Genomic DNA, 117,435 nt, shown 5'->3' with positions numbered 1-117,435 from the left:
CATTGTGTGTCAACCCATGTATGTGTACAGACAAGCCTACACAATAGGTGTGTGTGTTTATATACAGGAGGCTGTATACAAGGAGCAGGCTATCTCGCCATAAGTCTGGCTGTTTGTAGATACAAGACCCGAGCTTGTGTCCTTGTGTACACAGATGACTATGAGTAAAGGTGGCTTTGGATCGGTGGCGATGTGGTTGTTCACTTGTGCTCAGGTGCAAGTCAGAATCACTGGCTGAATTCTCCTCCCTCTCTACCACCTTCTCTCCCATGTCATCTTCCTCATCCTCACCAAGGGCTTCAGCACCACCGCTATGATCCCTTTTCTGAAAACCAGAAAGGAATTAAACTTTCGTTATTTGGGACTACTTTTGCTTTGCATCTGAGCAAAGAGAAGGTCAAGACAGAGGTCAGCAGCACCATTCTCCTTCAAATGCTCACTGGACCAACAGCCTTCAGTCCTGCACACTTAGAGTCTGATTGGCCCTGCCTTGCTGAGCCTCATCAGTAATTAAAGCTCCCACAAGTCCCTCCCTACAGTCTGGAGCCACCCCAGAGGTGAATCTGCACCTCTACACTCTGGTATCCCTGCTTCTGTAAACCCACCCACATCAATCCCACATTCATTCTCCCTAAGATTAGTGCTCCGGAGTGAGTGACCAGCGGAGGCTTGCTGGGGCCAGTGGAAAACGGGGCAGGATGGTAGCTGTGGGCAAGCGAGGTCTGACCCTGGTCACAGAGGGCAGAGGACAGATCCTCCCTCCACCTCTGTCCTATGCCTTTGGGGAATGAGCCAGGCAGCTCTTAAACAGACCTGAGCATTGCAGCCCTGCCTCTTCCATGCAGGGTCCTGGAGCTCAGGCTTGCAGAGTGGGGGTCAACGGAGGAGGCTGCCACCCAGTGCCCTGGAGTGAGGCTTGCAGAGTGAGGGTCAGTGGGTGAGGGTACCACATGTCTTCCCTGTAGGCCTCAGAAGAAAAGACTGACCATGCCCAATGACAATGCTCACACATGTGCCTGCGGTGGACCCACCTCGGAGGTCTCTGTGTGTGGTGGGATGCAGACGCCTGGGGACCCTAGAACTTTTCTGAGAACAGTCAGCTGCATCCTGTCACCTAGTCACCATACTTGTGCCAAGCAGGGGGCAGAAATACAGCTAGCCCTCGTATACCTGGGCTTTACCTCTGCCAATTCTGCCAACTGTTGAGAGAGAAATGTTTAAAGTTCCGTCTTTACTGATCGTACATGGGCCTTTTTAAAACTCAGCATTCCTGGGGCTGGAGAGATGGCTCAGAGGTTAAGAGCATTGCCTGCTCTTCCAGAGGTCCTGAGTTCAATTCCCAGCGACCACATGGTGGCTCACAGCCATCTATAATGAGGTCTGGCCTGCTCTCTTCTGGCCTGCAGGCATACATGAACACAGAATATTATATAGATAATAAATGAATAAATATTTAAAAACAACAACAACAAAAAAAAAAAAACAACTCAGCATTCCTTACCCAATCAGCACAGTAACTACATGGCTTTTACGTGTATTAGGTATATAAGTCACCTGGAGATCACACACCAGGGGCTATAGGTAGATTCTTTGCAAACACTGTCATTTTATACAAGAGCATCTTAAGATTTGAGTACCCACTGGTATCCTGGGGCCAATCTCCAACATAGTGAGGGTCACTCAACGCCATCCTGAAACCCCACAGACCTTGGCTGCTGGTGTGTGCTGGGGAGGGGGGTGGGTGGGAATGACTTCGTTCATTTTTATGCCTACATATGTGGAAAATTCCATGAGAAAATGGTAGTAAAGCCTGAGGTAAAATCTGAGAGCCTGCTACCCCAGTATGCTTTCTCAGCTGTGACGTGTTTAGGGACCTGGGGCAGTTCCATAACACCCAGACCAAAGGCATCTACCACAAGAGGAATGGACAGGGCACAGGAGACCTGGAAGCCCACCAGGATTACTTTGTTCTGCAAGGATCTCCCCATAAACTAGTTTCCTTGTTTGCACGTCCTCGCACATTCACCAAGAGGATAAACCCACAACTGTCCGTTCAAGGTTTATTCTGGTCCTCCTACCACCACGGGTGGCCTGGCGGTCCAGCTAGGAGCACTGCTCCCGCAGCCCACCAATCAGGTCGTGCACTGTCTTGTTAAGGATGCCTCCATGCACGCCTCGTCTGCCCATCAGCACCAGGAGTGCCCGCGGCGTGTGGCCCACGCAAATTGCACGCCCGTCCAGCCCCTTGGTGCGTGCATCCAGTACGCCGTCGCCCTCAGCCAGCAGGAAGTCACGGATAACGCAGCAGCGGCGGCCTGCCACGCTCAGACCCGTCTGAAGAAAGGTGTGCCGGTCTGGCCCGGTGAGCACACCCACCTCCTGTGGGGAGATGGCCGCCAGCAGACCCCCGGGTCGTGATGCCCACACACAGCGGTTGTCCGAGTGGCCCACGATGGCCACATCGTCGATGCGCTGGTCCCGTAGTACCGCGCTGATGTAGCCCTTCCAGTCACCCATCTCGGCTCAGAGTCCGCCCCCTATTCCTTGCGCTTGCGCTAGAGGAGGTGACCCGCAGGACCGAGAGCTAAGAACACCGGCTCTACTCCGTGAAGTTCGCCGGGCGGGGCTGTGACGTGGGGCAAACGTCACAGAACATCTCTTTAGGTGGAGAATGTGAGGGCGCTGGAGTTGGGGGGGGGGGCAGTTCTAAAAGGAGCGTGTAGGAGGAAAGGGAAGATGGGTGGGGGCCTGGAGGGGTGGCGTTAAGAGCACTCACTGCTTTTCTGTTGACATACAAGGGCCTTAACTCTGACCTCTCTGGGCAAGCTCACACAGACATACATTAAGATTAAAAAAAAAAAAAAAGGCGGGCACGGTGGTGCGCATATTTAATCCCAGCACTTTAATCCCAGGCTGAGGCAGAAAAATCTGTGAGTTCAAAGCCAGGGTGGTCTACAAAGCAAGTTCCAGGACGGCTAGGGCTACACAGAAAAACCCTGTCTCGAAAAAGAAAAAACAAAAACAATTATTATTATTATTATTATTTTGCCTGAGTGCTAGGATTAAAAGCTTGTGCCACCACCACCCAGCAGGAACAGTTTTTCACGCGGAGGACTAGTGTTCAAGTCACAGCACAGAGGTAAAGCAGCTCACTGCTGCCCCCTTCTGCTCTCCTTGCGCACCTGCACTCATAGTCATAGAACCACACAAACACATAACTAAAAATCTTAAAATTAGCTGATCCCCACACTCAGGAGGCAGAGGCAGGTGATTCTCTGTGAGTTCGAGGCCAGCCTGGTCTACAAAGCCAGTTGTAGGGCAGTCAGGGCTACACAGAGAAACCCTGTCTCAAAAACACACACACAATCTTGAAATTATAACTTTTTAAACTATTAATATAAATGGCTCAGAAGGTAAGGGTGCTTTGCCCTGTGAGCCTGGTGGCCTAAGCGTCATCCCTGGAACCCACATAAAGGCAGGAGAGCACAGACTCCACAGAGTTGTCCTGACTACCACACAACACTGTGACACACTCAAACACATTGTACACACACAAACCACAATTTTTTTCTTGCTTTTTAAAGGGCCAGACATAGTGGCACACACTTAATCCCAGAACTCAGAAGGCAGAGGCAAATAGATCTCTGTAAGTTCAAGGCTAGCCTACTCTACATAGCAAGTCCCAGGCTAGCCAAGAGCTACATAGTAAGATGCTGTATCCAAAAATGAAAGGGGAAATAGCCCCCATATAAAAGAGATGGGTGTAAGGACTAGGACTGTAGCTCAGTCAGTTGAGTGACGTGGACAGAGTGCCTGCCAATGATGCACCAAGTGTTGGGATGGACCCCCCAGCACCACACAAACCAGGTGAGATGGCGCAGGCCTGCCATCTCAGCACAGGGAAGACATGTCTCCAGAAATCAACAAATAAATGACATTTTTAAGAGCAAGAAAGGTGCTAGTCTGGACAGCTAGACCTGTCCTGTAAGGGAGCCCTCTAACCACACCTAAAGAGTCACGGTGTCCCCGAAGGCTTATGAATTGCTGGCTCCCACCCCGGCTCTCGTAGCCTTAGACAGCCCTTGCCACCAGCTCACACCACCATGCCAGGCTCAAAGTTCAAAAAATAAAACAAACAAACCAACCCCCAAACACCCTTTTTTAAAAGGTGGTGCTGGAATCTAAGCCAGGACATCACACATGCTCAGCTACCACTACCCACACCTCCAGCCCGGTCTGGAGCACTCCTAATAATGCCTTTCAGCTTTGACTGTGTGTGGAATCGCCTGCCGTTTTCAAACATCTCGCTACTGCCTTCTGCCTAGAGGGTCCAGTTTACTGATCTCAGGTGGGCTTGAACGCTGACTCCAGAATCTCCCCCAGGTGTCAGGCTGAGAACCTGTTACTGTGTAAACAGAATGGGCCACCTCCTTGTACAGGGATTGGCTCAAAGTGAGGCCAAGAAAGCCTGGTGGCCTGGACAAGAGATCTAAGATCTTGCCCAGGCAGTGAGGGAATGGGTGTACCATTTTTCTCTCTTGGCGTTTCAAGAGGGAACTCTGGGGAACATTATCAAAGCACTTTATTGAATTTCTGTGCGCATGCTACCTGGGCACTATCTCCACTGTGTCCATCATACCATAGTGAACCCTCACACTCCAGGGGCACACACGCGGGAAGGACTAACCCTGGTTAGTTAGGAATCTGTATGCTCCTTGATCCAAGCCAGGTAGTAGGCTACGTCTGTGTAGACTCCGGGCTTGTTGCGGTCACCACAGCCGGAGCCCCAGCTGACGACACCTCGCAGGGTGAGCAGTTGCTCTGCAGCCCCTTCTCCACACACCAGAGGACCCCCGGAGTCACCCTGGGTCGGGGACAAGCAAGCTCATCGCTCTTGTTCTGTGGTGGACAGGTAGGGTTAAAGTACCAACCAGGACCCCAGGGCTGACCTGGCAGGCGTCTGTGCCTCCCTCCAGGAAGCCAGCACAAAGCATTCCGGGCAGGATGGCGTCCCCATGCACGTCAGAGTTGGAGCAGCGCTCCTGGGAGATGAAGGGTACCTGCGCCTCCTGCAGGAAATCGGCGTATTCCTCCGCCCCTGCAAATGAGGACCTAAGCTTGCTGCGTGGGCCGGGCTACCAGGCAGTTCCACACCTACCCTGACTTGGCTCCTTCACAGCAAGCCTGAGTGGTAGGGACCTGCCGGTAACAATTTCTCAGGCAAGGAAACTGAGGCCCACAGAGAAGCCGGGATTAGAATGAACAGGAAGACACCCCTTACCCTCTCCCACGCAATGTCTCAGAACCTGGCTCCCAAAATAGTTGTCCCCATTGCTCCAGCATGGGGACAAAGTCCTAGTAAAGCCTTTGTAACTTGGAGCCCAGAGAGAAGAGAAAGTTGGAGTCTCTCTATAATCCTGAGCTGGGTCACTTTTTTGTCCACATGACATCCGGGAACCTCAATGGAAAAGATGCCTTTTTAAGATTGGCCTTTGGAAATGTCTATGGGGGCATTTTCTTGATTAACGATTGATGTAAGAGAGCCCAGCCTACTATGGGCAATGACATCCCTGAACAAGTGAGTCTGGGTTGTGTAAGAAAGGAAGTCGACCCAGCACTGGGGAGGCAGAGGCAGGAGGATCTATCTCTCTGAGTTCGAGGCCAGCCTGGTCTACAAGAGCTAGTTTCAGAACAGGATCCAAAGCTACAGAGAAATCCTGACTCAAAAAAACAAAACAAACAAACAAACAGCAAACACAAAGCTAAGCAAGATGCTGAGAGCAAGGCCGCAAGTCCCTTCCCGCTCTCTACCTCAGTTCCTGCCTCGGGCCCCCCTCCCCCCTCCATGGTGGACTGCATGCAGCCTTATAAGTAACAAAGTCTTTCCCGCCTATGCTGATTTTGGCCATGGTGTTTATCGTCACAATAGAAAGCAAACGAGGACAAACCCAAAGGGATTTGGGAACCTCGACAGCGAATTCTAGATTCTGGGGAAGTCATGCTTCAGAGACAAGGGCCCCTGCATGGGTTTTTGTGTTTGTTTTTGTTTTTTTCAAAATTGTCAGGTCAGTGAAACGAGTACCCAGGCTCATCGGAGGCCACGAAAAGTGAGCACTCAGCCAAAAATCTCCAGCCAGCTCCCAACCGCTGTGCTTACCCTCGAACTGGTGACCCCAGCCGGCCACCTCGCAGAGCACTGTCTCCGAGGGTGGGGCCTCGCTGATGGGCAAGCACACGGGCTGGATGTAGGACGACATGATCGCGCAGCTGTTGTTTTCGGTTTCCTTCAGGCGCAGCAGAGCTACCACAAGAGGGAAGGGTTAGACGGCGACCTGGGGCCCCAACCCTGGGACCCCAACCCTCCCCATTTTTCTCTCTATTCCTGCAGGGTCACCCCACCCAAGTCGTGCTGGTAGGTGATGGGGGAGAAGCCCTCATGAAGGAGGTAGGAGCGCACAGCCAGCGTTTGGCACTGCTCGCAGCTCTGGTTATGGCGATCTTGACCGAGCACCACCGTCAGCTCCTCGGGCGCTGGCCTGCGGTCGGGTGGGAGACAAAGTGCTTAGGCTGGATACAGACGTTCTGGGGGCGCCCCTGTTTTCAACCCCCCGGGGGAGCTCGAAAAGTGCGGGATGAGAGGAGAGTAGGGTGTAGGTACAGTAGAGCGGCTAAGGCCCGAGGGTGGCGCTTGCCGGTTCTGCAGACAGTGAGCCGCAGTCAGCACCCAGCAGGGGGCGATGAGGCTGCCAGCGCAGAAGCTGTCGCCCCAGTACAGCGCAGCGATGTACGGGTGAGACCCAGGCAGAGCCACTAATCCGCCCACTATGCGGCTGAGCGGGGACAGTCGCTTGAGGAACCGCTGTCCGCAGCCCATTGAGCTGATCCTGGACACATGATTCTGACGCTCAGGCGAGGCTGTGGAAGGAAAGATTAGCTGAGGCCAGGGACACCCTCGGCAGGCTGCCTGGAATAAGCAGAGCCCACATCCTCTGGGCCGGGACCCCCTCCTCTGCCTAACCATCTAGCGCGTGGGACAGAGGTGGCGCCTGGGACGTGGGCTGAGGCTTCTGCAGTGTGGAAGGCTGGGGCACCGGCAGGTCCTGATGCTCAGGGGGAACTCGAGGAGGTGCCTGGGTTGGGGTCTGGCACTGCTCCAGGTCGCAATAGTCCCAGGTCAGCCTGTCGTCCCTCCAGACGTAGCACCATGGGCGCATGTCATTATCCGGATTCCTGCAATCTCAAGAGGGAACACTGTTGTAAGGAGAGCCCCTGAGGGCCCTAAGGGGAAGCAAATTGACCTGCCCAGTCCCTTCCAGCGAACCGGCAGAAGGCATGGTGTCCCAGGCCTAGGCTTAGCTTTTGCTTCGCAGTCATGTTCCGGTAGGTGGCCTCCGAGGCCCACCGCTGACATGGCGCCCCCGATAAAGTGTTTCCAGCCTTGCCCCGGTAGCTGAGTCCCCTGTCCTCGTAGCAAGTCGCCTTACTATCTAGGAAGAGAGGGGACTCCCTGCAATCAGGGGATGGCTCTGTTGGTGCCCTCTGGTTCACTTTTCCATTCTCCCTTATTCACCTCCCCTAAGTCTTTTCCACATAGAACCCCACTCACCTAAGTCGCAAAAAGGTCCAGTGTAGCCCGCAGGACAATGGCACAGTTGGTGACCCTCCACCTGGAGGCAGCTGCCCCCATTGAGGCACACATTGGTGCTGCAGGCTAGGGGAAGGTGCACACTGTTCCAAACCTGGGCATACCATGCCACCCAGCCTCCTACCAGGGGCTCCTGACTTTCTGCCCTCCTCCCCACAGTCGCTACACACTCACTTACCCTGACTGGCCAGCGGCTTGCAGTGGGCGCCAGGACCCTTGCATTGGCACCTGGCCACACCTGCTGGCCCCGTTCTAAACCATATCTCATTTTCGTGGAAGAACTGGAGAAGCTGAGGCTCGAAGCACTTTTCTGGAGGACAAAAAGAGGACAGTGGGACCATGCAAATTTCTAGGGTTCCAGGGACCTCTTTTGGGCAGGCAGCTCCCCTTACCTCTCTGGCAATGCTTCCCAGTAAGGTGTTCTGGGCAGAGACAGTGGGGGCCATTGGGGGTGTTCACACACGTCCCTCCTTTGTGGCAGGGGTTGTGTTTGCTGCAGTGGTCTGAGAGACAGACAGACACCGGAAGGAAGAACAGGGAGTCTGAGTGACACGTGAAGGGGTCAAGCCCCAGCCTGAACTTGCTTGTCATAAAACCATGGAACCCCAAGTTTCCGGTCCTTAAACTCATCTGTAAAATGGTGGTCTCTTTTCCCAGAATTCTCCCTCTGACCTTTGAAAGGATGCTGTAGGAGAAGGGAAGAGGCTGGACCCAGAATCCCAAGTGTGTGGGGTCTGATGATACCTAGTAGGTGGGTGGGAATAGAGTGAAGGGCAGGAGACGGCCTTGGGCCATGGGTTGCATGCAGTACCTTTCACCTTCTTGGGCTCCAAGCAGTATCCCCACTGCTGGTCCTGGTCAAAGTTAGGAGTGATAGCACACCTGGGGAAACAAACGAGACTTCTCTGCTTTGCCTGAAGGCTGACTAGCGCACACACACGCTTACACACACACACACACACACACACACACACACACGTGCACCCTTTTGCCCAAACACAATTCTTAGGCAGATGATAGACAGGCAGAATCCGTTTTCTCTAGGCCCCTCCTCCAACCCCCATGAGAAATTTTACCAGGACCGGCCCGGCCCGCCTTTGTGGATGCATCTGTGGTGCAGACGGCGGTGGTACAGGAAGGGAAAGTGGCAGAGGTTCCCATCAACGGTGAGAACTGTGGGAATAACACACCTCTGAAGCCTACCCTATGCCCAGCTGCCCATGCTGTGCTTCATAGGGCCTGGCTGGAGAGAGAAGAGTCCTCAAAGAGAGCACTCTACATCCAAGACTGCACCCCGCTTAGAGAACAGTCTTCCAGAGTCAAACAGGTGGAATGGCTTTCTGCCTCAAACCCTCACAAGCTCTGTGCCCTCGGGTCAAGTCTGAAACCCAAGAGCTTGTCACAAAGTTGCCACTTAATAAACATTTAGGTCACTTACCGTTTTTATAAAAAAAATTTAAAACTAATATTTATTTATTTATTTGTTTGTTTATTTATTTATTTATTTATTATGTATACAATATTCTGTCTGCAGGCCAGAAGAGGTCACCAGACCTCATTACAGATGGTTGTGAGCCACCATGTGGTTGCTGGGAATTGAACTCAGAACCTTTGGAAGAGCAGGCAATGCTCTTAACCGCTGAGCCATCTCTCCAGCCCACTTACCGTTTTTTTGACTCATTAGTAAAATGGCAACAGTAATAGGACCGTCAATCCTCATGGTTCCCGGGCTTTGTGTGTGCAAATCTGCCTGCCTTGTGTAAGAATTTCTTTGTAACCCGTAAACCAATATTTGTGATTCAGGTTGAGGGTATAGATTAGCAGTAGTGTTTGCCTAACATGTGCACGATATCACAAGGAAAAACAAAAACCAAACAAACTACCAAGCCCTTGCAGTCTTCCATGGTCTTAATGAAACTGTATGCATCAGTAAAAATGTGCACACACACACACCCAGCCGAAACCCAACAAGGCAGCGCTCTGCCCTCTTTCAGCTCTTACCCTGAATATCCTTCCCGACATCCATGTAGCACGATATTTTTCCTCCCTCCTTCCTTCCTTCCCTCCCTCCCTCCCTCCCTCCTTCCCTCCCTCCTTCCCTCCCTCCTTCCTTCCCTCCCTCCTTCCCTCCCTCCCTCCCATCCTCTCTCTCTCTCTCTGTTCCCCCCCCCTCTCCTCTCTCTGTTTTTTGAGACAGGGTTTCTCTGTGTAACAGTCCTGGCTGCCCTGGAACTCACTCTGTAGATCAGGCTGGCCTCAAACACACAGAGATCTTCCTACCTCTGCCTCCTGAGTGTTGGGATTAGGGGGATTAGGCGTGTGCTGCCACTGCCCAGCAGCTTTTATTTTGTTTTTTGAATGTGCTACCATGCCCAGCCCAGTTTTTTTTTCTTCCTTTCTTTTTTTTAAAGAGCGCTAGGGTTTTAGCTCAGCGGTCAAGCACTTGCCTAGCACCAATCCCCAGAACTTCAAAGAAAAAGAAGGGAAGATATGCTTCTGCGCATGCTGAAGTGTTATCTAGAGCTCCTGCCACAAGAAGCTGTCTTGGACCTTAGGGAGAAACTGAGTCAGAGATGCCTTGTTCAGGCAGGCGGTAACCGTGCTATTGGCCAAGAGGTCAGGGCTGAGGGAGCAACAACATGCACACTGAATATGATGCCTTTGAACAGAATCACACATGAAACACGGTTACATGTCGGTAACTGATGAAAATGTCGCAGTCAGAGGTCCACGGGAACCTCATAGAATTTGCGAATCTGCTATAGAGAATATAATTAATTAGAAAAAATAACTGTGTTGGAGGGAGGAAAGGGAAAGGGGAAATAGGATTGTAATCTCAAAAAGAAGAGCTATCTACTTTGGAGGATGAGTGACAGTGGCAGTGCTGGGACCACTGAGCCCAGCGCCTAGGACACAGTCAACAAACATTTGCTGCAAGTCTGTTTTTAGTGGCGTTGAGCAACAAGGCAACAAAAGACAAGGAGCCTGGACCTTTGGGCAGGGGACCACTGCTGGGTCAGGTTGAAAGGGGCAGCAGCTGTTTGGCTTAGTATGAGGTTGGGAGGAAGGTTAGAGGCTCACACTGTGTTGGGCCTCACTGTGAGGCATCATGCCGCAAGCCTCAGCTTGGCCTCACCAGATGTAGCTCACCAGGGTAGGGTTCATCACCTAAGTGGAGTGTTCTAAGAGTTAGGAACTTCTTATCATTTTGTGCTGCGGCTCAAACCCAGGGCTGTGTACTTGTCGGGCAAGTGCTTTACGGGTGAGCTACAGCCCTAGGCTAAGTCAGAGCTGAGGCTTTAGAGGCATTTTCCTGCCTTTGGGTGACCGCTTTACCAGGATCAGCGACTCCTTTCTCCTTAGCAGCAACCCTGAGGGACTCACTATTACCTGTCTAGTTTTACAGACGGGGAACGCGAAGCCCACACAGGAAATTCACAAGTGAGAAAGGGAGGGTTTGCAGGCAACCAGGGTGTTTGTGACCTTGGGCGAGTCTGAAGCCCTGATCTGGCTCCCATCACCTCACCACGGAGGGTCTGAGCTCCATCAGTGATGACTGACATCTTCCAGAGGTGTTGTAAGGAAAAGGGGGGAATACGGGGACACTAAAGAAGACTGGTGAGCGTCCAGGTGTGATGGCACCCATAGCAAACCGCCCCACGCCACCGCCACCAAGCACCTGCCAGGCTCTAAGAGAGGCATCCAGTACAGACCTCTGAGCATACAGCTTGCTATGGATCTGTAGGCACTACTCAGGTCTGCAGGTCTTCTGAACAGCTCTACTCAGGATCCCTCCTCTGCCAGAGGCCTGAGGCTGCATAGACCACACAGGCTAAAGCACACTCAACCCCGCCAGTGTAGATTAGGAAGAAGAGCCCATCACTTACCCACAGTGGGCTCGTCAGGGCCGTGCTTGATTTCCTTAGGTCCTTTCCATGGTGGAGCCTACAGAGGACAGCAGGCAGGAGCATCAGAATTTCCTTGATCCTATGCTAGGCCCCAACCTCCTTCCACCTCCCCAAAGCACAGGATTTCCTCACAAGACTTGACCCTCCTCCCTCTTCCCATTGTCTCCCCTACAAATGTAGCCTGTGTTGTCATATCCCCCAGTGTGGGCTGCTCTCTCCTTTGTCTGGGCCTGCTGGGCTGGCCGTGCCTTCCCCCACACACGTCTCCCAGTCACCTGAACTATCAGGTGATAGGCAGAGGCCAGAGCTGGGACAGGGACCCCTCGGTACCATCCTGGTCCAATCCTAGCGTCCACAGCCCTCACCGAAAGTGTCAAATCCAGGCTCATCAGCAGGGACCCCAGGAGCCACAGAGCCCTCATGTTGTCGTCGATGGTCCCACTGCCTGCCCAGGAGGGCAGATCAATAGGTCTGGGCAAAGTTCACTGAAGCATGAAAGGTCAAACTCCCTCCTGGGTCCGAGGGGCACAGGCTTTACGGAAAGCCTGGCAGAACCATGACGTGGCATCCTAGCAACTGGGGAGCTGGCTGAGGAGAAGGCTCCTACTGCACAGTCTTACAGTCTATCAGAAAGCATGCTGTTTTCTTCTGCTGTATAACCAATTACCACACGCTGAGCACCCTAAAACAATGTCCCCCTAAAACCACATTCATGGCTGCACAAACCCACAGGTAAACAGTTGGTGTTCAGGGTTAGAGTTACCCAGACTGTCAAAAAACTGAAGTTCAGGCTGAGTTCCCACTCTGAAGGGGCATCCCCTCACAAGTCCCTTCAGAAATCACCTCCATGTGGCCGCAGGACAGATGTCCCCACTTCTTTCTTGGCCGTCAACTACAGGCTACATGTGACTCCTACATTTCTGGTCACCTGCTTCCTTTAAAGCCAGCATCGGGACTGGAAGAATGGCTCAGCAGTTAAGGGCACTTGCTGCTCTCCCAAAGGATCCAGGTTCTAGTCCCACACCTACATGACAACTCAGAACTCTCTGGAACTCCAAGTCCAGGAGCTCTGACTGCCTCTGTGGGCATCAGGCATGCATGCAGGTAAAATATTATATAATATAAATAAATTAATTTAAAAAATAACAAAACAGAATCAGTATCAGAGGGGAGAGGGGAAGGGGGAGTGGGGGAGGGGGCGATGTGTGGGAGGAGGGGGAGAGAAATGGGAAACGGGGAGGAGGCAGAAAAAATTTTTTTTCAACAACTAAAAAAATAAACAAAAAAATTAAAATAAATAAATAAACAGAAAAAAAAAGAATCAGTATCAGAGAATGCCCCTGTGATGAATTGCTTCACACTTTGTGCCTGCTTTGCCAGGAAGATTCTGGTCCTTTTTCACGGCTTATCTGATTAGGCCAGGCCATCAAGGATACTCTTACAGAGCCAGGCATGGCGGTACATGCTTTTAGTCCCAGGAAGCAGAGCCAGGTGGGTCTCGGTAAGTTTGAGGCCAGCCTGGTGTGTATAGTGAGTTCCAAGACAGTAGGGCTATGTAGACAGATGCTGTCTCAAAAGAAATACACACATACATGCACACACGCATGCACACACATATACACACATGCACACATACATGCACACACATGCACACACGCACGCACACACATGCTATCATGATGTCAACCAATAGGACTCTTAATTACATTTGCAAATTCTTTCCTTCTAAGACGCTATGTTTCTCAGGTTGGTCTTCCATCTGTGATCCTCCTGCTACAGTCTCCCTAATATGTGCCACAATGTCCAACGACATTGGCAAAATCCTCTTACGGTCTCCACGTTATTTTGGATTAGGGCAGATTATTTTTTGGTTTTTTCGAGACAGGGTTTCTCTGTAGCTTTGGTGCCCATCCCGGAACTAGCTCTTGTAGACCAGGCTGGCCTCGAACTCACAGAGCTCGGCCTGCCTCTGCCTCCCGAGTGCTGGGATTAAAGGTGTGTGTCACCACCGCCCGGCAGGGCAGATTTTTTAAACACTTTTTAAAAAAGATTTATTAAAGCCGGGCGGTGGTGGCGCATGCCTTTAATCCCAACACTCGGGAGGCAGAGGCAGGCCGAGCTCTGTGAGTTCGAGGCCAGCCTGGTCTACAAGAGCTAGTCCCAGGACAGGAACCAAAAAAGCTATGAAGAAACCCTGTCTCAAAAAATCCAAGAAAAAAAAAAGATTTATTAATTTACTGATTTAAAGTGTTCTTTATGTATGTCTGTCTGCAGGCCAGAAGAGGGCACCAGGTCTCATTATGGATGGTTGTGAGCCACATATGGTTGCTGGGAATTGAAAACTCAGGACCTCTGGAAAAGCACTGAGAGCCCTAAACTATTAAGCCATCTCTCCAGCCCCTAAGGTGAATTTTTGTATGATAATTCCTGTTCTGTCCCGAAAATAAGGTTTACAAAAGATAGGATTAAAAAGCACTGTTATGGGGCTGGAGAGATGGCTCAGTGGTTAAGAGCATTGCCTGCTCTTCCAAAGGTCCTGAGTTCAATTCCCAGCAACCATATGGTGGCCCACAACCATCTGTAATGAGATCTGGTGCCCTCTTCTGGCCTGCAGGCATACACGCAGACAGAATATTGTATACATAATAAATAAATAAATATTTTAAAAAAAGCACTGTTATTTAATAAGGTATCAAAGCTGCACCTCCTTGCTCTCATATGCAAGAATGTATCTTCTACTGGCAGCCCAACTTTGTAATGGAAGAATCACCCAGGCGATAATGGTTTTTAAGACATGAAGGGGTCCTGGGGAACAGCTGAGGCTTGCAAACACGTAGCAGGACCAGAGCTCCTAAAGAGAGCCCAGCTGCAGTGGTGGGTAGACCTTCTGTAATAGTCACAGAAGCACCTGCCATGATGAAATGGAGCAGGCTGAGATCTAAAAGGCAGGTTATGTATATACTGCCAAGGGTGGGGCTAAAGAGGTGATCCAAGCCGCCTGAGAACACCAAAAGGATTGTGAATGAGTCCCCAGAAATTGGGCTTTGGATGGTTTGCAGTGTTGGAGCTTGATTTTGCCTTATGCAGAGTTTGCCCTATTTTCTCCCTCGTGAAGTTAAAAAAAAAAAAGTCCATTATTTTTGATATTGCAGGAACACATAGTTGAGAGATTTTAAACTTTAAGAGGAAATTTTTAGAGTTTTACAGAAAATTGGGAAAACTACAAATTTCTCAAAAAATAGTTTCAAAAATATTTAAATTTTAAGGCCATTGGACATTTTAAATTTATAAAATGTTTTACATTATTGATATTTGAACTTTAAAATAAATAAAAGGCTAGAAATTAAGGTCATATCTATGAGCACCAAATACTAAACACCCAAAATGGGGACGTTTCTGTCTTACGATGCAGCAAGACACCAACCTACACAGTCTGGCAAAGAGCTTGGAGCAGCTTCTCAACCTGAGCCTCAACCCTTTGCAGTTGAAGGACATTTTTACAGGGGTAGCCCAGGACCACTTGCATGTTGAATGTTTGCTTTGAGATCCATAACAATGGCAAAATCGCAGTTGTGAAAAAGCAACGGGAATGATTTTGTGATTGGGGGGTCACCACAACATGGGGGCCACCACAACATGGGGGGTCACCACAACATGGGGACCATACTGAAGGGCTAAAGCACCTGGAAAGCTGATAACCACTGGCTTAGAGAATGTCTCTCCTTACCTAAGGTCTGTTTATGTTAAGAATTTATGTCTGTGTCGGGCGGTGGTGGCACATGCCTTTAATCCCAGCACTCGGGAGGCAGAGGTAGGTGAATCTCTGTGAGTTCGAGGCCAGCCTGGTCTACAAGAGCTAGTTCCAGGACAACCTCTAAAGCTACAGAGAAACCCTGTCTCAAAAAAAAAAAAAAAAGAATTTATGTCTGGCCTCTTTGTCTTTGCTAACTTTGTTAAGCTTAAGCTATTTAAATAAACTGAGTCATAAAAGAAACTGTTATATCTGGGCAGTGGTGGTGCACACCTTTAATCCCAGCACTCGGAAGGCAGAGGCAGGTGGATCTCTGTGAGTTCGAGGCCAGTCTGGTCTACAAGAGCTAGTTCCAGGACAGGATCCAGAGCTACAGAGAAAGACTGTCTCAAAAAACCAAAAAAAGAAAAGAAAAGAAACTGTTATATTCTGTAGTAGCATGTATTTTCCCATATACTTTTGACCATTTCCATGTTTCTTTTGACAATTGTTCATTTATTTGCAGACTAGATGGCTTGTTCACTGGTGGGGGGGTCTCTGCAGCTCTTTATGTATCTTGGATAGTAATTCCCTCTCTGATATACAGTTGGCAACATTTGGTGACTGTCTTTTCACTCTGGGGATTGTTTCCTTTGGTATGCAGAAACTTTCTTTGCTTTCTTTTTTTCTTTTGTTTTGCTTTTCGAGGTAGTGTTTCTCTGTGTGTGGCCCTGGCTATCCTGAAACTCACTCTGTAGACCAGGCTGGTCTTGAACTCAAAGATCTGCCTGCTTATGCCTCCTGAGTGCTGAGATTAAAGGCATGTGACACCACCACCCCACTTTCAGAAACCTTTTAATTTCACTTAATCTCGTTATCAGTTTTTGGTATATTTCCTGTGTTATTTGGCGTCCTTTTCAGGAAGTCCTTGCCTATGCCCATATGAGTCTAACCTATATTCTCCTTTAACAATATCAAAGTTGTAGGTCTTCTGTTACAGGCTTTGATCCGTTATGAGTTGATTCTTATCTGGTTTCTCTGGCCCTCAGTATGAAAATCTTCAGGCTGACTTCCTTCATGGTCACATGACAGCTCCCACAGTTCTGAGAATCACGTCTAAGCTCAGGGCTGCTCAGGTGAAGAAGTGCTGTCCCTTCTAGTTGCTTCTGAGAAATGAGGGCGGCTCCACCAAAGGGCTAAGCAGAAGCTGGATATGGGGGAGCACACGGGAGGCAGAGGCAAGAGGATCAAGATCCTCTCCAGAAAGCTGAAGCAGGGCTCCCAAGACAGCTCAGTAGGAAGGGCGCTTGCCACCAACCCTAACGTCCCAAGTTTGGTCTCCAGATCCCACATGGTGGATGAAGAGAACTGGCTCTCGCAAGCTGTTCCCTGACCTCCACCATAGCAAGTGCACATGCATGCGTGCACACACACACACACACACACACACACACACACACACACACACACACAGGAAAAAGAAAGGAAGGGAGGAGAGTGGGGGAGGGAAGAAGAACTGCATTGCGAGCAGGCTCTCTTCATGAGTCATTAGCATTCCTGGGTCACATAGCACCCTGAAACCATCTCTATCAAGACTAAGGGGAATTCCCACAGCTGGGTTAGAGCAGTTATCTCGGAGCTAGATTGGAGAGCTGTGACGAACAGTAGCCACTGCAGACGGGTGGAGCGGCCTGGGTATGACGGCCTGGGTATGACGCGACAAACGCAGGCCACCAACCGCTCCCAAATAGCCCTGTGCTTCCTGCTTCCCAGTCCTCCCAGGGCCCTTAGCAACTCCCATTTCCAAACGTATTCCTTCCAGTTGACTCTGTGAGAGCTTTCTAGTGGATTCCTTTTTGTTTACAGAGGGTTTTGTTTGCAGGGTTGATCTCTCTCTCTCTCTCTCTCTCTCTCTCTCTCTCTCTCTCTCTCTTCTGTTTGTGGCAGGCCTGACCAGCAGCACCAACGTCTGTTTATTCCACCGTCTGACCGTATCATGTGTCACATGACAGGGACACATCCCCAGAGAAATGCATTGTTGGGTGACAGTATTTATGGGAATGCTGCAGACTGTCCTTTTGCAAGCTAAGATGGCCACTGAGTCACTTGCTCACAGAATCTAAAGAGGTCCCCAACTGCACTGTGCACGAAGCTCATTTTCATTGTCAACTAAAACAGTTATACAGTGCATGTCTATACCCCACCCCCAGCCTGTGTGTGTGTGTGTGTGTGTGTGTGTGTGTGTGTGTGTGTGTGATGTGCATGTTCCTGGGTCCGTGGAGGCCAGAAGTTGATGTCACATTTTTTTATTGTTTTTTTTTTTTGGTTATTCGAGATAAGATTTCTCTGAGTAACAGCCCTAGCTGTCCTGGAACTAGCTCTGTAGACCAGGCTGGCCTCTGGCCTCTGACTCACAGAGATCCTCCTGCCTCCGAGTGCTGGGATTAAAGGCATGTGCCACCACCGAGAGATATCAAATATCTTCCTCAATTATTTTCTTTCTTTCTTATTGTTTATTTTTGTTGTTATTGCTTGGTTTTGTTTGTTTGAGACAGGGTAGCTCTACATAGCCTGGGCTATTCTGAAACTCATTATATAAGCCAGGCTGGCCAGCCTCAAACTCACAGAGATCCTCCTGCCTCTGTTTTCTGAATGCCTTGATTAAAGGTGTGTGCCACCACTGCCCAGCTTCCTACCTTAGCTTTTTTGTTTGTTTGTTTGATACAGGGTTTCTCTGTGTCCTTGGCTGTCCTGGAACTCACTTTGTAGACTATGCTGGCCTCGAACTTAGAGATTCACTTGCGTCTGCCTTCCTAGTGCTGGGATTAAAGGCATGCACTACCACTACCTGGCTGCCGCCTTGTTTTTTAATGTCTGTGTATGCTTATGTGCCTGTGTGAGGGCATCTGCAGAGGCCGGAAGAGGACATCAGGCCCTTTGTAGTTAGAGTCACAGTTGGCTGTGAGCTGCCTGCCATGGGTGCTGAGAACTGAACTCAGCAGGAACAGCAAGTGTTTTTAACTGAGAAAATTTCTCTCCAGGCCTTCTGTCCTTCTCTTTCAGACATGGTCTCTCAGTGAACCTGGAGCTCATGGAGGCTAGCCAGTGAGCTCCAGAGACCCTGCTCTCTCTGCCTCTTCAGTCCTGGGTTACAGATGGGTGCTGCCACCCCTGGCTTTTTGAATGAATGTTGGAGATCTGAACACAGGTCCTCACGCCTGAGCAATAGGCCCTTGACCAACTGAGCTGGCTCTCCAGCCCACGGCTGAACTTTCAGACTTCCCCATCTTCATTTCCACAGCTCTTTCTTTGACTTCTGGAAATGAAAGGTGGTCCAGGTGCTGGAGCCTGTCAAGCTAGAGAGCTGTCTGTCTGTCTGTCTGTGGAGGGGTGTACATTTGTCTGTCTACCGAGGTTTGTACATATGTTTGTTAACTCGGAGATGCTGACATCCTTTTTAACATCTCAGACAGAGAACATGCTTGAGAATAAGCACAACAGATTAAGCGCAGATATAGCAGTCTTTCTTCTGGGCCGCCAACCAGCTTCCAAACCATGACATGGTGACTTACTATTAGTTACGGACAGTCTGCCTTAGCTTAGGCTTGTTTCTTGCAGGTTCTTATAACTTAATTAAACCTGTTTCTCGTCATCTATGTCATCTACATTTTGCCTCAGGGCTTCTTACTTTTCTTTCATTCTGTACATCCGACTCTGTGCTTAGTTGGCTGGAGGCTTCCTGACTGGCTGGCTCCCTGGTCTCACTCATCCTCCCCTCCCCTTTCATTAGCCTAGATTCTTCCTCCTACTTATTCTCTCTGCCAACCAGCCCCGCCTCTCCCTTTACTGCCTAGCTATTGGCCATTTAGCTTTTTATTAGCCCAATCAGATACCTTAGACAGGTAAAGCAACACCTTTGCCTCATTAGACAAATGCAGAATAAACAATGTAACACATCTTTACACAGTTAAAGTAATATTCGGCAGAATAAACAATGTAACACATCTTTACACAGTTAAAGTAATATTCCACAACAAGCAGAGGAGAAGGTTGGGGAGATCAGGGGCAGAGGACTTATCTAAAATGTTTGAGGCCCTGGGCTTTTCCTCAGAACTGCCAAACCAAAACCAAACAAAACCCCTAAAACTGGAGTCATATGTGGGATAGAGATTTTTGAGTGATAGCATTTAAAACCAAAGCTTCCGAGACACCTGAGTTCAGAACCACTATCTGTTTCTTACAGGTGCTTTGAAAGGTAGATGCCTTTGTTTGTTTTGTTTTTATTTTTTTGAGATAGGGTTTCCTCTGTGTAGCCCTGGCTGTCTTGGAATTTGCTTAATTGACCAAGCTGGTCTTGAACTCACAGAGATCCTCCTTCCTCTGCCTACCAAGTGCTGGGATAGGCCGGGCGGTGGTGGCGCACGCCTTTAATCCCAGCACTTGGGAGGCAGAGGCAGGAGGATCTCTGTGAGTTCGAGACCAGCCTGGTCTACAAGAGCTAGTTCCAGGACAGGCTCCAAAACCACAGAGAAACCCTGTCTCGAAAAACAAAAAAAAAAAAAAAAAAAAAAAACAAGTGCTGGGATTAACAGCTCTTGTGGGATTTCAATCCCTTTAGTCAATGACTTTTGAGGATTATGAATCCTAGAGAGTGGTCTTATCTGTGGAATGACAGTTTATAATCTTAGGGAGATGGCCTTGCCCTCTCCTGCTCCCGCACTCTCTTGGGTGGTCGGTGAGGAGCAGACAACTTGCTCTTAACCCCTGGACAGAGCGACCGGACGCTGGCTGAGTGGTGGCATCCAAACCATTCGGTATTAGTGAGTGTTTACTCCTATTTTTTTTGTTTTGTTTTGTTTTTTTTTCACTTTTTTTTTTTATTGATAAAAGGAGGATAAAGAAAAGAAAAAAAACAAATTTCCACCTCCTCCCACCAGCCTCCCATTTCCCTCCCCCTCCTCCCACTCTTCTCCCCCTCCTCCCACTCTTCTCCCCCTCCTCCCACCCCTCTCCCCTTCCCCCCACTCCTCTCCCCCTCCCTTTCCAGTCCAAAGAGCTGTCAGGGTTCCCTGCCCTGTGGTACGTCCTAGGTCCTCCCCCCTCCATCCATATCTAGGAAGGTGAACATCCAGACTGGCTAGGCTCCCACCAAGCCAGCACATTGCGTAGGATCAAAACCGCGTGCCATTGTCCTTGGCGTCTCATCAGCCCTCATTGTTCGCCACCTATTTTTTTTTTGAGACAGGGTTTTTCTGATTAGCTTTGGAGCCTGTCCTGGAACTCTGGAAATCTCTCTGTAGACCAAGCTGGCCTCGAACTCACAGAGAACCACCTACCTCTGCTGCTGAGTGCCGGGATTAAAGGCATACACCACCACCTCCCAGCCTTTTACCCCTATTTTATAACTAAATAAATTCTTAAGAACCCTTAACAGACTCTTGTGGCTTCTTGTTACACACTACAACAACGTGGCAGTAGATGCCTTTTTGACTATGCCAATTTTATTTAAAACCAAAAGTCTTAATTGATGCAAGAGTTATGAAGCAAGGAAGTTTCTGAAATCAAAACAAAACAACCTCTTTATGATCCACTGTGTAAATAAGTAGCAAGAAGATAAAACACTGACCTGGGAGCAGGGTGAAAACCACAGGAGTCAGGGAGGTGGCCTTAGGTCCTGTTGAGGCCAATGCCTGCCCATGCTGCTGGGTCAAGGGTCAGCCTCTCTGAACCTTGATCTTCAGGGCTCCTTAGAAAAGGGTGGATACTGCCAATAATGGGCATATTCACTGAGATGCTGAGGTGGGAACACACGGGAGGCAGAGCCTGTCACTGTTTAACCCACTGGAGGAGCTAACAGAAAAGTTTTACCACATGGCCACACTCTCCCGGCAATTGCCACACACCTGTCCTCTGTCCCTCTGAGCATTTGGTTCCCTTCCAGTGCCTGCTGTAGACAGAGCAGACAGACCAGGGCATACCCTCTCTGTGTCTTGGCTTCTGTCTTGGCAAAGCTGGGCTGCGGCTCACAGGATGGAGAAACACATTTTATTCAGGATGTTTGATACCATACTCACAAACACACAGAGAGCCTGTTCTTTTAAAAAATATTCTTTTTCTTCAAGAGAGGGTCTGTCTGTATAACTTAGGTTGGCTTTGAACTTTAAGCCCTCCTGCCCCAGACTTCCAAGTAGGATTATAGCCCTGTGCCATACCTACTAACATTCCTCTTCAGTAGGGACTTGGGCCTAGGTTTCAAGCGGTTACAGATAGACTTGTTCAAAGGCAGTTGAGGAATCAGAAGGTCTCCACCTACCATCCTCCACATCGTGTAGCTGGCATCACTGTTCCCCAGTCACACTGCTTGCCACAGTGAAGCCTTTGCCAAGGCAGAAGCCACAGAAGCTATCCTTCCTCCAAACAGCTCAACCTGATGGAAACTGTACCAACTACTAGTACACAAAATATGGCTTTGGGGGACTGAGGAACTGGATTCTGGTTTTTATTTTAATGTTGACAGCCACATGTGGCTGGTGGCTACCGTACTGAGATGTGCGTTCCAGGGTTGCAGGGAGGAATGTGTATAATCAGAAATTTCTCTCCCACCCACCAGTTCCGGAATAACTGCCCAGAGGCTTAATATTACTTATAAATGCTTTGCCAATTGTTCCGTTTATTATTAGTTAGTTCTTACATTTAAATTACCCATATTTTTTTTTATCTATGCTTTGCCACATAGTTCATGGCTTGCTACCTCATTTTTTGTTGTTGTTGTTGTTGTTTTCAAGACACAGTTTCTCTGTTTAACAGTCCAAGCTGTCCTGGAACTAGCTCTTGTAGACCAGGCTGACTTCAAACTCACAGAGATCCGCCTGCCTCTGCCTCCCAAGTGCTCGGATTAAAGGTGTGTGCCACCACCGGGCAAGTGTTACGTCATTTTTTACATGCCCTGCTTCCTCAGCAGCTGATTGGTGTGTCTCAGACTCTGCCCCTCTTCTCCTGTATCTCTGCTTGGATTTCCTGCCTGGCTCTATACTGCCTTGCCATAGACCAAAGCAGCTTTATTTATTAACAGAGAGCAACACATTTTCATAGTGTACAGAAGGATCATCCCACAGCAAGTGTATATGGTGTAGCTACTTGTGTGCACCAATCAAGGACTACAGACAGTGGAGGGAAAAACAGGGCCCAGATCAAATAACACATTTGTAGGCCATCTGCAGGAATTTAGAGTTTCTTTTATTTATTGCATTTTATTTCATTGAGTATTTTGGGCACCGGAAATGAAACTGAAAGCCTCATCATTCGGTGACTTCGATTTTGCAATGACATGTCATGTTTGCTGTGTTGTTTTCATTTGAACTCAGGCCACATTCAGGGGTGGGGATATTAGGGTAAGGATGCCAGAAGGCAAAGATGGTTGGGGCCAGGGACACCTTAGAGGTTGTCCACCATAGCTCACAGAAGGTTCTGAACAAGAGAATGACAAGGACAGGTTATTTGTTTTTTTTGTTTGTTTGTTTTGGTTTTTTGAGACAAGGTCTCTCTACATCACTCTGGATGGCCTGGATGTCACTTTTTGCACCAAGGCTGGCCCTGAATTTACAGAGATCTGCCTGCCTTGGCCTCCCAAGTGCTGGGATTAAAGGTGTGGGCCACACATCTAACACAGTTGGTAGTTTTAAAAAGGAACCTAGCTTGGCGGTGGTAGCACACACTTTTAATCCCAGCACTTGGGAGGCAGAGGCAGGTGGATCTCTGAGCTCGAGGCCACACTGGACTACTACAGAGTGAGTTCCAGGACAGCCAGTACTACACAGAAAAACCCTGCCTTGAAAAACCAATAAAATAAAAAATAAATAAAAATAAGCAACCTGTTTGGTGCCATGGCATATACTTATAGTCCTTACTAGGGAGACTAAAGCAAGATTGCTTGCTGTCAGAGTTCAAGACCAGCCTGGGTGACAAATAGCAAGAGCTTGTTGGAAACAGATAGAAAGGAAAGAAGGGAGGGAGGGCAGAGGGAGAAGCTATACAATACATTACAAGAAACGACCAACTTTTACTTACTCAATTAGTGCAGCTTTTTGGATAATGGTGCAATCAATAACCCTGAATGTTTATTCTTTGGCCTGAGTGCAATGATTTCTGTAGTCAGATTCCAGGAAATGTGCCTCTTGCATTGTCGTGTGATTATTTCGTCCAACTTAACACAAGCTAATGAGACCTCTTCTTAGGAAGCTTAGACAGTTTCAGGATTCCCAGGGTAATGTAAGCAGAAAACAACTCCAGGAGAAGGAACTTCAGTGGAGCGACCTTCACACTGGGCAGGGAGCTCCAGGTATGCAGTTTTCCCAAGTCCTCACTCATGCTGATGGGCTTCTAGGTGATTCATCTGCCTTTGAGTCACCTGTGATGTAATTAGCCATTAGCTCATGAGGCTAGAACTGGGTAGGACCGTGTTTATGGTCTGCTGTTAGTGACCGATCTCAGATGAATAGATGTCTGTTTATATCTTCCCAGGAAAAGTCACTCAACACATAAGGGTGGTGGCAAATTTCCCTTGTTTAAAAACATCTCTAGGGGCTAGAGAGATGGCTCAGCAGTTAAGAGCATTGACTGCTCTTCCAGAAGTACCTGGGCTCAATTCCCAGCACCCATATGGCAGCTCATCACTGTCTGTAACTCCAGTTCCAGGGAACCTGACACCCATGGCAAAACACCTATGCACATAATAAACAAACCAATCAACCATCTCTAAAACCTGGGAGTTGTGACTGGTATCTTCTCTTCATCTCCTGTTAATTCCAGCTCAATGATGCTCTCAAGTCACTTGTTCACATGACCTGGCTGCTGCGACCCCAGGGTACCACCATTCTGCTGAAGGTTTATCCCAAAAAGTCTACTCCCTGTCTTAGACAAATACTAGGTTGCAAACCAGACTCTGGGTAATTTAAGAAGACTTGGAAGAGACTGGACAGCTTCTGTTGAATTTCCCATGCCAGGAAGAGGGGGCTTAACACCTCTGTCCTCTCTCCTGACCCTCCACCCCTGCTTTGCTCCCACAATGAATTGCAAGTTGACCTCCAGCTGTCTTGCGTTGGTTCCTTCCTTGGCTTCAAAGATCTGCTTGGAAACATGTCATGCTACCAGGGCCTCAAGAGGGTAAAACGTTTTCCTTTCTCTGGTCTGTTTCAGGGCTTGCCTCTGTATCTCCTAGGACTCCTCCCAGAGGGAACCAAACCAGAGTGCCTGCCTTTCATAACACACCTCTACAGAGCAACCTGGAGCCCCTTAGCAAAGCAAATATACTCTTCTACTTAAAAATCTGGCTCCATGACTCCACAGCACCCTCAAAATGAAGTCTGAGGACCTCTTTGATCCAGGCTTCATCCAAGATGCTAACCTCATTTTATGCACCTCTCAATCTCCCCAATCCCCACCCATAAACTGCACAGACGCTCTGCCCTTGGGTGCTACATAAGTCAGCCACCCTTCCCTCCTCTACAGATCCTTCTTCATGCTGCACTGGTTTAAATGCATTTCTTTACTTATATTAACTACTTAATTGACTGTGTGTAGGTAGAACACAAGCAGAGCTGATTGGCCTCTTCCACCATGTGAACCCCGGATCAAAATCAGGTCTTCATATTTAGTCAGGCTTGGCCAAAGGTGCCTTTACCAGATAAGTCATTTCAGCAGTCACCTTTACAGATCCTTGAGAATGCATAGTCTTCTTTGGCCAGATGGTTCTTTGCATCCTCCATGCCACCAAAACTTCAAATGAGCCCATTCTCCCCCAGCCCTCGGATCTCATCTGGACACAACAGTCTTTGGTGCCTAATAGTCACTAGTCAGAGCTATCGTCTGTAAGTACAAGTAACCCGTCTGTGGACTTCATATATCATTGAACAAACCCCTCTTTGTAAGCCACAATACCTTCCACGACCTAGCTGACACCCTTGCTTCTTGTCTCACCTCAGACCACTGAACTCTGAAGCCGCCCACATTTTTTCCCCTGGCTAAACTTACTTTATGTGCAAAGCCTCGGCTGGATCTTCTCAAATGTCACATCTTGAGATCCATTCTGGTCTCTTTAATGAACTTGGGCTTGGGCATCCCAAGCGCGCTCTACCACAAAGCTATATCCCTAGATCTTTTGTTTTAGCAGCACGCGTCATTCTAAAACCACCCATTATTGTGCTCACTTACAGGGTTATTACCACCTTTCTTCCCGCCTAGCACGTAAGCACTGAGAGTTTAATTGTTTTTTCTGTCACCACTATATCCGGCACCTGGCTGGGAGCCTGGCACAGTAGCTGTATTTTTGCAGGAATGGATGAATGTGGATCAAAGACACTTAGTTGAATCCGGTTGATCCTTAATCACCGAGTCTGGGCAAGCCTCTGTTTCCTGCTGTGGGAAAAGGGATGGGGAGGAGGAAGTGAGATATTGAACTAAACTGCGTTGATGAGCTGCAAAAAATTGGGACTTGTTTTCCTGTAGTCTCGGCGTGCAGTCAGCCACTCAACGCCCAGCGGCTCAGCTCCCCACCTGTATAATGGGTGTGAACGAAACCTCAACGATTTGGGATTGTAGCGCTGCCTTATAAGGCAGTAGAAGCCGAAGGCGGCCGTGAGGGTGGGAGGAGAGAAATCACAACATCCGGCTGCGGGGGCGGGTGCGGCTGGGCTGGAGGCGGGCGCCGGTGGGGAGGCAGTAGCCTCCTTCCGTCGTCTGCTCGCTGCGGGACGTGCTCCTTTCAGCAGCAGCTGACCCAAGAGACGACGACAGGACGCACAGGCTAACCCAGTTACCTGCTGGCCGGCAGGCTACACAGCGTGACCGCAACAAAACCCTAGAAATCCCATCGGCGAGCCAAAGGCACTCGGTCACGCCCCCATCCGATGGCCCAATCAGATTGCACTGCTGCATGGTTGACTCTTCCTTAATCCAAACATACGCTTTGTCTCCTGGGCGTGGCCCCCCAGAGCCCACCCCCGACTCCCCGGCGGAGGCTCGGCCCTAATTGGCAGCTCAGCATCCTACGAAGGCCTAGAAATTCGAACCTAGGGGCTGAGTCCCGCCCGCAGTCCAACCAGGAAGAAGCAACGCAACGGGGCCCGCCCCCTCCCCGCGCGGAGCGAGTTCCCTGCTCCGTGGGCGGAGCAGGACAAAGAGACTGACCAATAGCAGTCTGGCGCGGGGACCGTCAGCTCACCTATTGACTGAGCCAAGTAAACAGAGGGCGGGGCGGGACGGCGCCGGTGGCCCGGGAGGGGCGCAGAGTGCGCGGCGGGCGGCGGCGGCCGGGGAGGCCGGGGAGGCCCGGGAGGCCGCGGCGCGGTCAGTCGAGCCGAGCCGCGCCGAGCCGATCGCCATCGGCTCCGGCTCTCGCGGGCGGTCCCGGCCGGCGGCGCGGCCTGGCGGGCCGGGCGGCGCTGCAGCCCATGGAGCTCGAGAACATCGTAGCGAACACGGTGCTACTCAAGGCCCGGGAAGGTGAGGCCAGGCAGGCGGGCGGCCAGGCCCGGGTGCGGGGATCGCGGGCGCGCGACCTCGGAGTTCCACGGGTCGCCCGGGCCCCAGCTACCCTCGTGCCCTGGAGTCTGCACCCGGACTCTTAGCGCAGATACGAGCCCTTCCGGCCTGCCCCCGGTACCTGCCCCCGGAACCAAGGGCCCAGGAGGGGCGGGGGTCGCGCTGCGGGCATCACGGCGGGTGTGGGGGGATGAAAGGAGAAAGGGAAGGAAGAGAAAAAGATGGGACGCGAGCCCCAGGAGCGTGTATCTGAGGCCTCTTCTAGGTGAGAGGCAGGAAGGTGCCCACGTGCCCCAGGCCCAGATGCCCTGAACAGCACAAAGTTGGTAATCTGTAAAGATTGGAGAATGAATGAACCAAGCCTTTGCCATAGACAGCCCAGCCGACTTGGGGAAACTTGTGGACACGTACATTACCAGCAGAACTACCACTCACTAGGAGACTCTGGATACTATAAACGGGTGAATGGGTCACGATTTTTGCATACAGCAAGCCAACGACCTGTTAGGGCAGACGCACAAAGAAATGGGACCGAGCATACTGGGTTGTTCATTGAAAAGCCTGGCTGGAAACCAGTCTTGTGGAATTAGTGCGTGTGCACATGGATGTGCTTCGGGGTGTCTGCTTATTGGTTTCACTCCAGATGCTAATTTACACCTGCTCTGTGAGGGCCCTAGGTGACCCAGGACCAGACATTAAACTCACTGCCTCCCCACCTCAGCGACATAATCACCAGACACACCTGTACTGTCCCACTCTGTCCAGGGTGCTGGGGGACCAACAACGAACAAGATTCTTTTTGGAACTCCAGGAACGTGGTGGCAGCTTTCCACTTTTGGATGGGCTGCCCGGCTGAAGGGGTCATTAGCTTCACTGTTCTAAATCAGGTTACAGATGGGAAACTGAGGCTCAAACCAGCGACTAAACCCAGATTACCCAGCAAGATTGTAATTGACCCAGGCTTAGGACTAAAGGTGCCCAGTAGAGTCTACAGCACCTCTGAGAAGCCCCCAGTGTGGTGCGGCACCTGATAGCCTCTGACTACCCAGGGCATGTCACACCCAGGAGGTGTTGCCTGGAAATGGGATGGTCAGACTGGGTCTCTAGTGCCCAGGGGAGGCTATCTTATCTCCAGTCCCTTATCAAGTTCAGGGGCTGGGCCTTCCTCTCAGCCTCTGGGGGCATCTGCTGGTCTGTTCTGCCTTGTCATCCAGCCTGCTGGGGAGGAGGGGTAAGGAGAGCTGGGGCCAGGCCTCACTTCCTAGGGCTAGCCTCAGGCCCCTGAGGGCATTGCCTTACTGGGCCAGCGCTGCTGGTACCTTTGGGTAGTCTTTGTTGGATCTTGGGTGAGGCACGGGATAGCATGACCATAGCAGGGACTAGTGGCTCCCCTTCGAGGACCTGTCTTGTGAACTGGCTATGCTCCCCCACCCCCACCCATACACACCTGCGTGGCCTTTGGCACGCTTCCTGTCTCTTAACACCACTGTTCCTTTTTTTTTCTGTATAGAAATTTTGAGGAAAGCCTCTTTGTCATGGAGTCTCCCACTACCCTTGAACTAACTGGTGTTATCAGTGATTTCACAAACAGCTAACAGCTTGGGGTCAGCTTTCCAAGTGACCCTCAGGAGTGGGCAAACCTGTGGTTTATGTATACAGTTGACTCTTTTTTGTTGATTCTGTTTTTGAGATGGTCTTCCTATATAATCTTGACTTACTTGGAGCTTGCTATGTAGACCACAAGCTGGCCTCGAACTCAGAGTTCCACCTGCTTTCTGCCTCCCAAGTGCTAGGATCAAAGGTCAGTTGGCGGTTAATAAATGCCACTCATGTTAGAGGTGGGAAAGGAACTTGAATTTGGGATTGGGCTTGAATTTCCTCCCACTGTCACGTTAAGGCTCTGAACTCACCACTCAGAGACTCAGTTTTCTTGGGAACTTGTGTGTTATCTGGTTGGGGGGGATGGCCCTGGGGGTGTGCACCCTCACTTGGATTTTCTTCCTTTCCCAGGTGGCAGAGGCACACAGGAGGGCAGGGTCGGGTGGAGGGGAGCCCCACAGATAGCCCCACAGTTCTAGGACAGGACATTTGCATGTGACTTGTTGCTCTGGAGCTGGGAGGAGGGAGAGGAGGAAGTGACTTCTGGGGGAGGCAAGCAAATGGAGGGTTGGGTGAGGGACCCGGGTGGAGGGAGAGTGGGAGGAGTTCCTCTTCAGGGGAGGCCTTGCCATTGGTTAAGGAGTAGAGGTCTCTTACTTGCAGTGAAGCAATGGCTGTGGGGCACGTGGGGTATAGGCTGTAGCAGGGCCACCAGAGGGTTTCTCAAGGGGACACTGCAGCACTTCCTTCTTCCTCCGGGAGCCCAAACAGGGACCCAGCCCTGCCCCTTTCCCAGAGGCAGCTTTTCCTCCTGTACTGCTTACACTGGGTCAAGGGGAGACAATACTGGGGAAACTGAGACCAGGCAAGGGAAATTCATTGCCTAAGGTTGTCAGTGAATTGGAGATGGGTCTTGCCTCTTTCCACAGCCCTACTGAGTGCTGGACACAGTTCCTCCTCCTCCCACTCACCTTGGAGGTGCCACGACAGTTGGGTAGTGTGGGTGCTACAGTGACTGCCAAAAGTATGCATTGGAGTTCCCGATCCTGGTCCTCTCCCGCCATCCTTAGTGTGTTGTCCCAAAGACATGTGTGGCTTTCTTTCTGACGTGCTCTGTTTTCCTGCAGTGTGGAGTTTTGAGACCTTGCCTATGTAGGCCTGACTGTTCTGGAACTCACTGTGAGACCAGGCTGGCCTTGATCTCACAGAGACCCCACCTCCAGTTCACGCCCCCTCACTATTTCAGCAGGTTGGGGTGGGAACTGCCGAAGCACACATTTACCCTACCTTTCAGATTCTGGAGGCGTCCCAGCAGCTACAGATAGGGGCTCACCTCGGTAGGCAGGCATCAAGGCAGGGGTAGGGGCATCCTGAATGCCAGCCCTCCTGTGGGCAGGGAGATAGTTCTGGTGCAATCCTTGGTGTTAAGGGCCTGGGGGATTGCCTGGGCTGTCCCAGGTATCAAGTACCACATAGATTCTCTGGCTGGCATGCCTCGGCTTCTTTGGTGACCCTCTCCACTGTGGTGCCCTTGGCTACTTTTTTGTTTGCTTGCTTTTTTCTTTCTTTTCTTTTTCTTCCTTCCTTCCTTTCTTTCTTTCTCTCTCTCTCTCTCTCTCTTTTTTTTTTTTCTTTGAGACATGATTTCTATATGTGTAACAGCTCTGGCTATCCTGGAACTCACAAGAGATCCACCTTCCTCTGTCTCCTGAGTATTGGGATTAAAGGCATGCAGGTGGCCAGGCTCTTGTCTACTTTCTTAACCTGTAGAATTCCTGCTGAGTAGGGAGTGAATGAGGCAAACCTCTTGCAGAAATGTCCTCACTGCTCTTTCTGGTTCTCATCCTGGGATCCCTTAGCATGGCTGCCCAGAAGGACCATGTGTATACTGGAACTTGTAAGGGGCAGGTAGGAATCTATGGTACTTCAGGACTCCAGGGAGACCCAGCTCCCGGGGTGTGCAGGAGTGTGTGGTAGCTCAGGACTCCAGGGAGACCCAGCTCCCGGGGTGTGCAGGAGTGTGTGGTAGCTCAGGACTCCAGGGAGACCCAGCTCCCGGGGTGTGCAGGAGTGTGTGGTAGTTCAGGACTCCAGGGAGACCCTGCTCCTGGTTGCTTTTGCAGGTGGTGGCGGGAATCGCAAAGGCAAAAGCAAGAAATGGCGTCAGATGCTGCAATTCCCTCATATCAGCCAGTGTGAAGAGCTTCGGCTCAGCCTTGGTGAGGCGTGGGAAAAGCCCCGGATTGCCAGAGCAGAGGGGAGGCTACCCAGCAGGATCCTTTCCAGCCAGACCTTGCCCTGGGTCACAGGAGCACCATGGAGGAAGGGGGTGTCCAATGCCCAGGAAGACTGAGACTACATGATCCAGCCCAGTTTCGGTTCCTGAGTTTGAAATGGGTGGAAGGGAGAGAATCGGTTCTGACTGGTGTCAGTGGAGTGGGCATGGGGAAGAGGAGAGCTGGTATGGACTGGAGGGAGGAAAGGCAGCCTGGGCCAACAGGTTTGGAACACCAGTCCTGTGCTTATGACCTGAGGGCACCCATCAAAGCTAGAGAAGTATGATCTGGTTATTTCTAGAAGGGGCACAAGGGCTCACCCTGATGCTATTTCTTGGGTGAGGATCTGAACAGCACTTGAGGTGTCCCAGGTCCCTGCTGATGGCTTGCCTGTGGGTAGAATGTACCCTGCTTTGGGAAGGAGGCCCAGCTGAGAGCAGCGGAAGCCACAGCTTCCTCTCGCACTTTCGCCAGGCAGGCAACAGGTGTAGGCTTGGGCTGGGCCAGGCCGGAACCTCACAGACCACACCCAACCCCAGAACTGTAACATGCACGTCTGTGAACCCGGAGACCTGGGCTCTGGAGTCCAGACTCCTGGCTGTGTGACAGAGTTGAATTGATCAACCTCTCTGGGTCCCATAGCCCCCAGATTACATTGGGGTAACAGTGGTACCCGCCTGAGGGTTACAGTGAGGGTTCTAAAGAAGATAATGGCTACCGCTCTCAGAGCTAGAAGTTATCGGATCCCAGATGTAGGGGTATATAGACCACAGTGCCCTGTGACCCAGCAGCTCCCCTCTTGGCCTGCAGAGCGTGACTACCACAGCCTGTGTGAGCGTCAGCCCATTGGGCGCCTGTTATTTCGTGAGTTCTGCGCCACAAGGCCTGAGCTGACCCGCTGTATTGCCTTCCTGGATGGGGTGGTGAGTACCGCGCTGCAGGGCCCAGCCCAGCGCTGAGGGCAGGCAGAGGTCCTGGCCACGCCCTTCCCCCCCCCATCTGTCACCTCGCTCAGCCTCCAGCTTCTTTGCCTCTCCCTCTGCAGGCTGAGTATGAAGTGACCCCTGATGAGAAACGGAAGGCATGTGGGCGGCGACTAATGCAGAATTTTCTGAGCCACACGGTGAGTGAGCCGTGATGGAGAGATGACGACAACAGGCAGAGGAGTGACCACAGCCTGGGCAGTGAGTGCCTTGGAGCTGTTCCAGGCAGCACCATGGGCATAGAGCCCAGGGGTTGGGCTGAGCTTGGGTCAGGCAGCCTGCCAGTGGCTGTCTCACTCACCCTGTCTCAAGCGGGAGGGGGCAGGAAGGGAGTTCAGCAAAAAAACGCAGCCAGTGCACTACCCATCCACAGCCACCCTTGGCACCCACAGACCTGGCAGTATTGCCTTGGGCGTAGGCAGCTGTCCAAGGGAGCCTCTGCATTGACCTGTCCGTGGCCTGTCCCTAGGGTCCTGACCTCATCCCCGAAGTTCCCCGGCAGCTGGTGAGTAACTGTGCCCAGCGGCTAGAGCAGGGACCCTGCAAAGACCTCTTCCAAGAGCTGACCCGGTAAGGCTCCATCCCCACCAATTTAGAACTGTGCTAAGGAAAGGGGCTTCTGTGGTCCTTGAAGTCCCTGGCAAGCTCAGCTCCTCTCCCTGTCCATGCTGTTGGACTTTAGCAGTGGCCTCCCTCTGTGTTTCAGCATGGGATGCATGTCTCCTGCTCAGTGCGTTAGTGAGAAGATTGTCCAAGGACAAGGATGGTGCTTTGTGGGCTGAGCACACTTACAATGGGAGGCCTGGGCCCTCAGGCTGAGATTGGGATTGTTAGGGACCGATCCCTATGGGCTGCTCCTTTCTCCACAGGCTGACCCACGAGTACCTGAGCATGGCCCCTTTTGCCGACTACCTCGACAGCATCTACTTTAACCGTTTTCTGCAGTGGAAGTGGCTGGAAAGGTGTGCTCCTTGTGGGCTGGTCTGGGGTAGGCAAGGCTGTGGGGTTTCCTTGTGGGAATCCCTGCATAAATATTTGTTTCTTTTACTCTTGCCTATAGGCAGCCAGTGACCAAAAACACCTTTAGGCAGTATCGAGTTCTGGGCAAAGGTGGCTTTGGGGAGGTGAGTGGCCTCCTGGTGCCTTTGCAGAGTACACTAGATGGGGTATGGTAGCCCTGGACCGTCCCGCCTCCAGCAAGAGCATGGCTGGCCCCCATTTGTTCCTGTCTACCCCGGCTACAGGTATGTGCCTGCCAGGTGCGGGCAACAGGCAAGATGTATGCATGCAAGAAACTGGAAAAGAAACGAATCAAGAAGCGGAAAGGGGAGGCCATGGCGCTCAATGAGAAGCAGATCCTGGAAAAAGTGAACAGTAGGTTTGTAGTAAGTACACAAGGAGCTCTCTCCCTCCCCTGCGGTCTCACCATCAACTGCCTTCCCCTCCCACCAGGCTAAAGTCCCTCCCTGCTGCCAAAGGGACTGCCCTTCCTGCTCTGGGCAGTACCTAAGAAGGGTGGGGTAGGAGCTATTTCAGGCTCAGGAAGCCTGCTGAGCCCTAAGGAGTGGCACAGAGAAGATTGTTTGGGTGGCTGCTATTAGCACATGTGTACACACATGCGCGCACACACCCCAGGCACACACACACACACACACTCACTTGCACACCCCAGGCACCCCCACAGTTCCTGCCTGAAGGTTTGTTTCTCATGAGCACAGGTGAGCTTAGCCTACGCCTATGAGACAAAGGATGCGCTGTGCCTGGTGCTGACATTGATGAATGGAGGCGACCTCAAGTTCCACATCTACCACATGGGCCAGGCTGGCTTTCCTGAAGCAAGGGCTGTCTTCTATGCTGCGGAGATCTGCTGCGGCCTGGAGGACCTGCACCGGGAACGCATTGTGTACAGGTGGGGCTGAGCTTCTGGGATGGCCACTCCAGGACTGGTCCTTCCTGGACAGGGGCAGCAGTTAGATGATAGTGGCAGATAAGGCTGTCTATCAAGCCAGCCAGTGGAAGGACAGTGCGCTGGGGGTTTGTGTAGCCACAAGCCAACACTGGCTCTAGGCACAAACTTACCCACATTTGATAGATTTGAGTGCTTCATGCCTAGGTTTTGGGATCTAGCCGGACCACTGTGTGAATTCTTTTTGTCGCCCTTCTCTGTGTGACCTTGAGCTAGTCAGCTCCCTGCTTCCAGCATGAGTTCTTTTTCTGGGAGACCATCATTCCTGCTTTGCAGGTGGGCTCAGTAGTAGAGAGCTCTGCTTATGGATGGCGCTTTCCCCTGAGCCTCACTGCGGCCTCTGAGGGGATGGAAGAGTAGCCTCATGTGACAGAGAAGGTAGAGTTGGCCACCAGGGGAAGGGAGCTGCACCATCAAGGGTGACCAAGTCCAAGGATGACGTCCAAGGATTCCTTGCTCCCAGATGGGTCCCCCCACTGGGTGGGAGTCCTCAGTACTTTGGATTCACTGCCCTAAAGGCTCCTAAAGTACCGGCTCTGGAGGTCCTTGCCCTGCTCCCCTGAGTTGGCTGCAACCTGGGGAGAGCAGGGCTCTTTTACTCTGGCAGCAAATGAGCCCTTCACCTTGCTCCATGCCCGATCCCAGCAGGCACTTGAGCTACGAGAGGCTGGCTGTGTCTGGCTTCTTGGAAAACGGCAGCATCTGACCCTGCCTTTTTTCTCCCCTTAGGGACCTAAAGCCAGAGAATATCCTGCTGGATGACCATGGTGGGTGAGAAGTGAGAAGGCCCAAGTGGGAGGGATGTGATGGGAAAGCCTGGCCTGTCAGTGGACCCATCTGCTTCAATACCCCACCCAGGCCACATCCGCATCTCTGACCTGGGACTGGCTGTGCATGTGCCCGAGGGCCAGACCATCAAAGGCCGTGTGGGTACTGTGGGCTACATGGGTAAGTCCAGTCTCCTGGGTCCCCATGCTGTCCTTAGCCTGGCCTACCCACTGCTGTTTGGCGATGTGTGTGTGTGTTCCATCTCAGAGTAGATAACCCATACCAAAACTGCTGCTTGTTGTGGTGGTGGTGGTGGTGGTGTGTTAGGAGACCAGGGCTTAGCCAGTTCCCCATTGTGAAGCTGCTAGTCATTTGCTGGGTGCTTATTGAACTCCGAGGATTGGGTGGACCTGTTGGAGTGAAGGTTAAGGAAGCCAAATGCATTTCCATGGCCCATTGTTCCCCTGCATGGCCCATACTTGGACTAGCATGCCTGTCTAAGATCTAGGCAGTGGAGCCCTCCTAGCGTGTGACTGGAACCCAGTGCAGTCCAGGTTTTCCAGGCTCCATCTTGAGAGCTAATAACTCCACTTTTAGCCTCTCTTTCTTCTGCTGTAAACCTCCTCAGAGCTGCCTCCTGGAGGGCTTTGAGATTAGAGATGTGGGGAGGGGGGACTCTGCAGGAGGTGCCCGGCAGGTGGAGGTACCAGTAAGTGGGGTCTTTTCCTCCCCTCATGAAATCCAGAAGCTAAAGTCAGTGGCTACATGGTCCTGATAGGGCCTACATGAATCCTGAAGTTTAATTGTTTTTAGAATAATTTGAATTGATTGCCAACATTTAATAAGCCAGACAACTTCATGTTTAAAAAAAAATAAGTAGTGGGGGATTTGAGGCTGTGTGTGTGCCAGGTAGCTCATATGGCTACGTGTGCATGGCCCTGTGTTCACCAAACTCCAGCGTTGGGATCTACACACACACACACTCACACACACACACACACACACACACAAAACCCAATTTGTTCTAGAAAAAAAATAATAAAGCAAAGCAAAACAAACAAACAAAAAAGAACAGTCAGACATGGTGGCCTTAATGTGACACCCACCCTCTTCAGGGCCACATCAGCTCCCACTGTGAGATGTGGTTTCTTATACTGCCTGAGTCCCACCAGGCCAGTGAAATGCCTGCCCACCCAATGAATGTTTGGACTGATCCCCTGGTTTTTGTTTCTGAGGCCTGAGGGCTGTCTGTTCCCTACTGCTTACCGAGCCCTGACTCCTGTGCCCCTGCCCAGCTCCAGAGGTAGTGAAGAATGAGCGGTATACCTTCAGCCCTGACTGGTGGGCGCTTGGCTGCCTCCTCTATGAGATGATTGCAGGCCAGTCACCCTTCCAGCAGAGGAAGAAGAAGATCAAGCGGGAAGAAGTAGAGAGGTTGGTCAAGGAGGTGCCCGAGGAATACACAGAGCACTTTTCCCCACAGGCACGCTCGCTCTGTTCTCAGGTACTACTACAAGCTATAGGTGGGCCTGGCCTGGCCTGGCCTGGGCTGGAGCCGGGGGTACCTCAGCTGCCCAGAAAAACCCTAACCACCCATGCCCTGCTACAGCTTCTCAGCAAGGACCCTGCTGAGCGCCTGGGGTGTCGTGGAGGTGGTGCCCGGGAGGTAAAAGAGCACCCCCTTTTCAAGAAACTGAATTTCAAGCGGCTGGGAGCTGGGATGCTGGAACCACCTTTTAAGCCTGATGTAAGTCCTACCCACCCTTGCTAATGGTCAGGCCAGGGGTCAGGCCAAGCCAGGATACAAGGGGGCTTGGAGCAATGAGCAGGTCGCTTTCAGTGCAAATGTTAGAAAAACCCATGTAATGGTTGGGCTGCCCTCCAGAAAGTGTATGTATGAGCATTTATGTGTGTGCATGCGCGAGTTTTAGTGTTAGGATAGGATGGGGGTGGACATGGAGATGCTCCAGGAGCATGGCAGCAACTCGATTCCTCTCGGGCATCTTTCTCAGGGAGTGGCACTGGTGGCCTAGCAGCTCAACCTCACATCTTCTTAGCTAGCCAGCTACCCAGTGGACAGAGAGCAACTCTGTTCAAGAACTCGAAAGGAAATTCTGAGACTGTTTACCAAAGAGCCTCACTGGGTACCTGGATCACATGCCTTCTGTCCCAGTGGCAGCTTGCGTCCTGCCTAAGTCTGTGGAGACGGGGTCCTGTGATTGACAGCTTGCCAGGAGCACCTGGGAAAGCCTTCAGGCAATGGGCTCACCAGCTTGGTGGCTGTCAACCACATGTGTTTATGCTTTTACATATACCTGGATATCATATGTGTCAGGCCTTGTAGGTAATGAGGCCCACAGAGCCAGGCCATCCCTATGCTCTAATGGAGAGACACACCAAAATAAAGCAGTAAACAACTGAGTGACAGAGGAAAGAGAACAGGCTAGGAAGGCAGCTCTGAGGAGGTGTAGTCACTTTAGACAGGGTGATCTCTGAGAAGCTGATGCCTAAGTAGAACTGAAGAGAGAATCATGCCAAGATTTGAGAACATGGGCAGTACAGGCAAAAGGAGCAGGCAGGCACCAAAGCCCTGAGGCAGGATCAGCCTAGGGACAAGGAAGGGCAACTATGAGGCCAGTCTGGCTGGAGCAAGTATGTGTAGAGCAGGAACAATTCCATGCTTAAGCACGGCAGGCGACCTTTGTGGGGGGCTCAGCCCTAAATGAGGTGTGGGAATGGGTCATAGAGGATAGGCATGTTAGTGGGGGGCGGGCGGGTGGTGATGGAGGCTGAGTGATGGCTCAGATGGTAGACCTCACCCACACCGAGAGGGTGAGCCTTGTTAGTGAGCTGGCACTTGAACCAAGCAGGTCTGACTTCATCCTGCTGCCTCAGGCTGGAGCTGTTGCACAGGCTGATTCCTGCTCTGTGTCCTCTAATGAAGGAGTCACACTGTGATATCTGCACAGGCTGATTCCCACTCTGTGTGTCCTCTAATGAAGGAGTCACACTGTGATATCTGCACAGGCTGATTCCCACTCTGCATATTCTCTAATGAGGTAGTCACACTGCCTATGGGTCAGTGGCTCAAATTTAGAAATAAAGTCAGCGTCTTGGAATTTAACATTAGAAGTAGTTTGTTTATTATGTATACAGTGTTCTGTCTGCATGTTTGCTTGCACACCAGAATAGGGCATCAGATCTCATTACAGATGTTGTGAGCTGCCATGTGGTTGGTTGCTGGGAATTGAACTCAGGACCTCTGGAAGAGCAGTCAGTGCTCTTAATCTCTGAGCCATCTCTCCAGCCCTGCCTTTTTGTTTTGTTGTTGTTGTTTTTTTAATTAAGAACGCAATGGCCTGCATGTGTTTGTGTGGGGGTGTGTACATGTGAATTCAGATGTGAATTCAGGAGTCTGTGGAAGGCCAGAGGTATCAGATCCTCTTGGAAGAGCAGTGTAAGCTTTTAACTTCTGAGCCAGCACTTGACAATTTTTTGTTGTTTGTTTTTGGCTTTGTTCTTAGGGACAAAGTTTCTTTCTGTAGCTCTGGCTGACCAGGAACTTACTCTGTAGACCATGAACTCAGAGATTCACCTGCCTCTGCCTCTGAGTGCTAGGATTAACGGCGTGCTAGCGTGCCCAGCTGACAATATATCTTTAACAACTCTATTAGAAGGGAATTCACAAAGGTAACCCATTTAAAGTATGCAGTTCAATTGAAAGAGTAGTGTGATTGTCAGCACATAAGGCCAGGATGTTTTCACCAGCCTCTTCAGAACCCAGACAAGACCTGATGTCCATCAGGGTTCTGAATGCTCCCCTCTTGTCCCAGGAACTCACTAGTTCTGTGTGAGTAGATGGATACTTGGACTGGCTTCTTTTGCTAAGAATGCTTGCAAGGTTCATCCGTGTTGAAGCATACACCAATACTTTGTTCTTTTTCAAAGCTGAATAATATTCTATTATATGAATATAAATTTTATCCATAGTTGGCATGAGGGTATCTTTTTTTGGGGGGGCGGGGCTATCAGGAATAATGCTATATTTTGAGATGAGGTCCATTGTACTGCCTTGTGCAGTTTTGAACTTGCAGACTCAAGCATTCTCTCTGCCTTAGTACATACATTGATATGAAATTACAAATGTTATGTCTTTTACGGAGCTTTGGACTTTCCCAGGTCAGACACACAAATGCATGATGGTCATGATAATGTGTGTATTGGTAGGTAGGTTAGTAGATAGTGTATGTGTGCTGGGGATGGAACCCAGGGCCTCGAGCATACTGAGAAAATGCTCTACACCACCAAACTACACCTCTAGCTCATGATAATTTTTTAATTGACATCCTTTGTGGTAAGATTTTTTTTTTTTTTTTTTTTTTTGGTTTTTCGAGACAGGGTTTCTCTGTGGCTTTGGAGCCTGTCCTGGAACTAGCTCTGTAGACCAGGCTGGTCTCGAACTCACAGAGATCCGCCTGCCTCTGCCTCCCGAGTGCTGGGATTAAAGGCGTGCGCCACCATCGCCCGGCTGTGGTAAGATTTTGAAAGCAATGTAGAGATAGAAAAGAAAGTGGCCTTCGAATGCAGAGGAACTGGGGAGGTATTTGAAAAACCACTCCAGTTCTGCACATTCTAAAGACCCTCACCAGTCCCTATACAGGGAGCCAGTACTCCCCTTCCCACTCCAACCACTAGCCACATACCCAGGCAGTCTCCTGCAAGTGGCCAGCCCAGCCTACTACTAGGCCTGTGCCGAGCCTTATTAGGTCACTGCTCAGCAAAGGGTCATGACCCTAGTCGATGGGTGAAACCTGCCTTAGAGAATAATGTGTGGGGTGCCTTGCCACTGTCTCTAAACCAGGGAGCAGCAGGCGTCAGGGCAGATCCAGGCCTAGGGTGATTGAGATCGAGGCCTGCTGACCCCTCCCTCTGCTCACCCCCAGCCCCAGGCCATTTACTGCAAGGACGTTCTGGACATCGAGCAGTTCTCTACAGTTAAAGGGGTGGATCTGGAACCCACCGACCAAGACTTCTACCAGAAGTTTGCCACGGGTAGCGTGTCCATCCCCTGGCAGAATGAGGTAGGGACTACCCTGCAAGTGGGGCAGGCTCCGGGAGGGGTATCCCTGGGGCCCCCTCTCACAGCCACCTGTTCCTGGGTAGATGGTGGAGACCGAGTGCTTCCAGGAACTCAATGTCTTTGGGCTGGATGGGTCAGTTCCCCCAGACCTGGACTGGAAAGGCCAGCCACCTGCACCCCCCAAGAAGGGATTGCTGCACAGGCTCTTCAGTCGCCAAGTAAGTCCTGCCAGTGTCTGACCTGTGCCCCCAGCTGTTCCATAGTGGGTGGGAGGTAGAGCCGGTGCCCACCTACACTGGGAATAGGCATCCTCCAGCCTCATTCCTGCCTGTCCCCCACGCCTGGCTGGTCTCATGGCCTCTTTTCTCTTTCCAGAGGTGAGCAGTGTGGGCTCCTCATGGGTTGGCTGCTGCCCGACTGTGGGGAGCCCCAGGCAGCCCTTCCATGGCAGAGGCGAGATGTAGGAGAAAGAAGTCTGGTGCCCACCTTACCCGCTCCCTCCCTGCTGCTTCTCCCCTGCACCTTGACCCCTTCCAGCTGCTAACCTTCCATCTGTCTCCCTGTGCCTGTCTGTCCAGGGGATGGACAAAGGCCTTGCCCTTGCGGATCCTGGGAGGTTTCTAGTCTCCTGCAGTCTGTCGCTAGAAAGCTCTACCCTGACACCATCCATGTTTGGACCGAGCTGCTACTCTGAGACTGTGGGAACCCCACACCCCCTTTCTGGGCATGACACTGGCCTTGGTCAGCCTTAATGGTGACTAATGGCACCTGCTGTGCCTCTCTCCCTTCATGTCTTCCCTGTCCCTCCAGGATTGCTGTGGGAACTGCAGCGACAGTGAGGAAGAGCTCCCCACCCGCCTCTAGCCCCCAGGCGGAGGCCCCTACCAGTGGTTGGCGGTAGCAGCTACTCTCAGTGACGTTTACAGTTTTGCACAGTGGTGTCCCCCATTGTCCACTCAAGTCGTGGTCTGGGGAACACAGCCGGAACTGTCCCCAGTGTCCTCCGTCCCTGGCCCAGCTGAGTTTGACAAGGCCTGGGTCATCTTGGGACAAAGGTGCGTCCCTTCAGCTCTTCTCTGTGGAGCTCGGGGCTTTATGTATTTATGTATTTGTACGAATGTATATAGCTACCAGAGCGATCTTAATTCCACCCTGAGCCTGGCACCCCAGGGCATCTAGCCCTGGCTGGGAGAGCCAGGAGCTGGCAGAGGAGCCAATGCCAAACTCTAGGCTTCTTGGGCCCAGTCCAGATGAGCAGAGTATGGGCCAGGTCAGACCTCTGACCCCAGCATTGCACTGGTCACCACCAACCTCCAAGTTAGCCTTGTGCCTGCCTGTCATGGACTTAAGCCGCCACCTTCTGGTTGCCCAGTGCTGTCACTTTTTCTCAGCATTTGTTAGAGCTGGAAATGGGGGCTTTGTATCCTCTAGGCCTGGGCCATGCTGTGACCACAGACTGAACTGACTGGGACCCATCAGACCTCGAGATGGGTCACCTGCATACTATCCCTTATTCTGGGTCATGTCCTGAAGATACATTTTTCAGAAGTGCCCCAGCCCAGGCCATAGGAGGGGTTAGAATTACCCCTCCAACATTCCAGAATCCCTCATAAAAGTAGACATGTGCCCAGCAATAATCCACCCTTCCCTGTGTGTGCCTGCTGGGGGTAGGGGTTGAGTGTATACCAGTGTGTGAAGAGGGTGGGGTAAGGCTGTGCCTAAGCCCAGACCCTAGCCCTGGCCCGTCCCAGATTGTGATGGCCGTCCTGATGTTAGTGTTAGGACAACGTGGGACCATAAAAGGCCCTGGCTTTTGCATATTTAAAGCCAATGTAAGCTGCCACGTGTCTTTGTGTGACCAATGTGAGCTGCCACGTGTCTCTGTGCGAATACAGTCTTGAGCACAAGCCTGGCCAGCCACCCTGCCTGTCTCTTTTTTTAAATTATTTCTCGTGTTTCAAGGATTCTTCCTGTTTCTTGGCACAGTCAAAAGGGATTGGAGGCAGACCTGGAATGGGACTAGGGGCTGCCCTTCAAAAGCCCAAGAATCCTCAGGACTTTACAAGCAACCAGACCCTGGTGTGGGAACTCAGTCTCTGGGTTTCTCTACTCCTAAGTGGAACACAGGCTTGGACACCAGCTAGGTTGTATGTTTGACTGCTACAGAGGTAGATGTATCTGGTTGGGTTTTAGACTTTCCGAGGCCAAAGTGGCCTTTTAAACTTGAGAGGTGTGGAGAGGCCAATGGGAGGTGTTGTGAGTAACACCAGTCCTGAGTCTGTTAATCTGGCCTTCTGCTTTGTGTTTTCTCCTGTGGGTGACCAAAGATGATCTGAGTTACTTGGGTGGTTTGAGTAGGAAGGGTGAGGCAGGGGTAGGAGGGACCAGCCACCTGAGTTTTTGAAGTTAGTGACTAACAGGTCCTGAAGCAGTCACCTGAAGAATTAGCAGGATCCATTAGGGGAAGGGAGGAGTCTGTGCAAATTTCGGGGCAAGGAGGAGCAAGAGCTGTTTAACAAAAAACTTCTCCCAGACTGTACAAATTCCTCCCAGGGTCCTTAACTTCCCAGGATTCCTGTGAGGTTGGGCACCACATGCTGTGAACATGGCAGCCGTGGTTACACTTCTAGTCTGGCGACTTCTGAAGCTGACTCTGCTTGGCCCTTTCTAGTCTGAGGGTGCCCATTTCCTTGCATATCGACTATGAGACTCAAAGCTGGGGAGTCACTGGTGCTCCCTGGCTGGCTGGCTGGCCTCAAACTTTCCCTTTTTCTGGCTTTCCTGTGTAGTGTTAGGATTATGTGTACGTGCCATCACACCAGTAGTTGCCAACAGGTGTCTTTCCAGCATGGGCCTCCTAGCATATAGAATGTTTGTCGATGCTTCTATCCATGCAAAGGAAATAAGGGTGTGCAAGGGTTCTGCACTGGGTAGAAAGCAAGCCAGATGAAGGAAAGTATGCAAGGGTGAGTGTAAGGCCATGAAATCCTCTGCCTGCTACTTGGTCCAGGCCCTGCAACCTCCCTTGGGCTAAGAGACATCCAGGAAACTTCTTGTCTAAGGTTAGGGTCACTTAAATCCTTTGTAAAGTTTCCCAACAACACTGTCAAAGTTCCACTCCCTAGACAGTCCTATGGTGAGAACTAGGGACCCAAGTGGAGACCAGGTCCCTGCCAGCTCTGAGCTAACATGGTAGGCAAGGAGACGCGGGCTTGGTATGATCAACATTGTGGCAGAGGGTTCTAGAGGGCTAAGTCTTGGGGGACAACATTGAGCGTAATGGGGTTGGCGGTACTCCAGGACAAGGCCAGCTGTGCCCATCAAATGGCTGATGAGCATGGGTTGGGAAAGGAGTGGCTGAAGCTGGTAAGAACCAGCCACCTTTGGAAGCTATACTGGGGTGACTCTGCTGGAGGTTGGGAGGGTCCTGAAGGGTTAAGTACCTAACCCACCATGTAGAAGAGCACACTACTGTATCTTTGGCAAACCATTCTCTCTTATCCCCATCCACACACATTACATAGTGCAGGGCTTTTATCTCATTGCATACGCAGTGCAGCCAAACACATGTGGTCCAGGTAGAAGTGCTGTAGGTTGTTAAGAATATGGAAGGTAGCCACGCACGCCTTTAATCCCAGCACTCCTGGCATGACCAGGAGGATCTCAGTTCAAGACCAGCCTGGTCTACAAAGTGAGTTCCAACACAGCCATGGGCACACAAACCTTGTCTTGACAAACAAAAGCCATGGGAGACTGGTGGGTGTAGCTCAGTGGTGGAAGTGCTTTCCTAGCACGTGTGAAAGGCCTGGGTTTGATCGCCTGAGCTGTGAGGGGGAAAAAAACAGACAAAAGGGGCCCCTGCTAGTTGCTGACTCCTCGCAGGAGGGTATGACAATCAGAAGCAAGGCTCTCCAGCTGATTGATTGTCTTGGCATCATTGAATCTAACTGTTAAATCTCTGGAATCCTAGTGGCCAGATTTGAAACGTGTCCAGTGTATCTTGGAACAGAATTTTTGTTGGCATCTAACCCTTGATGGTACCCATGAATAGGTGGGGGCAATGACAACCCCCTTGAAACCTCAAAGAGGAACTGGACACTTGGTGGCTATTTGAAGTAGATATCCTTTCCCATCCTAGGGCATGGTGGGCATGAGTCCTCAACATCACTTGTGGATTTTGTGTTTTTTCTCACTTGTTTTTAATAGAACTACTAGGAGAGACATGGAGTTCTTGGCTCACTAGGGATGGGTGGCACAGCTTAAATTGAACTGTGGGCACCATTCATACCATCTTTGGGGGACAATGTGCTTGATGCCAACTTTCAAAACTCCTGGAACCAACTGTGACCAAAGCTAGTTTGGGGTTCACTGGTTATATGAGCCTTTTTCTAAGGGCTAAGATTCTGACTCTCACAGCCCTAATTGTCCCTTATTTGATGCGGTGGGAGGTACTTATGGAAGATCACCCTTAATGCCATAGAGAAGTTGAAGTAGAAACAGAAAGGTCAGTAGTATAGGTGGGGTCAAGCTTGAAATGGAGCCTGTTCTACAAGGTATTTGTTCCCTTGCGGTGAGCACGCCTTGGAGATTCAGCGCTCAGGTGGGGGTCTGCGTTGTTTCTCAGTAGGCTGTTGTAATGTTTACCTTCTTGAATAGAGTGGGTGGGGTCCTGAGTTAGGAGAAGGCCACACTGGGGTGCTGTCTTGCGCTAGCCCCTGCCCCCACTACAGGTCTGGACATGTACAGGTTACGCTGTGTGAGTGTCTGGGTTCGTGAACTCAGCTGCTCTGCTAAGCATTCTGCGTGTATGGCCGCTTTATGCCACGAAGCTGCCTTTGGGTAGCCTGTTGCCAGGCGCTGTTCAGAGTGTACTTTCTCTGTGTTAGGATGCCCTTGGTAGTGCGAGCCCGCACCCGCGTGTGCCGTGTCTGGGTGGGGCAGGTGGGCACCCCTTCTCGCAGCAGCCTCAGCGGCGTGTGGCAGGGGGTGGGGGTGGGGGGTGCCTCTGTTGGCTGCGCGCGCGCGCACGCCAGGCTCAGCACGCGCCCGTGCGCGCGTCCCGCGCCTCCAGCCCAGCGCTCGGAGCGGCTTTCGCTGCCTCTGTCTGCTCCCCCGGGCTGCCGCCTGCTCCAAGCTGGGGCCTCTGTCCGCTGGGCCGCTCGCCCCGAGGCAGGAAGACGAGTTCGAGGAGGATGCCTGGGCCCGTGAGTACCGCGACGGCTGCGGGCCGGGCGGGAACCGGGCGCGGGCGGAAGATGGTCTTCGGGCTAATGACCCTCCCTGTGGGTGGCTCAGAGCCTTAACCTGGTATCTCCACCCGGACCCTGACCGGGACAGCGGGCATCCCTTCCCCCAGCCCACACCGGAGGGAAGGAAGGAGGGGAAGGAGAGCGCCAGTGAGCGAGGGAGCCCGAGCCGGGCGCGAGCCGCCACCAGTTCGCTTGGAAACCGTTGCCACAGCAACGGGGTTGCGCTCCCCAGCAACGCGACTGCGGGTGGCGACGCCCCCTCCCCCACTACGGCCGGGGGTGCGGGAGGGGAAGGGGGTGCACTGTGGAGAGGGCTTCGCTCCTTTGGCCGGTCTGGGTGTGCCTGAGCACGTCGAGGGTGGGGGTGAGGGCGAGCGGCTCCGTGGGCACGAGCCGGCTCCCACGTGGCTGCAGTCGTCGCAATAGGACTTCCAGGGTGGCTGCAAACGTGGAGGCGGCCCAGACCCTGGGCCTGTCTCGGGTGGAGGAGGTCTGGAGGTTGGGTCTGGGGGTCTCTGCCGGGTGACTACCATTACTAATACCACCACTAGGGTAGTCTCTCATTCTCTTGCTACACGACCTGGCCCAAAATCGCATTCTTCGGAGGTGATTTTTATTACTAGGAAAAAGGAAATAGCCTAGCCAGCGTCTCCCCTTATGGCCAGGGCATCTGCCAGATCATGGGCCCGCGATGGGCCTCCACTTGGTGTTCCTGGCCCCCATTCTCCAGGGAGGGATAGAAACAGAGCATTGCTGACCCGAGGGAGCTGAGTCCCAGGCCAGATGGAAGCGACCCAGCTCATTGTCTGGACCACAGTGGCCCTTTCTTGACTGTGCACAATGCCTTGACTGTGTGTAGTGGCATGGAGGCTGGCCTGCAAAGAGGCCAGTGCCACATGGAAGTGCCCTGTCCAAGGAAGCCCCCCAATGGCTGCTGAGTCAGAGGAAATGACCTCTGGCTTCCCTCCCAACCTCCCTTCAGCAGGCAATGTGCTGGAGACAGAAATGCATCTCCCTCCAGTAGGGCCTGACTCAGCAGATGCCAGCCCTGACCACAGGCTTCAGATACAGCACCCTTGAGACCACCGCTACCCTGTGGAGTATCTGGTGCCCAGGACCTGGAGCATTTGAGGCCTTGGGACAAGATGCCCTTAGATGGATGCTGCCTGGGAGTCAGGCTTGAGTCTCCCAGAGGCAGGGACCTGGGGAATTAGTCACAGGTCCTTTCATGCTCTTTCTGCCTGTTCTGTGTGCGAGCTGAGTGCTCTACATTCATAATCTCCTAATCCTTTGAGCACTTGTGCAAGGTAAGTTTATTACCCCTGTTTGAGAGATGAAGTCTCAGGGGGCTCAGCAGGTGCAGAGACTTGTCCAAGGTCAAACGCCCAGCGGGCGGTGGAGCTGGGTCTCTGGCAGGTTCCTGCTGACACAGCCCCTGTTCCCCGTGTGATCCAGGTAGGAAAGGATCCTGGAGCTTGCCAGAGGAACATTCTTAGCCTCCCTTCATGTTCCTCTAGCGAGGAAGTTCCCCATTTCAAGCCTTGGCGCACCTTTCCCGCTGAATCAGCCGGCTTCTCCCCCTTCACATTCAGTAGAGAGTGTGCTATTGATAGCTGCCTTCCTCTCTCCCTCCTCCATTTTCTCCTCTAACTGAGCCCAAGCTTCAGTCTGAGTGCCTTAACCCCCAGGGAAACCCCCAGCTCTAGTCTCTAAACACATAGCTCTCTGACTTTCACAGCTTGTTGTGATTATGAGAAAGTCTGGCAAATACAGGCCTCACAGTGCTGGGCCCAGTGATTAGCCAGTCCAGCTCAGAGGCTGGAAACCCAAATGCCTCCTTGGGTCACAGGAGCACTGGGGATGAGGGATGTAACCAGGTACCTGCTCGTCCGTTCATGTCACCATTACAATATGTGGACTTTGTGTGTCTAGATCATCCAGTTTTTGAGATCAAACATAAAAACTGGCATCTATGCAAATGTTGGGAACAAAATGAATATTCAAAATTGTTAGTCATTGGCCAACAAAACACATGCATGAGTTGTGTTAAAGTTGAAGGTCTTAGCTCTGTTTAGACTGCATGCACTCCATGGTTCAGTGGGGTGATTTCTGCCAGGCCACCTCCATGATGCGGGGTGCTGGTCGTCAGTTGGCCACATGCAGGTGTGTACATTGGGCTTAAAGTGTTTTCACTTCAGTTGTCCTCGTCCCCCACCGTAGGCATTATTGGACAAATCTCAATATTTTCCCTGCTTGTATTTCTGTGCACCATATGTGTGCCTGGCACCTGTGGAGGTCAGAAAAGGGTGTCGTATCTCCTGGAACTGGGATTTGGATCATTGTGAACCACATGTGGGTACTGGGAACTTAACCAAGGTCCTCTTGAAGAGCAAGTGCTCCTAGCTGCTGAGCCATCTCTCCAGCCCCTAAGGCAGGTCTTATCATCCCTGTTCTACAGGCAAAGAAACAGGATTTGAATTCACACCTCCCTTGAGTGCTTGACGTGTTACAACAGGCTGTTCCTTAAAAGACGTGAGCCTTAGCTTTCCCTGTCACGTGGCTTCCTCCCTTGCAAGAACAAAGATGCCGAATAAGGGAAACAAGAAACCACAGGAACAGGGTTTTCATATGAATATTGTTTGTTTGGTTGGTTTGGTTTTTCAAGACAGGGTTTCTTTGTGTAGCTTTGGAGCCTGTCCTGGAACTCACTCTGTAGACCTGAGTGCTGGGATTAAAGGTGAGCGCCACCACTGCCTGGCAGAGTATGGGCTTTTGATATCCTGCCCCTTTTTTCCCACAGTGCCCCTAGCAGGGCCAGACCTGAGAAATGAGTGCAAAAAGAAATGCTTGTGTCTGCAGATCCACTGGGGCTCCAGTCTCTGATGTCCCGCAGTTTCTTTGTGCCATAGTCAGGTCACAGACCTAGGTCAGGACTCTGAAGGCCAGGGTCCCAGCCAGTACTGAGCCCTACTAAAAGTAAGGTTATGGCCAGCTCCATGACATTGGGAGCTGCGACAAGTCTAGCTCGCTCTGGCCTCAGTGCATCCAGGGTGGTGTGAGGAGGAGGTGTAGACCTATGTACCCTGATCCACCCTTTCCTGTCAGGACTGGGCTGCTCAAGAATTGCTGAGATCACAACTGTAGAAGCCAGTGATGCCTGGAGGGTCCGGGTGGCAGCTGCTCTCCTCCACCCGCCCGTCAGTACACCACACTGCACTCCGCCACTCTGTCTCCTGCCTGCTTGTTCCTTCTCAGGCTGATGCCCAGAGTGGCACCCTGTCACTCAGAGTCCCTGTGACCAGACTTCTCTCTACTCCCTGCCTCTGCATCATTTTTTTTCTTTTACTCATAGATGACTAGAGCTTTGACCTGGTTATAAGCCACTCCAAGGGCCAGGTTACTGGTACACACCTTTAATCCCAGTGCTTGGGAGGCAGAGACTGAGGGAGGCAGATCTCTGTGAGTTCAAGGCCAGCCTGATCTATATAGCGAGGTCCAAGACAGCTGGAGCTAAATAGTGAAATCCTGTCTTAAAAAAACAAAACAAAAGCCCCATGAGGGCTAAAAACTGGGCAATGGCTTCTTCTTCAGTAATATTTCCCAAGAATGAATATATGCTGGCCCAGCGCCTAAAATGTTCCCCTCTCCTACCCCTAAAATATCAAACAGATAACTGGACACCTCCAGTAACTTCAGCTGGTGGCGCTTAGCTTCTGTGTGTCGGTCAATCGAGCCTTCAGTACCCTCTAGAGCATTCCAAGATCGCTAGGCTTTGTCCTCACCCAGCCCAGAGCAGGGAGGAGGCCAAGAGGCCCTGGCAGGAACTCATTCTGGAGGCCAAGATCTAGGTCATAGAGTTTCTCTGGCTTCAAATCTACTAGGAAATTGTTAGAAATTTGAACTTTGAAGCCAGGTATGGTGGCTTTTGCCTGTAATCCCAGCTTTTAGGAAGTGGAAGCAAGTGGATTATCATGGGGTTAAGGCCAGCCTGGGCTACTCAGTGAGATAAAAGACGAAAAAATGAGAACTGGAGTCTCACCCAGACCTACTGAAAGAAGTGACGGTGGTGCTAGCTTTTGGGTCCGGACAAGATCCCTCGAGTCTGAAACATTCACCCTCAGCCCAGAAGCAGACAACTCTACCCTTTGCAGAGGCTAGCTCTTCCCCTTCCATGGTGACCCATGAGGAAACAGGCAGCAGAGTGGTAGGAAAGCCCTGTGGGTCTTGCTTTCATCCCTTAGTGTAATCCCAGGATGGTCTAAGAAAACCCAGCAAAGCATATGCCCAGAATGCTACACAAATCAACATGGAATCCTGGGCAGTGTTCAGTAATTTGCAAGAATAAAGAGAAAGAGGAAATACAGACAATTATTAACATGGCAGATGGGAAGATGAGTCCATCTGGAGGGCAGGGTTCCCAATGGGAGGCAGACAAGCCGCAGGTGTTTGCTGTCAACGGTGTGGAGGCAGGAACACTTGGGTCTGAGTCCGTAGCTTCCCCCAGCTAGGGTCAAAGCATGCAGAGCCAGGGAAGAGCCCTGGGACCGCGGGGTTGGAAAACTTTGTCCTGATCAGTAGAACATTTCAAAAGATCTGAATGCCCTTCTTGGTGCCTGTGTACTGAGCAGCTGTGGAGTAGATAGTATACAGGAGGGAGACATTAGGCGTGACAGCGTGTGCTTAGCATTAGGTGGACAGTCAGAATGTCGTCAGAGGCTGACTCGGCGGTGTGTTCTGAAGGCAGAGATTTCTCTCTGACCCACAGCTTGCACACAGTGAAGTGAACGCTGTTTCTTGGTCCTGGCAGAATGACTTGCATCAGTGAGAGCAGCACACAGATTCGGGGTTTAGTCTTTGGTGTCTGGCCTAAAGCCCAGTCTGCTGAGCTAGATGCCCTTTGGGCATAGATTCTGTGCTTTGATCCTTGTTGAGCCTGAAGCTGCCAGTCTCTCTCCATCTTGTAGTACTTCCCTGAGCTATGCTTAACAGGTGGTCCAAGACCTTTGACAGGAAGGAACAGGAAAACACATTTGGCTACTAGTTAACCTAACTACCAAGTTCTCACGTGCTGAGCGCTCCCACACACACTGAATTTTCATTCCCAGCTCACCATGTGGACAGTGGACAGCGACTGATGCAGATACAGACTGACCCTTAACACCTCCTACAAGCTGTAGGACATGAAAGGAGTCGTTTAAGGGTGCCACTTCATCCTTCAAACAGTGGCGTGACCAGAAGTGACAAGGTGGTGTTAATGTTCTTACAATTCTGCCTGGAGCCAGAGGCAGATGGACTGCTCCTGAGCTTAGCCAATTTGTACTGTATAGTGACACCCGTCTCAAAGACAACAGAGATGTCCATGGGCAAAAGAGACAAGCTCTGATGACCTAGACAGGCATTTAAAGCTTCCTTTAGTTTATATACTCAGAGCCCTGATGCCTTGTGTCTTTTGGGCTCAAGCCATCTTCATAGTTGCACACCCGTGCCGTCCCCCACCTGGCTCTTGACAGATGCTTCTAATTTAGCAAGCGCCATTACCTCCAACCACAGAAACACTTTTTCTGCCCCAGGACTGTTTCTGCCCTTTTGGCCGAAACCTCAAGCTAGTGCCTGTTCCCTCAGAACATTCCCGTTCCTGAGGGCTCGAGGAAAGGAGAACAACAGATTTAATTAACTCCCGGTGACTGGCAGCATCGTGTTTTTATCTGGGCTGCGTCACCATGGCAGCCTCATGGTGGGGTTGTCGAGGGGGCGGGCAGAGCTATTGTTCCTACCCTTGTCTGCTCTGGAACGCGGGCCCAGGAGGATAGGACTGGCATGGGCCCCAAGTGACACATGGCTGAAGGCAGCCAGAGAGGCAGACAGGAGCCATCTGGGTAAGGTGGGGTGGCCTAGGCCTGGCATCCTTTCAGCCTGGGTCTTAAGATGATTGTGGGCACCAGAGCTGAGTGAGGGTTGGTGTGCCCAGGGCAGGCCCTTTCTCAGCTCCTGGAAAACCGTCCTTCCCACAAGCTCCGGCCAGGGTTTAGCTGCTAGGCCGAGGTTCAAATTAGCACTGCCATCTGTGCAGTTAGCTGCTTCCCGTTCTCAGCTGTGAGTTAGAAATAATTCGTTATCCAAAGGATTGGGTTTTAACAATGCCCCTGGTAGAGCCATTCAAAAAGGGCCGTGGGCATGGATGGTGACCTTTCTGTTGCCTGCTGTCCTTAACTAAGCAGTCAGGGCTTCTAAATTCTCCCCGTGCGGAGATTTCCTCAGCCCCCTGCTGTGATAGGAGGTGGGTCCGAAAGACAAATCTCAGATTTTCCACCCCTCTCCAAAGAGGGAAAGGAATTGGTGGAAGGGAGGGGGAGGGCTGGAAGTAAGAGAGGCACAGCCAAATGGAGTTTGCGCATGAGTAGGTGGTGAGGGAAGTCAAGTTGGGGCTGGAATCCGGCTGGCAGTGGCGCCTGAAGGAAGGAAAGAGCGCCTGGCCCACACCCAGCACACCGCGTCAGGAGCAGACAAAGGCTGGGCCGGTGGCTTGCAGGGGCAGGCACCCGCCAGTCTCTTACAGGCGTGGCCACTATTTGGAAGCAGGGCAGAAGCTGGGCGCCAAGCGGGCTGCTAGTGGACCTCCAGTTGATGGACTGTCCTTTTCCCCACCCAAAGTAACCGTGCCGAGACCATCCTAGTGCCCTAGGGTTCACAGCCTCGGAAACCACCTCGAAGCTGGACCCTGGGGTTGCGGGCGGACTCCGCGCGCCCCCTGCTGGCCCGCCTTGGGTCGCGCCGGCACGCGGTGGCCCGGTCTCGATTCGGGGAAACCCTATCAGGGAAACCTCGGGGCCTGACGTCATCCCTCAGTGACGTCACCCAGCCCCCGGGGAGTGCGGGGGTTCCCACCAAGGAGGCATCCCCGGCCCTGCGCGGGACGCGGGTGCAGTCCGGGAGTCACCCGGGATCCCGGCGAGCCTCGCTGAGCCCTGTGTCTGCCCCGCAGGTCGCTCGCGGCCCCGGGTGAAGCAGGCCTGCGCCGGTCGGCGCCATGGAAAGGAGCGGGAACCAAAGTTGCCCCCCGCCGGCATGCGCGCCCATTGAGCCCCGCCGCAAGCAGCCCCCGGCCGCAGGTCCCCAAGTGACGCTGGCGGCACCTGGGAGCGTGGCGCGGCCCCGGGGCCACGCCGAGGAGCCCAGCGTCCAGTAAAGCTGCCGAGGACCTGCCGCTTGCGCCGCAGCCATGGTGATGTCCCAGGGCACCTACACGTTCCTCACGTGCTTCGCCGGCTTCTGGCTCATCTGGGGTCTCATCGTCCTGCTCTGCTGCTTCTGCAGCTTCCTGCGCCGCCGCCTCAAACGGCGCCAGGAGGAGCGACTGAGGGAGCAGAACCTGCGTGCTCTGGAGCTGGAGCCCCTCGAGCTTGAGGGCAGCCTGGCTGGAAGTCCTCCGGGCCTAGCGCCGCCGCCACCACCTCACCGCAGCCGTCTGGAGGCTCCTGTGCACGCGCACTCGCACGTGCACCCGCTGCTGCACCACGGGCCCGCGCATCCGCACGCGCATCCGCACCCACACCATCACGCACTGCCGCACCCACCGCCACCGCACCTCTCCGTGCCGCCTCGGCCCTGGAGCTACCCGCGCCAAGGTAAGGCTGCGCTTCGGCAGGCGAGCGCTCCCTGCCGATGCACCGCGAGAAGCGGGCTAGGGTGGTGGTGGCTGCGGGAGGCTGGGGCCGGCGGCTTCGTCCTCACAGCCTGCTTCCCGTCCCGCAGCGGAATCGGACATGTCTAAGCCGCCGTGCTACGAGGAGGCGGTGCTGATGGCCGAGCCGCCGCCGCCCTACAGCGAGGTGCTCACGGACACTCGCGGGCTCTACCGCAAGATCGTCACGCCCTTTCTGAGCCGCCGCGACAGCGCGGAGAAGCAGGAGCAGCCGCCTCCGAGTTACAAGCCTCTCTTCCTGGACCGGGGCTATACTTCGGCGCTGCATCTTCCCAGCGCCCCGCGGCCCGCTGCCCCCTGCCCTGCCCTCTGTCTGCAGGCTGACCGCAGCCGCCGGGTCTTCCCCAGCTGGACCGACTCAGAGCTCAGCAGCCGCGAGCCCCTGGAGCACGGAGCTTGGCGTCTGCCGGTCTCCATCCCCTTGTTCGGGAGGACTACAGCCGTATAGAGGGGCGCCCGACGTCCCGAGCCCCACAGGCGAACTCCTAGCCTGACTGCGGGGCTTTTTAAATGCTTCCCTTGGACTGCAGGGAGGGGTGGGGGGGAGGGTGGGATTTCTTACCCTGTTTGTTACATTTTGAGGATAATAAAGGTGTGTGATCTGCTTTGGTACAAGCGGAGGGGAAGGCCAGCTGCTTTACGCCCAAGGTGCTAATGACCAGGCATGTTGGACCTGGTGTGTGGGGGGAGGTGTATACAGAAATGTGCAGGCCTTTGGGAACCGACGGTTACTTTTCAGGGGCAGGATGTTCATTCTCCATTTAGCCTGCTTTTGATACCACAGGGTAACAGAGAGGTGCGCCCCCTGTAGCCTCGGAGGTGACAGCAGTTGGGAAGTGGGTGAGAGCCGGCGCCCACGCCAGATCAACCCCTGGAGGCCCAGAGCAGCAGGCCCAAAGGGATCTGGATTTCTTTATTATCAGACATGAGCACGACTCATTACATAAGTTTGTGCTTTAAAGAAAAAGAAGAAAGAAAGGGGGAGGGGGAAAGTTAATGTGAAAAAGAACCCAAGCAGAGAAGAAGGAATCAGGGAGGGGCCACCCAAACCCCTGGATCCATCTATAAGCCCTGACTTGAGTCACGCCTAGGACCTCCAGCCTGGGACCTGCCCGGCAGGAGAGGGCGGGAAGCCAAGGGGCCCCAGGTGGGCCTGATAATTCCTTTCAACCAAGCAGCGAGGATGAAGAGAAGGGAAGGGGTCCCAGGGAGCCAGAGCCCACGAGCCATTTATTGCCATGTGTTAAAATTCGTGCAAAATATCTGAAGCCCTGGATAGAGAATACAAAGTGATATTTTTTCCAAGAAACATAAAACTAGGAAAAGTGATGGGGGGAACATTTTCCCACCAAAACCCCCAACCCCCACCAGGTCCCAAGCAGGGTGAGGCCTCCACCCTGGTCTGCCTTGCAGAGACTAAGCTACAATCTGGTCTGGGCAGGAAGGGGGTGGAAAATCTGTAACATCATCTTAACTACCAACGGGAGGAAAACCAGTCAACTGTACAAGTCTATCAACTTTAAAAAAAAGAGAAAAGCTGTAAAGTCAGGCCCTGTGGGTAGGGAAGCGGACAGATCCCCGGCCAGAGCCGGAGTCCAGAGTGGGTGCCAGGCGGGGCCGCTGCGAATGCAGGCGCTGCAAGCCGTCTGGCCAGAGGCTACCGCAGGTGGGCAGCCTTGGCGAAGGCAGCCAGGGAACAGTTGCCACGACTAATCACCACCCTCGAAGCCCTCTTCCTCTTCAGGTACGGGGTCTGCATCCCAGCAGGTGATGTCAATTTCTAGGATATATTGGGAGAGGAGAGGGCTGGGTAGTGTGTCCCCGCCCTCACCCCCACCCTCTAAGAGCTGTGCCAACTGTGTTTGGTGACACCGCTGCTAGCCCTCCAATCCCATTCTGTCACCGTAATTCCACCAGTCATCCAGGAAAGAACTACCTGGAGGCTTGTTGTAGAATACCGGAGGCGGAGCCTTTGCACACAGCTCTTCTGATTGGGCGAACTCTTCCTCCTGTGATTGACTGAAGTATCCTTCACTGGCCTGTTGGGTTTTAGAAAGAAAAAAAAAAAAAAGCATAGGCCACTAGGCCCCACCTGCCAGGACTGAGCCTGTTTCTCTGGCAACCAAGGACTCCAAGAGTGGTTGCTGGGGGAACACAGTTGACTGCCAGGGAACAAAGGCAGAGATGGAAAGGGGAGTCAATAGAGCTGCTTCTCAATAGGGATCTAGAAGCCATCAGCCCAGGCCCTCAGCCCTTGCTACTGTCCCTCCCACCAGGCTCCCCGTCCCACCTGGGTCCCCTCCTTTTGAGTGGTCTCTCCATTGGTCAGAAGGTGAGGTTCTGGCTCCAGCTCCTGCTCCAGGACCTGGTCTACCTCCTCTAGAGCTGAGGGCATATTTAGGTCCTGGGTGGCAGCCAGTGGCTCCCCTTCTACTTCCTCCTCTGGGTCACAGAATGTGGCTGGAGGTTCTGGCAGCTCATCAAAATTAAGAAGGTTGGCACAGCCTTCGCCAGCTGGCGGCAGCGGGTCCTGGGCTGCCTCATCCAGCAGAGGTACCTCTGCCAGGGACGCCTCGGCACCTGAGGGTGGTGTAGGCACCCTGGGCTCAGCCTGAGGTGCTGAGGCCTCTTCCCCATTGCCAGGCCATAGATCAATGAGGCTGGCAGTGGCAGGAGTGACATCGTTGGCAATAGCGGTGTCAGTAGTGGCAGTGGTGGTCTCAATGGTGTCAGCTGCATGGGCATCACCTACTGGGGTGACAGAGGCAGCAGGCTCTGCAGGGGCAGCCAGAACAGCCTGCTCTGGGGATTCTGTGCACATCAAGTCTTCCATGGGGCTGCTTTGCACCAGAGGAGGTTCCTGTGCCCGAGGGGGCTCCTCTGTAGAGCCAGCCCAGGCCGGAGGGGTTGCTGCAGCTTCGGCCCCCTTGCTGGTTTCCTCACCATCCAGTCTCGGGGTAGACTCCTGGGCCTCTGTCACAGTACACATGAAGGACACAATGCAGTCAACCCCCCTTGGGCAAGGACAGATGCCCTGAGCCAATCTACAGTGTCCTGCCCACCTACTGAAGATTAGGGAGCTAGGGACTTCTGATGAAGAACTACCACAGAGCATCTTCTGGCATCGTCAGCTCTACCTCACTACCCTTTCACCAGCTGTTTTTAAACCACTGGGGAGCCCTGGGAGGAAGGCCATATGATCACTTCAGTGATGAGCCAATGAGGTGAAGAGAAGGTAGGTCTGATAGCAGCAACACCAGAGCTCTTCGCAGCTAAAGCCACTTCCTTAGCAGTGGACTATGTTACTATGACAACCAGAGACTGATGGAAGGATGGATACAGGTGGAACCCTTCTCTCACCTTGAGCTGGTGGGGGTGGTGGAGGTGGGGGTGGAGGCTGTGAGGATGTAACCTCATCCAGGGCCCTCTCGATCTGCTCAGTGACAGGGGTGGAGGCTGTGCTGGAATCAGATGGGCTCCGGGTGGGAATGGGAGTAGGTGCCATTCTCCTGTGGCTGTCCAGGTGGCTGCCTGTGGAACAAATGCCCAGGCTAGTCAGTGAAGGTTGGGAAGCCAGGTGTAGTCAGGACTAGACACCTTGTCTTGATTATGGGTGGGGGCTGTGAGCTCCCCAGACCCCCCAGGGGCCAGATTACTGCTCCAGACCCTGTAAACCAGGCCCCTAGGAGCCAGTGCCCGGCAGGGCCAGGGACAAGTGGCAGGTAGTACCTGCTTTGGGGATAAACACCAGCAGTCAGCAGTCAGGCTGGGGGAGAAAGGGCGAGGGGGCTGCTGGGAAGCGGGGCCCTCCTTACCCCACCCTGCCGAGGCCTGGGGCTGCTACCTACATGGGAGGGAGGAAGAGAGGTTTGGGGTGCGGTGGCAGGTGATATAGGGAAAGGGAGTCCGTGGAGGGGAAGAGGAGGAAGAGGAGGAGGAGGAAGGCCCACTGTCCGATGCCTTTATGAAAGGGCAGTACGGACGACCTGCCAAGAGAGACAGACAGAGAAAGACAGAGGACAAGAGAGGGTCAGTCTCCCCCACCCCTGCCCCAAGGCCTCCCCCTTCAAGCCACCTTCAGCCAGGGTCTACATTCAGCCAAGCTAGGCCACAGCCTCAAGCCCTCTGATGCCTCCCACCAGCCAGCAGCAGATACACACACGGGCTCACGCAGCCTCTGAGCAGCAGCACGAGTGAGTCTAGTCTGTCATGCTCCTGGGACCCCAGCACATGACCAAGCTCACAGTGGATGCAAACACTCAGACCAGCAGACAAGAAACAGAAGGGCACTTCAAGGGGAGGCAGAAGCTACACAAGGAGAAGCCAAACAGGGGACCCCGGAGCACAGTTGCTCCAGGATGCTCAAACGAGAGGCCAGAGCAAGACCCCACCCTACATGCATCCACAGCCTTCAGGCCAGACCTAGTCCAGCCCTGCATGGAAGCTCCCAACACCAGCAGCGTGTCTGCATCTACAGCAAAGCTGCCCAGCAGGCCTTGAGGGTTATCCATCGCTCAGCCAATGCCCAGCACTGACATAGCCCCTCAACCCAGCCCCTTTGTAGGTGCTGCCACCTGGAAAGCTGTGGTTGGAAACACACTGAAGGGGTCTTGCCTTCTCCAAGGAGTCCTTGGGCAAGGCTTGTTTTCCAAGAAGTCGTCCCAAAGGGATTTAGGGCCACAGTCTGAGGAGCATGGATCGGGCAAGGATAGGGCCAAGGACTACCTGGTCGGTGGTTGAAGGGTGAGGGCGCATCACAGCTGCCAGCAGAGGCTGACGCAACTCGTTCCTGCTGTCTGAAGAACTCCCGCGGGTTGTCGGGCCGCTGGGCAATAATGGCAGCTGCCTCCTGAGGACACAAGGAAAGAGTCAGAGAACTGGACAGGGCCAGCTGCTGAGCCAGCCCTTGCCCTTCTCACTTGCTATTTCCCAGTTCTCACCTCCACCTCTGATTCCGACTTCTTCATCTGGGACTCTTCTTCATCTCGCTGGTCACCCTGGAAACCAAATGGACAGGGTCCTGAGCATCTCTTCTACAGCCCAGCAGCATCTCGAAGGTGGCACTTTGCTCCCTTGGTACCCAGCTGCCCAGCCTTTTCTGCATCTTCATTGTCTCTAGCCACCCTATCCACAGACTAGCCAGGCCTTGGGAACCTCCTTCACTCACTTCTACATCTAACCAGGCACCCAGGGCTATCTGGAGTATCCCTTGCCTTCTAGCTAACGTAAGCTACAGCAAGCACTGGCTGAATGTGGCCTGTGGACGGGATATTGTTCTGAGGCCATATTTTAAAGCCACTTTTAATTTTTTTTTCTGTGTGTCAGTGTTTTGCCCACATGTATGTCCATTCACCATGTGCATGCAGTGTCCTCAGAGTCCAGAAGAGGGTGTCAGATCCCTAGAACTGGAGCCACAGGTGGCTCCCAAAATGTGGGTACTGGGAATTGAACCCAGGTCCTATGGAAGAGAAGTCGGTGCTCTTCACTGAGCCAGATCATAAGCCCCCATGGCAGGTTTTTAAACCGCATAAGTTAAGCTGCTGCCACTCCAAAGTTCAGTTCCGAACCTGGTGTGGAAGTGCACGACTTTAATCCTAGCACTCTGGACACAGAGGTGTAGGCAGATCTCTGTGAGTTCCAGGACAGCCAGGCTACACCGAGAAACCCTGTCTCAAAAAAGCCAAAAATAAAAAAATAAAAGTGTTTCATATTGACTGAAAATAGAATCTGGTTTCTTATTTTGTCACAGTAGGGATTGTACCAAGGTCCTCACAGAAGGCAAGCCAGGGCTTTACCAGTGACTACACCCACAGTCCTTTGTTTTTATTCTGAAACAAAATCTCGCCGGGCGATGGTGGCGCACACCTTTAATCCCAGCACTCGGGAGGCAGAGGCAGGCGAATCTCTGTGAGTTCGAGACCAGCCTGGTCTACAGAGCTAGTTCCAGGACAGGCTCCAAAGCCACAGAGAAACCCTGCCTCGAAAAACAAAAAAACAAAATCTCATTTTAAACTGTTAGGCTGACCTTGAACTTACGATTCTCCTGCCTCACCGGGCTTTTGTTTTTTTGAGATGAGGTCTCTCACAGGCCCCTGAGTATCTAGTTTGTATTTTCTCTGTCTCAGTGTGTCCCCCTCCCCTGACACTCACCCCCAAAATTCGAGGCCTTGTAAATGCTGGGCAACTGCTATATTACTGAGTGCATACTCAGGCCCCTAGATTATCAACACCATGGCAGCCAATTATACAGAAGCTGCCTTTCCCTGGAAGTGTGCCACTCTGTTCACTGTAGTGTCCCCCAGTCCCCATTCCCATTTTCACAACCTAGGTTTCAAGACTGAAACCAAAGACTATAGGTGGGCAGGCCCCTTGCTTGGCTACATTCTTCTCCCCCGGTCTTCTTCATGCCTCCAGCCCCACCATCTAGGCCAGCTCCAGCGCGCCCACATACTCTGCTAGATGTGGACATAATGTCCTCTGATGCTACAGTCACAGTGCCTAGAATAGTCAGCCTGTTTCCCAAGCCCATGCTTTGCCATGGAGATCAGTCCATCCCTCCCAAATGCCTGACCTATCATCACCCCTGTAGTTCAGCCTCTCCAGTTTAAGACCTCGGCTTGGGCACAACCAAGTCTCTGGCTCACTCAGGTCATTTCCTTCTCTGGGTCCCCACAGGGAGTTCCCGGCAGATCCTGCCGATGGCACTACATTCTGGGATCACTTCCCTCATCCTCTGTGAGCAACACAGGATGAAGACCCAAGTCTGTGTGAGTGGCCAACAAAAGGTCGGTATGTGTTTGTTCAGTGGGACACTCACTACACCAAAGCCTCTCACTTCACATCTCCTGCCATTCATGGGGCAAACTGGGCAGAAGTGGCTGCTGGGCAAGGGAAAAAAGCTAGGTGAAGAACTGAACCTTTTTCTTATATTCTGAAAAAGGGTCTTACTTTGTAGTACTGGCTGGCCTTGAACTCATCGTGTAGACCAGTCAAAGTCACAGAGATACGTCTACCTCTGCTTTCCTAGTGTTGGGATTATAGGCACGAGCCACCACGCCTGGCTCAGACCTTCTTTGCTTTTGAGCACATAACCTAGAACTTAAAACTTGCTTAGTGTAGTTTCACCAGGTTCCTTTACTTTGTTTCAATCAAAGCTAGGAACAGAGGCAGGCTAGGGAGACGGCTCAGTGGATAAAGCATGAGGATCTAAGTGTGGATTCTTAGCAGACACATACTAAGCCCAGCAGAGCAGCACACATCTGTAACAGCACTGGAGGTGCAGAGGAAGACCTCTGGGACTCGCTGGCCAGACAGTCTAGCCAACACAGTAAGCACCAGGTTCATAGAGAGACCTGTCTCAAAAAACAAGGTGGGTAGCGATGAGGAAGACACCAGAGGTAAACCTCTGGCCACTACAGGTGCATGCATGGGTGAATGCACTGTTCATACCACAGATACGCACGCACGTACACATGCATGCACATGCACACGAGCGCGCGCACACACACACACATACGCGCGCGCACGCGCGCATGCGCACTAAATAAGTAAATAATAAAGGAACAGAGCAGCTTATCACAGAGGCTTTCACTGTGAACAAAGTGAACACCAGGGTGGCTAGGAGAGAGAACAAGGCTCTAGCAATATGGGTAGGAGCGCTGTTTGTTGTGCCTAAGCACTTTGATACATTCCCTAGAACCCAGGACAAAAAGGGAACCATGGGGCTGGAGAAGTGGCTCAGTGCTGAAGAGTTCTTGCTGCTCTTGTACAGGACCCAGGTTGGGTTCCCAGCTCCCACACAGTGGCTCACAACCACCTGCAACTCTAGTTCCAGAAGATCCATCTTTGGAATGCTGCAGGCACGCGGTACACAGGCATATATGCAGGCAAAACACTCATACGCAGTAAGTAAAAGTAAGTAAATCTAAGCAGATAAACTCTTATTAACAGGGAACAAGGAAGCACAGCTCCCCAGAATACCTAAGCTAAAAAGAAAATGCTACCTGGTGATAAATTCCAATGTCACAAGGGACCTTCCTTACAGGACCTGAAATCAAAAGGCTGCCCTAACAGCTGGTTACAGTGTTGCTACATAGTTACCTTCCCATGAGGTAACCTGAAGCAGTGGATGGTCTGTAAGATAACAGCAAGAACCCTGTAGCCACTGCTTAAGATGTTGGTGACTGGCAAGGACAAAAGTCACGACAGTCGTCACTTTTGTGTACATGCACACCTCTGAGATCGCAATGAAACTAAGCCACTTTCAAAAGACCTTGCTATGACTGGGGAGACACAACATAGACGGAGACAGCAGCAGTGAAAGAGGGGGGCTCTAGAGACCCTGCGTATGGAAAGCACCAGTCTATACGCATTCAGGACATCTGAGTCACTTTCATTACACAGCCTAATTTTCAAGCCCCCCCAAGTGCAGAGCCCATGACTAATACACCCCAAGTCCCCCAGACCCCAAGCGGGAAGGGATGGAGGAGCCAGGGCAGTGAGGGGATTTTCTCTTCCAATTTGGAGATAAGCATCTAAAAGAAGTCTGTCCGCCGCCTTCCCCCTCAAACACCAGCCCACACCCCCATACCAGGTGCTGGGCTTAACACACTCATGACATTGATGCCCATGTATGTTCCCAGAATATCCAGTATTGGCAGTGTTGGAGGGTTCCTGATGTTCCCAGAGGACCCCAGAACACATGGACCACCCTCACTTTCCTGGCCAGGCAGGAGAGCCCCAGAAAATGACTTACAAAGATAGACTGTTCCTTTAACCTCCTCTTGGCCTCTTCAGCTTCTAGAGTCTGCTGTTTCCTCCTGGAATGAGAAGCACAAGCACACCCTTCAGGGTGGGCTGGGGGGTAGGCGGCCCTATGCCTCGGGCCAGGCCTCACCTGTGCTCCTCGATCTGCTGCTCCCGCTCTCGGTAGCGCCGTTCCCGCTCCTCCTGCTCCTGCCTCTCCTGCTCCATTCGTTCCTGTTCAAACCTGAGCCTGGCGTCCAAGGCCTTCTTCCGCTCCTCCTCCTTCCTCAGCTCTTCCTCCTTCTGCACCCCACACCCAGGAAGTACAAGCCCTGAGCCCAGGCCAGCCTTGGCCCCTCCATTCTACTCCCACCCAGGCTGGGGAGGTGACCTAGGAATTGGGGGTAATGAGTCCCATGTGCAGAGACCGAAAAGGGATTACTCGTTCAGCTGGGAGAGGTCAGAGCTACCCTGAAGGCTCAAGCAGGGCCACCTGGGCCTGAAGGCTTAGGGTCAGCATTGCGCACCTTGGCCTGCTCCCAAAACTGCTCCCGGTTAAGTCGCTTCATTTCCACGGCTGCATCTGTCTTCTGGTAGGTAGTGCCCTGCAAAGTCAAGTGCCCTGACAATGAGCAACAGAAAGAGACTCAACGGTCCAGTACTCACACATGCAGAGTGAGGGCTACGAGGGGCTGGGGAGGCCCAACTCAGGGACCATGTCACACAGGTCCCAGGAATGCACTGACCACCGGCTCGGCATTCTCATCCTCTCGAAGCCGCAGTCGATGCAATACTGGGCTGGAGAGCCGTGCCAGTCCATTGGAGAGCCGTTGCCCGATGGCACCAGCATCTATGTCTTCCACACTGCTGGCATTCACAATTACGTCAACACCCTTCCGTAAGAAAGCAGCGTTTAAGTGGCATCCAAACTCCCATCACCACCCCCAGCAAATAAATCCAGCCCTGGCTGACTGGTCCTGCCCCCTCTGGACCCAGTCCCCACATACCTGGAAGAATTCAGCCACCTTAGCCACGTGGCTGGCACAAGCACACTTTCGGGCATCAGGTACATCTTCACCAACCTACAATGTACCCGGTGAAGAGGTGCTCAGGACAGGGCAAGAGGAAGGCAACAGCTTGCCGGCCCGATATCCTGCAGGCCCAGGCTATGTTCCTAAGAACGAGTGTGGGGTTTTCCCTAGCAGCGGCTACGGGTGGAATGCGACCGACCACTCTGGGGCCTTCAGCTCCCAGCCCCATCCCACAGCTGCATACCCAGTTGATGAGCACATATTTTGGCAGGGCCGCCTGGGAGTCCTTGACGCTGCAGAAGCCGTACATCACTTTCTGGTTCTCGAAGTGGCCCGAAAGCTCCTGCAAACCCCCTTCTAGGGGAACCAGGAAGGTGTCAGGGCTGGCCAAGCTCCTACACCCTTGACCCTACAAAGGGCCTAAAACGCCCAGGGGATTTCTAGTCCGCAAGCTAGAGGCCCAGATCTCTGTGTAATGAAGGGGTGCTTTGCCTCTGAACCCTCCTGGGCCTGATTCGAGGTGGGACTGAAGAGTTGTCTGTTCACACATCTTCATCTCTCAGCGATCACACCTCGTACGTCTTACCGGGTGCTAGTGCCCAGCAAGGTAAACGAAGCTTCAAGGAAGTCTTCCAGCGCTAAAGAAAGTCATGCTGAGCCTGGCCACCCTCCTAGGCCCCTTCCCTAGCTGTGTGATGTCAGGCAAGTTCCTTTTCCTCACTGTGCCTTCCCGGAAGCCAAACGGGAAACAAGGCTCCCTCCCTCTACACCCTGAAGAATGCAGGGAGGACAAGAGGAAGGACACCATCCGACAAGTGGGTCTGCTGGACGGAGGCAGGAAAGTGAACTGCAGCCAGGGAGGGCAACAAAACAGCCAGAGTAGGTGGTGGGAAGGAAGAGGAATGGCTGGAATTCTTACCTCCTGATGCTGCAAGCTTGAGGTCATCTGAGCCATCCTCATATGTGTACAGAGCCCTGGGGAGAGGGAGGGGTGGCTCATAGAACTGTCAGGTCCTAGGCAGCCAATTTTGGGTGGAGAAGGCATGAGGGAAGAAGAATGATGGGGGGGGGGGGAGGGCAGGGCAGAGAACAGGGCAAGGAGGGGGAAAGCTTTGGTTGTTGGTTGGTTGTGATAACAAGGCCAGGCATCATTTCCGCTGAGCCGGAGACTTGGGTCAGATGGCAATCAGGGAATGGTGGGGGAGAAATCTCTGCCTAGTCAGCTCAGCGTCCGGCCTTAGCCCTGGCAGCCCACAACCCAGTGGAGCGGGTGTGCAACGGAGATTCCAAGGCAACGGTTCCTTGGTTACTGTTCCCTGGAGACCATGATTCTCATCCCTCATTGGCCAGAGCCAGGAATCTACCTGGTGCGTGCCTTGGTACCCGCTGCCCCTCCCCCTACTGGGAGGGAGGAGGAGAAGAATCTGGTGCTCAATGCTGGGCATCCCCTGGTAACCATGGCAACCCAGCAATTGGCACAGAAACCAGCCCACCAGAGCTGTATTCTCCTCAAACACAAAGGACCCCGGGGACATCCTCAGACTCAATCTCTCCCTCTCTGAGCTGGGGATGAGGTCACTGTGGTCACTCCCAGACTTTAACACTAAGATCTTCCGGTCTTCTAACCCCTAGGCTGCCTCTGTCCTAGCTGACGCCTCCTAGGACTGCTGTGTAGACCAGGGCTTCCTGCCCTCCCAGCTCTTTCTGTTCTGCATTCACTCTGGGCAGGCACACCACAGCATCCATTTCGTGGACGGTAACCTCGAGATTCTCCCCCTACCACCCGTCCTGACACAGGCACAGGCTGGAGATACATGGAGAAGAGAGAAAGAAGCGTGGTCCCTGAGACTGAGATGGGCTCAGACCCTTTCTCAATTCCCATTTCCCATCTGCTAAGTCAGGAGGCTGGGGTGCGTGAGAAACGGGGAAAAAAAGGGAGATGGAAGAAAGGGAGGAACAGAGAGGAGGAGGAAGAGGACAGACAAGAGAAAGGAGGGAAGTAGAGAAACAAGAGAATGAAAAAAATGGAGGAAGAGGACGGTGGGGGGAAGGAAGAGAATAGGGTAGAAAGGAGCAAAAAGAGGGAGGGTCTCACCCACTCCCCCAGAGGTTGTTAGCCCTAGTTGCTAGGAGGGCCAAGTGGGCCCTGCAGCCCCTCCCTTTCATGGACCCCTCCCTGCTTTTCTCCACAAAGGGACACAGGTGGGCTGTAGGTCTTGGAGCCCTTGGGCAACTGCTGCCCCAGCCGCTGCCCTGACAGCTGCTTCCCAGCACAGCTGTCCCACCACCTGTCAGGCTGCCCTAACCCATGGCCAGGAACAAAGAGCCCTCAAAGAAATAGGGTGTAGCCCTCTCCACTCGCAGCTGAAACACAGAGAAAACACCAGGACTCCTGGCTGCTTCCAAGACACCGCTCCAGGCATCACAACTCCCTGGGAGGGGCTGCCTGTCTCAGCCTCAATCCTCTGAGGCCCCTTCCAGCCTGCCCACCCCCCTCCAAATGGCCCTTCCTCCCTGCGAGGGCCACAACCCTTCCTTCTTCGCTCAGTCCCAGCCCTTCCGTCTCTCAGCTCTGCTCAGCCCACCTTTCCAAACGACCATTGTGTTCATCGCCACACTTGGGCCACACTGGTTCCCACGTTCATTTCTGGAGAACATTTTCTGCCCAGAGCTGCACTGTGCTGCTCTCTATACGAAGACCACTCAGGACGCCACTGCCAGCTCCATGGGCAGCTTCAGCCTGAGCTTCACGCCCCAGACCCTGCCAGATAATGTTTCTCTAGCACAGCACAAGCATCCGGTGCCTGGCTGGTGGGAGCTGGGGAGCAAGCAGGGAAAAGTAGATGGGGACAAGGGGACTGTGGGTGGGCTCGCTCAGTAGCAGCAAACCCTGGGGACAGTGACCGCCACAGACTGTCAGCTCTCTGATGGACTCCGCTAACACACACTGTTCTCGGTCCTGGGCCCAGCACGAAGTAGCACCTGAGGGATTTGTAATGTTGACACAAAGTCTTATCAAACATCTAAGCCACGGAAACGAGACTAGGGCAAGGTGAGAGCTTGACTTCAGCAGCTCCAGGCCTGCTGGGAGGGGAAGGTAAGACTGAGGACCAGCATCCTCGCAGGGAGCCAGAACTGGAAAGGCCCTGAAAACCCTGTAGGGACTGTGCCCAGCCTCCTCTTTTCTCAGAATATTCAAGAGGAGCAGGAACTTCTCACACAATGAATCATAGCACAACCAGGGTGCTGCTGCTGGCCTTTCCAATCTGGACTTCCCCAGTGTTCGGCTTCCAACACAAGAGCAGTGGCCCATGTCAGAGACCCTGCCACCTAGGGGCAGTCACCCCGAGCTCCACCACACCCACATTCAAAATCAAGGCAGAGGAGGAAGACACCAAATACTCATGGCCCAACATCTGAACCCAGAACATTGCCCCTCCCCCTGAACTAGTAAATGCAGGGTCTGCACTGAACCTAGAGGTCTCACCCAGCTCCCGGTGTGTGAAAAGAGGAAGATGTGATCCTCATGTCCTTCTGACAACATGCTGTTTAGGCTTAGGCCCTCGGGAGTAAACAAACATGCATGCATGCGAGGGTGCATATGTGCATCTGTGTGTGTCCCACACACCACCCAGATGGGGCTGACGCATGCCAGGGATGCATAACTAACTCCCTTTGGCCACATGGATGCTGCTGGTGGTGAAAGCCCATGCCTTGCTGAGCAGGATATGGGGTGGCAGTGGCTGGGTAGCCCCAGCATTGGACCGCCGGTATCTGAGGGGTTAAGAGATGTGGGGTTGTCTACACCCCCTAGACTAGAGAGGAAGACGGGGTTCTCAGCAGCGGTGTTTCTCCACAGTCAGGGCCATACCCCCAAACCGGCTCTTCCACCAGGCCAACCAGGCCACTTGCCCAGATAGCCTCCCATGATCTCAGCGCCCCCAGAGACAGGGCTGGGACAACAATGTGGGAATCGCCTGCTCGGCCTGTGCAGCTTTTCCTATAACTGACCTGCAAGACACAAGAACTTGTCTCCGGAGTCCATCCCTAGGCCTGGCTGCCCGCCAGTGCTGCAGTACCATGGCATGGAGGCTTGGCTATTTTGTGCCTTCCTCCAGCCCCCTACCTGGCTGCCCTCCCAGGGTGAGAGTGAGGCCAGCCCAAGTGGGGTCCCTCAGACAAGCTCCAACCCTGCCTCAGTTTTCTCAAGAAGAGGCTACTTCCTGCCTGAGGTGAAAAGAGACCTAAATACAAAATGGGGATTTGCCTCCTGAGAAGAAAGAATACTTGGGGGCTGTGTTCAGAATGGGGGCATCGAACCCCTTGGTTTGCCCTGACACCCTGGGGCTTCAGCCCAGAGCAGCCTCCTCCACCTCGGGGAAGGTAACAGCTGGGGAGGGGGAGAGAATCAAGTCCACACTTCCCTCCTAAGAGGCTGACAGCCCCATGCTGGGGAGTGACGAGGCTAGGGTCCCAGATATCATTCTGGTATCCCTCAGTGGGGGCTCCCACCATGCCTCCTCCTAGCTGACCATCTAGACAAGCTGCCTGGGTCCATCTCCTGGGTCTCTTCCTGCCTAGCTGCCTAGTCCTAGCGATCTCCTCCTTCAGAAAGGGAGAGAAGGGCTCAACCCTACCTCTCTTCCTCTGCGACCCGTGAGGGATAAAAGAGTCACTTCGTGGTTACCATGTGGCAGTGAACCCTCCATCTATCACACCCCAACCCCAGATGTGGGGGGAGACAACCCTGAGAAGCCCCCGGTGGGCGGGGCACGCTGGCCCCCCGGCCCTCTGCGCTCCTCCCCCGCCCTAGCTTTCCTTTGTGCTGTGGCCGGGCAGGCTGCTCTTAGCTCCGCTAGCTCGGTCCCCGCCCCGTCCCCACCCGGTCCTCGCCCGCTCGAAGGTGGCGAAGGTGCCCTTGGCTGGCCCGTGCACACCTGTCCCCCGGGCCCGTGGAGAGAGGCTGGGGGGAAGGGGGATGGGCTCCGGCAGGGCCGTAGCACCCCGAGCTCCACGTCTGAGCTCCACGTCCGCGTGGCTGGCATCCGGCTCCCGCGCCCCCAGTGCGCCTAGGGCGGCCTCAGGGCTCCCCGGCTTGCGCGCCCCGCCTGGCCCGACCGGCCCCTCCCCCGGCTCGCACAAAGGCAGCCCCTCCCCGGTTCTCCCGGGCCGTTGCACCATTTCGGGGTATCCCCCCTCCCTTCCCGGTGGCAGAGCCTCCGAGAAACAAAGGCGCGGTGGCGGCCTGGGGACAAAGGGGCCGGGGGCGGGGACGGGGGGCTCACCAGTCGGCCGCGCTTTCCTCCCGGATCACCTCCTCGTACGCCGCCAGCAGCTCCAGGCGGTGGCCGCTGAAGCTGACGCCGGCCATGCTGCGGGCCGGACCGAGGCCGAACAGACGGACGGACGCACGCACGGACTGACCGACCGACACCGGAGGGAGGGGATGAGGGAGTCGCCGCCGCCGCCTCAGAGCCTCTGCAGCGCTGAGAGCGAGCGAGCCAGCGGCCGGGGGAGGGGAGCCGGCCGGCGGGGGGCGGGGGGCGCTGGCTCCGCCCGGCTCACTCCCTCGGCTCGCTCGGTCCTAGCGCCGCCCCGGCCGGGCCCAGGGGGAGGTCCGCCCCCCCTTACCAGCTTGCCTCGGGGCGCCCCCATGCCCGTCTCCCTGCTAGCCTGTACCGGGACTCCAAGCTTCCACTATGCTCCCAGAGCCAGTCTCATGCACCTGTCTTGTCCTGGTCACCAATCTAATAGCACACTCCCTTCCTCAGCCCTAAACCCACCAAGATTCCAGGCCCTACCCAGGCCCAAGTTCATCCTTCTCTGCCTTCCCAAAATAATTGGTCCATTGAACCCCTTGATTCATTTAACTCCAGCTTAGCCTCACCCCATTCCCAGGTCCATCCCACCTTACATTAAATCCATTTTGGTCCTTACCCTGTCCCTGCCCCAAATTCAGTTCCCCATAAAGCCAGGCCTGGGTTGTCAATAGCCCACTTCCTCTCTAAGGACCCTTTCTGGTCTACCACCATCACTTCCAGGGCCATCCAGGGCCAACTGCACATTCTGTCCCAGCTAAAGGCCCTTGCTTAGCACCGCACACCACACCCTCTGCCTGAACCCGACTCTGATCCCTCTTCCTAAACCTAGCCCTTCCTTCCATTCCTGCCCATGACCTGTCTCAGCCATTCCCACCCCACCCCACCCTAGCTCATGTCTTATGACACCAATCATTTTCTGCCTCCTGGACGGGGTATCCAGGAAATCACGTCTTCTTTTCCAAACTCCATACCTCCGAAGGTACCCCAAGTATGGTCTCCAAGGCAGGACACCTCCAAAGCCACTCCAGAGTGAAATTTCTGGCACCTTTTATTTCCCAAAACTCTGAGCACAGAAGGCCCAGAGCCTCAAAGAAGTTCCTATGGGGAAGTAGAGACACAGAAATGGCCTCCAGACACTCCTGTAGACCAGAGGACCAAGGATCCCTCCAAGCCCGGGGCTCATCTGTGAAGAGGAGGTGGTGGTTTGCTATGGGTCTCCTGGTTCTGATGTGGTTAATCATCTATACCCAGAAGCCAGTAGGTACATTCACTGCAATGTTTGGAATTGGTCAGAGGGGAGGGGAGGCTTTAAAACTTCTGAGTTTTGCCAGGCAGTGGTGGCACACATTTTTAACCCCAGCACTCAGAAAGAGAGGCAGGTGGATCTGTGAGTTTGAGGCAAGCTTGGTCTACCAAACAAGTTCCAGGATAATTACACAGAGAAACCCTGTCTCAAGAAACCAAAAACAAACAAACAAAAAGCCCTCTGCATTTCACGGTCCCCTGCCTCAGGAGTGCTGGGTGCCCACCATACCCTTGGACCCCTATTGCTAGCAGTTTCTCACATCTACAGTGAACCTCAGGAATGGTCAGTCCTGGGCCCTGGATGCAGGTGGAACACAGTGCTGAAGGCAGAAGGAGATAGTGAGGATTCAAGACGAGGGCAAGGCAGAGCTTCAGTTTGCTGTATCACTAGACGCATGAAGAGTGCCCTCCTGGCGAGGGAGGAGGTTTGCAGGCTTAGGTACAGGTCTAGGCATAGGCATCTCTGGCCCCAGCCTCTTACTGCTTCTTCCTGCTTCCAACCCTTCCTGTCTCCCCAGCCTCCTGCTTAGTTCATTTCATACCCCGCAGACACCATGCAGGGCTCCTTCCTCAGATCCCCGCCTCCCCACCAGACTACCAACTGTCTCTAGCCACGCCCACTTTACCTCCCATCTGTATCTATCATTCTGTTTAGTTTTTAAAAATACGTTATTTAGCGCACGCCTTTAATCCCAGCACTCAGGAGGCAGAGGCAGGCGGATCTCTGTGAGTTCGAGACCAGCCTGTCTACAGAGCTAGTTCCAGGACAGGCTCCAAAGCCACAGAGAAACCCTGTCTCGAAAAAAAAAATTTATTTAGTCGGGTGGTGGTGGCACACACCTTCAATCCCAGCACATGGGAGGCAGAGTCAGGCCCATCTCTGAGTTCTAGATCAGCCTGGTGAGTTCCAGGACAGCCAGGGCTAGACAGAGAAACCCTGTCTCAAAAAAACAAACAAAATTGTCTTAGTGTCTGTATGTGAGTACAGGCACACACATGTGCCGCAGCCTTCCTGTGCAGGTCGGAAGGATATAATTCAGGTCACCTGGCTGTGGCACTGGTACCAGCTGCACCATCCCACTGGCCCTTGTTTAGCTTTCGTTGCTATTAAAGACGGAGCTTACACTACAAGCTGGCCTCAAATGCTGGGTAAGAATGCTGGAATCTTAGGCTTTAAGTCAGCGTATTTGGCTTGCCATCTCAGGCCTGGTGGGCATGATGGTGACCGTAATCCCAGCATTAGGTGAGGGAGGCAGGAAGAACATTCTCCACTACATAGGGAGCTCAAGGGCCACAAGAGTCCCTGTTTCAAAAACAAAACAAAAGCCTGGAGTGGTGGTGGCAAAAGCTTTTAATCCCAGCGTTTGGGAGGCAGAGGCAAGCAGATCTTCATGCGTTCAAGGCCAGTCTGGTCTACATATCAAGCTCCAGGATACAGAGAGACCCTGTCTCAAAATCAAACAAACAAACAACCCAGGTATGAAACAGTTTTAGGACTGGAGATACAGCTGAGTGAGCTGAAGAGTTCATGTCCAGTCAGTGTTAGCTCCTTAGCACTGAAGGGGAAAAGAAAAAAGAATCTGTAGTGCGTAAATCCCACAGCCTTCCATCTTGTTTTTCTTATTTTCAAAGGATGGAGCGTTCCACTGCTTATAAGTCATGGAGTTTCCTCCTTACCCCCCAGTCACCAAGTTTCTTAGAGTTTTTCTAGCCAAGGTCATCATTTCCAATTACCAATTTAGCCTTCTATTGTAGCTGTTTCCTTGACTGTATCTGCGGGAGAGGATAGCCATTGCTCACCCCCCGGAGACCCTGCCCCCTGCAGCCACTTAGCTGCCCCTGAAAACCACACCATTGTCTTGGTGGGTGGCACTTTGGAGGTCCTCCCACCAGGCTTCTTGTCTGCCACCCCTGGCATAGATCACCCTTCACATCACTGACAAATCGGTTTCTCCCACCCCCGGAGCTCCCCACACACACTAGGAGGCTGGTCTCGTGGCTTTTGGGTCCCTAGAATGGAAAAGATGAGAAGAGGCAGGATCCAGATTCAGAAACTAGCTCTTTGCTGTGTGCCGGTGGCTAGAACACATCCCCCTTCTGTGTTGCCTTTTAAGAGGCTGTTGGCAGGATAAAATAGGCCTGGATGGCAACTTAGAGCATGGGAACCCCCTGCCCTTCCTCCTGGCAGCCCTGCCCTCCTCCCCACCTTCCAGCTCCCTCTCACTTTGTGCTCCCCCACACTTTTCAGAGGTTTCAACACTGAGGGGAGCATGTGGGCTACAGGACTTTCTAGCATCAGCGGGAAGAGCCTTCCCTGGCCTTATCCTGCCCCTTAAGATTCTACCTAGCACATCTAGGTAGTTTCTGAGTTCCAGACTCCCCTCATCTTTGAGACACTTAGCACTTCCCAGGCATCATCCCAGCGTCTTGGCTCTGAGCCAAGCACATCAGCTCTACTTCTCACAACACTAGTGTCGTCACCCAAAGGTGCCCTGCCATTGGTGTGACCTTAGGCGGATCTGAAGCGTCCGTATGTGGCTTGCTTTGCTTTGAGGCAGGGTCTACAGCACAAATGCCCACCTCATTCATGTGTGTCTGGCTTCAGTGTGATCTCTGCCCCACCCCCCAGCCCTGGAAGAGACATAGTTAGCTTTCTATTTGCTGTGCTAAAACACCATGACCCGAAGCAACTTGGGGAAAAAGGGTTTATTCCATTGCACGGGTTATAATCCAACATGCAGGGAAGTCAGAGCAGAAACCTGGAGGGTGGAGCTGAAGGAGAGGCCATGGAAGGTGCTGCTCACTGGCTTGCTCTTCCTAACTCTCTTCACCTGCTTTCTTATTCAACCCAGGACCACCTGCCAAGGGTGGCACCCCTTCAGTGGGCAGGGTCCTCCCCCAGCAATTAGTAATCAAGAAAATGTCCCACAGATTTGCCTACTGGTAATTTGATGGATCTGAGCTATATAGGACCCTTTTTATTCCTTTTTTAATTAAAAATACCTGACTTTAATTTTTTTTTGTTTTTTTCGAGACAGGGTTTCTCTGTGGTTTTGGAGCCTGTCCTGGAACTAGCTCTTGTAGACCAGGCTGGTCTCGAACTCACAGAGATCCGCCTGCCTCTGCCTCCCGAGTTCTGGGATTAATGACTTTAATTTTTTAAATAATGCATTTATTCTTATTTTGTATGCATTTTTTGTGTTTTGCCTGCATGTACATCTGTTAAGGGGGTTGGACTCTCTGGAACTGGAGTTACAGATAATTATGAGTGTCATTGTGGGTGCTGGGAACTGGATCCTGGGTCCTCTGGAGGAGTCATCGTGCTCCCAACTGCTGAGCCATCTTCCAGCCCTGATCCTTTTAATTTAAAGTCAAGGTCTCGGCCGGGCGGTGGTGGCGCACGCCTGTAATCCCAGCACTCGGGAGGCAGAGGCAGGCGGATCTCTGTGAGTTCGAGACCAGCCTGGTCTACAAGAGCTAGTTCCAGGACAGGCTCCAAAACCACAGAGAAACCTTGTCTCGAAAAACCAAAAAAAAAAAAAAATAAAAAAGTCAAGGTCTCACTCAGTCGCCCAAACTGACCTGAAACACACTCTGTAACCCAGGCAAGCTTTGAATTTGTTATCCTCCTGCCTCAGCCACTCTTTTTTTTTGTTTGTTTGTTTTTTCGAGACAGGGTTTCTCTGTGGTTTTGGAGCCTGTCCCGGCACTAGCTCTTGTAGACCAGGCTGGTCTCGAACTCACAGAGATCCGCCTGCCTCTGCCTCCCGAGTGCTGGGATTAAAGGCGTGCGCCACCACCGCCCGGCTCTCAGCCACTCTTGTAACTAGGATTAGAGAGCCTTGAGACACAATCTATTTATTTTTATTTTTTTTAAATATTTATTTATTTATTTTGTATATAATATTCTATCTGTGTGTATGCCTACAGGCCGGTAGAAGGCACCAGACCTCATTACAGATGGTTGTGAGCCACCATGTGGTTGCTGGGAATTGAACTCAGGACCTCTGGAAGAGCAGGCAATGCTCTTAACCGCTGAGCCATCTCTCCAGCCCGAGACACAATCTAATGTGGCTAGTTAGTTGGTTCTTTTCAACACTATCTAGGAAGTACTTGAAGTGCAAAAATACACCAGGTGCTCTGGGTGAGTTGATGGCTTGGGCAGTGACTTGCCGAGAGGCCCACACTCAAGTGGTAAAGTCCATGTGGCTTCAGCATGGCATAGCACACAGACACAACACACATGCTCACTCCTTCCCCAGCACAGGGATTTCCTCAATCGTGGACTAAACATCACTCAGCGGTCCCAGAAGCTAGGCTGAGAGGTGTGGGAATGGAGTCAAGGAGCAGAGGCCGTTTATCTGCGCTCAGATCTCCTTGCTGCTCCTGCTTTTATCTGTGTTCTTCCCTGTACCCTCGGGACCTGTGACCCATGTCAGTTCAGTGTAACCAGCTGTGCCCTGGTGATGGACCCCATGAAGAAGCAGAGCTAAGGGGAAGAGTAAGCCACCATCACTGTATCCAGCATCTGCCATGGCTGAAGCCACCAGCTAGTTTTGGAAAATTATCTCCATTTTTTTCTTAAGTGAGTTTGAATCTCAGCAATAATTCTTCCTCATCTATACAGTCCCTAAGTACTGGTCATTTTTGTCAGTGGCTGAAACTTGAGTTGACCTAATGGCCCCAGGGCTGAGCAAAAGGTCCTGGGTCCTCCTGGACTACTCTTGAAATCTCCCAAGCACTAGGTGTCCTGAGTTCTCTCCTGGCTCTGAGCCAGTAAGCATTGCTTCCCACTATGATGATCTTGGACTCTAGTTTAAGCCTCTTTCTTCTCATTGGTAAGGGGCCCCTTTCAATAGTGCCTATTTATTTATTTTTGGTTTTTCAAGACAGGATTTTGCTGTAGTTTTGGAGCCTGTAGTGGAACTCTTCGAGCTCACAGAAATCCTCCTGTCTCTGCCGCCTGAGCGCTGGGATTAACGGTGTGCGCCACCAGCACCTGGCCCCTTTCAATATTTTCAAGGATGGCTGTGGATCTCTGTACCTGCTGCTCCCGGGGTGGGCAGCCACCAAGCCCTTTAGCCTACCGCCTCCATTCCTTTCCTGTAGCGAGGCTCGGAGAGGCGGATGTGCGCCTTCTGTGTGTACCCAGGCCATGTGGAGCTGAGCCCGGAAGAGGCAGCAGAGAAGCATTAGTTCTGGAGAAGCAGTCCCTCGCCCGCCACCACCCCTCCCTACTGACTGCAAAGGAGTTCAAGTTGCCCAAAGTAGGAAAAAGCCCCTCTCTCACCGGCTGCCCACGCCAACCCCTGCTATGGACTCTGCCCTGTTGGCTGGGGACGCTGCTCTCTCTCCAAGGGAGCTAATGGCCTCTCCTGCCTGGCATAAAGACATTCATTTCCAAGTGTAGGCTCGAGTCGCACAGCTTCACACTCCAGCTTGGGAACAGGGTGATCTTGGAGCTGGGGGGGAGGGGGGCGCTAGGCTATCAAATGGTGGGGGGAGGTACAGGAGAGCTCAGTGGGAAGTCCCCGTACCTCTAGTCCATAGAACAGCAGTTTCTTCCATTCGGGCTGGCTCTGGACGTGCCATTTTTGGCTCTCTGAGCCTAGGTTCCTGTTTCTTGATTTTTAAAGACAGTCTTAACATACAGCTCTGGCCTGCCTAGCTTTCTGCAGCAGTTTGCCATTGAATTCCCACTGTCCTCCTTTCTCTGCTTCCCAGAATGCTAGGATTCCAGGCCTATGCCACCATGCCTGGCTTGTACCATCACTCTTGTTTTATTGTTTTTCAAGACAGGGTTTCTCTGTAGCTTTGGACCCTGTCCTGGAACTAGCTCTTGTAGACCAGGCTGGCCTCGAACTCACAGAGATCTGCCTGCCTCTGCCTCCAGAGTGCTGGGATTAAAGGTGTGCGCCACCATCGGGCTTTGACAGGTGACAGGATAGAGTAGTTAGGTCCTAAGCACTTGCCTGATAGTGTCTGGTATTTCTCTCCCCTACTTCATCTTTCCTCTGATGTGGCCCTCACTGCTTTTCGTCACATCCCTCGTGAGCCCTCTAGCTGTCTTCAGTCACACCTCTGCTTCCTACCCTTATCCTGTGCTTAGCTGACTGTGGGCCTCTACACCCCCCACACCCCCGCAAGCCTCTCAAGAGCTGTCTGCATGCTCTCCACACATACACCTGTTCCTCTTTAATGCTGGCATGGGCCCAGCTCTTTGCTAAACTGATCTGGCAAATGTCACCTTGTTTTGAAATACCACGGGGACTCCTTGGCCTTATCTGCCTGGTTGACATTGTTGGCAACTTCTGGACATGCTCTTGGCCTGTATGGAGGTCCTGCAGGGGTGCCCTGCAGGCTGTCATGCTGTCCCTGGCGGCTCCCTTTGCTTTTTGTGCCCAGTTCTGTGTTACCGTTTCAGGTCCCTTGTCCGTTTTCTGTGCCGAGTCCCTAGCTATCCTCACACTGGATCTGGCTGGCATTTATTATTTTTAAAACAGGATTTAAAAAAATAAAGCGCAGCTGCCAATACTAAAAATCCAGCTTCCACAGGAAACACATGAACGAGCACACATTGTTGCTATCTGGCAAATCTGGCTTCCCTGCTTGGAGGACATGGCGGGCCTGTGTTCAGGACAAGGGGTGGCTACCCCCAGAAGGGCGCCTGGCAACAATTGCCACCCACCCTGTGCTCTTGCTCTTTGGTATCCATGGAAACTGAGAATGGACGGAGAGGGCTTCACAGTTCAAGAGAAACAGGAGAGTACATTTCCCTGTGAACTAAGAGATGCTGTGTTTAATATGCTCAGCATGTCTGTGTTGAAAGACTAACACATCCTACCTGATTCACTTCTGCTGTTACCTGCTGGGGCCTGGGCCTCAGCTCTCCCCAGGTGTTAATTACAAGCATTTATATTGAGTGCCTGCCCCTGCCCCAAGTTCACTCCTGAATTGAAGCTAAGGTGAATCTAGCGGGCATCTTCAGCTGCTTCCGAGAACTATCTTCTAAACACCCTTAACACTTCACTCCTTAAGCAAACATTTACTTTCTATATAGATGTTCTAGACTCTGCAGGAGCAAAGACTAGCCCTCTGAGACCTTGTTTTCATAAAAAGGGATCATCCTGAAGGTACTTAAGACAGGGACCCCACCCCGCAAAGAGCACATGCCGTGAGCACACTAGGCTGTTCTGATCTGAGTCTCCTCTTGGGCTCCTCACCTGTTCAGGTTTGAGACAGGAGATGACAGTCCCTTTAGAATGGTAGAAGGCATCAGCACTAAGTAGGAACCTCTGGAGAATGATGTGCCTCTATGAAAATCCACCCAAACCCATCAAATACAGCAGCAATGATGGCTTGGTGGTTAAGAGCACTTGCTGTTCTTCCAGAGGACTGGGGTTCAATTCCCAGCACTTAGCATGAACAACCATCTGTAACCCCTGTTCCAGGGGATCCAAAGCTCTCTTTCAGGCTCCACAGGCACCACACATGATAGTGGAATACATACATCTATGTAGGTAAAAGACCCATACACATAAATTTTAAAACCATAAATGAGCCAGGCAATGGTGGCACACACCACTCGGGAGGCAGAGACAGGGGGATCTCTGTGAGTTCGAGGTCAGCCTAGTCTACAGAGCTAGTTCCAGGACAGGACGGCTAGGGCTGTTACACAGAGAAACCTGTCTCAAAAAACCAAACCAAACCAAAACAAAAAACAAAAAGAAATCTAACCAACCAAAAAATCATAAATGGCACAGGGTAGAAGGCTTCCTGGAGGAGTACTGACTGGATTACAAACATAACTCAGTACCAACCAGTCTTAGAGTAATTCAGCCAGCTTTGTTCCTGGTCCAGAGGCTGTACTGGTTACCTTGGTTACATGTCTTAACATTTCTCTGGGCCGCATCTAGAAAATGAGTAACCAAGGTTGGACGCTACAGCTCAGTTGATAGAGTCCTCGCCTTGCCTATGATGTACAAAGCCCTGAGTTCGATTCCCAACATTGTATAAAACCAGGTGTTATCCCAGCACTTAAGTAGAGATGAGGGACTCTGAAGTTCAAGATCTTCCCTGAGTTACATAGTAAGTCCAAGGCCAACCTTGGGATACATTAAACTTTGTTTCAAAAACAAAGCAGAACAAAACAAAACAAAATAACAAAAAAAGAGGTAACCAAGAGACCCAGGGTGTAACAGATAAGTCATGATGCATTGGGGAGGCTAAGACAGGAGAACCAACTTAAGTTGAAGCCGGCCAGGAGACAATGAGTTCCAGGCCAGAACCTGTTTCAGAAAACAAAAAAGGCTGGGCATGGTGGCCCACACCTTTAATCTCAGAGGCAGAAGCAGGTGGATCTTTGTGAGTTAGAGACCAGCTGGTCTACACAGAGAGCTCTAGGACAGCATAGAGCTCTAGGGCTACATAGAAGGACCCTGTCTCAAAAACCGAACAACGAACAACTGCATCAAGCTGGAGAGAAGGCTCAGGAATCATTCAGAGGACTGAGGTCTGGGTCCCAGCACCGAATGGAAGCTAAAAATCTAAACTCCAGTTCCAGAGAATCTGATGACCTCTTCTAGCCTCCAGGGTCACTAGGCATGCAAGATGCAGACATACATGCATGCATGCATACAAGCAGATGTTCATACATAAAAAAAACTCTTAAAAGGAAAAAAAAAGCTGGGCAGTGGTGGTGCACACCTTTAATCTCAGCACTCAACAGGCAGAGGCAATAGAATCTGAGTTTGAGACCAGCCTGGTCTACAGTGTGAGTTCTGGGTCACACAGAGAAACCCTGCCTTAAAAAAAAAATTGTATACTAGAGATGGCTCAGTGGTTAAAGAGCACTGGCCGCTCTTCCAGAGGACCTGGGTTCAATTCCCAGCAACCACGTGGCAATTCATAGCTGTCTGTAGCTCCAGTTCTAGAGGATCTAACACCCTCACACAGACATACCTGCAGGCAAAACACCAATGCATATAAAATAAAGTTAAAAAAAAAAAAGAATTGCAGGCACCTGGCAAGGTGGGTGGGATAATCATATGACGGGTAGGTAGCTTCTGGTACATACTGGATCCCTCCGGCTTGTCATGGGGTCCCGTTTCCAACACTGCCTTTCCCTGGAACCTCCTCGGACACTTCAGACTCCCATCTAGGGCTTGAGCCTGGCACTCTGGCTCCCCTCTCCAGCAGATGACACGCAGGCTCACCTGGTAGTCACTGCGGGCCATGTCTCACATCTGCACGCCCACCCCCAGCTATACCCTAGCCTCCAAGGCAGGCCTAACCAGTGGCTTCCTTCCCAGCTGTGGGCACTGGGCCCAGCACATGGGGTCTACACTGCACCTTCTTCCCAGTGACCATGCAGCTTCGACATTCACACGAGGCTCGGCTCCAAAAACCGTCTTAACCCCCACCCTTCTGCTTGAAGTCTTACTGTTTCAGATGCAAAGGGGGAGGCAGACAGCTAGATACAGGTTTATTGTGGCACTGGAACCGGGCCTAGTATGGCCAGCACCAGTGAGTGACGGTGATGGAAGTGAAGTAAGGGGATTGTGAAGAAGGTGAAACAGGATTCAGGGAACCCCAGGATCCGGCCAGGAGTTGGGGCTGGGACAACCACTGCCAGCCCTACACAGAAATGTTGAGGGTGATCACTCTCGATTTCTCACCCCTCAGGCAGGGTAGGGCGGTAACAGTATGTGGAAGGCACTCAGACGTGGGAGAAGGCATGGCTCTTGCAAAGGGGCTTGTCCTTCTTGGAGTAGAAGGTCTTTCCTTCCAGGTTGATTTGACAGATCTGGGGACAATGAAGGTCCAGTCATACTCGGCAGGTGGGAGTGGGAGAGGCCCTTTCATCCCTCAGGTAGGCAGGAGATGGGTGTGGGGTGGTGAGGCACACACACACACACACACACACACACACACACACACACACACACATGTTGGGGGGGAAGGGTGTGCTTACTGCACAAACAAAGCATGTGTCATGCCAACTGAAGCCCAGAGCTTCCAGGAAGCGGTCTCCAGCATCAATCTTGAAGTCACAGCCTCGACATTTTGTGCCAAACATCTTCTCATAGTCTGGTAATGGGGTCATGGAAAAGAGGGTCTATAGTCACACAGCCCCCCAACCCAGGCCCTCCTCGACTTCCTAGGCCACCGGATACCTCGCTCGCAGTAGGGCGCCCCTTCCTCCATGTAAAAGGCTCTGTTGCGAATAGGTGTCTTGCAGGCAGCGCAGGTGAAGCAATGCACGTGCCAGGTCATCTTCAGAGCATGCATGATCTCCTGGAAGAGGCCACAGTCGCTGTCAGGTTCAGCCCAGCCCCCAGAACACAGGAAAGCTGGCATGGGCCCTCACACTGCGTGAAATATTACATTTACATATGTACAGCTCCCAGAGCTACTGCCAACTCTCCAAGTCCGCATGTATTAGGTCTCCTCAGACTTGCATGTCTCAAACAGCTCCAGACTTTCCATCCTAAACCTGCTCCTCCCACAGTCAAGCCTTCCATCTGTTCAGGCCAAAATCCACCTCCTCTGTTTTATTTTTTAAGTTGTCTCATGTAACCCTGGCGAGCTTTGAACTCCTGAAGCTCTTCTCTACCTTCTGAGGGTGGGTTTTCAAGTGTGTGCCACCACGTCTGACTCGAAATTCCCCTTTTCTCTCATACCCCACATCAGTGAGTACCGAAGGGTCCACCTTTGAGACACACCCAGCCTGGTGACAATTCAAAGGCCTGCTGGGTACAGAGTTCAAATGGCCTACACAGCTTATGAAGGTCCTGTCTTTAAGAAAAGCCAAGCCCTGCGCAGGATCCAGCAGTCAGGCCTGTCCTGTTCCCTCCCCTCACTCACACGCCAAGCACACCATGTTGGGGCTACATCCCAGCTATCCTTCTACCCACACAGGTCCTCTCCACCTGAAGTCTCCCCAACTCTGACTTTCTGTGTAGAAATCATTCTCCCCACAGAGCCCACTCTGACACCAGTGACCACTCCAAGTCACCTCTCCTACACCACACTGGCAGGGCCTCTCCCTCTCTTATCCTGGAACATTTACTTCACTGACACCCTCCCTCTTCCCCCATCCTTCTTAGACGAGGAAGACCCACTCTGTGAATGGATCTATTCCAACAGTGCCTAACCCACTGTGGGTCCTCAGTGAACTTGGCCCCAGAGGATGAGCTCTCCCTAGGGACAGACTGGTCATCCTGGAACTGTTACGTTCACCTCAGCCAGAGGCTGTGGAGGGGCACTCGGCAAGAGCTTTATCCTCTTGTAAAACATGGCTACCTATCTTGGGAACTAAGTACCTGAACCTAGTCTTGTTGGACTGTTTAGAAAATGACCCCAGGTTTGCAGCCAGGGACCCCAGGTTCTTATGAGCCAGATGGGTCCAAGTGGAGTTTGGGTCACTCGGGGATTACCTGGACTGATTCAAACAGTGGTTCTGACAGGTTTTTCTTGGTGCCTCTCGTGTGCTAGGCTACTCTACCACTGAACTATACCTAGCCCAGATCTGTAAATGATGCTCACGGACTCAGAAATACAAGCGTGGCCATGCCAAACATAATTCTGGGGGACATCTTAGCTCTGAGATGACAGTACATCTGTACTATACAAAACTACACAGCCTAGTCATCTCTGTGTCTGGCACCTTACTGCCCTGGTCCCCCCCAAAGCTTTCTGAAGCTCATCAGACCTCCTTCACTCCCCCCTCCACTTATCCCTCCCCCTCTCAAATGACACCTGCGACACAAACTGTCCTTCTGCTTGTGGCCTTCTCTGAGGGAATTCCCACGTGTGCTGGCCTTCACAAGTGTTTACTGACCACCTTCCACCATGGGGCACAGTCCTTAAATCAAACAGTTCTGCTATTGACTCAGAGTCCACAGCAAGGGGTGCAGGACAGGACAAAGGACACGGGACAGTGATGTCACTGCGGAGGGCGGTCTGATGGGAAGAGAAGGTATTGGTGGGGAGAGCAGTGATGGTGCACCCCTTTCAATCCTAGCACTGAGGAGGCAGATACAGGTGGATCTCGGAGTTTGAGGCCAGCCTGGTCTACAGAATGAGTTCTAGGATAGCCAGGGCTACACAGAGAAACCCCGTCTCAACAAATAAGTAAATAAACAAATTAATTAATTAAAAGGTATTCCTGGGGTTGGAGAAATGGATGTACTGCCTTAAAGGGGCCCAAGTTTGGTTCCCAGCACCCATTTTAGGCCAGCTGTAACTCCAGGTTCAGGGCATCTGACACGCTCCCTTGGTTTCTAAGGGCACTTGCATTCATTCACGGGTGCACATGCCATTAAAAAGAAAAATAAGAGGAAGATGAAGAGGTTCATGAGGAAGTGACAGCTAAATCCAGGCTGAGGAAGAAGGCGGTGCTAAGAGGATCTAGGATGCCAAGGTTCTGCAGGAGAGGGACTGGAGCTCTCTGAGAAGACGGAGAGCCTGGAGGGCCGCCGCATGAACGCGAGCAGTGAAGTCCGTGACTGACAAGAACAGAGCCGTCAGGCTATCCCTAGATCGTGCCAGGTGTCCAGCAGTAGACCCCCTACTCTGACAATGCTGACATCATCTGAGGTTTGTGCTGCTCTCCGACTCCTGCATGTGGGTGTGGAGTCAGGAGCAAGGAGGATTTAGGGCCCTTACTGGAACACCCGGAAGACGGATGAGGTCACACTTTTATCCCTGGTAGGGTAAGTTCCTTCCTTTCAGGCAACTGATGAAACTCCTTTGCAAGGTATGTGGCCACCCAAAATAAAGGCTGTGTTTCCCAGCCTCCCTTGCAGCTCGGTGTGGTCACTGACTGGGTTCTGATTAACAGGTTGGCAGCAGAAGGGCTAACTGACAGCAGCACCCTTTAAAGATGGGTGCCTCCCGTCTCTTCTTCCTTTTCTGATCTGGGGCTAGCTGGAATGTGGACACCTTGGCCAAGGCTCAAGAGGCATCCTGGACTACGAGTCCATGCTGAGAATGGCTGGACAACAAAATGAAGTAGCCTCAATCTACCTACCATTCAGTCCCAGGCCACCTCTGGGTGAAGCTCCTAAGAGTTCTCTATTCCTCACTATTCTGAGTGTCACACTGGGAACTCTTTGGCCACACCCAGCAGCCTTGCCTCTGTATCCAGAGAGGAGGAAACAGAAAGCAGAGAAGCCCAAACTGGCAGAAAATCTGACACTGGAGTGGCTCTGGGCTCAACATCACATTTTCTGTTTGTTTTCTCAAGACACGGTTTCCCTGTAGCTTTGGAGCATGTCCTGGAACTATGGAACTAGCTCTTATAGACCAGACTGGCCTCACAGAGATCCACCCGCCTCTGCCTCCCAAGTGCTGGGATTAAAGATGTGCGCCACCACCGCCCAACTCTCAACTTCATATTCTTATCCCTTTCCAGGTCTCAGTCTCTATAGTGCAGAATAGAAACCCACTCAGGTTGTCACCCGTACCTGTTCTGTTCCCCGCCTTGAGCCCAGGACACCTACAGTCCCCACACTTCCCCAATGAGAGCACCTGGGAGTGGGCTCCCCTTGGGTCACAGGCTAGACCTGCCTGCCAGGTTTACATTCTTGCTACACATATCAATGAAGTCTCAAGTCATGTTTTGATGGTAGCCAGGCTTGTGCAGAGAAAACCTGGTTGGATTATGCTCTTTTGTTTAGCCTTTGAGGGACAAACAGGGTTTGCATCAAATGTTTCAAGTACTGGCATGCTATCTTCCAGTCTCAGCGTGGTACATTAGGAGCAGTAGACACTGGGCTGGCTGTTCGTGGCTTTGAACACTCCCTTCACTTCTGCTGGCAGCTGCAACCCAGACTGGAGGGCAAAAGCACAAGTGGCCCTCAGAGTCCTCAGGTCCAGTCTGGGGCTTTTTTTTTTTTTTTTCGAGACAGGGTTTCTCTGTGGCTTTGGAGCCTGTCCTGGAACTAGCTCTGTAGACCAGGCTGGTCTCGAACTCACAGAGATCCGCCTACCTCTGCCTCCCGAGTGCTGGGATTAAAGGCTTGGGGCTTTGATTAACAATGAATCAACAATACTTGGGAAGCCTGAACTGGACAGATGCAGACACCAACTTTTTGTTTTGTTTCTTTGTTTTGAAGACAAGGTTTCTCTGTGTAACAATCCTGGCTGCCCTGAACTCATTCTATAGACCAGGCTGGCCTCACAAACAGATCCACCTGTTTCTGCCTCCTGAGTATAGATGCTACTTCTTGTTCTTGTCATTATTCCTTAAACAATACAGTGTAACAACTTTCTATATTACATTTATGTTTTATCAGGGATTATAAGCGATCTAGAGATGGGCTGAAGTATAGAGGAGGACGTGCATCGGTCACATGAGAGTGATGCTACTTTATGTAGAATTGAGCACCAGTACCTATGGGGTCTGGCCGGGACCAACATCCCTCCCCCCATGGCCAGCTAATGTGACAAGCACACTGGGTTTCCTACTTCCCATGTAGTCAAGGGGGACAGATAGTATTTCTAGCCAATAACGGAAGTCAGTTTGTATTTTTTGGGTTCAACTGCAAAACCTTACATGCAAGGCGTAGGCTTGATCCTAGCACACCCTACCCCACTAGAAGAACGGTATTTGCCTTGTCTCTCCCGCCTGGGCCTCAGAAGTCACCTAACAAGCATTATATAATACCAGGCACCCCTGAGCATCACTCTAGCCCAGGAATTCTTTTGACTGAAATATATAACCCTATTTCTAGCAGTGCAATGGTCTTTTCTGTTACTGCAGCCAAATGCAGTCCCAGTTGGAGCAGCAGCTGTCTCGACCATTTCCCTTCTTAGGGTAACATCAGCCTGATGTATTTCAGGGCACTACCCATCCCTCAGTCACCATGGTTCAGATGGAGCTCCAAGCCACCTGTCCATTTTGACAAGATGGAGATTCACCTGACAGCTACAGGGGTAGGCAGACTCCAGCCCCAGGCAATCAAGACTAGGAGAAATTGACGTGACTCAAGCTAAGCCAATGAGAGGCAGCATCAGAACCTCCAGGTACCAGTAGGACTGAGGTGGTGTCTCTACTGCGGAGCTAAACTGGGGAAATGAAACCTTCTCCAGAGAAGAGCATGCCGGGAATGAATCAAGCCAACAAAAGTAAAAACAGGGAGCTGGAGAGATGGCTCAGCGGTTAAGAGCATTGCCTGCTCTTCCAAAGGTCCCGAGTTCAATTCCCAGCAACCACATGGTGGCTGACAACCATCTGTAATGAGGTCTGGTGCCCTCTTCAGGCCTGCACACAGACAGAATATTGTATGCATAATAAATAAATAAATAAATAAATATTTTTTTAAAAAAAAGTAAAAACAGGCAAACTCGGGAGACCATGGTGTTTGGCTGTGCCTGAAGTTAGCATCTTACAGCCCTGGCTGTCCTGGAACTCCCTTTGTAGACAGTCTGGCCTTGAACTCACAGAGAGCCACTGTCTCTGCCTCCTGAGTGCTGGGATTAAAGGTGTGCGCCACCACCACTTGGCTCTTTTTTTTAAGGACTTATTTATTTAGTATGTATACAGTGTTGTGACTGCACACCAGAAGAAGGAATCAGATCTCATTATAGATGGCTGTGAGCCACCATGGGGTTGCTGGAAATTGACCTCAGGACCTCTGGAAGAGCAGGTAGTGCTTTTAACCTCTTAGCCATCTCTCCAGTTCTCTTCTACTTTTTTTTCTTCTACTCTTTCAGGTTGGAGAGGTGGTTCAGTGGTTAAGAGCACTTGTTGCTCTTGTAGAGAACCCTGGTTTGGTTTTCCAGCACTCACATGGTAGGTCACAACCACTTGTAATTCCAATTTCAGGGGACACTGTCTTTCTGCCCGGAGAGCACCAGGCGTGAATGTGATGCACACACATATATACTGGCAAAGCACTCAACGCCCATAAAATAAATACACCAAAATTAAAAAAAAAAAAAAAAGGTTGGTCTTTTAAGACTATCCTGGCTAGTTGGGTGGTGGTGATGCAAACCTTTAATCCTAGCACTCGGGAGGCAAAGGCAAGCAGATCTAGGAGTTTGAGGCCAGTCTGCTCTACCGAGCAAGTTCCAGGACAGCTAGGGCTGTTACAAAGAGAAACCCCATTTCAAACAAACAAAAAATGGATCCAGACTGGTATAAACTAAAGCCATTGCTAGAATGCTTTTTGTTTTCTCCAGGCAGAGTCTCACCATGTAACCCAAACTGACCTGTTACCCATAATCCTCTTGCCTCTGCTTTCCAATTGCTGGGATTAGAAGCAAATGTCACCATGCCTGATGAGGCTGTTTGTACACAGAATGGAACCAGGGCCTTGGACATGCTATGCGAGTCTCCACCACTGAACTATAGTCTCGGCTGTCAGGTGGTTAGGATCCTGGAGGTTCATGCTGAGAGTCCCACACTGAACAACGCTGACAGGCTCAATGTTTACTTTCTTGCCTGCCCACCTGCCTACCGCCCTCCTACCCACCTGCCCTCCTGCCCACTGCCCTCCTGCCCACCACCCTCCTGCCCACCGCCCTCCTGCCCACCTGCCCTCCTGCCCACCACCCTCCTGCCCACTGCCCTCCTGCCCACCACCCTCCTGCCCACCTGCCCTCCTGCCCACCGCCCTCCTGCCCACCGCCTTCCTCCAGCCCCACTCACTCCAGTGATCTTCTTCTTGCATTTGGCACAGCTAGGTGCGTAGCGCACATCATAGCAGGAGGGGCAAAAGATAGCCCCCTTCTCCTCGAAGAAGCCACCCTCTTCCAGAACCTTTCCACACTGGCTGCACACAAATTCTTCAGGGTGGTATGCGTGGCCCAGCGCTACCAGGTAGCGGCCCCTGCAAGGAGAGGGCATGAATGCAAATGAGGTAGACACTCCAGGAGGAAGACAGGCCTGGTCTCTCCATACAGAAGAGGAACCAAACGTAAGGGCAACCTCTCTTGACGATGGAAGCTGTTTTGGTGCCCTGGTTTGGGAGGGAGCTTGAGACTACCAAGACACTCCTGGGGGACTACTGTCCACTGCGAAGATGAACCTTCAACAGACCCTGGTGAACACCATCCTGCTTGCCTATTCCATTTTGCCTGAGCAGGGGCCTGGAAGCCCTAGAGAAATGGAGGGGATATTTTACATATCCTTTGACTAAGGGCTGATGGGAGACAAGAGCAGCCCACCAGGGCCAACTAGGAAGGTTCTAGAATCTGGCTCTGAAGGACTGTGTGACGCAGTGCATAGAGGGAGGTACCTGTGGCCTATTGGTTCTGAGAGCAGCAACTTAGCCCAAGCGTGAGGGGGAAGCGGCAGACAGGGAGGCCTTCTTTATCCAGAGTGTGGCAAAGTGAGAGGCACAGCTTCAGAGTGCCGCTGGCACCTCCCTGCTCCAGACTGGTGTGCGTGTGGTAGGAAGTGTAGGATTAAGAACCTGAGGATTGGGGGCTGCAGGGATGGCTTGGCAGTTAAAAGCACTTGCTGCTCTTCCACAGGACCCAGCTTTGTGTCCCAGCACCCACATGAAGGCTCATAGCCTTCTATAACTCCATCCAGTTTTCCAGGGAAATTCAACGTCCTTTTCTAAAGGTTTCTGTGGGCACCAGACATACAAGTGGTACACAGATACACACATGGGCTACACACCCATACGAAAAGAAAAATAAATTTAAAAAGATCTGAGGTTCTACGCTAGATCCCACCCTGCTTCAACCAAATTCTTAATTCTCTCAGAGTAGCAGCCGAGGTATGGCAGGTGGATAAAGCGAGCCAGGATCAGGCTGCGGGGCAGGAAAGCCAGGGTTGGGGGGGGACCACTCACCGGATGATCTTGTGGCACTGGTGGCAGATGGGAGTCTTGCCATTATTGCTGCCCCCTCCTGCGCCCCCTCCAGCTGCGGCCTGCACTATGGAGGTGCGGTTCTGCAGAGGCGTGGGTGTGGCTGGCTGGCTATGCCGGGTCAACACTGTGCTAGTTTTGTCTGGGGCATAGCGCTCGGCAAATGCAGGGTCCACAGCCCAGGGTGGGCGGCTGGTAGGGCTGGGGGTGGTGGGGCCTGACAGCCAAGGAAAGTAGATCCAGAGGGGTACTCAGGGAGCCCAAAGTGCAGAGGGTAGAGCCCAGGGTCACCTACAAAAGCCCACCACCCCTATGATCGTGGAGGCTACCCACCCTTCTTCAGACCCAAGCCCACTTTCTTACCAGGCCAGGGTTCCTGGGGTATAGTTGAGGCTGGGGCTGGGGCTTCTGTCCTGGGCACCTGGCTGCAAGATCTGCCATTCAAGGCCCTGCCTGGCCGAGGCTCTGGGCATGGTCCCACCCCCTAACTTCAGTTGTGCTGGCCCCATGGGTAAAGCATGAGGGCATGAGAGATCCTGGAATGGATTCTGGGTCCCTCCAGGGTACAGGTAGGAAGGGGTGCTTCCCCCAAGTAGGTTAGAGTAGGTCTGCTGTGTAGAGCGTGGAAGCAGGGCAGGGGCTTCTGCTCCTATGGCAGCCTTTGAGTCTCCTCTCATACAGGAGAACCATGGTAAGGTACCATCATCTTTGTTAGGTACTTCCTCCCACCGAGAAGCAGACCATAGGACCCACGCCAAGTCTAAACCACTTAACATCCCGTATGCAAAACATAACCAGACCCAACAAGACAGAAGACAGAGGCAAAGGAAGCAGGGCTGAGAACGTTTATTTTCATGCTCAAGGCAGTGCAGACCTGGCAGACAGTAGTACCACAGGGCCAAGAGGGAAGGCAGTGTCAGACGAAGCCAGGCCCTGTGCCAGGCGGGCTTGCCAGGACCAGGCCAGGAGGTTCAGGTCAGGAACATGAAAGCGGTAGGCAAAGCTTGGGGCACCAATGGGGTGCCCTGGGAGGGAGTAGCAGAGAAAGGACAGCAGAGGGCAGCAGGCTGGCAATGGCCAGGCTACGACTGCACGTTGAGCACGTGGGCAGAGCGCTGGTGGTGCCAGTCCCGGAGGCGCGTATAGCGTGGGCTCTGTAGCTCCAGGACATACTTTTCCCTGAGGGGCAGAGAGAGAGAGAGAGAGAAAGGAGGAGGAGGAAGTAAAAGGAAGGAGAGATGGAAGGGAGGCAGGGAGGATGGAGGGAAGGAAAGGCGGAAGGGAGAGAAGAGAGCCCTGGCAGGGGAGGGCCGGGAACAGATGCGGGCAAGTGGCTGGAATGGAAGAGTGGGAGGTTAGGGAGAGGGGCTAGTGCCCACGCTTTTACCTTGACTTCTTCATGTATTCCTCATCCGGGTCTTGCACTGAGAGGATAGAGGCAGGCATTGATCAAGAGAAACAACGGTCACCCAGCCTCGAGTCCTGGCAAAGTCAGGCCTAGGCTAAGGCCCAGAGAGTCTGCCCTGACCTGGGCCAGCACTTACTGAACTCTGTGCCCGTGAGGTGGGCAAGGATGCGGAAGGAGCGGGACTGGCCTGTCCCCGGCCGTGGCCGCCAGTCTTCGGTATCCTCCATCAGCCGCTGCTTGCTGGCATCGGGGACCAGCTGTCTGAGCAACTGTCTGTGGGAAGGGTGTGGCTCAGAACCTCTGGTTCTGGGTGAGCACCAGGGGCAGCCCCTCCCAGGATCTGATGTGCATGGGTTATGGTGACAGGTGAGAGAGGGGAAGGGTGAGGGGGTGGGGCAAAGGGCCCTGCTGGATAGGTGGGTAGGTAGGGAAAGGAGAGGTAGGAGGAGGGTAGCCAGGGCAGGGAGGGGCTACCACCCAAGGTGCTGAAAGGAAGGAAAAAAGTGAGAGGAAGAGGGGGCTCACTGACTTGTCAGGGGTCTGCACCTGTGAAGGAAATAAGACAGATAGACAAATAAAGGGACAGATACGGGAGAAGAAAGGTGGGGGAGATCAGAGCAGTGGAGAGGGAGGCAAGGTGGCCATGAGTGTCTGAGACTCGGCCAGCCCAATACCACATCCCAACCCCAGACTGCCCAGGAGGGCGGAGCCTGTGCAAGAGCAACAGCCTTAGGTGGGGCTCTATGCCCACAGCCCTATCCAGCCGCCAGGGACTGCTGCCACACGGTTAAGGGGCTTGGGTACAGCACAGACTGAGCAGTAGCGGGCAGCTTGTGTGTGCTTGTGACAGGGCTAGACAGTGTGGACCACAGACAGGAGTGAGTGGGCGAGTGGGCGGGGCTGACATACCCATTCTGCTGCGGGGTGCTGTCAGTAGGTGGGGGTGCCCCAAAGGGCCGGGCCGTCTTGTTGAGGGAGGCGCTTGGTGCAAAAGTATACCTCGGGGGGTCGGCGGGAGGGGTCAGGGCCTGGGCAGAGACAGAGCCAGGCAGGGTGGGTGGGAGTGGGGGCTGAGGTGGGAGCAGAGTCACCACCACCAAGGACAGTGACAGGTCCAGCTCCATTTACACATCTGGCCAAAGGCTAAGGGTGGAGGGGTAACTACGATTTCAAGGAGCCCATTTGGAAGTGATGAACTCAACCCACTCTGTGCCAAGGGAGACCAAGGATGGGCAGGCACACACAGCACAGGCTCGTGGGAAGAAGCAGGCAGACAGACAGGCAGGCACGTGTGCGCCCAGACCGTGCGGCAGCTCCTAGCTCCACTCTTTGCCTATACTCTTTCCCACATATTGCCTATACTGGCATCTGTCCTCTGCCCTTAGCCAGGAAGAGGGTACCAAGGCTGGGTCAGGGAGGGCAGGCCAGCCCTTTAGTTCAAGCCCCTCCCTTTCTCAGCCTAGATATTGCCCGCACAACCTACCTTCTGTGGTTTGCTCTGAACAGGCTGGGCTCTGGAGAAGAAGAGAAAGGAATGACGGCAGGTGAGCCAGACCAGAGATGCCCTCACCCCTTCATCCTGGCTCATCCCCAACTACACACACACACACACACACACACACACACACACACCCGTACCTGCTAAGACCCAGGCTGAGGCGCTCCCCACAGGCACGGATCTTGTTCTGGGCCTCAATGTGCGTGAGGTTCCCTGCGTTCTCGCCATCGATGCTCAGCACCCAGTCTCCCACGGCCACGCCAGCCTGTGCAGCTTTGCCCCCAGGAGTGAGCTGGGGGGGAGGAAAGGTCAGAGGCCCATGGGCACACGCACACCCAAGCTGCACAACTGGCCATTCCATGGCTTGATTGTCTGTTCTCCTCTGTGACACCCCGCCCCCACAGTCCAGACACAGCTGGCAGACAGCTACCTTCAGGCTAAAGGACACACTTGCAAGCTAGGACCTCAGCCTTTGAGGTCTCTGTTGGTCTGCTCTGGAGGCTCCTTCCCCAGGGACTGAATGCCTTCATACATGTACTCTTGCTCTCATTGCTGCATACTCTTTTCTTTGTTTTGTTTGTTTTGTTTTGTCAGCCAGTGCTGGTGACCACCATTCCACCAGGCCTACTACATTCCCTCATTTGCCACCCAAACTAGAAAATTCCCAACTCAAAGCCAAAAGAACCGGAGACATGATAGTCATCCAGGGGTCTGAAATCAAGGGCCACTCGGCCATCTGGCAAGTAAACTGGCAGGCCGAGTTTACACTTGACGGGTAGTAGGAAAAGTGGGGTGCAGGCTCTCAGAGGCCCAGCAGGCTCCTCAGGTGAGCTGATGCAGTGTGTACTGAAGCAGAGGGAAGGCAGAGAGGTTCTGGGGATGCTAAGGACAGTCTCTGACTCAGAGACTGCAGACGCTAGGACAGAAGGGGGAGCTGGACTTGACAGCTCTATTCTGTGCCTGAAGGGGAGATGAGCAGAAGAGAGAGAGGGTGAGTCACAGCCCTTTCTTTACCTGCTAACAACCGGTAAGAATAGCAACTCCCAGAACACCTAGGATTGACACCGCATCTCCCAGCGTGCTTGCAGAGGAGTCTGGGGACACACCCTGCTCACACTCAGAAAAGACAGAACACCACCAACACCTGAACTCAAGTCATGCAGCCAGCAAGAGCTGCAGCCAGGGTTTGGATCTCCACCAGAACAGGGCAGCTAGGCTGTGCAGGAGGTCGCAAAAGACTCTGGGGAGCTGGGCGGTGGTGACACACTCCTTTAATCCCAGCACTCAGGAAGCAGAGGCCTGTCTGGTCTACATACTGAATTCCACAACAGCCAAGACTATAAAGAGACCCAGTCTCAAAATAAATAATTTTTTTAAGAAATTAAAAAAAAAAAGACTTTAGGTACCAAGCCTAGCACTGTACACATACAATGCCAACACTCGGGCACACTAAGCAGGACTGGCAGTTCAATTCCAGACATTGTCTGAAAAGAGACTCCTTCATGCCTTAGCTAATTTGGGGTCTTCATGCCCCTCTCACCTTTATTTCACTCCCATCAGTGCCTTATAATGGGGACAGGGAAGTGACACCCCAAAGGGGAAGTGACTTGCGCGTGGTCACGGTGAGTCACCTCACCAAGAGATGGAAACCTGGTTTAGCCACTCCTTCCTATACAGGCTGCTTCCTGAGAGGTGCGGGGTGAGACCGAGGTAGGGAGGTCTTCTGAGGAGGAGCAATTGGCCCCTAAAGGAGTGGAGGAGTGAGGGGGCAGGAGGAAGCATTTGAGGGGTCAGACAGCAGGCAGAGTGGGAGAAGGCAGCATGGGGCGGCCCTTTGGGAAAGGTGGCTAGTGAGATTAGGAGGGAGAAAGCAGGGGACTGGACAGTGTTACAGATGGGGGTGAGTCAGCCTGGGAGCTCCACTGAGCAACCCAACCCCCAAATCCCAGACATTACCTCATTTTCCAGGCCTGGGCCCACAGCCAGCCCTAGCCCCTCCTACCTCCCTCTACTCTGGGGTCAGGGGAGGGATAGCGAGCTGGCTGGCCCAATTTAGAAAAGCCCACCCCACCCATCAGGGCCCCATTCCAGGGCAGGGCTCAGCTGGTGGCCCCACCCACACGTTAAGGCTGCTGACAAAGGAGCCCAGGGACCAGAGTGCCCCCAACAGGCAACATCTCAGAGGCCATCATTACCGACGAAGAAACCAAAACCTACACCACACTGGCCAGCACTTTCCCAGAGGGGAGGAAGAAGATATAGGATGTATGTGTGGGGGAAGGGTCCATTGCTCTTAGTCACCCTGCTGGTTGGGGCGGATTCCAAGACAGCCCCAGGGAAGGGTCCTGGGAAGAAGACAGCCTGTATGCCTGCCTACCCTGAAGAATCCTGGGGAGAATGCAGTCTGAACGCCTGCCTGCCCTGGCCACCATGTCTGACTCCCACAGAGATGCAGCTTTGACATCCCTCTCAGGCTGAACAGTGCTGGGAAATTCTCAGGCCCTTCTGGGCTGGGCTTGCCCTGGGTTTCCTGCCAACAGCTGCCTGCCTACTCCATGGCTGGGTGGGCCTTCCTAGGCAGGCGGATATCAGAGCAGGAAGTCCCTGCCCCCTTTTTGACCCTCTAGGTCAGTCAGAGATACCAAGTTGGTGTGCTGCCTCACCCGCTCTGGCACAAAGTTTGCTTTAAGTCCTACTGACACAAATGACTGATGGATGGATCAGGTGAGGGGCCCACCAATGGGACTCAGGGGCCTAGACCTAGGCCAACCCTTTTGGGTTCTGTTAACTAGCCACTGTTGGCCATCCCAGCTGGGGCTGCATTCTTGGGCTTATAAGGCAATCCCCCTGCCACAGGGAGGAGTCAGCTCCAGCCCCACCCCCCCATCAGACAGAGGAATGGGAACAAGAATCCAAGAGGCCAGCCTCACTACACCTTTGCTTAGGGTCAAAGGTCACTATAGCCTGACTAGAACCAACAGACTGAGACTCGGGTCCTTGCTCAGCTTGGGAAGAGATCCTCTTCCTTAAATTTACAGAATGGAAAAGCCGTTTTGTGCCTTAATTCATATCCTTGCTCTGCCAGGGACTTGCTGAGTGAGCTCCTCCGTCCCTTCAAGTTCTGTCCCTTTGCAAAGCAGGATGACCACTGCTATCCTTGGGTAGCAGTGACATTAAAGCTAGGTGCTGCTTAGCACCTGGCTCCACACGCTGCTCTTCAAGCTAAGACACTTCTTGGAGACATCAGCCGGGATCCCATACTGCAGAATCGGTTTCTCCTTGGCACTCACAGATCGCCAAGGGGGCTTGGTGGGATAGCACCGAGTACCAAGTCAAAGCAGGAATGCTGGGGGCGGGGGCTCCTCTTCTACTAGCTACCTAGTTGGTACTCCCTGGAATAAGTGTCTATTTGGACTAGGATACTCCTGTCCCGTTGGCCCCAGCATGCTCCTGCCATTACCATTTCCTGGAAACATGAGCACCCAAGAACCCTTGGGGAGTACGTTCCTCAGTCTAGGCTCACCCGAGAGATGGAGAGGGGCACATTGAAGTCCTTGCCCCCTTGCAGCCGGAAGCCCCAAGGTGCTGGTCCCTCCAGCACTACCTTGAAGGAATCCATGGTGTCTGTTCCTGTGAGGAAAGGGGAGGTCAACACTGCAAACTGGCAGGCAGGTCCAGATCTCATCACTAGCGTTGCCCAGGTACCAGAAAGCACAGGCGGCCGCTCAGCACACACAGGCACTGGGAGGCAGGTATCTAGTCGGGTTTGGCGGGGCTCCTGGCAGGCAGACCTCACAGGCAACAGGCAAGTTCTCCACCCTGCCCCCTGCTACCGGGAGGGTGAGGAAAGTCCTCATCAAGCTCGACTTCTTTTCTCCTCCAGGGGTGGGCTGTGGGGCTAATTGGCACTGCTTGGCCCAAGCTAACCTGGAATCTCAGGAGGGCGGCAGGGTGAGTCAGGGGCCAACTCCCCCTCCTTCCCCGGGTCCCAGCAGGCCGCTGAAGCCTGCTCGGACTATATAAGGCTTGTAAGCTGACACTGTACAGAGCCCGTGGAGGGAGCACTTTAGGGGCTTGGGATGTGAGGGGGAGGGGTGGGAAGGAGACCGCTGGAGTGGGTTCTAGCCATTTTGGGACAGGTCGAGGCTGCAGGCAGCCAGGGCGGGACCCCTGGACACAGCAAGGGGGGAAGAAGAGGGGTGCTGACTATGTGGAGAGTGACGGGGCCAAGTCCCTAACGCGTGGCCAGGGACGGGATTCTTTCTGGAAGCCAGAGAAAGTAGTGCCACCTACGCACGAAGCTCCCTCCCTTTCCAACGTGACTCTGTTTCCCCTCGTCTCCCGCCCCAGCCCGGCGCTTGGCCGCGTCCCCACCGCATACGGTGGCGCAGGCGCCAATCAGCCCCACTTCGCCGCAGGAAGGCGGGGGCGGAGGCTGCGGCCGAAGCTAACCGAGGGAATCTGGCACAGGCCACGAACGCCCACGCCCTCACCAGCACCTCGGAAGGCCACAGGACCCTACAGGCTGCAGCCCACGAAGTCCCCTCGCGGCCGCCAGTACCTGAGTGCCCAGATGGGCCGCTGCTCCGCAGCCTCCCGAAGCCGCGCTGGAATCCGCCGTTGTGCTCTGACCCCGCCTCCACGGACGCCACGCAATTTGAGCCCGCGGAAGGGGGCGGAGTCCTAGGCCACGCCCTCCTCAGGCCACGCGAGTGGACATCCCGGGGTCGGTGGGAGGACCCAGTCTATAAACCCTGAGTCTCCGGGAGAGGCAAGGAGAGATTGGGCATTTACCCGGGCACTTACTCTCTCAAGTCCGACCGCCGCCCAGCCTGCGCCCTGTTCCAGGCTTTCACCCAATCCTCTTGCGCCTCCCACTGGCGAAAGAGAAGAAAAAGCAGCCTTTTAAAACACCCAGGTTTTAGTGGTCTCTCTCCTTATTCTCCCTTTGTGGAGGAAAATGGCCTCAAAACACCCTTCTGTCAGGGATAATGTAGAGGTCAATATGGACGGCACCGTCAGAGATTTCGGACTGCCTAAATTCCAGGGAATGGAGCGAGACAGGGTAGTTTCAAGTTAGCTTTCCGGGGGTTAGGGATGTAGCTCAGTAGGAGAGCGCCTGCTTAACTTGTTGGAGGCCCTTGGTTCAATCCCCAAAACCAATCAACCAAAGTGAGGCTCGCAGGACAATCTGGAAGCCAATAAAGAAGTGAGTAAGTAAATAGTAAGAGCCGACAGTCTGTTGTTCCAACAACAGAGTTGGAGAGGGCCCCTTGCTCCACTTGGGGCCTGGCAGTGAGAGTTCATCCAGACAGAACCAGTAGTCCACAGTCCTGCGACTTCCACCACTATCGGCATGGATTATATCCCCTTTATACCCCCACCGGAGTTCACAATCCCTCCTATGGGGTTGGGGTGGAAGGGGCTGCCATGGGGTGTTCTCAGAGCCCCTACTTTACTCTTGGCGTTAGCCAAAGCAGAAGGGAAAGCTGAGTTCTGCTGAGTGTTTGACCTCCCTTTGCTCCTCCCAGGACCACCGTTACATCCCCTTTCTCCGTCATGGTCCTGACTACTCAAACTCCCTCCCAGGAGTAGTCACCTTTGAAGAAATCCTCCTCGGTAGGCTACTAATTGCTCTTCCTCTGGTAATCGCTTGTCTCCCAACTCTGCCGCTTTCCCGAGGTCTCCACGGCCTCCATCAAGTCAGCTGCAGCCTTCATGTTTCATCCTGCCCTGCTGAGGAACGCTGGTCAAGGCTAGACTGAGCCACTTCCTTTTACTTTTTCTCTTTCAAGATCCAGTGCCCTCTTCTGACCTCTTCAGTCACCAGGCACACACATAGCACACACACTTACATGTTGGCAGAACAGCCATACACATAAAATAAAAGTAAAATAAAATAAAGTCTGCTGATGTTGACCAGCTGTCCTTGAACGTGCGTGGATTCCAGATCTTCTCACCTCTACCTCCTGAGTGCTGAGATCACACCACCAAGCCCAGAGCTTCCTCATCTAAAATGACCTTTCTCCCTGGTTCTAAGGCTGTCTTCCCCCACTAGCTCCTCCTCTGCCTCCTGTCTGCGCCATCTGATCACTATTCTCACATTGTAAGAGCCCATATTGTCCTTTGGTTTTCAGTAACACCGAAAATGACTGACCCATGCTTCTCCCTGAGGAACTACAGGCATCAATAATTAATACCTTGTCCAGATGTCTGCTAGGCCAGTATCTCAAACTCTGTGTCCCAATCCAAATTCCTCTAACTCCTTCCTGGTCCGAGTCAGTGACATCATTCACCCAATCTGCTCAGTAGAGCCTATGAAGTTACATGTCTTTTCTCATCTCCATCATCCCCCAAATCTGCAAATTCCACCTTTGAGATTCTTCACAGCTAATCATTGCCGCTGTTCCGCTGCCATCTTATGCTTCCACACCTAACAGTCTCAGTCCCCGAGCTGATTGCCCCCTCTCCCCCTTACCCCTGCAGGCTTCATGAGCCGCCTATGTGATATTCTTAAAGCAGAGATCACACCTCATCTTTTAGCATCCAGTGGGCTCACAATACTTTTAAAATAAAACTGAAATCCTCAAGACCTACGCAAGACTAAGAAACTGGGTCAAGTGTTAAGCCTGGCGGCACAGGCCTGTGTAGTCCCAACTCCTGGGGGGAGGGTTGCATGTTCAAGGCCAGCCTGGGCAATGTAGGGAGACCCTGCTTCAAAATAAATAAATAAAATACAAACAAAGGAGGGGAGGAAGTTGCGGGAGACAGGAGGTCTGAATCTCTAACACTGGGAAAAAGAGAGGCAGTGAAACTGGGTCAGCCTCCTTCCCAGGCCGGCACATTCCATTTACACCTTCCTGGCCTTCCCTCCACACCTCCAAGCACACTCTTGCCTCAGGGTCCCTTCGCATCTTGCAATTCCTTTTGCTTAAAACACTTTTTTTTCCCCTGGAGATCAAAAAAATAGACTTTTAGAAAAATCTTCTCTCTTTGAACACTGCTTCCTCCATGGGGGCTTCTCTAATCTTCCTGTCTACAACCTCAGTCCCAGCCGGAGAAATGGCTCAGTAGTTAACAGCACTGACTGCTCTTCCAAAGGACCCATGTTTGATTCCCAGCACCCACAAGGAGACTCATGGGCATCTTAACTTCATGTGTATCGGGTATGTACACAGTGCACAGATACACATGCAGACAAACACTTATACACATAAAATAATAAAAATATAAATTTAAAAAATTTAGCGGGGTGGTGGCGGCACATGCCTTTAATCCCAGCACTTGGGAGGCAGAAGCAAACAGATATCTGAGTTCCAGGCCTGGTTCAGGCCAGCAAGGACTACACATAGAAACCCTGTGGGGGGGAGAGGGAAAACAGCAGGGTGAGGACACAACACACGGCACCAAAATATTAAAACAGCTGTCCCCTGACACGACACTTGTATCGCACCTAGTCCCTTAACCTACTTAATTTTCCCACAGCACGTTCCGCCCTCTGACACACTGTCTTTATTGTCCCCTGAGATCCGGGACTCCTCTCTCCTGTCTGCAGTGCCTGCACAGAGTTGAGGTAAGTGAACGGAAGGAAGGAAGGAGGGTTTGCAAGAAATGAACAAAAGAGGAACTGGCAGTCTGGTGGCTCCTGCTTATACAGCAAACAGGAAAGACCTCCAGGCCCCTTTCTTGATCCACACGAAGGTTTGGGACTAGGTAGTCTGTTGGGATCTTCCCGTGAACACACAGCCTCAGGGTTGGAACAGGCACTGGACTTGAAAGGATACAGCGCCCCCTGGTGACCTGAATTCCTGCAGCTTCGTGGCCAGCCCCCACCTCTATATATAATTTATAATATATATATATATTTTTCCAGACAGGGTTTCTCTGTGTAGTCCCAGATGTCCTGGAACTCATTCTGTAAACCAAGTTCACCACAAACTCAGTGATCCACCTGTCTCTGCCTCCCCAGTGCTGGGATTAAAAGGCACCACCACCCACCAGCCAGCGGACCAGGTCTCTTAGCCTTGAAAGTGTTCAAGGACTATCTTTTCCAACATAGTTGGAACATGATGAAATATCCAGGCTGGCCCAGAACTCTTTAACATGGCTCAGCCTTTAGATCAGAAATTACAGTGGGCCATGACCCCCACTAAGGTTTAGAGTTTTCTCCTCTTGCAGTGTTGGGAACCATCGCAGGATCCTGAACATCATGGAACATCTCTACCACTGAGCCACATCCCCAGCCCTGAGACTTGGAGTTTCAGTTAAGGAAAAGGTCACCAGACTGAGGATTCAAGAGTTCTGGATTCCAGTTTTGGTAGTGACCGTGACTCGTGTGTCTAGTACTTAATGAGCTAGCCAGGGCTAGGACTAGCCACTGTGGGGGAAGATGTCCTGCAGCTAATCTGACAGGAGTTTCTTGGCCTCATCTGCTCTATGGCATTCTGATCAGTCGGGGATGATGTTCTTGGTCAGTGGTTGTTTGGTGAGTGGCGTGCAACCCTGCCTCTCATGGTTCTAACGTCCTTCTAGAGTTTTCTCTCTGCTCTGAAACACACCTGAAACAGTACTGCACAGAGCCCTGACTTTCTTACTTATCTTCACACATTAAGCTCAGAGAACCTTTTTCTTTTGGCAGTGTTGGGAATCGAGGGCCTCAAGAATATTAGATAAGTGTTGTACCCTTGAGCTACAGCCCTAAACCTAGAAATGACTTTTAGATATACAGATGTACAGGGTACTGTTGGATTCTTAAATCTGGAGCATTGTGGAATAGAATATTGAACTATGTAAAAATGTGTTGCATGTGTTGTAAAGGTGTGTTACTTTTGTTTATGTAAAGGTGTGTTGCATTTGACTATGTAAAGGTGTGTTGCATTTGACTATGTAAAGGTGTGTTACTTTTGTTTATGTAAACATGTATTACTTTTGTTTAACTATGTAGAGGTGTGTTACTTTTGTTTAACTATGTAGAGGTGTGTTACTTTTGTTTAACTATGTAAAGGTGTGTTACTTTTGTTTAACTATATAAAGGTGTGTTACTTTTGTTTATGTAAACATGTGTTACTTTTTTAACTATATAAAGGTGTGTTACTTTTGTTTATGCTGCATTTGTTTAACTAGGTAAAGCTGTGTTGCTGTTTCACCTTTTCTACCTAAGGTACACGATTGGTCTAATAAAAAGCTCAATAGCCAATAGAGGCAGAATAAGCAGAACTTGCAGGTAGAGAGCCAGACTTAGGGGAAGCAGGAAAGCAGGATAAATAGTATGTAAACAAGGTAAACAAGCTTCGGGAGGCATAAAGATTATAGAGATGTGTTGTGGGATATTTGTACAGTGTGTGAAGATGTAATGCTGTGATTGGTTTAATAAGGAGCTGAATGACCAATAGCTAGGCAGGAGAGATAGGCGGGACTTGAGGGCAGAGAGAGGAAGTAGACACCATTGAGGTGTGTGTGCTGTGTGTTGTGGTGTGTGTCATATGGGTTGTGGTGTGAGTGTGGGGTGTGTCATGTGGGTGTGTGGTGTGAGTGTGGTGTGTGGGATGTGTGTATGAGTGTGTCATGTGTGTGCATGATGGTGTGTGGGTGTGGGTATGTGCTGTGTGTGTAGGGTGTGTGGGTGTGGGTATGTGCTGTGTGTGTAGGGTGTGTGGGTGTGGGTATGTGCTGTGTGTGTAGGGTGTGTGGGTGTGGGTATGTGGTGTGTGTGTAGGGTGTGTGGGTATGTGCTGTGTGTGTAGGGTGTGTGGGTGTGGGTATGTGCTGTGTGTGTAGGGTGTGGGTATGTGCTGTGTGTGTAGGGATTTATTAGAGACCAGAAGTTGTATTATTCCTTGGTGTTGCAGGCATTTGTGAGACACCTCGCATGGCTCCTGTCATACATACACTGGTCCTCTGGAAGGGCAGTAAGCACTTTTAGCCATTAAGTGTTAAATTAAAGCCATTAAATTAAATTTTAGCCATTTAAGCCCAGAAAGTCTATGTTGAAGGTGAACACGCCTTTGGAAGTTATCAACATTTAGATGGCCTTTAAATTTTAGTGATGTATGGGGCTGGAGTGATGACTCAGCACTTAAGAACACTTTTTGGTCTTACAGAGGACCCAGGTTTGGTTCCTGGCATCCACACAATGACTAACAGAACTGGAGTCTATAACTCTGGTTCTAGAGTATCCACACCCTTCACCTCTTCTGCTGCCATGGGCACTGCATACAGTTGGTGCACACATACACACAAAGCACACAGACTTATAAAATAATTATAATTTTTTCCTTTGGTTTCTTGAGACAGGGTTTCTTTGTAGCTTTGGACCCTGTCCTGGAACTAGCTCTTGCAGACCAGGCTGGTCTCGAACTCACAGAGATCTGCCTGCCTCTGCCTCCTGAGTGCTAGGATTGAAGATGTGTGCCACCACTGCCCGGCTCACAATAAATATAAATCTTAATAAAATGAACCAGGTGATTAACTAACTCGCTTATGCCAGTGGTTCAGCTCAGGTTGTATGTTAGGATAGTGCCAGAATTTGAAAAATGAAACACTGATGCCAAGGTTCCATGTATTCAACAGATAAAAATCAAGCTGTGTGTGAGCCTAACCACGGGCTTCCTTCAAAGGCCTCCACGTGATCTCACACAAAGCCAGGCTGAACTCACTTTTATCTGAAAGAACTCTGAGAGGATCAGAGACAAGAAGCAAAAGAGGCTGGGGGCCGGTTCCGCAGCTCAGTGGGAGAAGACGGCTAACATGGACAAAAGGCATTGGCTTCAATCCTGAGCACTAAGGAAAAGTGACTCGCTGTGAAGGAGGCACTGGAAAAGGGCGGGAAAGCTCCGTGAAGCATTCAGACAGGGGCGAGGAATGCTGCCAAGAAGCAGAGGGGTTCCAGTGTCCCCATATGCAGCCTGGTCTGGTAGATAGTTGTTGACTTTGAAAAGTTATGTAATCGGGCAGTAAAGAGGAAACAAGTCAGGGAGAGAGTGGGGGTGGGAAACTGGAAATGAGAGTAATTCAACTCTTTTGAGGAGTTTCGCTGGGGAGCAGAACAGAGAAATGGGGAGGTGGCTGAAGGAGAGCGTGGGGTGAAAGGAAGGTCTCTTTGCCGATGTAAAATCAGAGAGCATCAATCAGCTCTTGTATGGCTGGACATGGGAACAGCAAGATGCTGATGCTGGGGACGGACTGAATGAATGAGAAAAGCCCAAAAGAGAAACTCACTGGACGTCTCAGGAGGGAGCTCCTTCTAGAGACTGGAAGATTAGGATGCTGGCTCCTTTGTCAGCGCAGCAGAGGGAGGCGGAAGGGCCACGTCTGCTGACTGCCGATTTCCGACAGTGTCTAGGAGGTGAGTGGGTAGAAACGGAAAGGTTTGAAGATGTCTTAGTTACTGTTCTCTTGGCTTTAATGACACACCATGTCCAGGGCAGCTTATAAAAGAAAGCATTTACTTGGGGACTTGCTTATAGTTTCAGAGTTGGTTACTCTATGTCCATCATAATGAGAAGCATGGCAGCGTGGCAGATAGGCATGGTATTGAAACAGTAGCTGAGAGCTTACATCTGATCCACAAGCAGGAGACAAAGAGAAAGGCTCTGCCTGGCATGGACTTTTGAAACCTTTAAGCCCACTGCATATACCTCCTCCAACAAGATCATTCCCACACCTACATGGCCACACACCCCAATCCTTACTAAAGAGTGCCACTAACTGGGGACCAGAATTCAAACATATGCGCCTACAGGGGCCATTCTCATTCAAACCAGCACAGAAGGGAGCCTGCCTGTGTGAAAGAACACAGTCAAGCTTTCATAAGTGGATTTCTCCAGCTGGACAGCTGCCAATGAATTCACCAGAAGCTGAGCACTTTGACAGTCAAACCAGAGAAGAGGGGAGGGGGGACTCCAAGAGTGAGGTGTGGGAGAGGAGAGTGTAAGGGAAGAGGTGACCAGAGATTCTAGGAAACAAGACTGGTTGTCACTGTCTTGAGGAGGAGGCTTGGAAGTGTCAATGGTGTAGACAACTTGAGCATGGATGTCTAGAATCTCAGTAGTGAGAGACTGAGGCATGGGTTTAAGGCAAGCATAGGCTCTGTAGACCTTGTCTATAACGTGTGGGCAGCTAACACAGCAAGTCCAGAGATTGAGAAGCCAGAACTGGGAAGCAGGCACAGTGCTGCTTTATGCACAAGCAGAGAGCCCGGAAGTGAAGGCAAGGGGAAAATGGGCACTGGAGTCTTAAAATTAATTTGCTCATTTTGCTGTGGAATGCTGGCTCCTTGCGAGCACAGCTGAAGCTGTCTTGGACACAGAATGCTCCCTGGTATCTGGGAACAGTGTAGGCACTAGGGTGTGTGTGTGTGTGTGTGTGTGTGTGTGTGTGTGTGTGTGTGTAGTATGTGTGCATGTGTTGTGGGTTTCACATGCATATATGTCTGTCTGTGTGTGTTGTGTGTGTGTAAGCCAGAAGTTGATGCTGAGTGTCTTTCCCCATTGCCCCCCACTTTGCCTACAGAGTCTTACTGAAGCTGGAGCTTGTTGACTCTGGCTAGTCTACCCAGCCCGTTTGCCACTGGAATCTTGTCTCTGCCTCCCTGGAGCTGAGATTACAGGTAACAACACACCTCAGCTTTTACGTGGGTTCTGGGAATCCCAACTCCAGTGGCGAGTTATCTCCCTACCCATAATTTCAATAGAACTCTTTTTAAAAAAAAGATTGGTGTGTGTGTGTGTTGGATGCTTTAACTAAGTGTATGTTTGTGCAGGGCATGCATGCATGCATTGCCCGTGGAAGCTGAAGAGGGCATTGGGTTCTCTAGAACCGGAGTTAGAGAGTGGTTATGAGCTTGGATCCTCTGGAAGAGCAAACAGCCGGTGCTCTTAACTGCTGAGCCACCCCTCTAGTGCCCCTGCCCACCCCAAGTAGAAATCTTAAGTATAATATATAATTTAATATATGATTTAATCTTTTAATGTTGTTGCTCTTGGTGGTGGGGTTTTGTGTGTGTGTTCATTTGGTTTGTTTTTGGTATACTCTTGTTTGTAGCTTTGGCTGTCTTGGAACTTACTATGGAGATGAGGCTGGCCTCAAACTCACAGAGATCTTCGTCTCTGCTTCCTGGATAATGTAGTCTTTTTGTTTTACTTGTGTGCGTGCGTGTGTGCATGCATGTGTTGAAGATTGAACCCAGGGTCTACCTCATCCTAGGTATGTCCTGTACCACTGAGCTCTGCCTCTAGTCCCGTTTTATTTTTTTAATTTTTATTATTTACAGTTGATGAAGCAAGCCAGAGGTTCTCCAGATGTGCCTGCACACTAGTTGAGTTCTACTGGGCACGAGTGTCTTAGGTGTGTACAATCTACAGTCCTTCTTCCTGTCCTTCCTCACCACACCACTCCTCCCCGTATCTGCCACCCTCTCCACAGCTTAGCTGCCTTGCGGTCCTCTATCCCCCAGGCCCAGTCTTCTTACTGTTCCTCGATAAGCCTAACTTATCTTTTCCAAGGTTGTCATAGTTGACTGCTGACACCCAGTTTACTGAGGACAGCAACCAAGTAGTGACTCTGCTCCATAAATGACCCCCCTGAACCTGGAAATGCCGGCCCCACAGTTTGCCCGGATGGGCCATGCTTACCCTTCCGATTCAGTTTAGGGGTGCTTCTGTTAACAGAGCCCATGTCTCCCTCTGTTTGGCTGTTGTTCCTGCTACACAGAACCACACAGAGCCCAAACCACCTCTTGTCTGTCTGCTCAAGTAGACTTTAGCTCAGTGGTGGCTGAAATCAGCTCAGGACGCTCAGTCTCTGGGCCCAGCATAAGGGCCTGGAGTTTGCTACAATGAACACTAGCATACGGTGTTTCATTGGGGACCCAGGCGAAAGCAAGGTAGCGTGGATTGTGGGCCATAGGCAGAAGGGAGGGAAGTTGGTAGGCAAGCTTTATTATTCATCAATCTGTACACTGTCCACTGGGAGTGGGTGGGGCAGCAAGTGGCTCCTCCCCACTGCCTGGCTTCTCCCTGCAGGTCGGAGCAGACAGAGGCTATGTTTAAAGTTGCTCCCTCGGGCTCCTAGATCACCTCTGTCTTGCGGTCACTGCACAGGCCTTCAGGGCCGGTCACAGGGAGCAAGGCCCTTCTTCCGTTCACGGGTCAGCAGGGTCACCAGCTTGGCCTTGATGCCTGCCTGTACACCTGAGCGGCTAGCTCCTCCAGCCTCATCTAGCTCCAGTTCTAGCAGCCTCCGGTACTGGGCTTCCAAGCTGCTGTCCTGGGCCGAGCCAGGCCAACTCAGGTCCTCACTGTTGTGATAGATGGGGCTGGATAGGGGGCTGTGGCCAGGAGGGCCGTCTTGGGACTTAGGACCCCCATTGGACAGCCCAGGACTGGCCTCCAGCATACACAGGTTCTCATAAAGGTGCTCTCTAGTGGCTGTGGGCTTGCTGGTCTGCTTACACACAGATGCATAGAGACTGGATACTGTTTCTTCTTGTGTAGGACTGAGCAGCAGCGGCAGGCTTTGAGGCCCATGATCGGCCACAGGCAGCTTTCTGGAAGTGGCCAGCTCAAACCCTGGGGCCACTTCCCGAAGCTCTCCAGGGGGCTCTAGGGAGGGCAGGGAGAGGGCCCGAGGCAGGGGGCAGGGTGGGGATGTGGCTGCCTCTGGAAGACGTTCCCGCTGGCGGGCAATGGCTGCAGCCACAGCTCCACATATGTCTGGGGCACGTGGACTACTGAAGGCAAAAAGGCCCTCGCCCGAGTCACAGCGGCGACCGGCCTCAAAAGAGAACACGCCCTGCATGCGAGAGACACAGGCAGGGGTCAGTGGCTGAGGAGCCAGGACACTGACCACCTTTCCCTATAGGGACCCGTCAGGTTGGCCAGCACCTCACCTTGTCGGAGCCAAACTTGCGCAGGAAACGGTAGGGCCAGCTGTAGCAGGCCTGGGGGTTAGAAGTCTCCCGAAGCTGAATGTCATCTTGGCCCAGCACCAGGAGGTAGGGGCCTTTCAGCTGGCAGCGGGTGGTGGCTTCCGTCCTCTGTACGACCACTGGAAACTCGGCCACTGTACTCAAGAAGCAAGGACATTTCATCAGTTCTTAGAGACCACGGCTGGGGTGTGTGTAAGGCTGCCCCGGGGTCTTCCCTGAGTCACCTTCTTGCCAGGAGGAGTAGATAGAATTTTCCTCCATGGGAACAAAGCCTCTTTTTGGAGTCTCAGCCTGTCCTGATCCAGAACATTCTCCCGTGCCCTGAGGAACAGATTTGCGTTGTCAGTTAGAGCCCGACCTGTTCCTCCCCGCCACCTCTTCCACGGGGGTGGGGTCATCAGGCAACAGCTCCCATGCACTCTGCCTCACACTCTGCAGGGCTCTGGGCTCTCCTGCGTCATTTCCCATCTGCACCATGGGGCAGCAATCCCCACTGGGCTCCCCTGAGGGTGCTGGTCTTGGAGCACAGCCATCTCTGTAGTGCAAGGGTGTTCCTAGTGCTCCAACGTACCAAGGGGATGTTTCTACAGCCCCTGTGTGTGGCCAGGGGCTGGGCTGGCTTCCTTATGGCTTTGACAGCATGCTTCAGTGAAGAGGCGAGGAAGTGGGGGGCAGGCAGCCTCAAGTAATAGTCCAGCCTTCGCCAAACATCTCACTATCGCCATCTGCAGGTCACCCCTGACCTTCCCTGACTTCCATTACAGGACCGGACCCACAGTTCTTTCAGGTTCTAATTGTCCACCACCATAGCTATCTTGATCCATGAGCACAGCTAAAGCCAAACCCCACCTCCTTTCATCCTGTGCATTTCTTAATTTAGAAACAATTGGTACAAATCAACACCACTATTTTAAGGAACAATTCCGTGGTTTTTAGTATAGTCACAAGGTTGTGTAGCCATAGCAGCGCCAAATTCCAGAGCTCATCATCATGGCAAATGACAATCCAGTGCCCATCAGCCGTCACTACCCACTCCCCCGCCCCCCAGTGCCTGGCAACCGTGCACCTGCACTGCCTGTATGGATTTGGTTGTTCTGGATATATCATATGAATTTTTTAAAGCTCTTACGTGCTACCCTTTGTGTTTAGCTTCTTTCATGTCATATTGTTCCCAGGCTGTTTTTTTTTTTTGGTCTTGTTTTTGAGGCAGGGTCTCAAGTAGCCCAGGCTGGCCTGGAACTGGCCACATAGCCAAGGATAACCTTGCATTGCTGAACCTTCTACTTCCACCTTCTAACCGCTGGGGTCACAGGCCTGGACCACCTTGCCTAGCTTACGGTTCTGTTTAAGTCTTCATCAGGGGATGGCCCTGTGTGGTCTCATCTCTTGGCAATGGTGACTAGTGTTGCCATGAGCACTGGTGGGCACACTTTGCCTGGACATCTCCTTTCATTCTCTTGGTGATGCATGAATCTGGAACTGCAGCCATATGGTAACTCCATGACTGGTTTTAAAAAACGTTTATTATTGCTAAGTGTATGGGTTTTTTGCCTACATATGTGTCTGTTGACTACAAGTGTCCAGTAGCCATGGAGGCTAGAAGAGGGGGTCTGATCCCTTGAGACTTAACAGTTGTGAGCTGCCATGTGGGTGCTAGGAATTGAACCCAGGCCCTCTGCAAGAGGGGCCAGTGCTCTAACCGCTGAGCCATCTCCCCAGCTGCTCTAAGATTAGCTTTCTGAGGAACTGCCAGGCTTGTTTGTCTTTCTATCATGAACCCTGAATCTTCAGAACCACTAGCCTCTGGTTTTAATACTCCAAAGCCATTGCTCTGATTCAGTATAAAACCTCCAACCCACACATGGCCCAAGGTGGTTTCAACAGGCGCTCACTGAACTTCCCAAATGTACTGACTCTTGTGTGCCTCAGCTACTGGCTGGCCTACTTTCTGCTCCTCAAACATGCCATGTTTCCCTGCCCCAGGGTTTTTGCCCACGACACCAGCATTACAATATTTGTCATTGTGTCTTAGACACCTTTCTCAAACCTCTGCCTGGATGAGTTCTCACCTGTCATGCAGGTTCCGCCCACTGTCTCCTCCTTAGAGAGGTCTCCTGATCTAATGTTTGGTTTTCCTATAGCATACATGGGGATCTGAGATCATTCTGTGGGTTTCTGAACTGTTGCTCAGATTTGCTAGACTTTGGCACTGCTTACCAAGTGGCAGAATCTGGCTAAGCAAGGACATGAGTAGGAAGGGTGAGGTGGTCCCCGCAGGCCAGATCACTTTACACTCACCGGGAAAGCCAGCTGGCAAATGGGGCCAATCCATGATTGGCGGTGCTGTGCAGCCAGCAGGTGGCTTCGCTCAGTGGTAGTAATCAGGAAGGCACCGGTGTCCCTGGGACAATTCTCACCATCGGCCGGCAGAACAGACACACAGTCAGCCAAACGTATGACCCGACGTTCGCCTCGACGGCCAGGCCCTACAGATCTGTCGCCTGCTGGCCCCAGGCCACCATCACGAACATCCCAGCTTTCCAGCCGAGCTACACCTGATGGGCCTCCTGCATACAGTAGAGCCCACACTTTCCGCCAGTATTTCTGTAAAGAGAGAGACCGTTGGGAAGAAGGCTTCCCTTCTACTTGGTTGTGTACAAGCTGCTGAGCAACTGGCCGCCTTGCTTCTGCCTCCCTAAGACTTTAGGGTACAAAGGAAGGAGGCCTTGCTCCGGCAAAGGTAAGCAGGAAGAAGTCTGTATTTAGGGTTGGTCAAGCTCGAGTTCAAATCCCACCCTCCCTGCCCTTTTCTGAATGACCTTCATAGCTCGCCTATCAAGGTCATGAGAATATAAGCCTGGACTTCTCCTGGACTGTCTGTAAAGTATCTAGTGGTCGGGGCGGGTCAGCTGACACCGCCGTTAAGCTATCTATTGCCAGCCCCAACCGAAAAGGGCACTTAGGCCATGGGTTGGGTGTGGTGGGAAGGAGGCCTCAGCTTCGGGCTGCTAAGGAAGGAAACATGCAAATGATACCTAGCAAAGAAAACAGTTTTTCTACCCAGGGAGCAGTTGCAGCTGAACTGTCAGTGTAGAGTCTGATGCTCAAGGAACACAATGAATCTCCAACCCCTCTCCTCCCCAGTATCTGGAAACCCCGTCTTGGTCTGCAGGGTGCTGCTCCATCCTTGGGAGACTCCTGCCCCTCAGATCTTGACCTTCTCCAGGAGCTCTGGAGCTATCATACACATAGGTTTCTGTTCTTAGGACCATGGTCTTAGCATCTCTGGGGCCATCTTAGAAAGGAAGCTCCAGCCCTAATCTCAGGCCAAGAACCTCCACTCCCAAATTCCCAGGTTTCAGCCCACCCAGATTCCCTTCCCAGTTCTCGCACGTCTAGACAGGCTGTCTAGGTAGGCAGAGGTTTCTTCCTCTGTCCACGGCTGTCAGGCAGCCTGGGGCTCCCACCTTGCCAAACTTCATGTGCTGCTGGTAAAGGACGCCATCCTTGACAGGGGTCTCCACAGACTCCATGGCCACGGCTGCTCTGAAGACCCGAGGAGATTGGTGACTGGCTGGACGGGAACCCTCTTACTTCCCCTTCTGGCCACTTCCCCCTCCCTCTGTCCAGTGACAGCTGCAGGGACAGGGGGAGGGGAGCCTGGTCTTCACTGAAAGGGTAGCTGTCAGAACCAATCTCTCCCTTGGGGTTCTCGTGTTCTGAGACCACACCTGCCTACGGGAGCATGAGACCACTGGGGGCCATGGCCTCTTGCGCATGCACCTGCATCAGCTGGCCGTGAGTGTCTGACCACAGGATGGATGCCCTGAGTCACAAGTTCTGAGCCCTCCCCCATCCCCAGGAAGCTGTGCACCCCGAGGATGGGAACTACACAGCCCTGGCCCATCCTTGGATCCCCCTCTCTCCAGACTGCTGAACTCCCGTCTGCCATTCCGAGGTCGACAAGCCTCTCTAGCAGTATTGGCGTGATCCAGGACCTTGGGTACACTAAGGCCATTGCTCTATCACCGAGTGACATTCCCAGCCCAATCATAAACATTTCTGAAATTCAGTTTCTCCTCTTCATCCTCACCCGACCTTGGCCCACCTTGGCTGCGTCCACCAACCCTCCGATTCCCTTTCAGCCTAGTCTGGGCCACTCCATCCCGTGTTCTTGCCTTTACTTCCTGAGTTGTATTTTTTCACACCAGTCCCTTCTGGGCGCCCCTTACCACTGCTCTTCCTGCCAGAGGTGGCTGCTTCTTCCCAGAGGCCTTCCCTGACCACTTTCTAAGGTTGGAGAGCGAAGCACCCCCACAGCGCACCAGGCAGCAGTCCACAAGGCTCTACATCCAGGGTCACTGCTTGTCACGTTGACTGTGGGTGGCAGGCCCCCAGTGTGCTCCCCAGGGAGGTCACATGTTCCTCAAAGCTTTGCTTCCTGCCCAGTCTTCCCCCACACCGCCCCACTTGCCTTGCTGGAGCCCTCTGTTGGGGCTGTGCATGAATATGAATTATGGAAGTGTCTTGTCACTCATGCAATGTCACCTTGGGAAAGGACGCTGTGACCAGACTGAGAAATGCTCTTTTGGGATCACACAGCAGACATGGAAATACATTCAAGGAGCCGTGGGCTCCTGGCTCCTTGCCCACAATGATCTGGGTGGCTGAGCTCACACGGCCTGTCTTAGCCTTTGCATTCTCATCGACATTTCAACAATGAGGAAATTAAGGCTCAGATAGGTTAAGTAACTTGCCAGAGGCCACACACTAAGTGACAAACATGGGTTGAGCAACTGCCATCTTTGCTGAATCGGCATAATGTTCCTGGCGCAGAGGAACTGAGGTACCTGGCTACTGCTGTGCCGTTTCTTTGCCCCCTCTTGCTGCAAGTCTAAAGTCGGGGTTGGTAGGCTAGTCTTGCAACAGGCATCTGCATGTCTGAGGCTTACCGGAGGCTCCCCAGTTATGGCAGCACTACCTGGTTCATTTCTGTCCTTATAGCCCAGTAAAGAATGGGGCAGAACAGAGGCAGGGGGTGTCTGTGACCAGAACAGCAGTTCTGTGGCATCTACCACTTCCTCTGCAGATGGAACAGAGGATTTCTGGCTGGGAGCCTGCACGGCAGGGAGGGGTAGCCAGAGGCTTCAGAGGCTCTGGAGCCATCATAGGAGACACAGTAGCAGTGTCAGATGGCAGAGAGACCAAGGACACCACCATTTCCCCATGAGCCCCAGCTGTGGTTCCTCTGAGTTTTTTGGGCATTCCTGACCAATTATCATGAGCCCCCAGACGGGGACAGCAGCCAGGTAGTCCTTTCTATAAGAGTCTGGCAACTCTGGAAAATGTTGATGTCTTGTCTCAGGATGGTACTGGAGCAGAGGGTGAGGCTTGTCCAGGAACGAGGGGCAATGGGTGAGAAAGAGGAAGCACTGGTCTGAGATAGAAGGGAATTGTGCTTTAATGGCAGTCGGGAAAGGAGAACAAAAATAGTAATTCTGGGGGCACTGGGGTGGCCCAGGCCAGCTGGGCCAAGGGAGCTGGTGTATGCCTGGCTGGAGTCCTGGGACTGATGCCTCTTGGGGAGAGGAGGGAAGAGACAGCTCAGAAGTCCATAGAACTGTGGGCCAGGTAGTCCTTGCGGCCAATATTGCTGACCTGCTTGGTCTGCATAGCTTCAAGCTTGGGGCAGTCAGTGATCCGATGGCCAAGGCCTCCACAGAAGGCACAGCCCCGTTCTCCTGGGAATGGAGAGAAGGGTTAGCAAGGTCACAGGATCTTGATCTTGACCCCAGACTGACCCTACCAGCCTGGACTGGTTTCCTGGTTCCCAGCCCCAGGCTACCCAGCCGCACACTGGAGAGGGGCTCCTCACTTACCTCCAATGTCCAACATGGACTCGTCCCCACAGTGCAGCACTTGTAAGACAGGCGGCACCTTCTGCTTGGCCTCCAGCAACAAGGCTTTGAGGTCCATGAGCACTGACTCGTCTAAGGAAAAGAGATAACAGGCACCATCAGGTTCCAAACTGGAACTAGAACCCAGATAGCTACATATGGAGGACCCAAAGTAGAACCACAGTAGCTGTGCAGATAGACTCACCACAGGCCTTGTTGATGAAGGTGGTAGCAATGCCTGTGTTTCCTGAACGCCCGGTGCGGCCAATCCGGTGCACTGCAATGAAAGGAACAGCCTTGAGCTCACTACCTGGACGCCTAGCCCTCATCCTGTTCAGCCCACCAATATCCCAGGCTCCTACCATAGTTCTCGATTTCTTCAGGCATGTCATAATTGATGACGTGCTGGATGGCAGGAAAGTCGAGGCCTTTGGAGGCCACATCTGTGGCCACTAAGACATCCTTCTTGCCTTCCCGGAATGCCTCAATGGCCTTGGTCCGCTCTTCCTGGTCTAGGGTGGGTGAGCTATGTGTCAGAACTATAGTAGCAATGTTGGGAGTAGCAAAGGCTGGCCAGGCAGGGGCAGGGAATGGGAAGGCACAGAGCCGTCATGACAGCAGGTCTATGCCAGTGAAGTAACCATCCTGACCTTTGCCCCCATGAATGGCCACCGCTTCAACCCCCTTGAGCAGGAGGTATTCGTGAATGGCATCCACATCTGCTTTCTTCTCTGCAAAGATGAGCACCTGCCCAAAAAGGTCAGCTCTAGTCAGAGGGTATCACCCCGAGTCCCCCAGCATAGATCCCTACCCAGAAAGGCCAGCTCTAGTCAGAGGGTATCACCCCGAGTCCCCCAGCATAGATCCTGCCCAGAAAGGCCAGCTCTAGTCAGAGGGTATCACCCAGAGTCCCCCAGCATAGATCCTGCCCAGAAAGGCCAGCTCTAGTCAGAGGGTATCACCCAGAGTCCCCCAGCATAGATCCTGCCCAGAAAGGCCAGCTCTAGTCAGAGGGCATCACCCCGAGTCCCCCAGCATAGATCCCTACCATCATCTCTCATCCTGGGAACTCTGGGAACTAGGGACCAGCCTAGTCCAGCTGTACTCACAGGTGGGGGTGTCTTCTGCAAACACTCGAGCAGGTATACCATCTTGGCTTCCTCCTTCACGTATTCCACCTCCTGCCACCATAGGGGCCAGGACAGATGATCCCAAGGTTAGGCTCACGAGTCATGGCCCTGACACTGCAGCTGGGTCCCCAGTCTAGGCCACGTGACCAGAAGCCTCTTGCCATTGAAGGGCTGGGCAGCCTAAGAATGGCCTTGGCTAAAGGTCAGAAGGTGGACTCTTCAGTTAACATCAGGGGAAAGTGGCTAGCTTCAGTCTGTACTGTTAAGACTCTGCTCCTTGGGAGTGCCTGCCTACCTGGATGACATCCAAGCTGGCTGCTCCAGCACGTCCCACATTGATGGTGACAGGCTTTACCAGGGCACTCTTGGCAAAGTTCTGAATCTTCTTTGGCATGGTGGCACTAAAGAGCAGGGTCTGCCGCTGGCCCTGAGGGAGTGTGGGGACAGGGACTAAGGCAGTGGTTCTCAACCTGTGGGACATGACCCTTTTGGGGGTTTGTATCAGACATCCTACATATCAGATATTTACAAGTCATTACAGTAGCAAAATTACAGCTATGAATAACAACAAAAATAATTTTATTGGGGGCTGGGGTTCAATTCCCAACACCCACATGGCAGCTCACAACCATCTGTAACTACAGTTCCAGGGAATCTAACACCCTCACACAGATATGAATGCAGACAAAACACCAATGCACATAAAATAAAATTAAATAAAATCTTTAAAAAAATAATTTAATGGTTGGGCATCACTGTGACATGAGGAACTGTATTAAGGGGCTGCAGCGTTAGGAAGGTTGAGAACCACTGAGCTAAGGGCATGCAGGGGTAGATGGAGGGCACACAGGGGATGGGGTCTGAGGATGCTGGACAGCTGAGACATAGACCCTGAAAAGCAGAGACCCTCTGCAGGTCAAGTGTGCCCATGTCTCTGCAGGAGTGCCTTGGTGAGGCAGGGGTCAGGCACCTTGAAGTAGGAGAAGATGGTACGGATGTCACCCTCAAAGCCCATGTCGATCATGCGGTCAGCCTCATCCAGGGCCAGGTAGCGACAGATGTCCAGGCTGACCATTTTCTTCTGGAGCAAATCCATGAGGCGTCCAGGCGTGGCTACCATCATGTGGACACCACTGAAAATGGAGAAACCCTGCAGTTAGGACTGCCTGGCTCTCCGAGACATCACCTGCTAAGAGGCCCACTTTGCCTTCTGCTGACGCTGTTTCTTTCCCTGCCTCTCAGCACATCCCCCGTGATAGCCTATGCACAGTGCTGTTTCCTTCCCTGCCTCTCAGCACGTGCTCATGAACTGATTTGGTAGGGGCTGCACTTTTCTGGCCTGCACCTATCCTGAAACACCTTTCCCAAGAGGGCTGCCCTGAGCCTCTAAGACCCCTGATTCCTGCATCTATTTGTTGGCCTCGCTGAGCTCGCTTTCCTGGTAAGTTGACGCTATCTTTTCTGTGCCTGCATCTTCCCTGAGCCTGTGGATACCTCAGACACAGGGATGGGTTCTGGTATGACTATGATCTCAGGGCCTTGTACAGTACAGAATGCTGGAGATATCTGATGGAGATTGCACTACCTGAATGGAACAGAAGTGCTGTTGGAGTTTGGTCCCTATCGGTACCTTATCCTCCTTGGTTAATCATAGTGAATAGCTCCGATTTTTCTGGACGCCCTATGTTTCAGTATCTGAGCTTCTACATCAACTACCCTCTGAGAAATTCAAATAGCACCTTCCCTGCAAAGTTGTCTTCGGCTTCTTATATCCCAGAGAATGGGACATCCCATCTACCACATTCCCACAATACCCAGCCACATCCTTCCATCCCACCCCAACCCGTTTTCCCTCAAGGGCTGGACTCACAGGACTCTGTGAGGATCATACGGTAGTTAAACTAAAGGGTTCTTTTGCATCTCTGGGCACTTTGGGGATGCCTGTGGGACAGGGTGTCTGTACATACTGTCGGATGGTCTCCATCTGCTCTTTCACTGACATTCCCCCAATGCAGAGAGCACAGCGCAGCAGGGGTGAGCTGTCCTCCTGCAGCAGACGACAATAATACTCCAGGATGCCATGGGTCTGCCGGGCCAGCTCTCGCTAAAGATGCAGGGACAAAGCTGGTACCAGAAGTCAGCCCTAGTCCTTCTCCTGGCCCCCAGGCTAGCCTAGCTTACCGAGGGGCAGATGATGAGTCCGTAAGGCCCTTCACGCTTGGAGAAAGGTAACCGCTTCTCTTGTTCCAGGCAGAACATGATGACGGGCAGTGTGAACACTAGTGTCTTGCCTGACCCCGTGAAGGCAATGCCAATCATGTCCCGGCCGGACAGACTGTTAGGAGAGAACAGCTTCAGGATTGGGCCCAGTGAAGACAATGGACAAACGGACACTGCTTCTCTGCTGTAGGCCCCAAGGACCACACTCCCACAGCCCATACTCACATGGTAGGGATGCCCTGGATCTGAATCGGTGTTGGGTGGAGGATGCCTTTTTTTTTCAGGCCTCGAAGGATGGCTGTAAAAATAATGCGTGTTTTACTAGAGTCCCGAATCCTGTAAAATTAGCTCTTCCTCTAAGTTGCAAGTCATGGAACAGAGGCTTGAGATCATGAAACAGCGGATACAATGCTCACTGGCTTCTCAGAGCCGCATCTATCTACCTGAGCCTAACAGCATTCTCACTAGGGCTCTGTCTAAGCAGAAGACAGTGAACACATACAGCCAAGGCCTTTGCACACAAGCCTAAAGAAACCGTTTCTCTAGCCAGGAGCGGAGTCCACACCTGTAACCCTGAAGGCAGGAAGCACAACAAAGTGGGTCTCTCAAGAGAGCCTGCTTGGACCAAGTTCTGAGACAACTAGGACTCCATGATGACACCTGGCTTCAAACCGATCCACCTCGCCACCTCCACACAGGGTGTGATAGGTCATGCTTACAATATGAGTGCTAGCATTCGGTAGGGATGAAGTAGGAGGACGGCTTTGAATCTGAGGTCAGTCTGGGCTGCAGAGTGAGATGCTGTCACAAAAGCACTTCTCCCCTAAAAATGCACCACCACCAACCACCAAGGGAAATTCCCACTGCTGAACTAAGCTGGGGCGGGTGGGGCTACACAATCTCAGGGGCATTACTGTAAAAGCATGGCAACTCCCTCTCCCCCCGTACCGGCAGGAAACTTCATCTCCTTAAAACTCTTGATGGGTGGTGGGATACCATCTCCCTCTACCAGGATGTGGTACTTCTTCCGAACACGCTCATGCCGCTCTTCCGACATACTCAGGACGTAACGTGGGGGTGTCCAACTATAGGTAGCCAGCGCACAGGATAGGTCAGCAAGGGCTGTTAGTATAGCTGGGCCTCGGGGTATCGCTGCCAGTCTTCAGCCACAAAGACATACCTGGTTTTGATTGGATCATCGTATGTGATGCCTTTGGCCATTTCCTTCACTGACATCAAAGCTGGGGAGACAAACAAAGCTCAATGGGGTGACTGCTTCCCAAAGGCCGGACCCCTTGAGGTTGGGAGGAGGTGGCTCAGCCTACCTCCTCTTTGCAGCACCAGCTATAATCTTACCTCGGCCTTCAGCCACGCTCTCCAGAATCTTTTCTTCTTCCTTCAGTTGCTTTTCCTTTGCCGACTCCTTGCGCGCTGACAAAAAGAAGGCAAAGATGTCAGAGAGTCAGAAGCACCGCGCCTCAGGCTCAGTCCCTCTCCTTCCTGCTCAGCCCACCTTCAGCCTTCTCTTTGAGGTGCTGGTGCTGATCCAGGAGGCTGACGTTGGACTGAGGGCCCAACGGGATGTCGTCCTCATCTCCTCGGGGCTCACTGCCACTGTCCTGCTGCTCTTCTTCCGCAGCTCCCTTGCGTCTTCGCTGCAGCAGCTTCTGGAGCTGAGGTCCCACCAGTGTTCCTCAGAGTCAAGCCCCAGACTCGGTAGGTGGGGAACATAGCACAGGGAGGGTGGGTGCCAGGTCCCTGGCTCTTTCCAGGAAGGGGATCGTGTGCACAGAAGCGCACATCTGTCCGGAACTCAGACAGGTTCCCCAGTCCCTCGTCTGTCGCGTCCCAAGGTCTCCCCCTCCCGCTGACACGCCCCCCCGTTGCCCCTGGAATGCGGCCCCTCACCAGTAACTGCCGGCGCTGCCGCAACGGCACGTAGGGTACGTAGTCCTCGTCGTCTTCATCCTCATCCTCGGAGCGGCTCCCTCCCGCAGCCGTGTCGTCCGCGCGAGCCCGCTGCAGAGACCCAAGTCAGCCCGCGGCCCCTCCCCCTGCCCGATCCCCCTCGCGTGGACCCAGCCTCATCCCCACCTTCCGCTCAGGTTCCGATTCCTCCATCGTTGGTCGCACACATGCGCAATGCCGGGGGGGGGGGGGGGACGGGGGGTGGACAAGCCTAATGTGAGCTCCAATCAGACGGGAAAAAACTGTAGCTGTCGCCTAGCAACTTCATGAGCGACGGATCGCATACAGGGACAAACTTCCTCCTGCGCTTCTGTGGGCGGGCGCAAGAGCCTATTCAATGTGTCTGGCAAAGCTTTATGGGTAACGGGAGGACTTGAGGCATGCGCAGAAGACTCAAATTGTGTCGTGAAATAACCCGCTGAACAACAGCCGAGCAAGGCGTTCTTCCCCCACATGCGCCCGGGGAGAATGCTGCTCCCTCCGGTGGCCAGGAGTCGCAGCCCAGCTAGAGGTGTTCCCGGGGCTGCCAAAATAGATGAAACTCATCACCCTAGGGGTCAGAAATAAAATAATGGTCACGGTGAGTTTGTTTGTTTTTGAGATAGGGCTTCCTCTGTGAAGCCCTGGCTGTCGTGGAACTCACAGATCCACCTGCCTCTGCCTCCTGAGTGCAGGGGTTAAAGAAACCCTATTGTCAGTGACATAAATAGAGTGACTGGCTCAGGGCTTCCCGGGAAGTGAAGGAATCACCACCCAGAGAGCAGGAAGGGGCTGAGCATGTAGAGGAAGTACACAAATTCCTCAGGGCACAGAGATATCCAAGGCTGGAGTGAGGTAGGGAGAAAGGAGACTGGGCTCAGGATGTCATGAGTCCAACTTAACTCTAAGGAGGAAGGATAGTTAGAGCTGGCTGCCCCTTCCTAAGCCTGTATCTGCAATGGATGCATTGATCACCGTACAGTAGGGCCAGAGAGGGAACAGAGGGACAGGACACGGTGTGAAGACTATCAGGATTTGTTTTTCTAGTGAAGGCTGCCCTCAAACCTGTGGTCTTCCTGCCTCAACTCAGGAGTGCTGGGTTGTGTGTGCCAAAATACCTAGCATGGAATCCCACAAAGGCAATGCATATCAGTCTTCAAGATATTCAAGGCTTCTCTTGTAGGAGGTAAAGGATGAGCAGGGATTAAGAGAAAAAAGCCAGATGTGGTGGCACACGCCTTTAATTCCAACACTCTTGGCAAGCCAGATTTCTAAATATGAGGCCAGCTGGGACAACACAGCGAATCCCCTCCCCCCTTTCTTTTTCAAGACAGGGTTTCTCTGTGTAAACAATCCTGACTGTCCTGGAACTTGCTTTGTAGACCAGACTTTCTGAGCAACACCTGCCTCTGGGACTAAAGGTGTGTAGCCGTTGGAAGTGTGAGAAACACAGCTAACAAATACAGAGAAAGGCTTCACCTGCTTTCCCTTCCTTGTACTGGCCAAGAGGCAGGATTTGTGAGCCTGTGGTCTGTGTCCTGTTCTCTTTCTTTAGAAGGAAACTGACACCCAGTCCCATGATGGGGCCTGGAGGACGAGGAAGGGCCCATCTATGAAGGGCTCTTTGCCTGCAGAGTACACCTCAAGCTATCCACAGAAGCTCAGTTAAGAATGGCATTTAAAGCCGGGCGGTGGTGGCGCACACCTTAAATCCCAGCACTCGGGAGGCAGAGGC

General features: G+C 52.4%; 8 protein-coding genes across 18 annotated transcripts; 2 read left to right on the top strand and 6 right to left on the bottom strand.

Annotated features, from left to right (window-relative positions):
• Positions 1–2,052: 2,052 nt before the first annotated feature.
• On the bottom strand, positions 2,053–2,728 carry Pfn3 (profilin 3). The gene has a single exon (XM_075969527.1). It carries the CDS (start codon positions 2,515–2,517, stop codon positions 2,104–2,106), a length of 414 nt encoding a protein of 137 aa, XP_075825642.1. The 5' UTR covers positions 2,518–2,728; the 3' UTR covers positions 2,053–2,103.
• A 143-nt stretch (positions 2,729–2,871) lies between these two features.
• F12 (coagulation factor XII) lies at positions 2,872–12,010 on the bottom strand. 2 transcript variants are annotated; one of them, XM_075969524.1, is made up of 15 exons: positions 11,919–12,010; positions 11,533–11,590; positions 8,722–8,818; positions 8,457–8,527; positions 8,038–8,148; positions 7,824–7,955; positions 7,607–7,711; positions 7,322–7,487; positions 7,019–7,230; positions 6,693–6,915; positions 6,400–6,536; positions 6,158–6,301; positions 4,950–5,098; positions 4,688–4,864; positions 2,872–3,000 (listed from the first exon to the last, which is right to left on the bottom strand). In XM_075969524.1, the coding sequence occupies exons 1-14, from the start codon at positions 11,973–11,975 to the stop codon at positions 4,697–4,699; spliced, it is 1,830 nt and encodes a 609-aa protein (XP_075825639.1). In that variant the 5' UTR covers positions 11,976–12,010; the 3' UTR covers positions 2,872–3,000; positions 4,688–4,696. The 2 variants fall into 2 exon arrangements, with proteins under 2 accessions (XP_075825639.1, XP_075825640.1); XM_075969525.1 differs by having other exon boundaries at positions 2,872–2,996.
• Positions 12,011–26,585: 14,575 nt separating this feature from the next.
• Positions 26,586–41,400, top strand: Grk6 (G protein-coupled receptor kinase 6). 3 transcript variants are annotated; one of them, XM_075969521.1, is made up of 16 exons: positions 26,586–26,782; positions 30,544–30,639; positions 31,507–31,619; positions 31,742–31,819; positions 32,149–32,249; positions 32,549–32,641; positions 32,740–32,803; positions 32,924–33,064; positions 33,398–33,588; positions 34,375–34,412; positions 34,504–34,593; positions 35,709–35,917; positions 36,023–36,160; positions 39,357–39,494; positions 39,577–39,711; positions 40,304–41,400. In XM_075969521.1, the coding sequence occupies exons 1-16, from the start codon at positions 26,731–26,733 to the stop codon at positions 40,355–40,357; spliced, it is 1,731 nt and encodes a 576-aa protein (XP_075825636.1). In that variant the 5' UTR covers positions 26,586–26,730; the 3' UTR covers positions 40,358–41,400. The 3 variants fall into 3 exon arrangements, with proteins under 3 accessions (XP_075825636.1, XP_075825637.1, XP_075825638.1); XM_075969522.1 differs by having other exon boundaries at positions 39,869–41,400; XM_075969523.1 differs by lacking the exons at positions 26,586–26,782; positions 30,544–30,639; positions 31,507–31,619; ... (2 more) ...; positions 32,549–32,641; positions 32,740–32,803 and having other exon boundaries at positions 32,928–33,057; positions 40,302–40,545.
• A 3,133-nt stretch (positions 41,401–44,533) lies between these two features.
• On the top strand, positions 44,534–53,064 carry Prr7 (proline rich 7, synaptic). The gene is made up of 3 exons (XM_075969520.1): positions 44,534–44,697; positions 51,725–52,367; positions 52,495–53,064. Exons 2-3 carry the CDS (start codon positions 51,962–51,964, stop codon positions 52,890–52,892), a joined length of 804 nt encoding a protein of 267 aa, XP_075825635.1. The 5' UTR covers positions 44,534–44,697; positions 51,725–51,961; the 3' UTR covers positions 52,893–53,064.
• A 591-nt stretch (positions 53,065–53,655) lies between these two features.
• On the bottom strand, positions 53,656–67,753 carry Dbn1 (drebrin 1). Of its 2 annotated transcripts, XM_075969519.1 has the most exons (15): positions 67,506–67,753; positions 63,140–63,195; positions 62,465–62,577; positions 62,197–62,271; positions 61,936–62,082; positions 61,717–61,794; positions 61,341–61,492; positions 61,200–61,263; positions 57,385–57,441; positions 57,170–57,293; positions 56,293–56,430; positions 55,805–55,975; positions 54,735–55,417; positions 54,381–54,483; positions 53,656–54,224 (listed from the first exon to the last, which is right to left on the bottom strand). In XM_075969519.1, exons 1-15 carry the CDS (start codon positions 67,589–67,591, stop codon positions 54,154–54,156), a joined length of 2,118 nt encoding a protein of 705 aa, XP_075825634.1. In that variant the 5' UTR covers positions 67,592–67,753; the 3' UTR covers positions 53,656–54,153. The 2 variants fall into 2 exon arrangements, with proteins under 2 accessions (XP_075825634.1, XP_075825633.1); XM_075969518.1 differs by lacking the exon at positions 56,293–56,430 and having other exon boundaries at positions 67,506–67,752.
• Positions 67,754–78,316: 10,563 nt separating this feature from the next.
• On the bottom strand, positions 78,317–94,269 carry Pdlim7 (PDZ and LIM domain 7). 6 transcript variants are annotated; one of them, XM_075969511.1, is made up of 14 exons: positions 94,142–94,269; positions 93,104–93,210; positions 89,721–89,872; positions 89,566–89,596; positions 88,992–89,110; positions 88,608–88,628; positions 88,219–88,355; positions 88,062–88,098; positions 87,038–87,099; positions 86,657–86,891; positions 85,504–85,684; positions 79,022–79,142; positions 78,820–78,935; positions 78,317–78,651 (listed from the first exon to the last, which is right to left on the bottom strand). In XM_075969511.1, exons 2-14 carry the CDS (start codon positions 93,197–93,199, stop codon positions 78,565–78,567), a joined length of 1,395 nt encoding a protein of 464 aa, XP_075825626.1. In that variant the 5' UTR covers positions 93,200–93,210; positions 94,142–94,269; the 3' UTR covers positions 78,317–78,564. The 6 variants fall into 6 exon arrangements, with proteins under 6 accessions (XP_075825626.1, XP_075825628.1, XP_075825629.1 ...); XM_075969513.1 differs by lacking the exon at positions 88,608–88,628; XM_075969514.1 differs by lacking the exon at positions 88,992–89,110 and having other exon boundaries at positions 88,612–88,628.
• Positions 94,270–103,497: 9,228 nt separating this feature from the next.
• Positions 103,498–108,902, bottom strand: Dok3 (docking protein 3). Of its 2 annotated transcripts, none has more exons than XM_075969509.1 (6): positions 108,739–108,902; positions 107,974–108,142; positions 106,805–107,110; positions 104,731–104,827; positions 104,468–104,640; positions 103,498–104,370 (listed from the first exon to the last, which is right to left on the bottom strand). In XM_075969509.1, exons 2-6 carry the CDS (start codon positions 108,037–108,039, stop codon positions 103,684–103,686), a joined length of 1,329 nt encoding a protein of 442 aa, XP_075825624.1. In that variant the 5' UTR covers positions 108,040–108,142; positions 108,739–108,902; the 3' UTR covers positions 103,498–103,683. The 2 variants fall into 2 exon arrangements, with proteins under 2 accessions (XP_075825624.1, XP_075825625.1); XM_075969510.1 differs by having other exon boundaries at positions 107,974–108,052.
• A 1,047-nt stretch (positions 108,903–109,949) lies between these two features.
• Ddx41 (DEAD-box helicase 41) lies at positions 109,950–115,996 on the bottom strand. Its single transcript, XM_075969508.1, has 17 exons — positions 115,848–115,996; positions 115,662–115,772; positions 115,267–115,426; positions 115,110–115,184; positions 114,934–114,994; positions 114,702–114,838; positions 113,979–114,051; positions 113,715–113,868; positions 113,501–113,637; positions 112,504–112,666; positions 111,829–111,960; positions 111,513–111,584; positions 111,054–111,150; positions 110,766–110,915; positions 110,609–110,680; positions 110,386–110,496; positions 109,950–110,247 (listed from the first exon to the last, which is right to left on the bottom strand). The coding sequence occupies exons 1-17, from the start codon at positions 115,872–115,874 to the stop codon at positions 110,111–110,113; spliced, it is 1,869 nt and encodes a 622-aa protein (XP_075825623.1). The 5' UTR covers positions 115,875–115,996; the 3' UTR covers positions 109,950–110,110.
• Between the last annotated feature and the right edge of the window lie 1,439 nt (positions 115,997–117,435).

Source organism: Microtus pennsylvanicus, chromosome 4 (assembly GCF_037038515.1).
Source record: "Microtus pennsylvanicus isolate mMicPen1 chromosome 4, mMicPen1.hap1, whole genome shotgun sequence".
NCBI classification, from domain to species: domain Eukaryota; kingdom Metazoa; phylum Chordata; class Mammalia; order Rodentia; family Cricetidae; genus Microtus; species Microtus pennsylvanicus.
Note: the sequence above shows the minus strand (reverse complement) of the source record. Positions and strands in the feature narration are given on the sequence as shown.

What these genes read in the sequence shown, in the direction of transcription:
- Ddx41 (XM_075969508.1), bottom strand. Translation starts at nt 115,874, where the DNA reads ATGGAGGAATCGGAACCTGAGCGGAAG. An exon ending in GGCAGCGCCGGCAGTTACTG is followed by an intron (nt 115,427 to 115,661) that starts GTGAGGGGCCGC and finishes GTGGGACCTCAG; the next exon opens with CTCCAGAAGCTGCTGCAGCG. An exon ending in GGAGATGAAGTTTCCTGCCG is followed by an intron (nt 114,052 to 114,701) that starts GTACGGGGGGAG and finishes TTATTTTTACAG; the next exon opens with CCATCCTTCGAGGCCTGAAA.
- F12 (XM_075969524.1), bottom strand. Translation starts at nt 11,975, where the DNA reads ATGAGGGCTCTGTGGCTCCTGGGGTCCCTGCTGATGAGCCTGGATTTG. An exon ending in GGACACCATGCCTTCTGCCG is followed by an intron (nt 7,231 to 7,321) that starts GTTCGCTGGAAG and finishes TTGAGATTGCAG; the next exon opens with GAATCCGGATAATGACATGC. An exon ending in CACCTACCAGCACGACTTGG is followed by an intron (nt 6,302 to 6,399) that starts GTGGGGTGACCC and finishes CTCTTGTGGTAG; the next exon opens with CTCTGCTGCGCCTGAAGGAA.
- Pdlim7 (XM_075969511.1), bottom strand. Translation starts at nt 93,199, where the DNA reads ATGGATTCCTTCAAGGTAGTGCTGGAGGGACCAGCACCTTGGGGCTTC. An exon ending in TTCAGAGCAAACCACAGAAG is followed by an intron (nt 89,111 to 89,565) that starts GTAGGTTGTGCG and finishes GTCTCTGCCCAG; the next exon opens with GCCCTGACCCCTCCCGCCGA. An exon ending in ACACATGCTTTGTTTGTGCA is followed by an intron (nt 78,652 to 78,819) that starts GTAAGCACACCC and finishes CATTGTCCCCAG; the next exon opens with ATCTGTCAAATCAACCTGGA.
- Grk6 (XM_075969521.1), top strand. Translation starts at nt 26,731, where the DNA reads ATGGAGCTCGAGAACATCGTAGCGAACACGGTGCTACTCAAGGCCCGG. An exon ending in TATCCTGCTGGATGACCATG is followed by an intron (nt 34,413 to 34,503) that starts GTGGGTGAGAAG and finishes TACCCCACCCAG; the next exon opens with GCCACATCCGCATCTCTGAC. An exon ending in AACCACCTTTTAAGCCTGAT is followed by an intron (nt 36,161 to 39,356) that starts GTAAGTCCTACC and finishes GCTCACCCCCAG; the next exon opens with CCCCAGGCCATTTACTGCAA.
- Prr7 (XM_075969520.1), top strand. Translation starts at nt 51,962, where the DNA reads ATGGTGATGTCCCAGGGCACCTACACGTTCCTCACGTGCTTCGCCGGC. An exon ending in CTGGAGCTACCCGCGCCAAG is followed by an intron (nt 52,368 to 52,494) that starts GTAAGGCTGCGC and finishes CCCGTCCCGCAG; the next exon opens with CGGAATCGGACATGTCTAAG.
- Dbn1 (XM_075969519.1), bottom strand. Translation starts at nt 67,591, where the DNA reads ATGGCCGGCGTCAGCTTCAGCGGCCACCGCCTGGAGCTGCTGGCGGCG. An exon ending in AGGTGGCTGAATTCTTCCAG is followed by an intron (nt 62,083 to 62,196) that starts GTATGTGGGGAC and finishes TTCTTACGGAAG; the next exon opens with GGTGTTGACGTAATTGTGAA. An exon ending in TAAAGGAACAGTCTATCTTT is followed by an intron (nt 57,442 to 61,199) that starts GTAAGTCATTTT and finishes TTTGGTTTCCAG; the next exon opens with GGTGACCAGCGAGATGAAGA.
- Pfn3 (XM_075969527.1), bottom strand. Translation starts at nt 2,517, where the DNA reads ATGGGTGACTGGAAGGGCTACATCAGCGCGGTACTACGGGACCAGCGC.
- Dok3 (XM_075969509.1), bottom strand. Translation starts at nt 108,039, where the DNA reads ATGGAGTCTGTGGAGACCCCTGTCAAGGATGGCGTCCTTTACCAGCAG. An exon ending in CTACTCCTCCTGGCAAGAAG is followed by an intron (nt 104,641 to 104,730) that starts GTGACTCAGGGA and finishes TCTTGAGTACAG; the next exon opens with TGGCCGAGTTTCCAGTGGTC. An exon ending in GCAAGTTTGGCTCCGACAAG is followed by an intron (nt 104,371 to 104,467) that starts GTGAGGTGCTGG and finishes TCTCGCATGCAG; the next exon opens with GGCGTGTTCTCTTTTGAGGC.